General features: G+C 41.0%; 2 protein-coding genes across 4 annotated transcripts; both read right to left on the reverse strand.

Annotated features, from left to right (window-relative positions):
- Positions 1-45,737: 45,737 nt before the first annotated feature.
- bbox1 (butyrobetaine (gamma), 2-oxoglutarate dioxygenase (gamma-butyrobetaine hydroxylase) 1) lies at positions 45,738-96,721 on the reverse strand. Its single transcript, XM_080425711.1, has 9 exons — positions 96,666-96,721; positions 93,934-94,111; positions 91,852-92,178; positions 88,032-88,146; positions 58,154-58,352; positions 53,432-53,537; positions 52,521-52,717; positions 50,296-50,462; positions 45,738-48,715 (listed from the first exon to the last, which is right to left on the reverse strand). Exons 2-9 carry the CDS (start codon positions 94,048-94,050, stop codon positions 48,555-48,557), a joined length of 1,389 nt encoding a protein of 462 aa, XP_080281837.1. The 5' UTR covers positions 94,051-94,111; positions 96,666-96,721; the 3' UTR covers positions 45,738-48,554.
- A 7,118-nt stretch (positions 96,722-103,839) lies between these two features.
- On the reverse strand, positions 103,840-109,653 carry fibinb (fin bud initiation factor b). Of its 3 annotated transcripts, XR_013933834.1 has the most exons (4): positions 109,226-109,653; positions 107,474-107,782; positions 104,761-105,670; positions 103,840-104,729 (listed from the first exon to the last, which is right to left on the reverse strand). XR_013933834.1 is itself a non-coding variant. In XM_080439216.1 (3 exons), exons 2-3 carry the CDS (start codon positions 107,773-107,775, stop codon positions 105,322-105,324), a joined length of 651 nt encoding a protein of 216 aa, XP_080295342.1. In that variant the 5' UTR covers positions 107,776-107,807; positions 109,249-109,653; the 3' UTR covers positions 103,840-105,321. The 3 variants fall into 3 exon arrangements, 2 of the variants coding, with proteins under 2 accessions (XP_080295342.1, XP_080295341.1); XM_080439216.1 differs by having other exon boundaries at positions 103,840-105,670; positions 107,474-107,807; positions 109,249-109,653; XM_080439215.1 differs by having other exon boundaries at positions 103,840-105,670.
- Positions 109,654-144,179: the final 34,526 nt, after the last annotated feature.

Consider the following 144,179-nt stretch of genomic DNA (forward strand, 5'->3'; position numbering starts at 1 on the left):
ATTTTCTTTTGCCATTTGCTGTGGAAGAAGGAAGGATGAAGACATGGACTGGATCCGTGGATCCAGATCTTCAAATAGTAAAATCAACAGCAAGCTTTTACATGTTTTCTTTACATCTCATTTAAGGTGACGGAGCATATCCGTCTGGCTTTTATCAACCCCTCCCACGTTGAGGATGTGAGTGCGTTACAGTATGTGGTTGAATCCCAGGCCTGCCAGAGCCTCCACCGACGACGCTGGTCCACAGGTACCTGCCTCACACATGCATCAATGTAGCAACTGAGGGTGGAAAAATACATCAAGGATTTTCTAGTTGGGAACTCCAGTGCCAACACAAATGCAAAGATACCTGGCAATAAAACTAATTCTAGTATTTTTTCTTCTTCAGTGTGACATTTGAGGATTTGTCAAAGGTTTAGTTTGCTATTTGGGCTTCATAATATATATTTTTTTTATTTTATTTTACAATTCAAGCTTTAAGGTTAAATATAACTTTCAAAAGTTAATACTTGGTATTTAATTTAATTTAATTTAATTTCAACCTTTATTTAATTCTTGGGAGACACACTGAGGGCTTCTCCAGCGGTGTCGAGATTACAAGTCGAGAAAAAAAAGAAAAACAACTACTATATACTATATATAAAAAATAAAATAAATAAATGTAACATGATTAAAAGAAAATTCCAAGAAAATTGTTATAGCTGTCACCTGTTATGAATCTGAAGGCAGAGTGATAAACTGAATCCAAAGTTTTAAGTGTGGTAGCTGATGCATTTCTGTGTATAATGTCGCCATAGTCCAAAGCAGAGAGGAACAGTAGTGCCTCAATTAGCCTCTTTCTAGTAGGCCTGGCAAGCATTGCAATAAAAAGCCAAGCAATTTCTTTGTTAAAATCTCAATGTGCGTATTAAAATAATAATGAGGCATTTATTCAATGGAAGTGCCATTTGAGGTGCATAGCTGAGGATCATTTTCAGTAAAAAACTCTTCCCTTAGTAAAAAGCATACATTTGGTTTCAGCATTTATAAAACATTTTAGATCCCGCAATGATTTACGGAAAACACCAAAGGCAAGTTGAAACATATGAACAGATTTCTGTACAGAGTCTGGAAAACAATATAAGATTGTGTCATCTGCATATAAATGGACATTACAGGTCCGTAGTGTGTTTACAGTATACAATATACAATACTAATTTGTTATAACATTTCACATGCTCACACAATACTCTACTGACTACCTGACCTCATGGCCACGCCTGGTTCTGTGTTTATCTTCTATTTCTCTGTATAGTACCATGTGAAGATATCCTGGTGGTGGCATCTAGCAAAGTTGGGACCTTCGATCCCCAGACCAATCGATGGAAGAGTCTTAAATTTCGGCCCTTCACTGTAGACGGCCCTGGTCTGGTTATGTCAGGTGAGGGTTGATCAGATTGATTGAATCAACGTAGGACCTGTAATGTATTCTACTAAAATTCTACTACTTTAACCCATTAAGACCGGGAACGCATCTGTGTCATTTTTTGATTTCTTGGGGCTATTCAAAAATAGCAGATATACAAGCTCATAGCGCGGCACACAGTGCCGTGCTATGCGCAAATCTTTGAATATATATTTTTTAAAGTTTTTTAACTCAAATCTTTGCATCTGGGGGGTCCCTGGAACAACATATTTTGAGATGGGGGTCGGCGGTCAAATACATATAATTTTGGTGGTCCTTGACATGAAAAAGTTTGAGAACCACTGATATAGAAACATACGTTTAAAAAAAAAAAAAAAGGATTTAGAAGACATTTGTAAAATCCCCAGAAGCAAAGATTTGAGTTACAAACGTTTGCCTTAAAATATATATATATTCAAAGATTTGCAAAAATGCTCACGATTTTTCAAAAATAGCAGATCTACAAGCTCATATGAGCTTGAATATCTGCTATTTTTGAATAGCCAAAGACATCTTAAAATGACACATGCGTTCCCTTCCCAGTCGTAATGGGTTAACAGCCAAAGTCATAACGCGTTATTTAATTCTGCTCTACAGGCTCTACAGTATATTTGGCTGGAGGAAGGTTGCCTACTGGTCTAGTCAGTAGGGATATGTGGCGCTATGACCCTTCCTTTGACTCATGGTTGCAGATGGCTCCCATGAATGAGGCGCGCACGAACTGTGGTAAGACTGTGAAACTATGATATTCATTTGAACTTGGCTTTGGAATAACCACTATGGGTTGTTGCCTTTGTTACCCATGGAGAGGCTGCCTATAGCCAAGGTCATCAGTTTTAATGATGTGTGTTTTTTCTCTTCCTTGCACAACCCACGTAGGCCTGGTAATGTGGGACGGCCATGTGTTTGCAGTGGGAGGTGTGGTTGTCAATACAGATGACCTGACTTGTGTGAGGTCAGTGGAACGCTACAACCCCTACAACAACACCTGGCAGCTCATGGAGTCTGGTGGCATGCCAGACCTTGGCATCGGCTCTCCTGTGGTCGCAATCGCACTAGATGGGTTCATCTTTGTTATCGGTATGTGACTAGATTGTATACACGCAGGTTCAGCCTGCTGGGTTTCATGAGGATGTTTTTTTTTTAATGTAATGTATGTAAAACTCGGACTGCGAAGAATCTGGGTGTGACCCTGGACGATCAACTGACGTTCTCGGCAAACATCGCATCAGTGACAAGGTCCTGCAGATTCCTCCTCTACAACATCAGGAGGATTCGCCCCTTCCTCACGGAGAAGGCAGCCCAGGTGCTCATCCAGGCTCTTGTCATCTCCCGCCTGGACTACTGCAACTCCCTCCTTGCTGGTGCTCCGGCATCTGCGATCAGACCTCTGGAGCTTGTTCAGAAAGCTGCGGCTCGTCTGGTGTTCAACCGCCCCAAGTTCTCCCACACAACCATCCTTCTCCGTTCTCTACACTGGCTCCCCGTAGCGGCTCGCATCCAGTTCAAAACCCTGGTGCTAGCCTATAGGGCAGTGAAAGGAACAGCTCCTTCCTACCTCCGGGCTATGGTCGATGCCTACACCCCTGCCCGACCACTTCGGTCTGCCACCTCGGGGCGACTGATTGCCTCGTCACTCAAGGGTCCTTCTGGCCGATCCACACGGTCACGACTCTTTTCTGTTCTGGCCCCACAGTGGTGGAATTAACTTCCCACTGATGTCAGGACAGCAGAGTCACTGCCCATATTTCGCCGCAGGCTGAAAACCCACCTCTTCAGGAAACACTACCCTTCCTCTCTGCCTGACCTACTTGTTGTTAACTAGTTGTACGAACGCTTGTTTTCTATTGCTGTATTGTTTATTGGATCTTGTTTAGTCGATACACTTATTTGTTTTAGCTCATGCTCATTTGATTTAGCTATTTTTGTCTCATCTGTTTAAGGAAATAGGTGGCTGATATATTGCACTTTTACCTTAGCGCTAGGTATACTCTTGGTTGCTTGTTTTTGCAGAAAATGCACTAAAGACTTCTGGTGATTAGTAGTTTTCGTTCCCTACCTATGTTGAATACACTTATTGTAAGTCGCTTTGGATAAAAGCATCTGCTAAATGACTGTAATGTAATGTAATGTAAAACATAACGGCTAACAAAAACAATGTTTTACAGGCCAGAATCAGATGTTCCACTACGACCCTAACACCTCTGTATGGGCAGAGTGGGATGGTTGGATACCGGCTCAGCGGTATTTTGGTTCAGCGGCCTGTGGGTTCAAAGGAAAGATCTACATCATAGGTATTGTAATAAATGTGGTTTTCTATCGTTATACACAAATGGTAGGAAATGTCAGAACCTGGAAGCACGAGAAACACTGATGTACAAATGTACAAGAGTGATCTTTATTAAATTATATATACTCCATTAAGTTACACATTATGAAAAGGCTGACACAGAATACAGTGCTTTTAACCCCACACTAATAAAACCATTAGCTCTTTAAAATACAGGACTATATCATGTGCACGCAGTGCTATACAACAATACAATATGGATTGCACGGCGCAGTGGTGGAAAGTAACTAAGTACATTTACTTAAGTACTGTACTTAAGTACAAGTTTGAGGTATTTGTACTTTATTTGAGTATTTCCAATTTCCAATACTTTTACTTCTACTCCACTACATCTCAGAGGCAAATATTGTACTTTTACTACACTACAATTATTTGAGAACTTTAGTTACTAGTTACTTTTCAGATATAAATTATGATATTATGAAACATACATTTGCCACTTTAGCCCTATTTTATACATAGGCTATTTGAAAATAGCCGATCTACAAGCTCACAACGCGTCGCGAGAGTATTTTTACTTTTGGTACTTTAAGTACATTTTGATGCCAATACTTTTGTACTTTTACTACTTTTTACTACTGTACATTTTTAATTCTGGACTGGTCTGGTGTGACACCGTCCAACTCCCCGGGGAGATGCTTGCTGGACGACGTGACAGTGCGGACAATGTTCAGTCCAAGTGTCAGTGCTGGACAGCTTGCACAGATAGTAGATCGTGGTTTGTAACAAAGAGGTCCTCCGTTACTTATATATTTGGCACTATTTTGCACACCACTTATTATGCACTTTACTCTTTTGCACAGTATTATTTGCACACAAGGATATTGGATCATGATGGGCAAGTGCAATATAGACAGTCAGTGCCAGGGCCGCAGGAAGGGTAGTGCGAACGGTGCGGTCGCACAGGGCCCCGCGCTTGGGGGAGCCCCGCAAAGTTTTTTTTTAGTGAACAGATTCACGTTTATTAAGAGTTATACCGAGCTTCGCGCGCAGCGCGCGGGGATGGGGGCGCGCGCGCCACTTCGCACAGGGCCCCGCATTTCTCCCAGACGGCTCTGGTCAGTGCAATACCATAAGAGGAATGTGCAATATGTTTTAGTGCAATATAATATTTGGCAATATATATGTGATGTTGGATTGTGATTTTAATACCGCTTATGTCTGTCTGTTCGGGCAAAAGAGTCCCCAGGGTGCCCGAGCACCGTATATGGGTTTGGACTGGACCACAGTAGAAGATAGAGGGGGGTTTTGTGTTGTATATTGGAAGCTGCTAATAATGTGATATGGTTTGTTTTGCAATAGGGTGCATAAGTTATATGTATTTACCAGGGGTATTGATTCAGATGTTTAATGGAATGTGTGGTTTAGATTTGTTGCATGTTTGAGGTTACCTGCAACATGGTTGAACCCACACTTGATTGACTCACACTTGATTGACTCACACTTGATTGGCTCAGCTGAGTATAAAAGGCTGCCAGAAACAAACACTCAGTTTTGGTTAAGTATTAGGACATGGTGGAGCTGCTGATTCCTTTATCCTGTCTGTGAACTTTGGATAAATAAAAGCACCTTTGGTTGCACTCTACCTCCTGACTCTGTGCTGTTTCCAGCAGCTTATTGGGCCAGTCCTTTACAGTGGTGCAGAGTGAACGCAAACTCACTAAAGTTCCCACCTGTTTAACTACAGGAGACCCTAATTATAGTCTCCCCTCCTGCTAACACAAAGCAACGAGCTCCCCCTCACTAGCTATCTTCGCCATCGGCAAGACTACCACTCAGGAACGGCCCCTCCCGTCCCCTGAGTGCCGTTTCACAAGACGTGGTGCTCCGATCCCGTGCCCAAGTCCAACTGACTTTTTTATAGTGTCCGTGTCCACTCCCCACCTAAGGATAAGGATAATTCCTTTAACAGGTCTGTTCATGAAAGTCCTTGCGGTCTTGTTTCCAATGAGGGCCTGTGAGCAATTAGGGGTTAAAAGTCTTGCTCAGGGACAAATTTCATTTCATCGACACATTTGCTGGCCTGGCCTGGAATCGTACCTGGGGCAACCAGGGCCCTATTCCTCGAAAGGTGAATTAGAGCTAAAGCCTGGCTTTAACCCCTATACCGATTAGGGCTGAATCGGTTCCATGAAAGCTGAATTATCTTAAAGATTCGTTTAGCCAGTTCACCCAGGCTAAGTTTAGCCATGACCCGATTCCACGAAAGAGAATTGAAGCAAGCCTACCTTAGTTACCATGGCAATTTAGCTGTGAAGTTAGCCTGGTCAGGAGCAGGCTAACAGCCAAGCTTACTTAATCCAGTGCCTTTGTTCTTCAAGTTTTTCCACAGTTAATTCAACACATGTGTTTGTATATGGACTCATTTGAATGACCCTGCATTCAAATAAAATAAAATAAATACAATAAGATATAATCAAATTAATTATATTACTGAAATAGTGTGTGACCATGAATCATAATTGTTTCACAATGACTCATGTGATATGTCATTGTCACTCTGTTAACACTAGAGTTCATATTGTTGTTAGATGTTTGATAATATATTACAGATTTTTTGTAATATTATAAAAAATGTCTGACATATATATATATATATACATATACATATATATATATATATATATAAATGATTAGTTACGGGTTTAAAAGAGCCTCTTCACTGAATGTAAGTGAGGAGCATATTTTAAATTATCAATTTCTAGTCAATGGAGAAATATATTTTTATTTCTTGTCCACCTTTGGAGTTACATCATGATGGCAAGGTAACTACACAACCCAAACCTCTACCAAAGTGGTCTTGCAAATGTGGGGTTATTGCGCGTCAACCAGTTTCCTTTATTGCTTTATACATTTTACTTCCTTGTATGATTTCATGAGCTGCTGCAGTGCTGTTGTTCAGCCACAGAGAATAACGCCGCTCTGGTTTTGGGCTCCATGATTGGTCAAGTAAGTTCAAGGATTCGTTGCGTTGCGATGGGAACGATGTACAAAAAAGAATTTCACCCACTTTTTTACCTTGTAAACCTGTGATGTGACAATAAAACTGATTCTGATTCTGATTCTGATTCTGATTCTGGATTCTGCTATAGACTTTCATGGTCTTTTATAGAAATACGTGAAGCCTGGCTTCATTATCCTGGCTCGACACAGCCTGGCTTGACAAGGTCTAGCTCGACAAAGGTTCATGGAACCGAATAAACCAGGCTATACGGACCCGACTTTGTCAAGCCTGGATTTGACTTAAGGCCAGGCTTATTTAATTCACCTTTCGAGGAATAGGGCCCAGGGCCTCTGGCTCCCTAGGCGGGCTCACTAACCACTCAGCTATGGCCGCCCCTGAAACCAATTCAGTCAATCACTGCGTCCCCGCTCATCTTCCACACCGGCATTCATCAGTGTCAATCAATGAGTCTGTGCGCCGCCACACACATTACACTTCTCCCTGTTTTGAAGAAAGAGACTTGTCCTCGAGTCTAGAGTGACATATCATAATCACATAACCAAACGGCTGGTCTCCGCTGGCGTGCTGGGCGTCCTCCCCTTAATGTTGACACCCCTGGAGCATCGTGTCCCCACCGCCCAGCCTCTTAGCTCCATAATAGACTCACTTACTTCACTGTAGTTTGAGGACATACTAGATGCCACTAAGAGTCACTGTATGAATAAATTCCTGTTTATCTATAGGTGGTCAGTGTCTACCAGGGAGGAACGCACAGCAGTACACAGACCGGGTGGTCTGCTTCGACTACAAGACCAGCAAGTGGAGCGTGTGTTCCCCCATGAACAAGCGACGCTTCACGCCTGGTGTGGCTGTGGCAGGTGGAAAGATTTACGTTCTAGGAGGGATGGATGACAGGAACAGGTAAGAGTTTGATGCCATGTTGTGTGACTCAGCATTTTAACTTATTTTCTTGAAATACATATCTTATCATCTTTTTTTCCCCCTTTAAATGTCTTTTGTTTTTAAATAAAAAATGTTTTGTCTGTTTCTTATAGTTATAAGAATAGTTATAGTGAAAATAATTACAATAACAATATCAAGAAAGACTGGAAAAGGATGGTGGCTTCTTGTTCTCATGGCTATTGTTTCTCTCTCCATGTAGGAATCTCTGTTGCATCGAGTCGTACAATGATCAGACTGACACATGGGAAATAGTGGGGGAGATGCCCACCGCTCACAATTGTTTCAGCTGTGTCTTATCGGTCCCTGTCAGCCATCTCTCTGGATTAGATAGAGACACACGGCCGGAAGCGGAAGGCCTACAAATCCACGCCCCCTTTTGACACGCGTAATGCTTAATGAGGCTTAATGAGGGTTTCCAGTTTAGTAGACCTTGTATTGTGAATTTGTACTTCCATGTACTGTTATGTACTGTCATGTACTATTCTCATGTCTTTCTAAATAAACTACATCAATCAATCAATCACACTCGGGGTCCGTTAGAACGATGAACTGCAGCTCTCAATGCAATCTCTATGAGAGGCATTGTAAAATACCGTCATTTCACTGGTTAACTACTGAGAAGGTAGCGATTTTTTTTGTGTTCTAATAATCTGTCCCATTTGTTTAATTTGTCCTTTTTAATGTCCCATATCTTTCATCTCGATATACTACCCACAATATACTATAATATACTCCATCAGTATGTCAAAATCGCTAGCATCGGAGATCTAGAGTTTAAGTGATCGCATGGTATATACGTCACGGACGCATCCCTTGAGGTTTTCAATACCCAGAAAACTGGCGAAAGTGGACGTTTTCAATAGGTTTTGGTCATTATCTCTGGAACAGAAGGTCCAATCTGCTCAGTTCAAAGCTTGTTGGATGCGTGACTTTGAGGACATTAAGCACGCAATGACACATTTTCGGGTTTTTTTTTTTTTTTTAGGGGAGGCGAGATCTTAGTTGGGCAGGCGACCGCCTCTCCTGCCTCTACAGTGGGTACGCCACTGGTCGGCGCTCGGCACTCGTAAAGACAGTGATGTCACTGAAATGCCCGTCTGATGTCTACCCTCTGCTGTGTTAGCATTATGGGTAACTCGTTAAAGTGGCAAATTAAATGTGAAACACATCAACTATTAAGAAAACAAGAAGATATGTTGACAAAGACACTCCATACATTTGGAAACATATTTTTATTTAAATCAATATAGTCTCCAGTTAATGTAGGAATATTCTAAAAGTAGGCTAATTCTCATATCTTCTCATAGGGATTGCATTGAGAGCTGCAGTTCATCGTTCTAACGGACCTCGAGTAGCGGCGCTGTCTCAAAAGTGGGCGTGAAATTTGTAGTCCCCGTGTGTCTCTATAGGACGCACATGCACAGGTAGTGTTTTTTTGCGCACAAACGTGCCAAAAAATTTAAGGGACTCTTTAGTGAGAGCAGACTGTCATGTTCCACCATAACATTTTATGTCCGAAGTATTCACCCACCGAACCCCCCCCCCCTCCCCGCACGTTCTGAAAGGCAGAACGTGCGGTTTTCCCTTTGCTCTCCAGAAGATGTTTGTTTTCTTTCTTCATTTAGTTTTTGCAATTCTCTTGCCGGTTGCATTACATTTCATGTTGGACAACAGGGAAGTTTTCTTCAATTTATTTTGAAAGGCTTAAATGCAGTCTGCTCTGCCTTGCTGTACTGTTATGTAGTATGTCATGCTGCCATGTTATCTGTTTTGTATAAATGCTGGATGCTACTGTTTTTAATATGCTGTTCAGTTTCAGGATTTTATGCTTATTTTTTATGTATTGATAGTTATTTTATTGTACACTGCTGGTCCTGAGTACGATTTTCGTTTCATGTGCAAACATGTAAATGACAAATAAAGTGTCATGACTCATGATGCTTTGTCATTTCATTGTAGAATTGTGTTTCCTTCGCTTGATGTTCTGAGCAAAGCACATTGAATTCCCTTGTTGTTGAAATGTGCTATACACGTTGTCCTACTGTTACTCAATATCTTTAGCAAAACTTGGCATGATGTCTCTGTAGGTTGCCTTCCTAAAGGGGTGTATGAAGAACAAGGGGGTGAACAGGAAGTATAAAATGTATGCCATGCTGCTGAGAAGCTAACCAAAGAAGTCAAACCATGCTCTCCTGTGACTTTTCATTGCCATCCACCTCTACACAAATACAATTGCCTGGGGACTGTGAATTGGGGTCCCACCACCACATGTTCTCATTATTAGCAATTTGATGTCAAGTGAATTTTTCAAATTCAAAAGTGGCAGATCTACATAAGCTCAAATCACATCACGCAACGCATTACGGGCTTGTGGATCTGCTACTTTTGACACTTTTGTGTGACGCTGTAGTATGATAATTCAAGTAGGGTATTAATTTACAGAAAATACACAAAAAGATAAGAGGTTCAGCCCAACTGCATCAATATAAACTAAGAACACACCAGAAAACACGGGACCCAGAGTAGCACAAGCCAATAAATGATATTGGAGAACTGAGGGTATATATACACACAGGGCTAACTGGACAAGTTGAACACCATGGATAATTAGCACAGTATTGGCTAAAGCACTAACAGCACACAGGTGAACACCATTAACAACACACAAGAAGGGTGAGTCAACACAGGACATTTAGTAAAACCCAAGACGGAAATAGCAAGAGTCACGATCTCTGCCTCCGGCTTACTTCCTGTTTCTGCGTGACGTAGGTGGATGCCTTTTTAGGAGACAGGAAGCAGCTGAAATCCAAACCCGAAAATCTCGGCCACTCGCTCACTCCCACTCGGTCACTCCGACTCCAAACCGGATGTGCTCAGGGTCCAATTATTCAGTTGCTTCTTGGAGGAGGCGAGTGGAGTCGAGTGGAGGAGCCGAGGAGGCTCTCTACTTCCGCATTTAGCGAGTGTACATCAAGTGTAGGCTCGACCACTCTCCACAGCTCCTCCGCGGCAGACTTCCGCATCACGTGTACACGTTTTTTTTGTTTTTTCCCTTCTCCCGTGACGTATACATGGTCCTCCTCCACATGTGGCCACACAAACAATGCTTGAAACCCGAAACCATGCCGAAACACCGGCTGCCCGTTCCCGCTCTCTACCTGTGCTCCAACAAGCATGACAGCACACAATAAAGAATATAAACATCTGTTGTGCTGATCAGATGGAGTCTCACAGAGCAGAGCCCTGGCTAAGTGGCTAGCGGCTAAGCTAGCAGTTTTAATGGGTATTAGCTACATCTGGCATTAAAAAAAAAATGCTATCGAATATCTTAAATACAATGAGATTGAGCTAACAAAAAAAGTTTTGTTTCTCTATGTGTCCAGTCTGAGAAAAGTTGTCTAGCGTGGGTGGCTCACGGTGGCTGAGATAAATAGGGACTAAACAGGGATAAAACTATATTTTATTTCGGTTACACAATAAGCAAGAAACTTTGTTCTTTTTAGGTAAACCAGCCTATGAAATGAATGATTGTGACTCTGACTGGGCACCGTCATTACATCTGGGGCACAGATGTAATGACTTTTTCCCCCCAGGTAGCATGCCTTTGCGTCCTCGTTCAGCCTCTCTCTGTATGGTATCTCTCTGTCACGCATTGTCTGGTCCATCTTCTGTCCTTTACCAATACATTCGTTGTAGTGTATGCGTTCAGGACACGTCGTGAGTAACTGTCAATGTTGTTGATACGAGCTGTTGTTATAGTGATCATCCAAGATGGCCACCGGGACTACCTTCTGGGCCTGGCCACGCCTTTCGCCCGATCCCTATAGACTGAATATAGGAGAGGACACTTTACGCTTTAACTATAGCCGTACTCATTCAATTCTGAACCGATTCTTAATTTTTTTATTCTCTATTAGCTGTGAAGGGTCTTCTTTCATGTCTATCAGTCATGATTTATTTCGCTATCAAACAATATCAAGCAAAATCACAAAATCGTCTGAGTTTTTTTCTTTTTTCTTCGTCCCAGAAGTGGGGGGGATATCACCCAAACTCTCAAAACCCTGGACATTTGAAGGATTTTATAAAAAAACCCAGACAGCCCCCCAAAAGAGGATATGTCCGGGTAAAAGAGGACACGTATGACAGACATACTCTGTAATATACGGTGGCTGTTATAAGCACCAGTGCCGTGCGGGACTGCTGCGGGGGGTGGGGAGTCTGGGGACTGTAGCCTACGAGCAAAAAGAGGGAGGGGTCAGGATTTAATTCATAAATGTAAGTTTGCTCATCCTGGCGCTTCATTCACTATTTCAGGAATAAATGGCTTTGCACAAAATGTTAACTATAAAGATAACAATGTGGCCATCCACATTGATGAATTGTCTATTCTTATATTCTGTATTATTCTATACCTGCATATTATTCTATGCATGTATATTTTCATCCACGGCTCTGGTCCAGCTGTTTGAGACGTCATAAGTGATCGCGGAATTTGCCGTCGCTTTGAAATGACGCTAAGTGCAGTCCGATCCTTTGAGGCCAGCTGGTCGGCCACTCTGTCCTCGCAAATAATCCTCGGCTCCTCGCAGGGGCGGGGCTTAGGCGCGAGTGGAGGAAGCGAGGAGAGTGAGCGAGTGACCGAACTTTGGGGAATGGATTTCAGCTGGAAGAGTGAACGTGAACACAGCTTCTGAACCATTCTTTAACTCCATGGTCACTGAACTAAATATTGGAGCCGATCGTCACAAGACACACAATATGTACAAGATTTTCATGCTAAAATGGCTTTTTTTAGAGACACAAATTAGGAGAAAATCAACTTTGTTATCGACTTTTCTCTATCCCAGCAACACACTCTCGCGAGATTTGGGAAGATAGCTGAAGGGTCCATATGCGGTCTGACGGACGAGACATAGATGGCTCTGTCCCTTATATTATATTTTATTAGATTAGATTTTAACTATGTTCTGTTCCCATAAAACTGATAAACTGAGATTATGAACATAGTATGTGAAATCATTATGGACATGAATAATACGTGTGTTTTTGTGGGGGGAATTTTATGGGTTTCTTAAGAAGCATCTTTGCCAATAACAGTGCACTTTCAAACATGTAAAGCATGTATTTTCTAAAATGAAGAAAATACACAAATGCACATCAAATGCACATCGGATGGTCGTGGGAGAAGCAAACCACGCCTACTTAGGAGACCATTTGTAGGATTTGTGTACTACTTCGCCTCTAGTGGCTCTAATGGAGATCGTGTATCTTCCTAAATTAACAATCTTTGGTAAAACTATTCGTTTTTTAAGTCTGACGTCTTCTTGTAGTCACTTCAAAATAAAGGAACAAAACAAAAGTAAAACTATAACTACATAGTAGTATACTTTAAGTTCCTATTTATTTAGTATCACAATGATTGGGAAACACTGATCTACAATGGGAATCACTGATCTACTATGTCTTTTTTCTTTGTAATCTGATCTACAAGCTCACGCTGTGCGAGGCGTTGTGAGCTTGTAGATCAGCTATTTTCACAATGTTTATCTGTGGAACCGAGTCAAACTAAATGTAATGCCTCAACTCCTACAATTCCAAGTGCTTGTCAGGGTAGTTAGGGGGGGAGGGGGGGTCCCAGTTGAATTATAATTATTTTGTGGGGTCACGGCCTGAAAAGTTCCCCAGTTTGTTCAGAATAGTAGCTTACAGGTGCGCTCCAGTAATACGGCAGACAATGACGGAAAGAACGCATAACGAAGCAGGAGTTTGTTCTGTAAAACCAAAATGCTTTCTTTATTTAAAAATATACATAATAACATGAACATTTTCTGCATGTTAAGGCAATCAGAAAGTACACATTGTACATTAAAGGATTTATTTATGATGTTTCGTATGTGATTGAACGGCTGATGAGAAATTGATGACTACAGTGAATGTGCCTCTAAAGAAAGGACATCTCTGAATGACTGATTTATTCTCCTAACAAGCTTCAAGTCATAAATCATAAGTCATAAATATCGTCTCTCTTGGGTGGAAACCTCATATGTCCTGTGACTTTTCAGGATTCAAATTCTTAAATAGCAAAAGTAGCAGATCTACAAGCTCGAAACGCGTCGCTTCGCATCGCGTTTCGAGCTTGTAGATCTGATACTTTTGATGCTTTTGTGTGACGCTGTAGTATGATCAAGTAGGACGTTAGTTTGCGAAAAAGTTAGAATATGGAGATAAGAGGTTTCCACCCGACAGCAACGATATACTCTCATCTCATGGATCAGCTTGATCATCCCATTAAAACAGATAGATGCATCGTTTACGGAAACAATTTCTCAAGTATACACTGATTGTTAACATTCACACTTGCAAGCTCCCATGTACAGATCTGATAACTGATAACAACCGTTCAGCTTCATAATATACAATGATCATGTTTTTTTTGTAAAAGTTTGGCATCATTTTCATATTCACACAATTGATGATGATGGTTCATAGTTGTAAAAAACTAAAGGGATAAAAGAAGCATAAAACCAAATGCACTTTAAACGAGGGTGTCACAACATTTGAACCAGAGACATCACAGACTGATTCATGTTACATCAGGCAGAAACCTCCATATAGAGCGTTGGATCTCAAAGTGGGGTCCTTGAGGGGTTTCCTGGTGGTCCCCAGAAAAAGTAGTTGATGTAGCATCACAACAATTGTAACCACTTTAACCTTTTATACGTTGGCTGTTCAAAAATAGCAGATCTACGCGCTATGAGCTTGTAGATCTGCTATTTTTGAAAAATCTCGAAAATGTGTGCAAATCTTTAAATATATGTATATATATTTTTTGGAAAACATTTAGAAAAATAAGTCATGTTTTGGATGTACGAGGTTTCTGCCCAACGGTGACGATAAATATGTACATTGGATCCAATGTATATTACATAAGACTAGAGTTATCCTGTACAGGTAAACTAACTTACAAGTTGATATCAACAAAAGCATGTACGTTTTTCACGCCAATCGGCTGAGAGTCCCAAACCCCGAATGTACAATAAAAAAAATAAAGGGTGCTTTTAAGTTTTAAGGCCTATAATGGGAAACATCACTTTTCTAGTGCAATAAGAAACAGATAATCATTCAGTGGCAATACATTACAATATAATTTAGATTCAAATCTTAAGTTACACTCAGTGAGAATCCACCCTCAAGTTAGTGTATGTTTTACTACAAACCTTCATTCGCAACTCATAAAGTTGCAATCCGGAACTTATTGTAATGAACAAAACGTCTTTTTAATCAATGTGTACGGTAGAGTATGTTAATATAATTTATTACGTGGCTTGGTTGAATGCTTAATTCTGATTGGTCAATCACAGAATTCAACGGTGTGTTATTTACCCTAGGGTGCAACGGGGCACCTACTTTGAAAAACCCTGTAGTTAATGCTCCACACTCCCTAGGAAGCAGGGAGAGGCGGGCTATTTGAGTCCACCAATTATCGGCCCCTCCCCCCTTACTCACACCAGCAAACACATGACACACTGTTTGTTACAAGCTCTGCTTTGTTTGGAAGTAAAACGACTCAAAGAGTGAAATAAACAACTCATAATGTAATGTTACTCCACTTAGCCGCTTAACCATGTTGAGTGGACGTTCAGTATTTACCATGGTGGTGAAAAAAAGCTGCTAAAACACACCTGTGACAAGACTATGGAAACCGAAGTGAATTATCTCCATCCCACCAAACAGGTGAGTTTTCTGCAAGTTCTGCAAGTTCTTGTCCACCTTTGAAGTTACACCATGGCAAGGTAAAATACACAACCCAAACCTCTACTAAAGTGGTCTTGCCCTTTAACCACAACAGACAGACAGACAGACAGACAGACAGACAGACAGATTGTCAGACAGACAGATACTAACTTGCAGGGTGGCTGCAGGGTGGCTGACCATGGTGATGTTGGAGTGGCTGGAATCTGGCTGCTCCATGGCCTCCTAACACCATGAAGATTGATTCAGACATGAAGATTGATTCAGACATTGTTTCTTAATGTGCAAAAGTTGGTCCACATGCTGTTGAGAGCTCCGAAACACAAATATATAACTAGACTTGTCACACATGGGGCTGCATCCACATTATGCATTAGGACCGGGCGGTGGCTTATCCAACGGGCTTGAGGTGCTGAAGCACAGGGCACCAACCTGGGGGGGGCACCAAACGGCGTGAAGAAGAAAAAAATCGGCGACATTTTGAAGCAGGGCTCCGCGCAGCACCCCCCCCCCCGTTGACAAAACGCTCGATTTGTCAACATATATATATATATATATATATATATATATATATATATATATATATATATATATATATATATATATATATAAAAGCATTGTTTATTTCAATACGTTCAAACGCTAGCAGTTAACACCAGTTGGACCTGGGTGGGTGGTGCTAGACCTGGGTGGGTGGGCGGTGCTATCAATGAAGTGCCATCGAATCAAAATTGACCGGGAGGTGCCAGGGGCGTGATCACTGACGAAATGGAGCATCCGGTCTAGAACGGATACAGAAACGGCCTCTCTGCGTGATGTAGGTGAGCGTGCAAATGACCGGATACAGTGGGCGGGCTGTAGCTGTTCCAGAGAGTGGTTGAATTTTGGGGTATTTGACTTTATTTCTCTGAAAATATGAAAAGTTAATATTGTTTATTTTGGGTAATATACTGTATTGTATGTGTATGGAGTATGGTGATATAGTGCCTTCGACTGTTCACTGCATTGTGGCCTGCTGGAGCAGATATCATGTGACACCAATCACGGCAGCATTGGGTTCACCTGTGTCAGCTTAGGTGCTGGTAATCAGAACAAACAAAGTTTCAGAGCTGTGAGGAGCTCTGTCTGTGTCAAGAAGAAAATATAAAACGATAAAAAGTACTAACACTCCTGAATATAACTGGGCAGAAGGCGCACACGGTATGTCTTGTATGTCTGTGTTATCTTTGTATAAATTGTCATCATTGTTGTTTTGTGTGTGTTTATGCAACTAAAAATGGACATTTCATTTGTTATGTGGACATTTCATGGACATTTAAAAAGAAGACAGCATGGCTGTCAACAAGGACATTCATAATATAATTCATTGTGGTTAAAATTTTTTATTTGTTTTATGTCATTTGTCACGTTGTCTCATCTTGGGAGAAATAAAAAGCCCTAGTGAACATCAGTTGGAGCGTAGTTTACTCTGCCTCAGAAAAAGACAGTTTAGGAGCAGTTATACAGGCTTTACACCGGATCAGAGGACGGAGCCACAAAGAGAAACCAGGCCTCCAACAGTTCTGTGAAAGCAAATGTAGGAGAACCAATGAATGCTCAGCTGTTCCAACTAGGCGTCTCTGTTAGATCGTCACAGCAGCTTCTGGCGCTAGCTTTAGAGCGTTCTTAAACAAAAAAAAACATGTCTCTTTTAGGGGACCGTGTAACTCTGTGTGGTTACATCTTACCTAATGAAGAAATGGAATCCGATTTCTCCAGGTTGGACCAGGAGTTCCTAGATGTGAGGGAGATTCGGCTGCTGTCCTCTGAGTCTGGTGGATCCATGCTGCGCTCTTCCCTGCCATCGTCTGCTGAAGGTAAATGATGAGGAGGACAGTGTGGCGGGCTACGTTCAAATCCAGACTCAAAACACACCCTAGGATTTGTATCACCCAGACTCTTTCCATCTATTCATACTAATGAATGACATGGTTTCAGTGATTTTTTGTTTTTGTTTTATTCATAGCATGTGAATAATGTTAATTCTTGAACTACCAAACATATCTTTACTTTCATTTCAATACCCAGTGCAACATGTTGTGCGGATGTTATAAATCTGCAAGCATACTATACTACTGTATATATATCTCAGATATTATGTATATGTCCATATTTGGTGTCTTTATTTAGCTGTTACTTTGCCATATTGTATTTGTGTTGAAGATCAGTACCCCCCCTCCCCCCCTCACCCCAGGGGTCCTGGGGGGGGTCGATAGATAGATAGATAGATAGATAGATACAGCACATAGACTGTAAAGGAATTCTGGACCAAATGACATAACTGTGTATAATATAGGCCTACTGTATTTAATGTGTACAAATGGGTGTATGATCAAAAAGTGTTTTTGTTTGTTTTTCTTTTGTCCTACATTACTAGACTGGACATTGATGTGACAAATAAAGGTGATTCTGATTAACTGTGCTGTGACGGCTGGACCATTTAAAATGCAAATAAGACACCAATAAGGTCAGCGTGTGTGTGTGTGTGTGTGTGTGTGTGTGTGTGTGTGTGTGTGTGTGTGTGTGTGTGTGTGTGTGTGTGTGTGTGTGTGTGTGTGTGTGTGTGTGTGTGTGTGTGTGTGTGTGTGTGTGTGTGTGTGTGTGTGTGTGTGTGTGTGTGTGTGTGTGTGTGTGTGTGTGTGTGTGTGTGTGTGTGTGTGTGTGTTGATGGGCCATCATCAGAGAAACCTTTACATAGATGCAAGTTTCAATGTGTTTTGCTTCATCAACATATTGACTGTTTTTTCTTTGCCAAAGAAAGCAAACTCGACACAATGACACATTTCACTCACTTCTTTACAAGTGAGTGAAATAAACCTGTGATGACACAAAAGTGGATTCTGATTCTGTCAATTTGATTCTGATCAAGTTCTTCTGTGGAATTGTCCGTTCAGATAACAGATGTGAAAAAAACGCTCGAAGCTCAAACAGATGCCTGTGAGGGGCTACGGGCGACAACCATGGCCATCGACGACCGAGTGTCGGCAATCGAGAGGCCCCGTGGACAGACCAGCGTGGACCCAGGGGCTGGGTATGTGAGGCCATGCAAGAGACCGAGGCCAGCAGCTGAGAACGCCGACCAGGAGGTAGCAGTGGCTGGAGGAGGCTCCAGCAGCGTAGTGGGAGTTGTGTCTACACCACAGGCACCTAAGTCTCCCCTATGGTCCCGGGTCGTGAAGGCAGGACACCGACGCAACAAGGCGACACCAGAGCAAACGCCAGCTGCACGTCAACGTGGAATGCAAGCACCACAGAAACGGGAGAGGAAGAAGACGCCAGGTATTGTTGGAACTGGCCCTGTGAGTTCTGACATACATGTCATAAACACGAAGATGGTGAGTGTGTTTGCCACTAAGTTCGCCCCACAACTGGAAGCTAACATGCTAGCTGTGTATCTGAAAGAGAAACTTAACCGAACAGTTACTTGTCGGAAGATTGAGTCGCATCATCAGAGTAGATTCAGCTCATTTCACATCACTGCTGAATGTAATGAAGTGGCTGAAATGTACGACCCAGAACTGTGGCCAGCAGGCATCTATGTGAGACGATATTATGAGCCAAGACGGCCAGCTACCAGTGGGTCGCTTATAGGTGAAAACACTGCAACGAATGATATAAATAAAGTGATCGCTCCTGTACAACACGGGGATCAGTCATCTACGGATGAAAATGCCCGTAGTACATAAACAGTATGATGCGGGTGGTGTCTTATAACACACGGGGCCTACGTGTGTGGCACAGTGCTGGTGACAAAGCGAGGCGGCTGGTTGTGGACAAACTATTGGAGGAATGTGACATTCTGTGCTTACAAGAGACATGGTTACCTAAACAAGACCTAGAAAGGCTGAATTCACTGCATGCTAACTTTCATGGAGTTGGAGAGTCTACTACTGACCTCTGTGATAGAATAGCACATGGTAGAATACCAGGTGGTGTGGCGATTCTCTGGAACAGTAAATATGATCCTCTGGTTACAGTGATTAGACTAGAGGTAAACTGGGCCATTGGTATAGAGATCAAGTATGAAAATAGGTCATTTATTATTGTAAATATGTACACACCTTATGAATCATATCAAAATGAAGACGAATATCGCAATAGATTGGCATTTATTAATGCATTCATCAAGGACAATGCCACAACCTGTGTCTATGTCGTTGGTGACCTGAATGCTGATATATCGGATGACAAATCTCTGTTTGGAAAATGTTTACTGCAATATTGTAATGATAATAATCTTATATTGACAAGTAAATCACTATTACCTGAGAAAAGCTATACATATATTAGTGAAGCATGGCATACAGTGTCATGGCTCGACCACTGTATATGCACAGCTGATGCACATGCTTCTGTTGATAACATAACTATCTGCTATGATCTGGCCACCACAGATCATATCCCGATTATAATGACCCTAAATGTTGAAAATATCCCAGCTATAGCTGTGGATAACAGTAAAACATACACAGGGAGGCTGGATTGGACTAAGCTAAGTGAGAAGGATATTAATCACTATACCTCACTCACAGACAAATCATTAGACTCTGTTAGACTTCCAAGAGAAGCCATGCAGTGCAGTGACATCAACTGTAAAAATGTGCATCATGGTAGAGATTTATGTTCTACTTATGATGTTATCATTAGCATTTTAAATGCCTCAAGTAAGGGTCTTTACAAGGGTAAGAAAAAGGAGTTCAGTATAAAACCTGGTTGGAATGAATATGTGACTGAGCTACACACTGCTGCTAGAGATGCTTTTAAAGTATGGTCAGAATCAGGTAGGCCAAGACAGGGGTCTGTGTTTGAACAGAAACAGGCCACTAACGCCAAATACAAGTATGCTGTCCGATTCATTAAAAAAAATGAGGACACAATGAGGGCTGGCTCACTTGCCAGAAAGCTGCGCAACAACAGCTGTTTTGATTTCTGGCAAGAGGTCAAAACCTTAAACAGTAGTAAAACTCCCTTACCGTCCTCCATTGAAGGTGTGTGTGTGGGTCTGGCAACATTGCAGAACTGTGGCGGCAACACTATTATGAGTTGTTCAACTGTGTTAAGAGTGACTCTTTTCTGGTGGAGAAGGTTGACCCCACTGAAAATGTGACAGTTAGAGCTGAGGAAGTCTACAACACTATAATGAAGCTAGAAAATAACAAAGCTTGTGGCCCGGATCACATCTCAGCTGAACACTTAAAATATGCCAGTCTGAAGCTTGCTCCTATGCTTGCTCTATGTATAACTGGTTTCCTTAACCATGGTATCTTACCAGATTCCATGTTATCTGTACTACTTGTGCCAGTCATTAAGGACAAAGCTGGGAAAATAAATAGCATTGATAATTACAGACCCATTGCTTTAGCTAGTATTCTCTCCAAAGTATTGGAGAAAATCCTGTTGGACAGACTGGATAGGTATATCACCACAGCTGACAACCAGTTTGGTTTTAAAAGGAAACACGGCACTGATATGTGTATTTTTGCTTTAAAGGACATTATTGCAAAATATAGAAGCCAGAATTCCACCATGTTTCTGTGTTTTATTGATGCTTCTAGGGCATTTGACCGGTTGAATCATTTCAAATTATTTGACAAAATGTGCCAAAGAGGGGTACCCAAGTACATTATAAGGATACTAGCCTTTTGGTATGCACATCAGACTATGCAGGTGAAGTGGGGAAATACTGTGTCCGAACATTTCTATGTTGGTAATGGTGTTAAGCAAGGGGGGATTTTATCTCCTCTATTGTTTAATTTATACATGGATGGTCTGTCTAGGAAACTGAACCAGTGTAAAACTGGATGTGTCATAGGTGACTCTGTAGTCAACCACCTTATGTATGCGGATGATTTAATTATCTTTTCCCCGTACAGTGCAGGCTTACAACAGCTTCTCAGGGTTTGCTCCCAGTATGGCATTGATTTTAATATTAAGTATAATGCCAAGAAGAGTAGCATCATGATTGTGCGAAGTAAAGATGATAAAAAGGCAGTATTTCCTAATTTTATTCTCAGTAGCAACATACTACTTGTGTGCAGTGAGATTAAGTACCTTGGACACTGTATATCCGATGATCTCTCTGATGACAAAGACATCCATAGACAAAGATGCAAATTGTATGCCCAGGCAAACATACTAATGCGGAAATTTCACAAATGCTCTGTACATGTCAAGGTATCACTCTTTAAAGCCTTCTGTACACCATTGTATACGGCTCACTTATGGAGTAACTACAAAGCTAGCAGCATGCGAAAACTAAAAGTTGCATATAATGATGCTCTACGGTTGCTGGTGAGGGTACCAAGATGGCACAGTGCCAGCCAGCTGTTTGTAAACCTGGGGGTACCTACCTGTCAAGCCCTGTTAAGAAATTTAATGTACAAATTCATATGTCGTCTTGAAGTCTGACAATCATGTTATTAAGATTTTAATTAACCCTGTCAAGAGTTCTACTCGGTTCTCTTCCACGATATGGAGACATTTGCGTAACAGCCTCTACTGACTTTGAACAGCTGTAGTTGGACTGTTTTATGTGTTTTTTTTTCTTTTCTTTTTATTATTTTATTGCTTTTACTGTGTGATTGTCATCCTGTTTTGCTGTATGGACCCTGAGTCTGAAATAAAGATTGAATTGAATAACAAAATGTTACTTCTCTGTGAATAAAAGAGCTTCTTTTTTGTGTGTTTGTTGGACATTACAATGATACGCCGTCATGCCACCCTTTCTCGTTTTTGAAAATGTGCTGAATTCTGGGTTTTATCAGATAGATAGATAGATAGATAGGGTCCTTTTGGGGGGGAGGGTTCACGGGGTAGATAGTTAGATGTACCTACATTACATAGACTGTAATGGAATTCTGGACCAAATGACAGGACTGCGTATAATATACTGTATATTTACTGTGTATACATTGGTGTATGATCAACAAGTGTTTATGTTTATATTTCCTTTCGTCCTACATTACTAGACTGGACATTGATGTGACACATAAAGGCGATTCTGATTAACTGTGTAGATTAACCGTGCTGTGATGGGTGGTCAACACTATTTAAAATGCAAATAAGTCCTCCTGAGTACATCTCAGCCCCATAAAGAGTCTCCAAATCAGTGTCTGCACATTTTCACACTATTCCAAAAAAATATGACTTTGTCTATAGCAGTGGTTCTCAATGAGGGGTATGAAAATAGCAAAATGAGTTAACCACATGAACCCTATTCTGGCCATGTGGTAATATATAGGCAAACATTCACAGAAAATAGCCAATCTACAAGCTCACATTGTGTTTCAATCAGCTATGTTGGTCAAAGAGATTTGATGTAGAGGGAAAGGGGGACCCCAGCCAGCAAGGTGGTTAATATGGCATCAAAATCACTTTAACCTGTGTTATACTTATAGGCTATTTGAAAATCTACAATGTGATGCATTGTGAGCTTGTAGGGGGAAAAAATAAAATCAAGCTGATGACTGCAGTTGATTCAGAATGCTTTGATTGATTTGATACTTTATTAGACAGAACATTAAAAACAGCACAGGGTACAGTCAGACATTTAGGCTAAAGGAGAACATAAAAAAATCCAGTGTACTTGCTGACTTGAGTCCACCAAGAAAGTGGAGCATTTCACTCCAGTTATTATATCAAAGACATTTCTGATCTTGTGTGATATCATGAACCATCCAGATCTCTCAGGTCATCTGGGGAAAGGTCTGATGAAAAAATGAAATAAACGTGGGGAAGCAGTATTTAGTTTTTATGCACCACATATCTGGAACAAACTCACAGAAAACTGCATGTCTGCTGCCACTCTTATTTCTTAATCTTAATTTTCATTATTTATTTCTAAATAAGTAATTTTTTATGCATCCTAATGTCATTTTATAATTGTGTTTCCTTTACTAGGAAACACAATTATAAACATCAACAAGGCCTACTTGATGTTCTGTGTAAAGCACATTGAATTGCCTTGTTGTTGAAATGTGACATACAAATTAAATGGCCTTGCCTTGCAAAATGTGTTCAGACTTTGGAATTATAAAACATATTAACACAAATCATAACTTCACATTCACATATAGACAAAACTGACCATTTTATTTCACAAGAGAATGTGATAACATTTTGGGGGTTGTATTCTTTGGCAAAGAAAAGCAATCAATGAAATGAAACTTGTGTGTATGTAAATGTTTCTCTGACCATGGCCCATCATCATCACCATCAAGGTTCAAGGTTCAAGGTTCAAGGTTCAAGGTTTACTTTATTTTGTGTCCCTTAGGAGAAATGTGTCTTGGACACACAGACCAGCAGTATACACAATAGCATACAGTACAGGACAAAGACATAAACAAAAACATAAACACACAGTGACATGTACAGTCCGTTTTCCTAGTCATCACCCTCCATAATAATAATAAATAATAATAGCCACCTCATTCACCATATAGTGCAATCAGACCAACACCTTAGCACACCTCAAAACCTTCTGCCCCGCCGTCTGCCCACCGCAAGGACATCATTGAGGAGTGTAATTGACATAGGGACAAAGGAGTACTTGTAGGCCTACCTATTGTAGTTGAACGCATGGGCAGTAACCTATACTCAGTGTGTAGGACATGAGAGGGGTCAGACACAATCTTCTTAGCCAGCCCAATGGTGGACTGCTCAAAAATGACCTGGGGGGTAATGGGGGGTGTGGACATACTCATAATCTTCCCTGCCATTTTGACTAATCTAAGGATCTCAGACTTATACTTTACGGTCAGGCTACTGATGTCACATTCACTTGTGAGTAGACTGAGGATAACAGTGTCATCAGATAACTTAAATACATACTGATTGGGTTGTGAGCTGACACAATCATTTGTGTATAAAGTAAACAAAAGGGACGAGCTAACTGTCCCCTGAGGGGCCCCTGTACTACTCACTGCCTTATCAGAGATTGCTGAGTTAAATCTCACCTGTTGTGGCTTATTAGATAAAAAGGAAAAATACCACTTAATTAAAAACGGATTCACCTTCAGATCAGCTAATTTACTGAGAAGAATATCTGGATGGATTGTGTTGAAGGCCGAGCTAAAATCAACAAAGAGAAGTCTTGCATATGTTTTTGTGTGCTCTATATGCTTCAATACACAGTGAGCTAGTGTAGAAATCGCATCACTAGTTCCGCGGTTCCTTGCATAGGCAAATTGATGCGGATCTAGTGATCGCTCTGTTTCCTTACGGAGCTCCTCAGTTATAATCCTCTCCAGGGATTTAACCACATTGGCGGTTAGTGCTACTGGCCTATAATCATTATTTTCGAATGGACAGGGCTTTTTTGGAACTGGAACTATGATCGATTTTTTTCCATAGTTCTGGCACCGTGTGGGTGTCGATAGATGCCTCGAAAAGACGATGCCATGCTGGAGTTAATTCCTCCGTGTCACAGTTCGGGCTTCGCCTCTCCTCCGGCCCCGCCCCCCCCCCCCCTCTCGTCACTAACTTTGTGCCTGTTTGGAGCCTTTGTAGCATGCGGCACTCCCGGCTGGTGGCCCTTGTGCCTAATGACTTTCCTTTATTAATCCTTCCTAGCCGGTGCCCTGTGTTCGGACATTATACCTGTTTGTGGTGTTTCTACCTGTACCTCTGTCCTGTGTGTTTTCCCTCTAAGCCTGAGGGTTCTGGATTCGTTCCTGCTTGTATTATTTCCTGTTAAAACCAGTAAAGTCCTTATTTCCAGTTACATTCCTGTCTGTGTCCTGCGTTTGGGTCCTACCTTGTTTGTTCCCCCCGCTCACCGTGACACTCCGCACATGTTTTTAGGAGGAATGCACACATTCCATCCGGTCCTGTCGCTTTGTTAGTCTGCAAAGCTTTAAACACCTTAGTAACCGAACCTGCATCAATTATTATTCTATCATCATCACAATCACATGGTAAGGCATCTATTACATCATAGCATTCTTTGACAGCGTCATCCTCAAACGCATAAAAAAATCATTTAGCTCATTTGCCTTTGCGCTCTCATTCTGAGCAGCCATGGGCTTCCTGGTAGGTTGCATGTTTGTCATCTTCCTGATAGAGTCCCATAGTCTCTTGATATTGGAGCTGGCTAACTCCTGCTCTGCAGGCTCTTTATGCTGCCTTCTGGATTCCCTCAGCTGCAGATTAAGTTCACTTTCTGCAGCCTTCTTAGCTGCTGTGTCCCCCATCCTGAAGGCTGTCTTCTTTCTCCGAATGCAGTCCTGGATTCCCTTTGTGATATAGGGTTTATTGTTTGGATATTTTGTAAAAGTTTTCTGGGGTATTATTGAATCCACACAGAAGGTGATGTAAGCGGTTTATTGTCTCTGTGGCTAGGTGGCATCAAGGTGTCGTCTTTTGTTATGAGCCTTTCACATTGAAATGGACCCTGACTGCAGTTAACTGGAGGAGAGCTGGGGGGAGGTGGGAGGAGGAGTTTCTCCACTCCAAGACAAAAGGGAGGCGTCAACACACTGTGTCCAGACGGTCGAATCCCAGAACACATACAGGCAAGAGACCAGTATTACTAGTTCAACCTTCAGGCTGCATTCTTCTTCAAAGTGACCTTCTTCTGAGAAATACAGGTAAGGAATATCGTTGGATGATAATAAATTGTATAATCCTCTGAAGTTATCTGCTATTTTCATATAAAGTAATCTGCTATTTTCATATGAAGTAATGAGTAAGAAAGTAGCCCATTCAAATTTGAGTGATTGTCACAATGTTATTATACTATTGTAAAGTACAAAAGTATTGACATCAAAATATACTTAAAAGTAAAAGTAGGCCTACCAACATTTTCCCAACATTTCTAAATGTTTTCAGATATAGCCCATCTAGAAGCCCACTTGTGGGCTTGTAGACCGGTTATACTCAAATAGAGTATACATTTTAAGTGGTTAATGTGTATTTTATAATAATAACCTAAATCTACAAATTAACATGTCACCCATGTTTTCAAATAATTTTAGTGGAGTAAAAAAGTGCAATATTTGCCTCTGAGATGTACTGGAGAATAAAGTATTTTTAAAAGTCAGGTAAATGTATCTCAAACCACATGGTTTCGCCAAACCCCCAAACAGATAAGCCTACACAGTATGACTAAATTCAATAGTTTGATGAATATATATTCACTACTTTAATATAATCACAGCGTTCCTGAAATAATTAATACTTTAGTTCTGACAGTGACTTAGTGAGGGCTACACATATGATGGAAGAATTCATGCACAGTTCACGCAGAGGGTTGACATTTTACTGAATTTAATTTGAAATGTATCTAGATTTAGATATCTAGATTTGGCAAGAGCAAGACATCTTAAACCATGTTCAGCTTGTTGTCTGGTAGCTCCATAGTATTTTGCCTTGCTAATACTGTCTCATAATGGGATTGTATACATGTGAAGCTGTTGTAACGCCTGCTGTTACACTAGCATTTCTCTCCATTCTGTTATTTAAGCATAATTTGCAAGAAATCCTTACTTTCTGACTATCTATTCTATCCCCTTCTATTGGATAGACTAGACATGGCTGACGTTGTGTTCATGGAGGAGACACATTCCAACAAGATGTTGCAGAGCCTAAACAGGCTTTGGCTCAACAAGGAATTCTGTGATGTGATTCTGTGCTGTGGAGGAAAGCAGTTCCCCTGTCATCGACTTGTACTGGCCTCCTTCAGCTCTTACTTTGAGGTAAACACACATCCTCAGCTTTCCATGTGAACATTTATTGACCTGGAGTTGTTACGTGAATAACATTCAATTCTGGCGTGACTTTCATGTTAACCAAATGTCATGCTATATGTAGCCAAGGCACTCAGAACCCAATCTGGGAACCTAAAGCCAAATGAGAATGAAAAACAGCGCCCTCTGCTGTTTGTACTATCTCATCTTGGCTCTGGGACAATGACAACGTAGAACCCGTGCGCAAAGGAAACCAGGGTTTTGGTCTGCCTTCAGCTTTCACTTCCGGTGGTGCCACTATGTTTTCATTCCCACTAACAATATTTCTACATGGAACACTAACACCACTTCTCCCAGAGAACATGGATCGTTTTGGTTATAAGCCCACTTGTTTCTATGATGAAAGAGTAAGTTAAAATGTGAATATCTTTCCGTGGTTTTGTCTGCTCCGCGGACGCTATTGTTAAATTAGTTTGGGTTTGTTTCGAGGGGGAAAGATCGACGGACACGTGAATCGCCCACTACATTTGATTGGGTAAAGCGCGGCCTGCTTCCTGATCTGAAGGCACGCCCACTTGTAGCCCAGTGCGTACATGTTATGATGAGCCTTCACAACAGATTCCAACGCAGAGCAGAATCTGTTCTTGAGAGATTACTCAGAACCTGAACAGAATATCCGAGAATATATAACCCAGCAACAGGTTTAATAAGGAGAGGAGCAGAAATATGTTTTTCCAGTACAAAAACATAATTATTTTATTTAGACTCAGGGCGGACACTCAATACTTCAACTATTTAAAACTGTAAAGGGAAGTCAGGTTAGGAAATATAAATAGTTTACCATCACAATGGCTTAGACTAGATCACGTTTAAAATCGAATGACCACAAAATATCAGCAGCAACATTCAAATTGCATTAGTCACACTATAGTTCAATAATATTACCAGTACCCCAAGCCAGGGGTCCACAGTCACACACACAGGAGGAAGGCAGTGAGTGAGGGATATGAGGGGAAATCTGAAAGTGTTATAAACGCCACCAAAAGAGCACACTCACACTCTAGCGCAACACTGCAAGACACAAAGCATGGTTAAAATGCACACAAGAGCATATAATTCACTCAGAGTTCCCACAGCCGTAAGCATGCAGGCACAGCAAACGCTTACATGCCAAACCCCAGAAACAAGCCTGCACCCAGCCAGCTACTCTGATGACCGGGTCTCAGCTGTCATCACATGACTAAGAAAGCTCAACCCACTACAAGCTATACTATCAATTAATTTGGTGACACAATGTATAATTAGAAAGGCCTAATGCATGTCAAAGGGGAATCTGTACTGGGTGCTCAAAAACATAAATACATAATGAGGCAAAGACAACAATTCAGAATTCCAAGTATCAGAGATTTTACTCAAGTAAAAGGAGCAAACTTACACAACAGCATCATGCAATGGAACTTCCAGTTTGGCTCAAAGATCACAATGAAAGGTCACAGGTTTTATACAAGTGACTTCAAATTATTCTCACAGCATCAACACAATCACTCGGCTCACCTCAGACTTGTTAATTTGTCACTTTAGCATGTGAAGTGAAACAAAAGAATGCAAATGTCTCTGTTTGGAGACAGGATGTCTAGCAGGCAACCAGTCCTAGAGCAAGGTGGAGCCAAGCAGAAGAACATCTTATCACATTAGTTCATTTTAAATGTTTATGTTCAAATATCCTTGACATGCATGATCGCTCCAAGCCAACCATTCATCTTTTCAACCTGCACAGGTGATGTTTACAACTGGCATGAGGGAGTCCAGACAGGAAAAGGTTGACATGATCGGTGTGGAACCTCAGGCGATGGAGTTGTTGGTGAGCTACGCCTACACTTCAGAGGTAGTCATCTCCGGGGAAAATGTGCAGGTAATATATTATCACCATGAACCTTCATTGTCTCCATTCATGACCTGGCATCGGTGCTTAACAAGGATATTATTGTATTTGGTCCAGGTTCTGCTAGCAGCAGCACACTTGTTAAATGTCACAGCTGTTCAAGAGGCCTGCTGTCGTTACATGGAGAGTCACATGGATGAAAACAACTGTGTAGGGATTCACTGCTTGGCTGAAACCTACTCCTTTAAGACGTTGGAGAAGCGCAGCATGGATTCCATTTTGGAACACTTCAGTGTCGTCTATCAGCAGGTCAGACATCGAAGGATATATAGCCTACATACATACATTTACCACGTTGTTTGTCTGTTGGCCTTTTCTCCTATAAATCTGTGGTGACTCAGTATGAGACAGGTCCACACAAGCTGATCAAATATTAGGTGTTTTATTTTTCATTTTATTACTATTACTCAACCTGTCACCAACACAACTGACCCAAACGTGTTTAGAAATATTGAGAGGAGAAAAGGTTACTTAAGGGTTATGGGAACATAGTTGCAATATATCAGCTAATCTACTGTGTGTTCTATACTACCAGGAAGAGTTCCCCTCTCTCTCTCTGGACAAACTGACAGAGATTCTTGCCAGTGATGATCTCAATGTGACCAAGGAGGAGACGGTGTTTGAGGCTGCCATGTTGTGGTTAAACCACAGTCCTGACCGCAAGCAGAGCTTTGAAAAGGTCAGTCCCTTCTCAGTGTTTCACCTGATGAAAGACCATGGAGAAGTCAAAGCAATGTGACTGAAGACAAGCTTAAATGGAAGCTATCATGATGTTAATAATGTGCAATTCAGTTAACTGTTGATGGTTCTCTTAGCACAGTAAAATACATGTTTGTATTAATTAGTTAATTTGGTTCCATTTGAACACTTTTGAGTTAAATTAACATGCTGCAGATTGAAACAACCACATTTACCATTGGGGTGCAACAGTTCATCCAACTAATACATCTGATTCTTTGAAATAAATAAATATGTGAGTTAAATAAGTAAATAAAACAAAATCATTCCTTTTTCAAAAACGTTAAACAATTGCTGAAGCTAAAGCTTATTTTGCCTACCCCATTTAAATACAACATCAAATATCAAAACAGATCAATGAACATATCAAAAAGAGAGAGAATGAAGCACTGCAGGGATCATTCAGTGGCTCTGAGATAGGTGCTCTTTGGTGACACAGGTAGGATCATATAAACAAATGGATTTCCAAAGAAGTACTGCTTGCCAAAAAGGTGTGAAATGCAGACTTGCAAAGAAAAAGAATTCCAAGGCACTCCGTCTCACGTGAAAAAATGTATGAATTTATTTAGAGCAAGGCAAATGAGTATGACCAACGCGTTTCAACCTAGAAGGTCTTCATCAGGTTCTATGTTCATCAAGATCAATGAACATAGTTTCGTAATTTGATTTAACAAAACTAAAAATAAATTAATATTGATAAATACTTTTACCAATCCAATAAAGAAAAGAACAAACAACAAAACAAACTAAAGAAACCACAAAAAAGGAAATTAAATTAACATCTTAATAGGACAATGTTGCGACCACCCAGGATAGGTTAAGATGTTGGCTTTCCACGTGGAAGACCCGGGTTCGAATCCCGGGCGTTATATATATATATATATATATATATATATATATATATATATATATATATATATATATATATATATATATATATACAGATTTTCTTTTGCCATTTGCTGTGGAAGAAGGAAGGATGAAGACATGGACTGGATCCGTGGATCCAGATCTTCAAATAGTAAAATCAACAGCAAGCTTTTACATGTTTTCTTTACATCTCATTTAAGGTGACGGAGCATATCCGTCTGGCTTTTATCAACCCCTCCCACGTTGAGGATGTGAGTGCATTACAGTATGTGGTTGAATCCCAGGCCTGCCAGAGCCTCCACCGACGACGCTGGTCCACAGGTACCTGCCTCACACATGCATCAATGTAGCAACTGATGGTGGAAAAATACATCAAGGATTTTCTAGTTGGGAACTCCAGTGCCAACACAAATGCAAAGATACCTGGCAATAAAACTAATTCTAGTATTTTTTTCTTCTTCAGTGTGACATTTGAGGATTTGTCAAAGGTTTAGTTTGCTATTTGGGCTTCATAATATATATTTTTTAATTGTATTTTACAATTCAAGCTTTAAGGTTAAATATAACTTTCAAAAGTTAATACTTGGTATTTAATTTAATTTAATTTCAACCTTTATTTAATTCTTGGGAGACACACTGAGGGCTTCTCCAGCGGTGTCGAGATTACAAGTCGAGAAAAAAAAGAAAAACAACTACTATATACTATATATAAAAAATAAAATAAATAAATGAAATAACATGATTAAAAGAAAATTCCAAGAAAATTGTTATAGCTGTCACCTGTTATGAATCTGAAGGCAGAGTGATAAACTGAATCCAAAGTTTTAAGTGTGGTAGCTGATGCATTTCTGTGTATAATGTCGCCATAGTCCAAAGCAGAGAGGAACAGTAGTGCCTCAATTAGCCTCTTTCTAGTAGGCCTGGCAAGCATTGCAATAAAAAGCCAAGCAATTTCTTCGTTAAAATCTCAATGTGCGTATTAAAATAATAATGAGGCATTTATTCAATGTGCCATTTGAGGTGCATAGCTGAGGATCATTTTCAGTTAAAAAAAACTCTTCCCTTAGTAAAAAGCATACATTTGGTTTCAGCATTTATAAAACATTTTAGATCCCGCAATGATTTCCGGAAAACACCAAAGGCAAGTTGAAACATATGAACAGATTTCTGTACAGAGTCTGGAAAACAATATAAGATTGTGTCATCTGCATATAAATGGACATTACAGGTCCGTAGTGTGTTTACAGTATACAATATACAATACTAATTTGTTATAACATTTCACATGCTCACACAATACTCTACTGACTACCTGACCTCATGGCCACGCCTGGTTCTGTGTTTATCTTCTATTTCTCTGTATAGTACCATGTGAAGATATCCTGCTGGTGGTATCTAGCAAAGTTGGGACCTTCGATCCCCAGACCAATCGATGGAAGACTCTTACATTTCGGCCCTTCACTGTAGACGGCCCTGGTCTGGTTATGTCAGGTGAGGATTGATCAGATTGATTGAATCAACGTAGGACCTGTAATGTATTCTACTAAAATTCTACTACTTTAACCCATTAAGACCGGGAACGCATCTGTGTCATTTTTTGATTTCTTGGGGCTATTCAAAAATAGCAGATATACAAGCTCATAGCGCGGCACACAGTGCCGCGCTATGCGCAAATCTTTGAATATATATTTTTTAAAGTTTTTTAACTCAAATATTCCCTGGAACAACATATTTTGAGATGGGGGTCGGCGGTCAAATACATATAATTTTGGGGGTCCTTGACATGAAAAAGTTTGAGAACCACTGATATAGAAACATACGTTTAAAAAAAAAAGGATTTAGAAGACATTTGTAAAATCCCCAGAAGCAAAGATTTGAGTTACAAATGTTTGCCTTAAAATATATATATATATTCAAAGATTTGCAAAAATGCTCACGATTTTTCAAAAATAGCAGATCTACAAGCTCATATGAGCTTGAATATCTGCTATTTTTGAATAGCCAAAGACATCTTAAAATGACACATGCGTTCCCTTCCCAGTCGTAATGGGTTAACAGCCAAAGTCATAACGCGTGAATTTAATTCTGCTCTACAGGCTCTACAGTATATTTGGCTGGAGGAAGGTTGCCTGGTCTAGTCAGTAGGGATATGTGGCGCTATGACCCTTCCTTTGACTCATGGTTGCAGATGGCTCCCATGAATGAGGCGCGCATGAACTGTGGTAAGACTGTGAAACTATGATATTCATTTGAACTTGGCTTTGGAATAACCACTATGGGTTGTTGCCTTTGTTACCCATGGAGAGGCTGCCTATAGCCAAGGTCATCAGTTTTAATGATGTGTGTTTTTTCTCTTCCTTGCACAACCCACGTAGGCCTGGTAATGTGGGACGGCCATGTGTTTGCAGTGGGAGGTGTGGTTGTCAATACAGATGGCCTGACTTGTGTGAGGTCAGTGGAACGTTACAGCCCCTACAACAACACCTGGCAGCTCATGGAGTCTGGTGGCATGCCAGACCTTGGCAGCGGCTCTCCTGTGGTCGCAATCGCACTAGATGGATTCATCTTTGTTATCGGTACGTGACTGGATTGTATACACGCAGGTTCAGCCTGCTGGGTTTCATGAGGATGTTTTTTTTTTAATGTAATGTATGTAAAACATAACGGCTAACAAAAACAATGTTTTACAGGCCAGAATCAGATGTTCCGCTACGACCCTAACACCTCTGTATGGGCAGAGTGGGAAGGTTGGATACCGGCTCAGCGGTATTTTGGTTCAGCGGCCTGTGGGTTCAAAGGAAAGATCTACATCATAGGTATTGTAATAAATGTGGTTTTCTATCGTTATACACAAATGGTAGGAAATGTCAGACCCTGGAAGCACGAGAAACACTGATGTACAAATGTACAAGAGTGATCTTTATTAAATTATATATACTCCATTAAGTTACACATTATGAAAAGGCTGACACAGAATACAGTGCTTTTAACCCCACACTAATAAAACCATTAGCTCTTTAAAATACAGGACTATATCATGTGCACGCAGTGCTATACAACAATACAATATGGATTGCACGGCGCAGTACATTTACTTAAGTACTGTACTTAAGTACAAGTTTGAGGTATTTGTACTTTATTTGAGTATTTCCAATTTCCAATACTTTTACTTCTACTCCACTACATCTCAGAGGCAAATATTGTACTTTTACTCCACTACAATTATTTGAGAACTTTAGTTACTAGTTACTTTTCAGATATAAATTATGATATTATGAAACATACATTTGCCACTTTAGCCCTATTTTATACATAGGCTATTTGAAAATAGCCGATCTACAAGCTCACAACGCGTCGCGAGAGTATTTTTACTTTTGGTACTTTAAGTACATTTTGATGCCAATACTTTTGTACTTTTACTACTTTTTACTACTGTACATTTTTAATTCTGGACTGGTCTGGTGTGACACCGTCCAACTCCCCGGGGAGATGCTTGCTGGACGACGTGACAGTGCGGACAATGTTCAGTCCAAGTGTCAGTGCTGGACAGCTTGCACAGATAGTAGATCGTGGTTTGTAACAAAGAGGTCCTCCGTTACTTATATATTTGGCACTATTTTGCACACCACTTATTTTGCACATAATTGTACCAGTATTTATTGATGTATTTATATTTGCACAGCATTATGCACTTTACTCTTTTGCACAGTATTATTTGCACACAAGGATATTGGATCATGATGGGCAAGTGCAATATAGACAGTCAGTGCAATACCATAAGAGGAATGTGCAATATGTTTTAGTGCAATATAATATTTGGCAATATATATGTGATGTTGGATTGTGATTTTAATACCGCTTATGTCTGTCTGTTCGGGCAAAAGAGTCCCCAGGGTGCCCGAGCACCGTATATGGGTTTGGACTGGACCACAGTAGAAGATATAGAGGGGGGTTTTGTGTTGTATATTGGAAGCTTCTAATAATGTGATATGGTTTGTTTTGCAATAGGGTGCATAAGTTATATGTATTTACCAGGGGTATTGATTCAGATGTTTAATGGAATGTGTGGTTTAGATTTGTTGCATGTTTGAGGTTACCTGCAACATGGTTGAACCCACACTTGATTGACTCACACTTGATTGGCTCAGCTGAGTATAAAAGGCTGCCAGAAACAAACACTCAGTTTTAGTTAAGTATTAGGACATGGTGGAGCTGCTGATTCCTTTATCCTGTCTGTGAACTTTGGATGAATAAAAGCACCTTTGGTTGCACTCTACCTCCTGACTCTGTGCTGTTTCCAGCAGCTTATTGGGCCAGTCCTTTACAGTGGTGCAGAGTGAACGCAAACTCACTAAAGTTCCCACCCGTTTAACTACAGGAGACCCTAATTATAGTCTCCCCTCCTGCTAACACAAAGCAATGAGCTCCCCCTCACTAGCTATCTTCGCCATCGGCAAGACTACCACTCACGAATGGCCCCTCCCGTCCCCTGAGTGCCGTTTCACAAGACGTGGTGCTCCGATCCCGTGCCCAAGTCCAACTGACTTTTTTATAGTGTCCGTGTCCACTCCCCACCTAAGGATAATGCCTTTAACAGGTCCGTTCATGAAAGTCCTTGCGGTCTTGTTTCCAATGAGGGCCTGTGAGCAATTAGGGGTTAAGAGTCTTGCTCAGGGACAAATTTCATTTCATCGACACATTTGCTGGCCTGGCCTGGAATCGTACCTGGGGCAACCAGGGCCTCTGGCTCCCTAGGCGGGCTCACTAACCACTCAGCTATGGCCGCCCCGCATAGGTCCTGTTCCATTGAAGCAGTCCAGGCCCAGGTTATTAGAAGTCCTGGACTGCCTCGAGTAGCTTGTCTCCATCATCTGAACCATCTTCTCAGGAACTCCATAGGCCCGGAGAATGTTCATCAGATTCCCCCGGTGGATGGTGCCAAAAGCCTTTTGGAAGTCATGAAGGTGATCACCACTGAAAGATTCCGCTCCTTACTCCTTCCAGTATCCTCCTCAGCACCAGTATCTGCCCGAGTTTCTCATTACAGGGTCTAAGATGGGTTTAAGACGGTTGAGGATCTTCCTGTTAGCCGTCTTGGCAACTTGTGAGCTCAGGCTAATGCCTTGGTGAGTTCGCCTGACTTTGGTACTGGATCGATGATCATTTTGCTCCACAGCTTCGGCAGCTTGCTAGACGTGTGTGCTTGATAAAATCCAACACCACCTCGTCTATGGGCACATACATCAGAACCTCTGCTGTCACTCCATCTTCCCCGCAGCTCTTGCCTCACTTGATAGTAGCCTTGGCCCTCTGGTACTCATCCATGGTGAACCGTCTGGTTTGGGAAGGTCATGGCAGACAGGAGCATCGGATCATCCTCTTCTTCGGTTGAAGGAGGATTTCCCAGGAGTGTTTTGAAGTGCTGGTACCATGTTTCAACTTGTTCCTCTGCGCTTTCTCCCCAGATCTTGGAAGTCTGAGAAGAGCTTCTGCCAGAAATGTCATTGATGAGCTTCCAGCTCTTGCCATGTTTCTGGTTAACATGCACCTCTTTAATGTCCCTGATCTTTTGGGTCAGCTCCCGTTGTTCCAGTTGCATACACTTGATATAGCTCCTCCTTCCTCCGCTTATATTCCTCCCTCAGACCCTCTCCTTTTTGGTCAGCGACAAAGTCCCTGTGTGCTGCTCTCATCTCCTCCCTGGCTGTGGTGATTCTAGGGTCAAGGCATCCGTCTTTCCTCCTTGCTTATAGGCTCTTTAAGACATTCAATGATCTTACATACTATTCCACTATCCACACCGGACACAAGGTTGGTGATCCAGTTGTATGAGTTAGGGGAGTTGGAGGGCATGAGGGTTTGGGTGGGTGGGGTTTGGGGGGTGTGTTGTGCTGGTTGGGGGGAATGGGGGTTGTGGGAGTGGGGGGGTATTTCAGGTGGTGGAGTTGAGGGTATAGGGGGGATTATATCGAGGGGTGCCTGGGCCAGTTGTTTTGTAGTCCACCTAATTGTTGTTGTTTTTGGAAAAAAGCGTATACAGTCTACTAACCATTTCATCCATTGAAAATGCGCTAGCGTATACCCACGACCACGCGCATCTCTTGCAGGGAATGATTATTGTATACCTCAGAAAACAAACCTAGACCACACCACTGATGCAACTGTTTGCAGCTGTAAATGTATGTATTTACAGCCTGTACTATTTATCATTATTTAGTTATGCAGTCACTTAACATCACAGTGCAAAAGCTCCTATCTGCAGAATTATCCAGGAAAAGTGGGGAAAAACCTCCTATCTGCATTTGCAATATGAGATCAGTGTAATTAACATATAATATTGTAATATAATCCAGAAATCCAGAAACGGTGAATTATGTGATGGGTATCATAAAAAAATAGCATTGTGCAAAAAAGATACAACATTTTGTAGTTTTCTTTTTCATTTTCCCAACAATGTAATTTTTTCAGATAGGAGGTTTTGCATTTTGGCCATCGATATATATAAATTATTAGTTACGGGTTTAAAAGAGCCTCTTCACTGAATGTAAGTGAGGAGCATATTTTAAATTATCAATTTCTAGTCAATGGAGAAATATATTTTTATTTCTTGTCCACCTTTGGAGTTACATCATGATGGCAAGGTAACTACACAACCCAAATCTCTACCAAAGTGGTCTTGCAAATGTGGGGTTATTGCGCGTCAACCAGTTTCCTTTATTGCTTTATACATTTAACTTACTTGTATGATTTCATGAGCTGCTGCAGTGCTGTTGTTCAGCCACAGAGAATAACGCCGCTCTGGTTTTGGGCTCCATGATTGGTCAAGTAAGTTCAAGGATTCTGCTATCGACTTTCATGGTCTTTTATAGAAATACGTGAAGCCTGGCTTCATTATCCTGGCTCGACACAGCCTGGCTTGACAAGGTCTAGCTCGACAAAGTCGCTCCTTTTCAGCCTGGCTTGGGGTTCATGGAACCGAATAAACCAGGCTATACAGACCCGACTTTGTCAAGCCTGGATTTGACTTAAGGCCAGGCTTATTTAATTCACCTTTCGAGGAATAGGGCCCAGGGCCTCTGGCTCCCTAGGCGGGCTCACTAACCACTCAGCTATGGCCGCCCCTGAAACCAATTCAGTCAATCACTGCGTCCCGCTCATCTTCCACACCGGCATTCATCAGTGTCAATCAATGAGTCTGTGCGCCGCCACACACATTACACTTCTCCCTGTTTTGAAGAAAGAGACTTGTCCTCGAGTCTACAGTGACATATCATAATCACATAACCAAACGGCTGGTCTCCGCTGGCGTGCTGGGCGTCCTCCCCTTAATGTTGACACCCCTGGAGCATCGTGTCCCCACCGCCCAGCCTCTTAGCTCCATAATAGACTCACTTACTTCACTGTAGTTTGAGGACATACTAGATGCCACTAAGAGTCACTGTATGAATACATTCCTGTTTATCTATAGGTGGTCTACCAGGGAGGAACGCACAGCAGTACACAGACCGGGTGGTCTGCTTCGACTACAAGACCAGCAAGTGGAGCGTGTGTTCCCCCATGAACAAGCGACGCTTCACGCCTGGTGTGGCTGTGGCAGGTGGAAAGATTTACGTTCTAGGAGGGATGGATGACAGGAACAGGTAAGAGTTTGATGCCATGTTGTGTGACTCAGCATTTTAACTTATTTTCTTGAAATACATATCTTATCATCTTTTTTTCCCCCTTTAAATGTCTTTTGTTTTTAAATAAAAAATGTTTTGTCTGTTTCTTATAGTTATAAGAATAGTTATAGTGAAAATAATTACAATAACAATATCAAGAAAGACTGGAAAAGGATGGTGGCTTCTTGTTCTCATGGCTATTGTTTCTCTCTCCATGTAGGAATCTCTGTTGCATCGAGTCGTACAATGATCAGACTGACACATGGGAAATAGTGGGGGAGATGCCCACCGCTCACAATTGTTTCAGCTGTGTCTTATCGGTCCCTGTCAGCCATCTCTCTGGATTAGATTAGACGCACATGCACAGGTAGTGTAATGTAAGGGACTCTTTAGTGAGAGCAGACTGTCATGTTCCACCATAACATTTTATGTCCGAAGTATTCACCCACCGAACCCCCCCCCCCTCCCCGCACGTTCTGAAAGGCAGAACGTGCGGTTTTCCCTTTGCTCTCCAGAAGATGTTTGTTTTCTTTCTTCATTTCTTTTTTGCAATTCTCTTGCCGGTTGCATTACATTTCATGTTGGACAACAGGGAAGTTTTCTTCAATTTATTTTGAAAGGCTTAAATGCAGCTGGGATGTTAGTCTGCTCTGCCTTGCTGTACTGTTATATAGTATGTCATGCTGCCATGTTATCTGTTTTGTATAAATGCTGGATGCTACTGTTTTTAATATGCTGTTCAGTTTTAATTTGTTTAAGGATTTTATGCTTATTTTTCATTTATTGATAGTTATTTTATTGTACACTGCTGGTCCTGAGTACGATTTTCGTTTCATGTGCAAACATGTAAATGACAAATAAAGTGTCATGACTCATCATGCTTTGTCATTTCATTGTAGAATTGTGTTTCCTTCGCTTGATGTTCTGAGCAAAGCACATTGAATTCCCTTGTTGTTGAAATGTGCCATACACGTTGTCCTACTGTTACTCAATATCTTTAGCAAAACTTGGCATGATGTCACTGTAGGTTGCCTTCCTAAAGGGGTGTATGAAGAACAAGGGGGTGAACAGGAAGTATAAAATGTATGCCATTATGCTGAGAAGCTAACCAAAGAAGTCAAACCATGCTCTCCTGTGACTTTTCATTGCCATCCACCTCTACACAAATACAATTGCCTGGGGACTGTGAATTGGGCTCCCACCACCAAATGTTCTCATTATTAGCAATTTGATGTCAAGTGAATTTTTCAAATTCAAAAGTGGCAGATCTACATAAGCTCAAATCACATCACGCAACGCATTTCGGGCTTGTGGATCTGCTACTTTTGACACTTTTGTGTGACGCTGTAGTATGATCATTCAAGTAGGGTATTAATTTACAGAAAATACACAAAAATATAAGAGGTTCAGCCCAACTGCATCAATATAAACTAAGAACACACCAGAAAACACGGGACCCAGAGTAGCACAAGCCAATAAATGATATTGGAGAACTGAGGGTATATATGTCACAGTACGATTGGAGAACCAGTACGATTGAAGACAGAGCTCTCGTTTTTAGGCACGGGGCTTCGGGGCGAGGCGGGGCTTTTCGAGACAGGGTTTATTAGCGAGGCTCGCGAGGAGGAGGAGGAGAAGGAGGACGCGGCGCTGCGAGGCGGGGGTTTATTACGCGAGGCTCGCGAGGAGGAGGAGGAGGAGCCTCCTCCTCCTCGCGAGCCTCGCGTAATAAACCGTCCTCCTTCTCCTCCTCCGAGGAGGAGAAGGAGAACGCGGCGCCACGAGGCGGGGCTTTGATGCGACGCCGACGCGGACCTGTCTTTTGTTGTTCCCCCCACATAGCAACCAGGAAGCTACGCTAGGGGAACGCTGAACACGCGTTCACACGCACACGCTTGTCCATGACGGAGGCGCGCCGACTCAGCAGAGCTTGAGGCCTCAGGCGCGAGTGCCCGCGCTGACCGGCCGATGCTCTGCTGAGTCGACACAGCGCCGTTCGAGTTGTAAACCGATAGGGACAGAATAGTTCTTTTCATGGATCACTGTGTGTGTGTGTGTGTGTGTGTGTGTGTGTGTGTGTCAGGGAGAAAGTAAAACAAAAGCCAGAACACAATAAAAGTATCTTAACAGTCCTGCTTTCAATAAACCAAAAAAAGCATGAGCGCGTGTGTGTGCGCTTGTGTGTGTGTGTGACTGTGTGTGTGTGGTCGTGGCCATATATGTTTGTGCACAAGCCTGGCTTGTGGCTCCCTCTAGTGTTGCTTCTACAGAATTGCTGGGTGGGTGGTAAAAACGAGCGCGCTTTCTTCAATCGTCCTGGTTCTCCAATCATACTGTAACATATATACACACAGGGCTAACTGGACACAGTTGAACACATTACATTACATTACATTACATTACAGTCATTTAGCAGACGCTTTTATCCAAAGCGACTTACAATAAGTGCATTCAACATAGGTAGGGAACGAAAACTACTAATCACCAGAAGTCTTTAGTGCATTATCTGCAAAAACAAGCAACCAAGAGTATACCTAGCGCTAAGGTAAAAGTGCAATATATCAGCTACCTATTTCCTTAAACAGATGAGACAAAATAGCTAAATCAAATGAGCATGAGCTAAAACAAATAAGTGAATCGACTAAACAAGATCCAATAAACAATCCAATAATCCAATAAACAATACAGCAATAGAAAACAAGCGTTCGTACAACTAGTTAACAACAAGTAGGTCAGGCAGAGAGGAAGGGTAGTGTTTCCTTGGATAATTAGCACAGTATTGGCTAAAGCACTAACAGCACACAGGTGAACACCATTAACAACACACAAGAAGGGTGAGTCAACACAGGACATTTTTAGGGAGGACAGGAAGCACTAGAATGTCACTTAAAAATAAAGGAAAAAAACAGAAGTAAAACCCAAGAGGGAAATAGCAAGAGTCACGATCTCCGCCTCCAGCTTACTTCCTGTTTCTGCATGACGTAGGTGGATGCCTTTTTAGGAGACAGGAAGCAGCTGAAATCCAAACCCGAAAATCTCGGCCACTCGCTCACTCCCACTCGCTCACTCCCACTCGGTCACTCCGACTCCAAACCGGATGTGCTCAGGGTCCAATTATTCAGTTGCTTCTTGGAGGAGGCGAGTGGAGTCGAGTGGAGGAGCCGAGGAGGCTCTCTACTTCCGCATTTAGCGAGTGTACATCAAGTGTAAACTCGACCACTCTCCACAGCTCCTCCGCGGCAGACTTCCGCATCACGTGTACACGTTTTTTTGTTTTTTCCCTTCTCCCGTGACGTATACATGGTCCTCCTCCACATGTGGCCACACAAACAATGCTTGAAACCCGAAACCATGCCGAAACACCGGCTGCCCCCCCCCCCCCCTTTGCCCCCGCCGAACACTCGTTGCGCATCTCACACACACACACACACACACACACACACACACACACACACACACACACACACACACACACACACACATACACATACACATACACATACACACACACAGTGTAAATTAACAGAAAAGCCTTAACAAGCCACTGGCTTTATGGCGTGTATGATATAAAGCATAATACAACTAGAAAAAGTGCTCCTCGGAGCACAGGTCTCCGCCAGGTCAGGTAGGTTATTGTGGCCTCCTGGCGGCGCTATAATAGGCCAATGTTTTAAGGGTACCATTTGTTCTTAGGCCTTGCACGGCAATCGGAACTGCATTCATGGTTTGAGGCATTTTGTGCATTTTTTTTGTGTGCTAAATTAGACCTGCTGGTGGCGCTATAACAGGCCAATGTTAAAAGGGTGGCATTTGTTCCTCAACATAGTGTGAATGTGCGTGCAAAGTTTGACCGCAATCGGACGGTGCGTTCATGATTTGCGGAATTTTGTTCAAAACAAGCCACTACTGCAAACTTCAGATGTCAATCTTAGCCAATGAGGATGGAAAATCAAACACATCCGTCTTGATCATATGACTATGGAGATCATGTGTACCGATTTGCGTGAAATTTGGATAAAATCGGAAGGAGTAATATAAAGAAATGTGTTTTACATAAGTCGGCCTCCTGGTGGCGCTATAAAAGGCAGATGGGAAAAATGCAGGGCAAATGTTTTTCCTTGACCTCTAGGGAGTGCGCATACAAAGTTTTACACAGATCGGTGCAGTTATAGGTAAAAACATGAATCGGACTGTTATAGCGCCACCATGAGGCTGATTTGAAAATGTTCAAGTGGCATTTCTTCCTCGGCATAGTGGAAATATGCGTACACAATTTCACCGAAATTGCATGCTGTGTTCATGATTGAGGCATTTTGTTGAAAATGGAGCACTCCTGCAAACTTTGGAAGCCATTTTTAGCCAATCAGGATGGAATATGAAAAATCTGAAAGACAAGTTTTGTTTAATGACTATAGAGATACTGCGTACCGATTTGCGAGATTTTTGGACAAAATCTGTAGGAGTACTGTCAAAAAATATGTTTTGCACAAATCGGCCTCCTGGTGGCGCTATAAAAGGCCCATGTGAGAAATTTGGAGCAGAAGTTTGGAATTGGCATCCAGGGAGTGTGTGTGCACAGTTTCGCTGCGATCAAGCCAACGGTGGCAGAGATTAGCTGGTGACAGACGGACACACACACGGACACACACACGGACACACGGACGGACGGACGGACGGACGGACGGAGGGTAAAACTCTCTCTCCCATTTTTTTCCCATCTGCCTTTCGGCCTGGCGGAGACAATTATATACATTGTAATATATTGTGCACACTTATTCTGTCTCAAAAGCTGATTGTTCATTTATCTCCTTGCATGCCTCAATGCAGTGCATGGACTACTATAAATTACTGTGACAAAGATTATGTTTAAAATAATGTATCGTATTTATATATAGACTGAATATAGGAGAGGACACTTTACGCTTTAACTATAGCCGTACTCATTCAATTCTGAACCGATTCTTAATTTTTTTTATTCTCTATTAGCTGTGAAGGGTCTTCTTTCATGTCTATCAGTCATGATTTATTTCGCTATCAAACAATATCAAGCAAAATCACAAAATCGTCTGAGTTTTTTTTATTTTTTCTTCGTCCCAGAAGTGGGGGGGATATCACCCAAACTCTCAAAACCCCGGACATTTGAAGGATTTTATAAAAAAAAACCAGACAGCCCCCCAAAAGAGGATATGTCCGGGTAAAAGAGGACACGTATGACAGACATACTCTGTAATATACGGTGGCTGTTATAAGCACCAGTGCCGTGCGGGACTGCTGCGGGGGGTGGGGAGTCTGGGGACTGTAGCCTACGAGCAAAAAAGAGGGACGGGTCAGGATTTCATTCATAAATGTAAGTTTGCTCATCCTGGCGCTTCATTCACTATTTCAGGAATAAATGGCTTTGCACAAAATGTTAACTATAAAGATAACAATGTGGCCATCCACATTGATGAATTGTCTATTCTTATATTCTGTATTATTCTATACCTGCATATTATTCTATGCATGTATATTTTCATCCACGGCTCTGGTCCAGCTGTTTGAGACGTCATAAGTGATCGCGGAATTTGCCGTCGCTTTGAAATGACGCTAAGTGCAGTCCGATCCTTTGAGGCCAGCTGGTCGGCCACTCTGTCCTCGCAAATAATCCTCGGCTCCTCGCAGGGGCGGGGCTTAGGCGCGAGTGGAGGAAGCGAGGAGAGTGAGCGAGTGACCGAACTTTGGGGAATGGATTTCAGCTGGAAGAGTGAACGTGAACACAGCTTCTGAACCATTCTGTAACTCCATGGTCACTGAACTAAATATTGGAGCCGATCGTCACGACACACAATATGTACAAGATTTTCATACTAAAATGGCTTTTTTTAGAGACACAAATTAGGAGAAAATCAACTTTGTTATCGACTTTTCTCTATCCCAGCAACACACTCTCGCGAGATTTGGGAAGATAGCTGAAGGGTCCATAATGCGGTCTGACGGACGAGACATAGATGGCTCTGTCCCTTATATTATATTTTATTAGATTAGATTTTAACTATGTTCTGTTCCCATAAAACTGATAAACTGAGATTATGAACATAGTATGTGAAATCATTATGGACATATTAAAAATGTAATAAAATGTGTGTTCCAATTCTCAATAATATCATTTTCCATTATTAACTGTCTTGGTTGATGGGCTATGCTTTGGGAATCATGACATTTTGCTATAAATAAAAGGCCCTGTTACAATGTTGAGCAGAAACAGGAGCACATCTATCATAAGACTGAATAATACGTGTGTTTTTGTGGGGGGAATTTTATGGGTTTCTTAAGAAGCATCTTTGCCAATAACAGTGCACGTTCAAACATGTAAAGCATGTATTTTCTTTAATGAAGAAAATACACAAATGCACATCGGATGGTCGTGGGAGAAGCAAACCACGCCTACTTAGGAGACCGTTTGTAGGATTTGTGTACTACTTCGCCTCTAGTGGCTCTAATGGAGATCGTGTATCTTCCTAAATTAACAATCTTTGGTAAAACTATTTGTTTTTTAAGTCTGACGTCTTTTTGTAGTCCGACGTCACTTCAAAATAAAGGAACAAAACAAAAGTAAAACTATAACTACATAGTAGTATACTTTAAGTTCCTATTTATCCGTATCGCAATGATTGGGAAACACTGATCTACAATGGGAATCACTGATCTACTATGTCTTTTTTCTTTGTAACAAAAAAAAAAGACATGGGTTTCCGAGGCTACTGATCTACAAGCTCACAACGCGTATGTTCTGAGTAGTAGTATCATCATCATCATCATGCAAGCCCACATCAACATTCATCACCTAATACAATGGTTCCCAAACTGGAGGTCGGGACCCCCAGGGGTAACCCCAAATTATTTTTTGGGGGTCCCCAGATGATTAGCTTAATGTGCAACATTGTTTTCTCACTCAACAGTAAACAAACCAACATACAGTATATATAAGTGTATACAGGGTATCTGTCTGCACATTTATAAAGCTTGTAAGACCTTTTTAATGCCAAATTGTCAAATATTATGTAAGAAAGAGGCAAACATTGTGAAAATAGCCGATCTACAAGCTCACGCTGTGCGAGGCGTTGTGAGCTTGTAGATCGGCTATATGTTTATCTATGTCTCAACTCAACTCCTACAATTCCAAGTGCTTGTCAGGGTAGTTAGGGGGGGAGGGGGTCCCCAGTGGAATTATAATTATTTTGTGGGGTCGCGGCCTGAACAGTTCCCCAGTTTGTTCAGAATAGCTACTTACAGGTGCGCTCCAGTAATACGCCAAACAATGAAGGAAAGAACGCATAACGAAGCAGGAGTTTGTTCTGTAAAACCAAAATGCTTTTTTTTTTTTTTAAATATACATAATAACATGAACATTTTCTGCATGTTAAGGCAATCAGAAAGTACACATTGTACATTAAAGGATTTATTTATGAAGTTTCGTATGTGATTGAACGGCTGATGAGAAATTGATGACTACAGTGAATGTGCCTCTAAAGAAAGGACATCTCTGAATGACTGATTTATTCTCCTAACAAGCTTCAAGTCATAAATATCGTCTCTCTTGGGTGGAAACCTCATATGTCCTGTGACTTTTCAGGATTCAAATTCTTAAATAGCAAAAGTAGCAGATTTACAAGCTCAAAACGCGTCGCTTCGCGCCGCGTTTCGAGCTTGTAGATCTGCAACTTTTGATGCTTTTGTGTGACGCTGTAGTATGATCAAGTAGGGCGTTAGTTTGCGGGAAAAAAAGTTAGAATATGGAGATAAGAGGTTTCCACCCGACAGCAACGATATACTCTCATCTCATGGATCAGCTTGATCATCCCATTAAAACAGATAGATGCATCGTTTACGGAAACAATTTCTCAAGTATACACTGATTGTTAACATTCACACTCCCATGTACAGATCTGATAACTGATAACAACCGTTCAGTTTCATAATATACAATGATTATGTTTTTTTTTTTAAAGTTTGGCATCATTTTCATATTCACACAATTGATGATGATGGTTCATAGTTGTAAAAAACTAAAGGGATAAAAGAAGCATAAAACCAAATGCACTTTAAACGAGGGTGTCACAACATTTGAACCAGAGACATCACAGACTGATTCATGTTACATCAGGCAGAAACCTCCATATAGAGCGTTGGATCTCAAAGTGGGGTCCGGGGACCCTCAGGGGTCCTTGAGGGGTTTCCTGGTGGTCCCCAGAAAAAGTAGTTGATGTAGCATCACAACAATTATAACCACTTTAACCTTTTATACGTTGGCTGTTCAAAAATAGCAGATCTACGCGCTATGAGCTTGTAGATCTGCTATTTTTGAAAAATCTCGAAAATGTATGCAAATCTTTAAATATATGTATATATATTTTTTTTGGAAAACATTTAGAAAAATAAGTCATGTTTTGGATATACGAGGTTTCTGCCCAACGGTGACGATAAATATGTACATTGGATCCAATGTATATTACATAAGACTAGAGTTATCCTGTACAGTAAACAACAGTTTAAGGTAAACTAACTTACAAGTTGATATCAACAAAAGCATGTACGTTTTTCACGCCAATCGGCTGAGAGTCCCAAACTCCGAATGTACAATACAAAAAATAAAGGGTGCTTTTAAGTTAAGGCCTATAATGGGAAACATCACTTTTCTAGTGCAATAAGAATGCCATGCAATAAATTACAATATGGATTCAAATCTTGTACACATTTTGTCCAGGATAGGTTACACTGTGTGAAAATCCACCCTGGCAAGTTAGAACGCTGTATGTTTTACTACAAACCTTCATTCGCAACTTCATAAAGTTACAATCCGGAACTTGTTGTAATGAACAAAACGTTATTTTAATCAATGTGTACGGTAGAGTATGTTAATATAATTTATTACGCGGCTTGGTTGAATGCTTGATTCTGATTGGCTGGTAGGAAAGTGCCATGTCATTATTCTGAGCTCTCAATATTCTGAACTCCCATAAGTCCGAAAAATACCCATAGTTCCGAAATCCACGACATCCCGTTTTTCCGACTATATTAAACCCTTAATCCCGAAATCCCAATGTTCCGACCGTGCCATCTCAACCCATTAACTCATGGGTTAAACCCATTATTATTCCGACATCCCAATATTCCGACCATGAAGTGGCCCGTGCCATATAAACCCATTATTCCGACATCCCGACCCCTACTGGTTGGCTAGTAGTACTACGCACAATAATATCTCAATATTACAAGAATACTCCTTCTTTTCATCATCCTGGGTAGGACCATAGACTGTAAAAAATATGGACATGGGGAACTGTCATGTGACCCATTGGTTGCTACAGACCTATTTTGAAGCCACTTTTTTTCGGCTAATTCAAAATTCATTTGATTTCAGGAATTGGGTCTGGCCTGAGAGCTTATCTGGGCGTTTCTGCGTCGTCCACAAAATGGACTAGCCTATCAGCGTCCTCGCTCATTGTTCTGTGATTGACAGCGCACGTTGGCCAATCAGGTGGAACCCGAGTAAAGCAGAGTGGAGCCAAGTGGAGCCGAACGGCGGTCATTAAAATCCGCTGGATTTTAAAACTTCAAAACGCTCTCAAACTTATTTTTTGTGGCACGGAATTTACTTTTAAGATATTTTTCGGATAGCATTTAGTTGTTTCACTTCATATATGTGGTCAATTAATCATGACAGAGCCTATTTAAAAATTCAGAGAACCGGCAGGGGCGGGCAGTGATACTCATGTATCCGTATAAAGCAACCTAGTTTCGGCATGGCACTTTCAAATGTCCCCTTGCTCCTACAAGTGGTGGTGGAACGAACTGGTGATTGGCTGAAGGGGTTGTCAGTCAACGGTACTACTTTTGATGATCATACCCTACTTGATCATCAATTTTGAAATTAACGGGACCGTCATTTACTAAACGCATATCATGATATTTGAAGTATTTATGAAAATGTTTACTACGGTAATAAAATCAAGTCCGGCCAAAACCTCTTTCTCTTGTATTGATTGTAAATTCTTCCGCAGCCAGCCAGGAGGTGAAATAGCGACATCTGCTGGGCCATTAATGGGAACTGCACCCTGAAGAAGATTCACTTCCTGGGTTTCAAATCCAGCGGAGAGTCCTCGCCGCCTGGTTGGAAGGAACAGGCCTCTACGCCTCACCGTGGACGGACCTGCGGAGAAGCCGCAGGCGGGACATGACCTCGTCCCAGTCCAGGTACGCCCCCTCCAGGTGACGCAGGTACCCCGGGCCGCTCACGTAGCTCTTCCGTCCGTGGAGCAGCCGCCAGTTATCGAACGTATACACGTCACCTGAAAGAAGACGGAATTTATTCAGTATGTGACACAACACATGGTGGAGCAATGAGCTCTGTTACAGACATATTATCGTTGCTGTCAGGCAGATATCTTGTATATCCAGCTTTTTTTTAATCTTTTTCATAAACTAGAGGTTAGGGCCACTATGTTTGTTTATGGTTTTGAGCTTGTAGATCTGCTACTTTTGCTGTTTTTGGACATAATGAGTACAATTACTCAAGTACTGTACTTAAGTACAGTTTTGAGGTATTTTTACTGGAGTATTTCCAATTCTCATTACTTTTACTTCTACTCCACTACATCTAATATTGTACTGTTACTCCACTACAATTATTTGAAAACTTTAGTTACTTAAAAAGTTTTGATCATTTTTACAAAACATACAGCGCAGTAACCAATTCAGTCCTATATACATTTCAGCCATTTGAAAATAGCCGATCTACAAGCTCACAATGCGTCGCGACGCAACGCATTGTGAGGTTGTAGATGCTATTTTCAAAAGATGTCTTTGAAAACTTGTGAAATGGGACATTCAGCATAATGAGTACTTTTACTTTTGGTATTATAAGTACATTTTGATGCCAATACTTTTTGTACTTTTACTACAAGTAATTTCTTTTATTCCAGACTTTTACTTAACAGGGTATTCCTACATTGCAGTATTGATACTTTTACTTAAGTAAAACAAACGTAGTACTTTTTCCACCACTGGGGGCAGTGGAGGCGTGTCCACCATAGATATAGAAACCTAGATACCTCATTGTTGGCCTTTGCAGTTCGATGGAGCGACCTGTATCGTGGCCGCCATATTAGAAGGGGCACGCTGCTACTCAAAGCGACTACTGGCCAATCACAGCGCGTTGACTACTGGCCAATCACAGCGCGTCTAACTGACTAGTTGCTGCGCGGCTGCCTCTTACAGGGTTAAGGGCTGGGTTACGAAAAGACCCGCCTCCACCTGTCTCTGATTCGCCTATACCGAACGCCCCCTTCTGTGATGCACGTGGAAGCTTGCCCCCTCCATTATGGCGCCCGAGATAAACACGCCTCAGAGCCTGAGGAGGCGTCTACCTTTATATCCAGGGGTGCACATAACTTTTTAGGTCTAGTACTCAGAAGAGCACCTGGAGATGTGACTTGGTGCGCACCAAATAAATGGTCCCGTTCCGTTTTGTCAGCGGGGGGGGGGGGGGGGGGGGTTCAGCACGGTGCCCACCGGGACAGTTTTGTCAACGGGGGGGTGCTGCGCGAGAAAAAAAGGACGCTCTGCTTCCAAATTCCGCCGATTTTCGCCGTTTTCTTTTCACTCACGCCGTTTGGTGAACCCCCCAAGGTTGGTGCCCTGTGCTGCGCTGCTTTTATCCGCCAAATTTGGGACGTTCACGGCATATTTTGCACCAATTTTGCAAAAAAATAAAAGCTTGGAAATTCCTGTCCCAGCTGTTGGTACGCAAAAGCGCCTCGCGTCGTCTGATGTGGTGCGCATTATTTATTTTGGGTGCGCATGCGCACTTGCGCACCAGTTTTTGTGCACCCCTGTTTATATCTGTCTATGGTGTCCCCTGTACACTGACCTGGTTCCATGCGGTAGGTGGCCACGTTCTGCGGTCGGTTCATGATCTCCACGTACGCTTTGAGCGCTCTGTAGAAGGGCTGGACCTGATGCACCGGCAGGTCCAGAACGGAGTCTCTGGTGGCGTTGTTGTAGTTGATCCTGACCACCTGACCCTCCTGGTCCACACTGAACACACACGCGCGCACACACACACACACACACACACACACACACACACACACACACACACACACACACACACACACACACACACACACACACACACACACACACACACACACACACACACACACACACACACATTTTAACCATTTATTTATGTCCACATAAAGGAGAATACATACAGGGACACACATTATAGGTGCAGTAGGGTTACATAACATTGACAAAATCATGGCATATTTTTTCATGATACAATAGGCATGTCACTCAGTACTCTATGGGTGTAAGTAACAGCGTCTCCGCCATATATGGCAGAGACAGCGCAATAGGCTATTTAACCAGCACTTTTGCCTCCTTTTTGGGCATCCTAAGTTGTTGGAACAACCAGTCTGTGGGTATAATGTCCTAGGCTGCCAAATATAAAAACAAACAGTCTGCACCTATAACCCAGCTCTGAGATGGTATAGGAGTGGTTGGTATTTAATGACCTTGGTCATAAAGACCTCCTCCTCTAGGCTACGGTCAACGGTGCAGGCTATCTCTAATACAGACACTCTCACTGGTCTCTCACTCGGTTACAATACGGTTACAAAGCAGTGAAATGTTGCCGGGATCGTGTTCTACAAGACTGTGTTAACAAAAGTAATAAGTACACTAGCAATACTATAATAACATTATATAATGCTGGATTTTTTATTAAATAAAAAAATAAAAAAAATAGAAATTAGGTTAAAAAGTACAGACAAGACCCATGCTCAAAACCCTCTGAAATAATATTTGTCATAATGTTCATTTAAATGGATTCAAACAGGTCGTAATAGCACTACATTTATTGATCAAGATGCCCTTTGTTTCACTATGTTCTAGTGGTGGATTTAGGGAAGTTCACCATACTGAACAACAGATGGCAGCGTTGTACTGTTACCATTACTTCTTACCATACGTCTTCACTGGCATGAGTGTGTGTGTGTGTGTGTGTGTGTGTGTGTGTGTGTGTGTGTGTGTGTGTGTGTGTGTGTGTGTGTGTGTGTGTGTGTGTGTGTGTGTGTGTGTGTGTGTGTGTGTGTGTGTGTGTGTGTGTGTGTGTGTGTGTGTGTGTGTGTGTGTGTGTGGACAAAATTACAGATAATAGTCTAACTTACAAATGTCTATCTAAACTCCACATTCCCAATTGCACACACATACCACATACGGTATATCTGTATATCTTCTATTTCGGGTGGAAACCTCATATGTCCAAAACTGTTACTTTTCAGAGTTCAAATTCAAAAATAGCAAAAATAGCAGATCTACAAGCTCAAGCCGCGTTTCGAGCTTGTGGATCTGCTACTTTTGATGCTTTTGTGTGACGCTGTAGTATGATTAAGTAGGGTGTTAATTTACGAAAAAACACAAAAAGTTACAATATGGGGATAAGAGGTTTCTGCCCGACAGCGACGATATACACTATGTCATATGACCAGATGTACATTCTGCGGTCGCACCTCATAACTTTATATCATTCTGTCATACATTTAGAGCAGTGGTTCTCAAAGTGGGGGTCCTTTGGGGGTTCCAGGGGGTCCCCAGCAAAATGTGTTGATATCATTGCATCACAATCATGTTAAGCACTTTATCCATTTATACGTTGGCTATTCAAAAATAGCAGATCTACAAGCTCACAGCGCATCACTGCGAGCTTGTACTTCTGTTATATTTGGGGAACAAAATATACAGTATATATCGAAAATGTTTGGAAAATGTTGAATCATTTTGGTTTAAATCTTCTCTTCTGGGGGTCTCTGGAACAAAACATTTTCAGATGTGGGTCCGCGGCCAAATACACATCAATGTGGGGGTCCCTTTACACACGAAAACATTTGAGAACCATTGATTCAGACATGAATCCCAACAACTCACTCGATGTTGTTGTTCTTGGACTGCACATATGAAGTCACAGTACTCGGTAGGAGACACAAAGGAGACTCTTTGTGTCTCCTTATCCATGAATTGAAGTCTCCATGGGGTGACTAATCGATAGAAAAAAAGAAATTTGAGAGACATGAATCCCCGACGACTCACTCGATGATGTGGTTCTTGGACTGCACCATGAAGTCACAGTAGTCGGTGCCGGTGTCGGTGAAGTCCACCCTCAGGTTGGTCAGGGTGTGGAAGGCCTGGGGGTCTTCTCTCTGCAGCTGCTCGGCCATGTGGAAACCGTCCACCACCAGGCTCTCGCCCCCTGACCGGGCCTGGCTCAGACAGTGGAGGAACTGCACCTATAAGACGTCAACAAAACGCACGTTGGTTGGCTTAGAGTGAAACAGAGAGTGTCGTTCATGAAAATGTGCATGGTTCACAGGGATTGTAAAACATAAGGCACCCAAGTATTTATGCAAATACTTTTCAAGGGTTTGTAATGTGCATAGATACTCCACTAGGGGTAGCGCCACAAATTCTGTTCCATGCGAAGTTAAAAGCAGTATTGGAAAGGCCTACAGTCATACAATTGATTGGGTCTACTTCTAGTTTTAAGTCCTCACTAACGATTTTTTAACTGTATTTATGGGACTTATGGAAATAAGCTTCTGGGCTTTCTTGTGTCATCCTTTTGACTAAAATGTGCATCTTTGTTTTGTACATATGCTTGTTGTGGTGCAGTCCAAAGTACAATATTTGTCATTGACCTGCGGACCGATAGGCTGCGGTTCCGGTAGAGACACGGTAGGAGACTCTGTGTCCTACCAGAACCGCTGCCAGTCATCAAATTATTGGCTTAGGAATGCGACAAAAACAAAAACTCCAGGTCTCCATGGGTGACTAATCGATCGAGTTTTGGGTGAACTATCCCTTTAACATACTCATACCATACCAATTGGACAAAATTACATTTTATTCATAAAAAAATAAGTTACATACTGTAGTGCCGCTTTAAGTAGTACTCAAGTAAATGTACTTAGTTACTGTCCCACCACTAACACGTTGGTACTCACTCCGGGCGGGTGGTGCAGCGCAGGGTAATCGGTATGCAGACTCAGCTCTCCAGACGTGTAAGCAACGTTGTTGGCCATGGGTTTGTCCTGGACCTGCCACGTGTGCCTGCAAGGTGATTAATGGACTCTTAATCATCTCATGTTTAATCGTCTATCTCCAGGAGAACACTTTGCGTGAGATTATAGGCCCGTGAGGAGAGAGAACTACGTCTCAGAGCTACTCCTTCCAATTTAGCTGAGCTACAGAGTAAACAGCTCATGGAGATGCAGTGATAAACAGGGTTTATTATGTACAGTACGTACGCATGCATGGCATAAAGCAGTGGTGGAAAAGGTACTCACATTTTTTACTTGAGTAAAAGTGTCAATACTGCAATGTAGAAATACTCTGTTCCAAGTAAAATTCCGGAATTCAAAGTTTACTTCAGTAAAGGTACAAAAGTATTGGTATCAAAATGTACCTAAAGTACCAAAAGTTGAAAGTACTCATTATGCAGAATGTCCCATTTCACAAGTTTTCAAATGGATAAAATGTCTAACAATCTTTTGAAAATAGCCGATCTACAAGCTCACAATGCATCACATCGCGACGCATTGTGAGCTTGTAGATCGGCTATTTTCAAATGGCCGAAAAGGCCAAATGGCCAAAAAGGCCAAAAGGCCAAATGGCCAAAAGGTTAATGTATGTTTTGTAATAATAATCAAAATCTACAAAGTAACTAGTAACTAAAGTTTTCAAATGATTGTAGTGGAGTAAAAGTGTAATATTTGCCTCTGAGATGTAGTGGAGTAGAAGTAAAAGTACAGAAAATTGGAAATAGTCCGGTAAAGTAAAAAATACCTCAAACATTTACTTAAGTACAGTACTTGAGTAAATAAATGTAAGTTTAGTTACTTTACACCACTGGCATAAAGCAAAATAAAATCTCATGACTGAAACATGTTCTTAAAGTCTTAATCTGCGATTTGTGAAACAGTCTGCGACCCTTAGGGTTCATAGAAGATGCTACAGAACATACTCTTCAAATACCACTTCAAATACTCTTTAATCTTAAAAAATAACTAATCACCGAAAGTAGCCACTCTGCAATCATTTGGAAGCACATGCTTCCAAACGACTGGAATCAGTGGTGGTGACTGAGAACTTCAATCCGTGTGCATGCTGTGTATTCTGATATATCTTTAGTTGCTGCTTTTCTAAGGCAGGGTTTCAACTAACGTTTTCAGCTCCAGAGCCAAAAGAGAAATCTGGTGTCTCCCTGCTGGGACCCAGACTTGAATACATTATGAATTAATCACTCATGCCCTATTTTAAAGATGGTGGAAAATAGCTGATCTAGGCCTATTGTACAAGCTAAAGTGACACATTTATTAAAGTTCTTGACATTTATAATGTTATTTCTGGAAATATTTTAGAATTTTCCTTTTGAGAGAAAACAATAGTCCCTTGTTATTTGTAGGAAATGTAAAAGAATAAACATAAAAACGGGTCTGTGGGCCTGGACCTCTACAGGCACCTAGACTCAATGTAGACTGACAGTGTGCGCGGGTTTGAGTCCCGATCCGGACGGCCTTTGCTGCATGTCACTCCCCTCAGTCTACTGTCCTGTCAAGTAAAGGCATAAAAGCTAAAAAAGAAATATATATAATAAAAAAAGAAACAGGATCCAAAATGGGAAGTGTTAATTAAGGGCCACCTCTTAAGCTGTGTGTCTGTCTGTCTGTCTGTCTCTCTCTCTCTCTCTCTCTCTCTCTCTCTCTCTCTCTCTCTCTCTCTCTCTCTCTCTCTCTCTCTCTCTCTCTCTCTCCTCTCTCTTAAGCTGTGTGTCTCGGCGTCTAGCTTCCATGATTATGAGCTCATATCCTGGCAGTGGAAACTGAAGTGAACTAAAGGCTTCTCATTGTAATCCTCTGCTGTGATGTGATGTGATTGAGTGAACTACCTAATTCCTTCTGCCAGATGATGGAATGCTCTTGGACTGTACCGTCGTCCCCTCTGTCTCTGTCCTGGAGCGCTCAGCCAGCGCTGGAAAGTAACTAGGGGCCATATTTTCACCGGTGCCTTACCCATCATCCCCCAAACTTCTTTGCCATATTTTACTATTTTTTAAAAACATTTACAAATAGTTCAACTAGCTGATCTATATCGACACGTTGTGAGCTTGTAGATTGGCTATTTGAACTGTTTGAAAATGTCTTTAAAAATAGTAAAAAATGGCAAAGAAGTTTAGGGATAATAGGTAAGAGGCACCGGCGAAAATATAGGGCCCGTATATTTACACAAGTAGGCATACACCTTTGAGGTACTTTACTTGAGTACTGTATGTCAATCTGTATAGATACATCATCCAATTAAGCCCTATTTTATACTTCAAAAGATATTGAAAGATTTTGAAACTTAAAATATGATTTAAAAGAATGTCGTGGTATTGTTAGAGTACTTTTCCCTCCACTGCTCTCTCAGCACTGAGATCAGTCAAACGCTGCCTCCTGCTGTGATAAAAAGGCATAGCAGACAGTCTGAGGTCAATGAATTATAGATCTAATTCGCATATATATCCCCATAGCCCATATACTGTACAGTACTGTATGGTTAATAATAGAGGGCAGGTTCAACACTAGAGCAGCAGTAGGCTATAGAGAAGACAGCTTTGATTCAATCGTCAGGAAGAAAAAAAAATCTGGCTGCTTGGAATCCGTGGAAAACGTCATAAATTATGCCTTTTCTTTTTCTTCCCATTTAACATTTACAGAGTCACTCTGGGGGCTTTAACTCTGCTTAAAATGAGAGTGGTGGAAAACTGAGAGCCTGAAGATTTACTAGAGAGGCGGTTGGAGTTATGAAGCACTGGCTTTGGCCTGGATGAACACAAAGTGAAAGACACTTAGGTAGATCAGTGGTGTAAAGTAACTAAGTACATTTACTCAAGTACTGTACTTTGAGGTATTTTGACTTAACTGGAGTATTTCCAGTTTTCAGTACTTTCACTTCTACTCCACTACATCTCAGAGGCAAATATTGTACTTTTACCCCACTACAATTATTTGAACACTTTAGTTACTAGTTACTTTGTAGATTTTGATTATTATTACAAAACATACATTAACCACTTCAGCCCTATATACATTTCGACCACTTGAAAATAGCTGATCTACAAGCTCACAATGCGTCGCGATGCGACGCATTGTGAGCTTGTAGATCTGCTATTTTCAAAAGATTTGTATACAATTTACACATTTGAAAACTTGTGAAATGGGACATTCTGCATAATGAGTACTTTCTACTTTAAGTATATTTTGATACTAATACTTTTGTACTTTAACTCAAGTAAATTTTTAATTCCAGACTTCTTCTTCTACATTGCAGTATTGATACTTTTACTTAAGTAAAACATTTTAGTGCTTTTCCCACCACTGCAGGTGATACATGGGGTAAAGCACCGTGTCCACCATGCAGAGTCTATAGGGGTTTGAATCCACTGCAGTGCATCTGGCTTTACTGAGTATATACCACACACAACCGGGCATGTTTGAGGGAGGGAAGCCAGGGTCCAGAGTTATGGGGGTCCTTGAAATGAAAAGGTTTTGAGAGCCACTGCAGTAGGGTACAACAGTGGGAGGAATTACCAAGCAGTGGGAGGAATTGATAGAGTATGCACATGCAGCACTTTTCCACCGGGACACGCACCCCTCATCTATGAGTGGCAAAACATTGAGGCAGCATGGAGCGCTGGAGTTTGGAAGCGCTCGTTGGAAATCACTCAACGGTCCTGCGTACCACCTGTTTCTAAATGTCACATGATGCAGGAGGCAGCAGGACGTTGCGTTATTGAAAACGAGCGCTTCCAAACTCTGACACTTAGAAAAATAATCACCTGCACGGAATTTCGTAGTAGCTCATAACATGTGGATTTTTATTAAACACAAATTAAACTTTGCAGATAGAAAGAGGATCATTCATCAAGCTTTCTGTACAGTTGCCATGTTGGTGAGTTTAACGTTATTTAATACAATCAGATAAGACTTTTCTGTTTGGATGTATGGGCCAGAAAATAGTTTTTGCCACTCAGTAGGCGTTCCCTCATAACTTCCGGGTACAATGATGTCACGTGCAAAGCCTCTATTGGCATAATGATTACATTGGGGGGAAAATGTGTCTAATTGACTTGTAACAGAGCATTTCTACATTGCAGTATTGATAATTTTACTTAACCCATTAAGACCGGGAACGCAGCTGTGTGTCATTTTTAAGATTTCTTTGGGCTATTCAAAAATAGCAGATCTACAAGCTCATAGTGCGGCACCGAGTGCCGCACTATGCTATTTTTATTTTATTTTTATCTGCTATTTTTGAAAAATCAGGAAAATTTGTGCAAATCTTTGAATACATACATATTTTTAAAGCGAACGTTTGTAACTCAAATCTTTGCTTCTGGGGATCTCTTGAACAACATATTTTGAGATATTTTTGTTTTTTAAATATTTAATATTTTTAATATTTTTAATATCTTTAATATTCTTTATATTTTTTATATTTTTTATATTTTTTTATGTAAAAAAAAAAAGGATTTAGAAAACATTTTTAGAACCGGCCTCAGGTCTTAATGGGTTAAGTAAAAAAAAAAATAGTACTTTTTACACCACTGTCAGTAGGATACAACAGCAGTGACAACAACACAGGAGGGGTAAAAAAAAAGGCTATTGCCATGCTGTCTGTCTCACCCGTAGAAGGTCAGCCTCAGATAGCCGATCCTCTCGCTCAGCCTGGCCACCTGGCCCTGGTCCAGAGGGGCTCCTCTGAGGTGGACGATCCCCACCCTCCGCAGGGCCACCAGCCAGGCCAGAGCGGCCTGGTCGTCATGCAGGACCTCCTGGAAGTCAGCCGTGGGCATGCACAGCTCTGAGTCCCAGTACACACGCCCTGCATGGGGAAGCAACAAGAAGAAGAAGAAGAAGAGGAGGTCAGGCAGTGGTGGAAAAAAGTACTCACATTTGTTACTTAAGTAAAAGTATCAATACTGCAATGTAGAAATACTCTGTTGCAAGTAAAAGTCCAGAATTGAAAATTGACTTGAGTAAAAGTACAAACTTATTGGTTTCAAAATGTACTTAAAGTACCAAAAGTAGAAAGTACTCGTTATGCAGAATGAGTCCCATTTCACAAGTTTTCAAATGTATAAAAGGTAGACAAATCTTTTGAAAATAGCAGATCTACAAGCTCAAAATGTGTCGAAACGTGACGCATTGTGAGCTTGTAGATACATATAGGGCTGAAGTGGTTAACATATGTTTTGCAATAATAATCAAAATCCACGAAGTAACTAGTAAGTAAGGTTTTTGCGTAGTAGTGGAGTAAAAGTACCATATTTGCCTCTGAGATGTAGTGGAATAGAAGAAAAAGTACTGACATTTTGAAATACTCCAGTAAAGTAAAAAATACCAAAAAATTGTACTTAAGTACAGTACTTGAGTAAACGTACTTAGTTACTTTACACCACTGAGGTCACGTTTATGCAAATGATAGGAAAACAGGCTCTTTATCCAAAATGCATTCATGAAATCCTCCCCAATCTTCAGAACAATCAACACATACCTGGCAGGTGGTTTGCATACCAAAGTATATGTTTGTACAAGTTCTTATCGCTTAAACTACAGCATTATGTGAATGCTATATAGCTTTGTTTGTTTTACCTAAACATAATATTAGGTCTGCTTCTTTACCTGTTCAAAACATTGAGCTATAATGCATAATTAATATTCTCACAATGCGTCTCTCTCTCTCTCTCTCTCTTCTCTCTCTCTCTCTCTCTCTCTCTCTCTCTCTCTCTCTCTCTCTCTCTCTCTCTCTCTCTCTCCCTCTCTCTATACTGTACGTATAGCATGTATTATGTAAGATAATCTTGCAAGCACAGAGAGCACTTTTACAGGCCAAAGGAGGGTCCTTATGGTGGAATAAGTGTAGTTCATGCATTTTATAGTACTGTATAGGCCCAAAATACTTTCCCCACAAAACCCACCCTGTTAGGAGGAGAACATGTCCACATTATGGCAGACATAGATGAATACAATATGAACGTGTATATTGAGCCAAACTAAACATGCCTATTCCATTTACTTTTCCTAATTTAATGCTGTCCATCTCAATTTGTTTAATAACATTTCAAACGCAACAATTTCAAGCCATTTAGAGTGCACGAAACAGGAAAAAAAAACATATTTATAGGTAGAATTAGGCTTGGCTTGCCAAAACCTCAGAAAAGAAAGACCAGTACGTGCTTGCATGAGTACACCAAGAAACCATGAGAGTTCATGTAACTCTGAGGGGGTAGGCCTATACAATGGACCCAGGATTTTAGAGTGGATAAGGTTGCTGAGACCAGTGGTGGAAAAAGTACTCACATTTTTTACTTAAGTAAAAGTATCAAGACTGCAATGTAGAAATACTCTGTCACAAATAAAAGTCCGGTATTCAAAATGTACTTGAGTAATAGTACAAAAGTATACGCATTCAAATATACTTGAGTACTGAAAGTAAAAGTACTCATTTTTGCAGAATGTCCCATTTCCCAAGTTTCCAAATGTAGCCTATATAATTTTTTTGAAAATAACAGATCTACAAGCTCACAACGCGTCGCAAAGCGACACGTTGTGAGCTTGTAGATCTGCTATTTTCAAATAGCCTAAGCATGCATACGGCTGTAGTGGTTAATGTATGTTTTGTAATAGAAATCAAAATCTACAAAACTAAAGTTTTCAAATAATTGTAGGGGAGTCAAAAGTACAATATTTGCCTCTGAGATGTAATGGAGTAGAAGTAAAAGTATTGAATATTGGAAGTAAAAAGTAAAAAATACTCAAGTGTACTAAGTACAGTACTTAATGAGTAAATGTACTTAGTTACTTTACACCACTGGCTGAGACGCATCACTGCCTCAGACAGACAGACAGACAGACAGACAGACAGACAGACAGACTTCGGTGGAAAAATCCTCCCCCAGCTGTGATGCCAGCTGGCTCCAGTGTTTTTTTCCATGAAGTCTCTCTCTCTCTCTCTCTCTCTCTCTCTCTCTCTCTCTCTCTCTCTCTCTCTCTCTCTCTCTCTCTCTCTCTCTCTCTCTCTCTCTCTCTCGCTCGTCCGGTGTGTCCCACAGAAGCAGCTGCTGAGCTCATTTGAGGGAGGGGCCTCAGGAGAGAAGCAGTGTGGAGGTTGTAAACGACCTGCTGTGTGATGTTTGTCTCTCTTTCCTTCTACACTTATTACTCATTTGAACAGCCAACAGTGTGTTTGTGTTTCAACAGGTTGGTTAACAGAGGAGCACTTGATTACAAGGCTGAAGGCTGCAGGGAGAAGGAGAGACGGACGAACGGACAGACAGCAGTGGTGGAAAAAGTACTCAAATTTACTTAAGTAAAAGTAATGTATCAATACTGCAATGTAGAAATACTCCGTTACAAGTAAAGGTCCAGAATTCAAAATTGACTTGAGTCAGAATGTACTTAAAGTACAACAAATTAAAATACTCATTATACAGAATGTCCCATTACCAAGTTTTCAATTGTATAAAAATCTTTTGAAAATAGCAGATCTACAAGCTCACAATCGCTCCTCCTGGCTGGTCTGAACCTTCGCCAAAGAGATTTGTTGTAGCGGGAAAAAGGGTGGGGACCAAGTATGGACCCCTGGGGTATCCCGGTCAATGTTGTATATATAGGGTTTAAGTGTCTAAAGCTGCACTCCATATGCTTTATGTCCTACGTCCGGGATTTGAACACGAGCCTCCTGCGCGGGAGACAGAAAATCTACCGCTCAGTCAAGAAAGCTTGAAAATGCGACCACGTATGGTAGATTATGCAATAGCGTCTATAATTAATTTGACTCTAAGTCATTAAGACCGGGAAAGCATCTGTGTCACTTTAGATTTTAGGCATATTTTATACTTCGGCTATTCAAAAATAGTAGATATACAAGCTCATAGCACGGCACCGAGTGCCGCGCTATGAGCTTGTAGATCTGCAATTTTTTGAAAAATCGTGAAAATGTGTGAACATTATATGTATTTTTAAAGAAAACATTTTGAACTCAAATCTTTGCTTCTGGGGGTCAATATTTTGAGATGGGGGTCTGTGGCCAAATACATATCATTTTGGGGGACCTTCACATGAAAGAGTTTGAGCACCACTGATATAGAAACATATGTTTTTCAGAAAACTGTTAGGATTTAGTTAAGACAGAATCGAATTTTGTAGAATCGGAACCTCAATCCTTAATGGGTTAAAACATTAGTCCGAAACACACTGATACTCGTGTCTCGACCTCTTGATCCCTAGCGTGCTTATTCTGGGGACGAACATTCTGCAAAAAGTAGCCGCTCAACAAGCTCACAATGCGTTGATATTTGGTGTTGAGTGAAATACTAGAGGATCTAGTAGAGAGCCCTGTGGGATCAACTTAAGCATTATAGGTTCTTAAAAGTGTTTTGAGAATCCTTCCAGCGGCCCCTCCCACACCAACAACAAGTACTCTGCCGGGACAGATCATAGGTCAAAGGGTCAAGCACCGCCCTCCTTGTTCCAACTTGTCGGGAGGATGGGGAGAACATTTAGGAGGCAGTAAAACATGCTCCTCCTTGTGAGGTGACAAAGCAAACAACTGCTAAAAGGATGAGGCAGCGGGTCGAAGGGCAAACCTTTTAAACGCTGCAACATGAAACTGGAGCTGTAAGTTTCAGCTCCAGGCTTCAGGGTGTCTTCCTCTGGCAGAGAGACACCTATATATCTATCTCTCTATCTGTATATCAGTTATATAGTCCTTAGGATGTACTGCTCTGGCAGAGAGACACCCATCCCATCCATCTATCAGTTATATTATAGTCCTGCACAGGAGGTTGGCCTCTTTTATGGAAATTGAAACACTACCAGTGGTGGAAAAAGTACTCGCATTTTTTACTTGAGCAAAATACTCTGTTAGGGCGCGCTCCCACCAAAACATGGTCGGCTGCTGTTAAACGCAGGTTGTGCGCGGCCACAGTTTTTTGCAGCCAGCGGATTCAAAAAAACGGGAGTGACGCACCTGTCACTCACTTTCAAGACCGTCCCCGTAGCCCACACCGCCTTCTGCCTTGAGCACCATGGTGCTTCCTGAGTCTTGGGACGGTCCGCCTTCGACTCAGCCGATTGGACAGAAGGGGAAATTCAGCTCCTGCCTCCAGCAGAAATGGACAAGTCGTGTAGAGCGGATAAACGCAAGGTCTGCGCGACATGCGGAAAGATCCGCTCTTGCGTGAATCCAAGCATTTACATTGACAAAGCATTGGCAGATTCCGCCCCAGAGGTAAAATAAAAGTGCGGTGGGAGCGCGCCCTGACAAAAGTCCTTAAGTATTGGTATCAAAATATACTTAAAGTACCAAAAGTAAAAGCTCACAACGCGTCGCGTTGTGAGCTTGTAGATCGGCTATTTTCAAATTGCCAAAGTATATAAAGAGCTGAAGTGGTTTTCTATTAATAATCAAAATCTACAAAGTAACTAGCAACTAAAGTTTTCAAATAATTATAGTGGAGTAAAAGTACAATATTTGCCTTTGAGATGTAGTGGAGTAGAAGAAAAAGTACAGAAAATTGGAAATACTCTAGTAAAGTAAAAATACCTCAAAATTGTACTTAAGTACAGTACTTCAGTAAATGTACTTAGTTACACCACTGCATCCATCTATCAGTTATATTATAGTCCATTACAGGAGGTTCTGGCTGCTTTTATGGAAATTGAAACACTACCATATACTCCCCATTTTGTTATAACCACTTTCAACCTGGTCCCTGTTCTGCCTATGTCATAACTTTCAAAGAAAGATGTCACACATTTTCATTATTGGGGGGGAAAAGTTTCAAAATTTGGGGGGAAACTGCCGTAAAATGTAAAAAGTTTCCTAACGTTGCAAAATAGAGAAATTTCCACTATTCATCGTACTTGACTTAAACCCTTTTGCTCTTGGGGGAGCATAGGTCATTGATGAATTTCCTCCAGCTGATTCGGTTCATCGTACAGCAAAGTATATTGTTGCTGTCTGGCAGAAACCTCTTATCTCTATACCCTTAAGTATTTGTGTTTTTTCATGAATTAACGCCCTTACTTGATCATATTACAGTGTGTCACACAAAAGCATCAAAAGCAGCAGATCTACAAGCTCGAAAGTTTCGAGCTTGTAGATCTACTGCTTTTGCTGTTTTGGAATTTGAATCCTGAAAAGTAACAGTTTTGGACATATGAGGTTTCCACCCGACCCGACAGAGACAATATACAGTTAGGGCTAAGTTGTTATATGGTGTCATATTTCCACAAACGTAAAAATAATGCTTTCACGTTGCTCTGCAGGTCCGGGTAATGTAAAAGGAACCTGGGCATTGATGACCATCTCAACCTCATCATGTACTTCAACACATTCAACCATCCAATTGTATTTGTTAAAGCCTGTATAAAGTGGCGTTGATCACAGAGGGTTGAATGAAAACTAGTTTTCCATGTAATTGCTCCTTTCACGCTGTGTCCCATCCAGGTCAATCATGATTCTGTTGTATTCTATCCAGTCTTAACTGCTCTTGAGACCGAGCAAAAAAAAACTCCAATCCAATTTCCGACAAGCTGATTGCGAAGCAGCAGGCGAGACATGGAGGCCAGGCATGGACTATAATCACGGAATGAAAAAGCCTTGATTGTTGATTATTGTCTTAACCACATGTAGCCTATAGTCTCGTCTAGCCAGACCATCAGAGCTCTCCGCCTACTGCAGAGGCGATTCTTTTTTTTACTTTATTTTATTTTATTCTTTTGCCAATATATGGCAAGTATATGCAGAAAATATGCTGCAGATATGCCATATTCTGGTTCATATATGTGCATATATGTGGATATATAGGAAATATGTCTCATATATATATAGCTTATGTGCCCATATATATGCCACATATATTATATTTACATATATGTAGAGATATATATGCAGGCGGCCAATTTTGAATATGTCACATATATGATTAACATATATGTTGCATATAAAAAAACATATATGTTCATATATTTCCTTTGCCCCCCCTGCTGAGCAGAGGCAACAATCACCTATGGCCTACTGAAAGGTCTAAATTTAAGGAATGGGCAAAAACTGCATAGTAAAAATGTGGTCCCCTCTCCTTTCATTTACCCATCCTAATTATTTGGAGCAGTGGGTGCTAATTAATACAGCAGTTGGGGAGCAGTTAGGGGTTCAGTGTCTTGCTCAGGGACACTTTGACACAGACTGGGGCTGAGCCAAGGCACGAACCGGGGACCGTCTGTTACGCGCTGTGTTGCGACCGCATTGTGACCGCATTGAGCTTGTAGATCGCCTATTTTTAGGAACAGACTTAGTATAGAGGCCAGCTTAGTGGCCTTGCGGTTAGAGGGTCCGCCCTGAGATTGGGAGGTCGGGGTTCGATCCCCGGCTGAGTCATACCAAAGACTCTAAAATTGGACCCAATGCCTCCCTGCTTGGCACTCAGCAGCAAGGGTTGGATTGGGGGTTGAGTCCCTGTGACATACTAGCATCATCATGTCCAGGGGAAAGTGCCTCACGGGATGATACAGGAACAGGAGAGTTTCTGCCCTATGGGCTTCATGTCTCTCAGCAATGCTTAGGGACCCTGGGGGACCCCGTGTCAACTAAGTACAGTACATGGGGTCAGTGGTGGAAAGTAACTAAGTACATTTACTTAAGTACTGTACTTAAGTAAAATGTTGAGGTATTTGTACTTTACTTGAATATTTCCAATTTCCAGTACTTTTACTTTTACTCCACTACATCTCAGAGGCAAAGATTGTACTTTTACTCCACTACAATTATTTGAAAACTTTAAGTTACTAGTTACTTTTCAGATATACATTAGGATATTATGAAACATACCTTAAACACTTTAGCCCTATTTTATACATTTATCTACAAGCTCACAACGCGACGCGTTGTGAGCTTGTAGATCTGCTATTTTCAAACATTTTTGTACTTTTACTTTTGGTACTTTGAGTACATTTTGATACCAATACTTTTGTACTTTTACTCAAGTAAATTTTGAATACCGGACTTTTACTTGTAACAGAGTACTTCTACATTGCAGTATTGATACTTTTACTTAAGTAAAACATTTCAGTACTTTTTTCACCACTGCATGGGGTTTAGTGCTCTTTGTTAGCAGCATTATAAGAGAATAACTTTCAAGCAAGAACAAAATGTCAGATGACGGGGTCTGGAAGCAGACAAGCTCTTCAGTAGCTTGATGGGTGACTGAGAGGAAGCGGGCAGAGAGCTGGGTGGTAGAGAACAAAATGGAACGCCGCCCAGAATGTTCTGGTGGTATTGGCATGTAAATGTTAACACTCATCTCTCTCTCTCTGTCTCTCTGTGTCTCTCTCTCTCTCTCTCTCTCTCTCTCTCTCTCTCTCAACCAAATGCAAACTCATATAATTTCCTGGAAAGGCTTGCGCCTTGCAGAGCCAGCCAATCAGAGATTAGTCTGTCCGTCTGTCTTTCAGTGGTGGAAAAAGTACTCACATTTTTTACTTATGTAAAAGTATCAATACTGCAGAAATGCAGAAATACTCTGTTACAAGTAAAAGTCCAGAATTAAAAATGTACTAAGTAAATGAACAAAAGTATAGGTATCAAAATGCACTAGTACCAAAAGTAGAAAGTACTCATTATGCAGAATGGCCCAGTTCATAAGTTACATAAGTCAAATGTATAAAATGTATTCTAATCTTTTGAAAATAGCAGATCTACAAGCTCACAATGTGTCGCAACGCGACACATTGTGAGCTTGCAACGCTTGCAACGCGAGCTTGTAGATCGGCTATTTTCAAATGGCCGATTGGCCGTAGTGTATATAGGGGTGAAGTAGCCTCGGAAACCCAGGCTTTTTTTTTTGTTACAAAAGAAAAAAAGCCTGGGGGAGCGATGCAGGAACGATGGTCTTGGACCTTGTTATCTCCTAACCAATCAGAGTGCAGAGGGGCGTCGCTCTAAATTTGGTGACGTCAGCGTGCTCCGTGCACAGGCCGAGGGGGGGAGGGGAGGGGAGGCGGGGACATAGATTGGTGAAGCAATAGGAAGCCACGCACAAATCCAGGCGGCTGTGTTTGGGTCCGCCCTTCAAGACCATGGATTGAGCTCGTAGCCTCAGGCTAGGGGTGAAGTGGTTAACGTATGTTTTGTAATAACAAGTAACTAGTAACTAAAGTTTTAAAATAATTGTAGTGGTGTAAAAGTGCAATATTTGCCTCTGACAACTGGAAAAAAAAGACCTCAAAATTGTACTAAAGTAGCTACAGTACTTGAGTAAATGTACTTTACACCGCCGTCTGTCTGTCTTGCACAGTTTCCAGCTGTGGTCGAACGACCCCCAGATACAATGACGCTCACTGTGTGTTCGCTTAGTGCAACATGTGTTCACGTACTGTATAGTGAGGGAGGTCCCAAAGAGACTGTCAAGAGAGCTTATGCTCTCTTCGTTATACGTAACAATACTGTAGGGGTTTTTCCAAGGGAAAGACACTAGCCGGCATGTGCTTGTAATGTAGAGACATCTTTAACCCATTAAGACCGGGAACGCATCGGTGTGTCATCTTTTGATTTCTTTGGCTATTCAAAGGTAGCAGATATACAAGCTTGTAGATCTGCTATTTTTTTTAAATCTTCACAATTTGTCCAAATCTTTTAATATTTTTCTAGAGCAAACATTTGTATCTCATATCTTTGCTTCTGGGGGATTCTACAAATGTCTTCTGAATACAGTTAAAACAGTTAAAAAAAAACTCCCCAAAAAAGACCCCCAAAATTATATGTATTTGGCCGCGGACCCCCATCTCAAAATCCTTTGTTCCAGGGACCCCCCCAGAAGCAAACATTTTAGTTACAAATGTTCGCTTTAAAAATACATATTAAAATATTTCACTCATTATTCAAAAATAGCAGATCTACAAGCACACATAGGCGCGGCGCCGCGCCTATGAGCGCGGCGCTCATAGGCGCGGCGCCGTGCTATGAGCTTGTAGATCTGCTATTTTTGAACAGCCAAAGAAATCTAAAACTGACACAGATGCGTTCCCGGTCTTAAAGGGTTAATATAGGTCTGACAAGATAGTATACGTTAAATGTCTCTATGAATTGAGTACAAAGGAAACTCCGATGGAAACAAGCCATAGTGCTTTCTTGGGTTTAAAACCCTCTTAGCTGACCTTGTATTGAACTGTACTTTCCTGTGCTTTTTTTTTTGCAAACTGCTAATAAAGTGAATCGATCAAAAAACGTTGTGTATATCCTCTCTGTCGGGATGGAAACCATGTCCAAAACAGTTACTTTTCAGGATTCAAATTAATTCAAAGACAGCAAAAGTAGCAGTTTCGAGCTTGTAGATCTGCTACTTTTGATACTTTTCTGTGACACTGTGGTATGATCAAGTAGGGCGTTAATTTACGGAAAAAACACCGAAAGTTAGAATATGGATATAAGAGGTTTCTGCCCGACAGCGATGATACTCTGTGCTTAGAGACATCTTTAATAGATCTGACAAGATAGTATATAGGATACGTGGTGCATATAATCCAGTCCCAGTTTCCCCTCTCGGATCTGGGTTTTTGGCCCCGCTGGGCTGCAGTGGCTTTTCCAGACGAAGTAACCTGAAGCCAGCCGGGGCTCCTGGGCCTGGCAGGCAGACAGACAGGCAGGCAGACAGGCAGGCAGGCAGACAGGCAGACAGACAGACAGGCAGGCAGACAGGCAGACAGACAGACAGACAGACAGACAGACAGGCAGGCAGGCAGACAGGCGGGCAGACAGACAGACAGACAGACAGACAGACGGGCGGGCAGACAGACAGACAGACAGACAGACAGACAGACAGGCGGGCAGACAGACAGACAGGCAAACAGACAGACAGACAGGCGGGCAGACAGACAGGCAGACAGACAGACAGACAGACAGACAGACAGACAGACAGACAGACAGACAGACAGACAGGCAGGCAGACAGGCAGACAGGCAGACAGACAGACAGACAGACAGACAGACAGGCAGGCAGACAGACAGACAGACAGGCTGGCTGGCAGGCAGGCTGGCTCTTCTTCTTCCTGGCTGCTCCGTTTCATCCGGGAAGCTTGTGTTGTTGCTTCTATTCAGCCCCGGAGCTTCTTCTCAGAGCTCTCTTTTTTGAAATGGTCGTGCTATCCCAAAGTGCTTTGTTTAGTTTGAGTTGGTTAAGTTTTATCACAGGGCTTGGCTTGTTGCTCCGTTGTGTTGGATCTACACTGAGAGAGAGAGAGAGCTTTGAATCCACAGAGAACCTTTTTTCAGAGAGGAACAACTATTCAGGGCTCTGGGCGCCACATGTACCTTTTTCTTTCTGGAATCGTTATCAAAAGTGAACAAAGCATGGAGATATAAAAATATACTAAATTAAGCATTCAGGCTCCCCAGTAAAGTCATTTAACCCAATAAGACCGGGAGAGCATCTGGCATTTTAGATTTTAACCACTTTATCCATTATCTTATACTTTGGCTATTCAACAATAGCAGATCTACAAGCTCATAGCGCGGCTATGAGCTCATAGCGTGGCTATGAGCTTGTAGAGCTGCTATTTTTGAATAGCCAAAGTATAAAATAATGGTTAAAGTGGTTACACAGATGCGTTCAAGGTTTTAATGGGTTAAGAAGTGCCTGTACCACACACACACACACACACACACACACACATACACGCACACACGCACACACACACGTGTGCACACGCACGCACGCACGCACAGACGCACGCACGCACGCTTGTTATTATACTATTTATTACTATACTATATTACACATTTTTGGACTGCAATTCTATGACCATTTTGGTCAAATCTTTTACGCTAACCATAAAGCCTATAAGGCCAGTCCACACCAATGCAACTCCTTGCAACCATTATCCCCACATGGCACCGGTCTGCAGCTGGTCAGTCCAGACGGCTGCACACGCTGGATTTGTTGCAAAGAGTTGCGTTGGTGTGGGGACTGGCCTTTAGATATACTTATAGTTGCATGCTGTCTGGCACCAACAATAGCTGATCTACTGTACAAGCTCCCAACGTGTCGCAGCGTTGTGAGCTTGTAGATCTGCCTCTTACATGTAACAGAATAGTTATATATTGTGGTATTGCTGCTTTTACTTCAGTAAAAAAAAAAAACACCAGTGGTTGCTAGGCTACAGTTCACAGTGTGAACTTGTTTCTTATGAGTTATGGAACGGCAGAGATTTGTTCCAATTGATAACAGACATTTTCTCATCACTTCAGATGCAGTATCGTTGCTGTGCATGGCACTCACTTTATCTCTAAGTAATCATGGTATAATTACCACTAAGTGGAATTTTATAGTCAATTGATAATTAGCACTCATTAAAAAAAGGCTCTGTATCTAATTTAAAGGGGATGTAAGTGATTTTGTTTGTTGTGTTAATTATGTAACGCTCTATATTCTGGTAGTTATCATTGCTAGAGTGTTTGTTCAGTAAAACAGGGGGTCTCCCTGTGTCTCCAGCTCTTTAGGGAAACAGAAAATTCGTATTCAAGTGAGAGCACACCACAAAGACCATTTATCAGCTTCCATTTTATAGCGTTCCAGTTCCAATTTTGTCTGTCCCTTCTTTTTGTTTCATCACTTCCAATTTTACATGTTTATCCAGTGGTGGAAAAGTTACTCAAATTTCTTACTTAAGTAAAAGCATCACTACTGTAGAAATACTCTGACTGTTACAGGTAAAGGTCCCGTATTCTGAATGTACTTGAGTAAAAGTACAAAAGTATTGGTATCAAAATGTACTTTAAAGTACAAAAGTAAAAGTACTCATTACGCAGAATGTGCCATTTCACAAGTTTTCAAACGTATAAAATGTATTAAAATCTTTTGAAAATATCAGATCTACTTGTAGATATGCTATTTTCAAATGGCCGAAATGTATATAGGGCTGAAGTGGTTAATGTATGTTTTGTAATAATAATCAAAATGTATAAGTAACTAGTGACTAAAGTTTTCAAATAATTGTAGTGGAGTAAAAGTACAATATTTGCCTCTGAGATGTAGTGGAGTAGTCGTAAAAGTATTGAAAATTGGAAATACTCCAGTAAAGTAAAAGTACCTCAAACCTGTGTGTGTGTGTGTGTGTGTGTGTGTGTGTGTGTGTGTGTGTGTGTGTGTGTGTGTGTGTGTGTGTGTGTGTGTGTGTGTGTGTGTGTGTGTGTGTGTGTGTGTGTGTGTGTGTGTGTGTGTGTGTGTGTGTGTGTGTGTGTGTGTGTGTACGTACGTGTGGGTGTGCGTGTGAGAATGTGCGTGCGTCTGTGTGTGCGTGTGTGTGTGTGTACTGTATGTGCGTGTGTGGGTGTGCGTGTGAGCATGTGCGTGCGTCTGTGTGTGCGTGTGTGTGTACGTACGTGCGTGTGTGTGTGCAGTGATGGACGAGGGCTGTGGGAAGCAGAGAGAGATTCTTTCCAATGATACAACAGCCCAGCTATGTTTGTTTCCACTTTGTTTCCAGCAGTGTTTTCTATGAAGGGGATGCATCATTACATCCAACAGCCACGGGAGCATAACATCCCTTCTGTCTCCCACAGAAAACCTCTTATCTACATATTCTAACTTTTTGCATTTTTTTTTCTGTAAATGAATGCCCTATACTTGATCACACTACAGTGATTTGAATCCTGAAAAGTAACAGATTTGGACATATGAGGTTTCCACCCGACATAGACGATATCCCTGCTGCCCCAACCTTGTATGTCCAAAAAGCCATTACTTTTTATTATTTAAAAAAACGATTTACACGATTTACAATAGTGAAAATAGCCAATCTACAAGCTCACAACCGTCAACGCCTCTCATCGTTGTGAGCTTGTAGATCGGCATTTTTAGCTACATTAGCATGACACTGTGTCTGTCATACGACAAATCATCACTGTCACCCTGAACACCCATGAACACGCTTTATGTCTGTGTGTGGGTTTTACAGATATTGAACCAATGACGAGTATTAAAAAACGCTTCTGACGTAACCTAACTCCATTGGCTCCTCAAACTGTCAGTCAAACCACCTAACTCCAACTCAGGTTATCTTTTCCCATCTAACCCATTCGAATCAATGATGGACAGCTGTTGGGTAAAGTGATGATAATATAATGACACATGCAAGTATCTGACAATGTATAAAGTCACCATACCAAATTTGATGAGGCAGCAATGTGCTGTTTAAAAAAGAAAATCAATAATTTTCTGAAAAGTAAATATTTTGGACAGAGCTGGTTTCTGCCCGACAGCAGAGAAATATAAAATAGCAGGGCATTCATTCATGAACAAACAGAAACATGGAGATACAAGGTTTCTGCCCAATGTTAGTGACGTTATGCTAACTGCAAGACTACAAAAGAACGGTTCAATTTAGACCAGATGAGAAAGGGAATGAATGCTGCATGGTTGCATGGCTGCTTACAAGTTGGAAAACATCATTATAGTGTAACAGTTGTATAACACTGTATAGTCATAAAGAAATGGAAGGCTTTTAAAGTCTACTGGATCCCTTTGGTAAAATAAAGACTCAATCGTATATTTACTTGAAGGATAAAAATACGTTTAAAAGTTAAATACAATAAAGTACCATAGTTTAAAATAAGACGGAATACAAAGTGTCTTTTGTCCTAAGGGCGGGCACTGGCAGGAAGGCCATGGGGTCACTAACATAAGCAGGGGGCTTTGTCCAGTGGTGGAAAGTAACTAAGTACATGTACTTAAGTACAATTTCGAGGTATTTGTACTTTACTTGAGTATTTCCAAATGTCCAATAATTTTACTCCTACTCCACTACATCTCAGAGGCAAATATTGTACTTTTACTCCATTACAATTATTTGAAAACTTGATTATTATCACAAAACATACATTACCCACTTCAGCCCTATATACATTTCGGCCATTTGAAAATAGCCGATCTACAAGCTCATAATGTGTCGCGATGCGACACATTGTGAGCTTGTAGATCTGTTATTTTCAAACTGATTTTTATACATTTTATACATTTGAAAACTTGTGAAATGGGATATTCTGCATATTGAGTATTGAATTCCGGACTTTTACTTGTGAAAGAGAACTTCTTCTCTTCTCTCTTTTACTTAAGTAAAAAAGAATTAGAGTACTTTTTCCACCACTGCATGGCTTTGTCCAAGAGCGCATGTGGCAAGAACACGTTTGGCAACATTTTGAGCTGTTTTGTGCGGAAATGGAAGTTTAATAATAATAATAATGATAATAATAATACAAAATTGTATTAGTAAAGCACTTTATATTTGAACCAAATCTCAAAGTGCTACATATTAAAAACTAAATACAGGGTCCCCACACATTTTTAGCAATGAATTTCCAAAACTTTTCCAAAACTTTTCCAGAATATTTAGCCCAATTTCCAGGCCTATATAACAATCATTCAGCGCAATAATGTGTCTCTTACTCCTATGTAGAATGCCCAAAGATAGGCAGTGTAGCAAAAATAAAGCATAGAATATAGAATAGTACAATTTCATTCAAAATTTCGTGCAAAATTAGGGCATAGCTCACTGGAAGACTCATTATGGCATCCGTATGACTTATTTTATTTAAATAATATATGCCATCCCACAGCCCGTTCGGCGAAAAACTACTTATGTTACATATTTCGTGTAATGTTATACATGTTTATGAAAATGTTTTGTATTAACAAAATCAATAGCCAAAAACAATGCATAGCCAAATATTTTTCCAGGACCCTTGATAAATTCCAGGACCTTTGATCAATTCCCAAACTTTTCCAGTACTGGATTTCTTTTTTTTCAATTTCAAAATATTTCCAGGAATTTCATGACCGTGGGGACCCTGTAAATAATAATAATAATAAAACAGTGAAATGAATACAATTCAGATCAAAGGTCAGCTAATACACAGCTAAGAAAAGGTTAAAAAAAATTACAAAACACATATGGCATCAATGAGTCCATCTAGGCAAATGCCTTGTTAAATGCCCTTTTAAAAGCGTCAACGGACTGTGGTGCTCTCAGATGGTCAGGGAGGGCATTCCACAGCCGAGGAGCAGCTGGGGAAAAACATGGATTAGACCAAGTTTGGTCTAATGAGGGGGCTAGTAGAGGACCAAGGGCCATGGTAAGGGTCATTCTCTTCATGGGATCATGAGGGTCTACACAGCAAGGGTTCCCGAACTTTTCAGGCCGTGACCCCCCCAAAATAATCATATTTGAACATGGGGACCTCCCCACCCTGACAAGCACTTGGAATTGTAGGAGTTGAGGCATTACATTTAGATTACCTTGGTTCCACGGATAAATATTGTGAAAATAGACGATCTACAAGCTCACAACGCCTCGCAGTGCGAGCCGTTGTGAGCTTGTCAATCGGCTATTTTCACAATATTTGCCTCTTTCTCAAATATGACAAATTGGACAATGTTTGTCAATTTTTATGGTATCGTTTGTTGGTTACTTTTGAGGTAGTAATGGTCTTATTATTATAATTTTTTAGAGGTATTAAAAAGGTCTTAAAAGTCCTTAAATTGTAACTTTAAAAATGTACAGATACTCTACGTACACTTATACTGTATGACATGTATGTTGGTTTGTTTACTGTTGAGTGAGAAAACAAGGTTGCACATTAAGCTAATCATCTGGGGAGCCCCCCAAAAAAAACATTTGTGGGGACCCCCCTGGGGGTCCCGACCCCCAGTTTGGGAACCATTTGGTTCTACAGACTGATGGACAGACATGGCCGCCCTTATACAGGGATAAACAAACCATTTTCAGGCTTATTTACAGTCAAACAGGCCTGTCTGAAACATTTTAATGGTGTGTCTTTGATGGAAGTTCCAGAAGGGGGCTGAATGGAGCCAAGGAAGGCAAAACATCTTTTAATCTTTTTTAATACAGCTTGGCATCAAAGTGAGTCAGTCTGTCTGCTCTGAGAGAATAGATAATGGAGGAGAAACAGCATGTCAGCTAAACCCGCTAGCTGTCTAGCTCATCACTTTATAGAGTTTCTTTATTTGACCTTTAAAGTCAGCAAAATAAACATTCTTATTAACCTATTAAACCCTATTATACTTCATTGACGGGGGGGTGCCCCAGGGCTCTAGCCTGGACCCGCTCCCCCCCCCACCCGCCCCGTACACCAAATCTCTTTGTTGAAAATTTTGAAAATTTGCTATTTTGGCTGAATGTTTGCCTATTTTTGTAACTTCTTCTAACTTTGTAAATTCTCAGTTTATTCGGCAGTGTAGATTCCCTGCCATGTTTTGGTTGGACACAGCATTTATTTTTATGACTATTTTATTCCTTTTCACACGTTTCCCATCACTGTATTCATAACAGTTTTCATCCCTGCCCTCTGCCCGCCTGCTTGACAGCGAATCAGAGCAGATAAGGTGGTTACACGTTGACACATACGTGTGGTGAATCTGGTGATGTATTTGAGAGCTATAAGGCAGCATCTTTACACGTCATCATGGTATATGAAAGGTTCAAAGTCCACAAGCCAACGAGACACCACACCACTTATTGTTGAGGACATTAACTCCACACTGTTCACCCTTCACTGTCCTTCACTCAGCACGGCAGAGACCTTGACACAAACTATAAATGTTCCCATTCATAAAATAAAGAGTGGAATGGTCCAGAGAGAAAACTAAGTAACTGGCTCTCAATGTCAGGTACGGGGACCATCAGAGGACCAAATGGACTGTTACAGGTCTGTAACTGTGAGCTGTGAGAGTGTACAAATTAACCCTTACAGGTCCAGTTGGACACCCTGAGTTCAATTAATAATACTGAGGATTAATGCTAGATATACAAAATGCATATCAAAACTGGAGGTCTTTGATATTACACACACACACACACACACACACACACACACACACACACACACACACACACACACACACACACACACACACACGCACACGCACGCGCACACGTACACAATGAACTTCGTTCATTTCGTGTGTGTGTGCTTGTAAACTTGTAATGTGTGTGATAGTCAAACAGAAAGTGGAAGCGACAGAGATTCAGATCTTATAGGTCCACAAAGGTCTTGTTTGTTTAACAAAGCCAACAGACTGACAACACATATATATGTGTGTAATTAATGGAGTTAACTGTAGATGCTGCTTGTTTGCTGTTTGCTCAAAGTGTTTGTTAAGTGTGGAGAGAGATAGTTTTTACACCTCTGGCTTTGTCCAAGAGCGCTGTGGCAATAACACGCTTGGCAACATTTTGAGCTAGGTTAGGTGGCAGTTATACTGGGGGAAAAATTCGGTTTTTTATGCACGTGTACATTTGAAGATGCTCTATTTCCTTCTCCTTTTGCTCTGTTTGCACTCTCTTTCTTATCTTAATTTTTTTTCACGATTTCTATCATTATTCTGTTGTTGTTATTACCTATGCTGCTGCATTGTCTGTCTGAAGGAAGCCAAACCAAAATACGTTTTACTCTTATGCACACAAGATGTAACAATAAAGTACAACCATGAACCTTGAAACATTGATAGTGGTGTCTTCTGCAGACCGGTCTGCAGAAGCAGTGGTGGAAAGTAAAGTACATTTACTCAAGTACTGTACAGTTTTGAGGTATTTTTATAGGTATTTCCAATTTTCAGTACTTTTACTCCACTACATCTCATAGGCAAATAATGTACTTTTACTCCACTACAATTATTTGAAAACTTTAGTTACTAGTTACTTTGTAGATTGTGATAATTATTACAAACATACATTAACCACTTCAGCCCTATATACATTTCGGCCATTTGAAAATAGCAGATCTACAATCGGCACTCGGTGCCGTGCTAAGAGATCTGCTATCTTTTAATAGCCAAACTATAAAATATGGTTTAAGTGGTTAAAATGATTGTGACACTATTTTAACAAATTTAGCTGAGGACCCCATGGTACCCCTCCAAGGACCCCTGGGGGTCCCCGGACCCCACTTTGAGAACCAGTGGTCTAAATAACATGCTATCTAAATGACATTTTAACCTTTTTACATAAGCCTATCTATAAGGTCGTCAAAGGCTAAGGTCAAGTGCTACGGCAAGTACACAGTAGACAGGCCTGGTAAATACATACGGGTCACGTTGGTTGCCTAAAAAAACGAGAGCGTTTACATTTCATCTCCTCGTGCAGGCACATGGATGGACGGACGCGTGTCACGAGACTCAAATATTTGCACGGCCTCGAGGAAACGAAAAAGGAAACTCCACAGGCGACACAGAGCTTTGTGTTGGCGTGCACTGGAGGCCTTTTTTCCTAACATCACTTCCACCATAATAATCCCTATTCCATATGTCTGTCTGACTGTCGCCCGTTGGAGGGATTGTTACACAAGATATATCACACAGGTATGCTGCGTTTATGCTAGGTCGTACGGGCGGTGTCGCGCGCCACAAAAAAATAGCAGACGTACAAGCTCACAACGCGTCGCGGCAGCGACGCGTTGTGAGCTTGTACGTCTGCTATTTTTTTTTTACGCGATAAAATCAGGATATATATATATATACACAGACTCTGCTTTCCTGAAGTCTGTCTCTCTTAAGCTTTTCCACATGCCACTCTTCAGACAGTGCTATAGGGATTTAATGGAGAAGAAGAATTGTTAAGAGAATCTGACTCGTTAACGGGCGATGAAACCCTAGGCAGGCTGATTTAGTAGTTGAGTTTTCCAGTTCAGGGTTAAAAAAAAACTACAGCAGGGTACAAACATGGTAGCTAGGCTACATAAGACTGACCTTATAGTACACCGTGATAATAATAATACATAATAATATTTCAAATTTATAATACGCTTTTCTAAGTACCCAATGGGGCTTTACATGGGGGGACGACAACAAAAGAAAATCTACTTTATTAGGAAAAAACACTACGAAAAGGCTAAGACTATGGAATAAAATCAATAAAAACAGTGGAATGGGGTGACAGGGGGGGGGGGTGCAGTTAGCTGGGGAAAGCCATATTGAAGAGGTGGGTTTTGACACCAGAAATAAAACAGCTATTGAAAACCTGTACATGTAGGTCTTCTACTCTTTTTTACACACTGACTATTGATCAGGAATCAATAATGGAATCAATCAATAATCAGAGGGATAAACAGAATTGCTAATAGCATTGGTATCAATAATTCCCATTCCTACATACTGCTCAACCAAGTACATGTACTGTATGTTGGTGCAGACGCATGCTGACAATATACTGGAGATAATATGAGATACTGTAATATAGTTGCTGTCGGGGCAGAAACCTCTTATCTCCATATTTTAACTTTGTGTGTTTTTTTCGTAAACTAACGCCCTACTTGATCATACTACAGCGTCACACAAAAGCATCAAAAGTAGCAGATCTACAAGCTCGAAACACGGCGCGAAGCGACGCGTTTCGAGCTTGTAGATCTGCTACTTTTGATGTATTTTTTATTTGAATCCTGAAAAGTAACAGTTTTGGACATATGAGGTTTCCTTCCACGACAGAGACGATATACTAGAGAGATTGACTTGGCCTTGGGCCACAATCTCTGCTACAACAACCAGGATGCTAACAGACATATCAGAGATGTGGCGCGATCTGCTGAACTGCACAAAAATGGATCGTATATATATACTGACGGTATATCAACCTAAACGGTGACTTTTTTACGTCTTCCTGGGCCTCTTATTCTGTTCAGTACGTTACATCAGCGCTGGCTTCTGGAGACCGGCTGTGCAACTGGAACAAAATAAAAGTGAAAGAAGAAAAAAAACGTTCCCACAGTGACTGCATGAAACCAAACAACATGTCTGAGTAATAAGGCCCTGTTTATGCTCCATCGTACGATCAAAAATAGCCGGTCTACAAGCGCCACATGTTGTGAGTAAGCATATGCCTGTCACAATTATTACGTAATCGTCTGATCACAATATTATTTGAGAAAATCGCAGTTATTTTGCATAATCGTCCGAATTGTTTCCATGTTGTAATATGCTATCAGCTATTATTTAAAAAGGATCCCTGGCTAATAAGGCAAATATGCCTTAAAACATTACAAATCTAAAAACACCTTAAATATTTTAGTTATTTTAAAAATAGTTAATCTTTAACTTTTCGGGGGACAACGCCCGTCACAAGTTGATGTGTGGTCCAGCCCTATGGAATGTTATTAGCGTGTCCTAATGAAAAACAACGTAATACTTCGTAAGGTCAATATGAGCATCAAAACAATATTTTAAATATATTTTATTAGCGCACGCATTCCATACATTCCATTGGGCTGGACCACACATGGCCAAATGACATCATCAACCAAGTCACTTCACAATAGAGGGGCCACAGTTAGAGGCTCTTTGGCTATTTGGAGGTATACTCCTCCTTGGCATGGAAACGTTTGGGAACGTTGCCGCTAGGCTAAGTAGCTAGAAAAACAGACAAGACAAGCAACCCCAGCCGTGAATCAGTATGGAGTGAATCCCTCTGCCATCCATGCAACGTTTGAATCATCATCTTCCTGACATGCTGAGATGAATAAATAACGGCTCATTTATGCTCCAACGTCATACAGTATATGACGGTACTGCACGCCCCCAAAACAGCATGAACTTAGTTCATCCAATTGTCTGTCTATGGGCCCTGTGTGTGTGTGTGTGTGTGTGTGTGTGTGTGTGTGTGTGTGTGTGTGTGTGTGTGTGTGTGTGTGTGTGTGTGTGTGTGTGTGTGTGTGTGTGTGTGTGTGTGTGTGTGTGTGTGTGTGCGTGCGCGCGAGTGCGTGCGTGCGTGTGTGTGTGTGTGCTTGTAATGTGATAGTCAAACAGAAAATGGAAGCGACAGAGATTCAGATCTTATAGGTCCACAAAGGTCTTGTTTGTTTAACAAGGCCAATAGACTGACAACACGTATATGTGTAATTAATGGAGTAACTGTAGATGCTGCTTGTTTGCTGTTTGCTCAAAGTGTTTGTTAAGTGTGGGGGGATATAGTGGTGTCTTAGCCTGGTAAACTTTTCATGTGTCGGTCTGCAGAGGACCAGTGGTGTAATGGTGATTTTCTTTTCGGCGGTACGGTGCACGCGCCCGATGCTGTAGTATGATAAAGTAGGACTTTAACGAGTGTACTAGGCAGGGAGATTAAATGCTTCTCTGTGGTGGGAGGAGCCATAGGGGACAGTCAGTACAGTAAGAGTACATTATAAGCTTTAAAATATACCCCAGCCGCGGCGTGACGTCATCAAAATATTAGCTTATTTTCACCTTTTTTTTGGATGTCACACCCCCTTTAACCCATTAATACCTGGAACGCATCTGTGTCACTTTAGATGTCTTTGGCTATTCAAAAATAGCAGATATACAAGCTCATAGCGCGGCACCGAGTGCCGCGCTATGAACTTGTAGATCTGCTATTTTTGAAAAATCGAGGAAAAAAAATGTGGGTTTTTCTTTCAAATTTTTTTTAGGATTTAGAAGACATTTCTAGAATCTTCTCAGGTCTTAATGGGTTAAGAAAAAAGTTAAAATATGGAGATGTTTCTCCATATTTGAAAGGTTTCTGCCCGACAGCAACGATTTTCGGTGTACGACTCCGTCTCACGGCGAAGTATAGCGCCTAATTTATGCTTCGGTGTTGTGCGCCAAATATAGCAGATCTACAAGCCCACAACGCGTCACATCCACCACACGTTGTGGGCTTGTAGATCTGCTATGTTCAGCACACGACACCATCATACGAGGAAGTCTAAATAAGGCTTGAATCACACATGTAACCCCCCCCCCGGAGCTCCAATTATCACATTGACCTCCCGGTGTTCCGGCGCGAGTCACACTTTCACTGTTCGAAACACTTAACAAGCAAAGCGGGGCCTGTTAAAAATATAGGTGTTTTACTGCATGAAAACAGGGGGAAACAGGGCCTGTTAAATATAGGTGCACACCAGTGGTGGAAAAAAGTACTCAAATGTTTTACTTAAGTAAAAGTATCAGTATTGCAATATAGAAATACTCTGTTACAATTAAAAGTCCGGAATTCAAAATGTACTTGAGTAAAAGTACAAAAGTATTGGTATAAAAATGTACTTAAAGTACCAAAATTAGACAGTACTCGTTATGCAGAATGTCCCCAAAAAAATGTCTAAGAATATTTCGAAAATAGCAGATCTACAAGCTCACAATGTGTCGCATGGTGACGCATTGTGAGCTTGTAGATCTGCTATTTTCAAATGGCCGAAATGTATATATAGGGCTGAAGTGCTTAATCTATGATTGTCTTGTAATAATAATCAAAATCTACAAAGTAACTAGTAACTAAAGTTTTCAAATAATTGTAGTAGAATAAAAGTACAATATTTGCCTCTGAAATGTAGTTGAGTAGAAGTAAAAGCACTGAAAATTGCTTAGTAATTAGTAAAGTAAAGTAAAAATGCCTCAAAATCATACAGTACTTGAGTAAATGTACTTAATTACTTTACACCACTGGAAAGAAAACAGGGCCTGTTAAATATAGGTGCACTGTGTGTGAAAACAGGGTAAAAGGGAGGGAGAAACACAAGCCACAGGGACCTTTTTTTCCCTCTCTTTTCCTTGGACATCACAGGGAGCCAGAGAGGTGAGTCTGCAGAGCAGAGTCTCACAAGTGAACATTATTCTTCTTCCGTCTCTAAAACGCACAAACTCAGACCTTTCCACTGTTTTCCACCGGCTGGAATTTCAAGCTGGCACCGAGGAGGATATAATTAAAGCCAGAGAACACACACACACACACACACACACACACACACACACACACACACACACACACACACACACACACACACGCACACGCGCGCGCACACGTGCAAAACGCACACTCACACACGTGTGTTTTACTATACTCATGAGGACATCAATGTTGTATTATTATTATTATTACGCCGATTTTTATGAATGCCGTTTTTTACCCTGTTTTTACCACCAAACCCCTAAAGCGGAAAACCTCTGAAATCTCCCACAATGCATTGCAGCGCATCGTGTTGTGAGCTTGGAGATCAGCTGTGTTTTTACAACCTCTAAATGTCTAATCCTATAACGCTAACCGGAATCCTTTTTTCAGCCATAAAACAAAACATTTCGCTAAACCAGTAACACGGTTCCTCACGATGCCTATTTATCAAATTCTACTATACTTGTGGGGACGTCTGGCCCTCACAAGTATTGTAATACACACACACACACACACACACACACACACACACACACACACACACACACACACACACACACACACACACACACACACACACACACACACACTCTGTAAGTGTGAGCCTAGGCCTCTCTTTAGGGAGATCTCCTTGATGCTGAGCAAGGCAGTGGTTGGAAAACAGAATAGCACAGCACTACACTGTGTGTGTGTGTGTGTGTGTGTGTGTAAAGTCTTAGCGGAGGGATCTCTTTACACTTCAACTACAGGGGAAACTTCTCGCCCCCAACCCCCCCTCCTCCTCACACGCGCACGCACACGCACACACACACACACACACACACACACACACACACACACACACACACACACACACACACACACACGGAGCAGGAGCAGGAGCCAGTCAACCCTGTGGGTCCTCCAGGACCACGTGGATGTAAAAAAAAAAAAAAGCCAACGAACGTTCAGTGAGAAGAACCTACCTTACTACTGGAATCTACCTTGTTTGTATGCCAAAGTCCTAAATGTAGTTGTGTTCAACGTATGTTCAGGAATAGAGACCACCCTCTGCTTATCACTTCTATATGTACCACACCTGCCTTCACTCATTAGCCGCTCCCCATTCACAATCACCCGTATGCACTACACCTGCCTCCAATCACCTCAGCCAATCCTTGTTGCAATCACCACAGTATAAATACACTAGCCTGGGCACCATTCCTTTTCGGGTATATGATCCGGTCGGGAGCGAAAGTTAAAAAAATAAAAAGTGGCCGGATGGGCAGAACCGGAAACACGTCTCACCCCAAAATAGGTCCGATAGTAAAATCGTTGATGCGGCATAGTTTCGCTTATTTTTTAAAATGTAAATGTGCGTGCACTATCCGGAGACTATTTAGCGTCTGTATTATCCCACGGGGAAATTCTATTCCATTTAAATAGGGATTGGGGAACCAAAACAAAGCGGCACCGCAAAACCGGATGGGCAGAATCCGGAAACAGGATTCTTTTTTCTTTTTTTTTTTCAGTAGGCGTGGCCTAGACCGGATCATATGGGTCTTTAGTAACAGACACCAGGCTTTCCTCCGAGGTGGAAAGACTGGTGATGCGAGGTTATAAATACACCTAAGATCCCTTGACTGGCTTGTTTGTTCCGCTTCACAGCAGACCAAACATGGGTTGTGAGTACGGCGCTTGTAGATCAGCTATTTCTGCTATTCATCACTTTCAACTTCGTCGTCCTCCTCCTTCCCCCTCGATTCTCGCTCTTCTTCCTTCCGTCTCTATTTCTCTAGGAATCCAGGGGGGGCAGTGACGGAGCAGAGACGACCGACCGCTCCCCGACTAGAGCGACGATGGCCGTCAGCTCCTGGGACTACGCCCCCACCCTGAGTCTGGCCATAACCTTGGGTTCCTCATCCCGTTCCACATCAATCTTATTACGTTTCAATACATTGCTAAACTTAAGTAGAGGTGTGGTCTCTTACTAGTGAATTTGTGAATCACTGTGAAAGGAGCCCCACTCTAGCACCTGTTCCTAAACTTTATGCAAAATGATGTAACATTATGATGTTTTAGTCACCTTGCTGCTGTTCTACATACTGCAAATCAGGTGAAGAAATCACAGATTGAAGCTTTAACCATTGCTTTTACATATGAAATATCCGAGACTGTAAAGATTTTGTGCGGAAATAGCCGATCACAGACGCATTGAGAGCTCGTAGATCGGCTATTTTCGCTGAACAACATGCTTCCACAGAAGACATGCTGACTTATATGGAATCCAAATGACTGAAAACTGTCGTGGTGACGGAGGACTTTAACCCATGTGTACCGTTGTAAAAACATAACCTTTATAATGTTTACAGTAACTCTAACCTGTGGTAAAACATTACCTTTATAATGTTTACAATAACTCTAACCTGCGGTAAAACATTACCCTTATAATGTTTACAATAACTCTAACCTGTGGTAAAACATTACCTTTATAATGTTTACAATAACTCTAACCTGTGGTAAAACATTACCTTTATAATGTTTACAGTAACTCTAACCTGTGGTAAAACATTACCTTTATAATGTTTACAGTAACTCTAACCTGTGGTAAAACATTACCTTTATAATTTTTACAGTAACTCTAACCTGCGGTAAAACATTACCTTTATAATTTTTACAGTAACTCTCGGGCCTTGTCGCAGCGGAGGAGGGGTGAAGCCATGCGACAAGTCAGCGCATCAAAACCACGTGACTTCCATAGGGAATTAATTGAAACGGCTTCACCCCCCCCCCCCCATGAAGCATGCGTAAAGCGTGTTTTAACTGTGTGTACGAGGCCTAACCTGTGGTAAAACACTATGTTTACAGCAACTCTAACCTGTATGTACTGTTGTAAAACATAACGTCTATTATCATTAACAATAACTGCAACTTGTATGTCATGTTGTAAATCTCTTAATTACATTTTAAATGTGTTTGACTGCTGTTAAACATAATTAAGCAACATCAACATGTCTGTTTACATTCAGTTAGCCTGTGATGTTTACCTTCATTATCTTACTTGAAAAAGACCGAAAGGGTCGAAACGTCGTATCTGCTGTTTGTCGCAAATAGAAACTTGGAGCATTCAAAAAGTCCCCTCTTTGTTTTCATCATTCTGTTCTTACAGTTTGGCTCAGCACCAAGAGACGGAGGATGTGCATTATTCTTTCTTTAAACCAAATCATTATCTTACCACAATTGTTTTATGTAAACAAATGCATTAATTGAATATTAGACAGCTTAATAGATCATGAAAATAATCATTAGTTGCAGCCCTAGGGGTTGAAGTGTTTAAGTCTACACACACATAGGGCGGCATTGGCTCGGGTGGTAGAGCGGCTGCTTGGCAATCACTATATCACTATCACTATATAATTGGAGTACCGTCCGTCTTGGTGTCCGTCTTGGGTCGACCGACCGGCCGACCGGGTATGGGCATGTCACTATATAATTCCACCATTTCGTCCCTGTTCGGGTGGAAACCTCATATGTCAAACTGTTGCTTTTCAGGATTCAAATTCAAAAACGGCGAAAGTAGCAGATCTACAAGCTCAAAACGCGTCGCTTCACGCCGCGTTTCGAGCTTGTAGATCTGCTACTTTTGATGTTTTTGTGTGACGCTGTAGTGTGATCAAATAGGGCGTTAATTTACGAAAAAAGTTAAGATATGGAGATAAGAGGTTTCTTCCCGACAACAACAATTTACACATTTCCCCATGGATTTGTGGTTCTTAACAGCTGCGACCACACTTTGCAATTCCTCAAAATGTGTTAGTATTGCTTTCATAGACTGACTGATCAGCTGGATCAACTACTTTATAATTTTAATACCAATTTGGACAGACGTGGAGGCCACTGTCACCGCCATTACCGCCCTGATTTCTGTCCTCACTCTGGCCCTGTATTAAACATAATTGACACGTTTATCGTGATTCAGAGCCTTTCCCCCCTCTTTGCCCGGTGCCTTTTCATACACACACACACACGCCAACGCCAACACATTGTCATCACATGTACCACATATTAGCACTCTGCTAACAAACGCCCCCTTTCTAGTTTGGCTTTGATTTGATTAAATGCAGGGAGGGTTTTCTGAGTTTTCCTTCACTCACACTTTATGACATCTGGCAGTCAGACAATACAATGACATGCTTTCTACCCTGAAGTGGTGGAAGCAAGTACTCAGATTTTGTTTTACCAAAACTTTTTGAAAAAAGTATCAATACCACAATGTGGAAATACTGAAGTGGGCATTTGAAGTGGGCATTTCACAAGTGGGTAATTAATTTCAAATACATTATGCATTGACATTTTTAAACGCATGCTAATCCTTGACTAATTCCTTTGGTCTCTCTAAGAAAGCACCCATTGTTTCTTAGAGAGTTAACATGAATTACTGCATCCATTGAAGCCCATATAATTTAACATCGTAATATCTTCCAGATCCATTATTATTTTAGGGTTGTGCATTGTGTTTCCAATGTGGTCTTTGCTCGCAAACACGAAACGTGATGAAATTACCATCTGTCATTCTGTCTAGGACTTGATTTATACGCCAAATGAGACAACTTTAGATCTTGGAAACAGAATTAAATAATGCTGCAAAACATCATTATAAAGAGTCGTGACTGGCAGCAGTTACAATTCCAATTCGGTATGGTTTTGCTGTCTGATGATTTGCTTAGGTAAACACATTGTTTTAATATTAAATGCATATGTTCTTTTTTGTTATTTTCTTGTTTGAACGATGTGGGTAATGACTAAATTATTCTGTTGCACGATGCTGTTGCTTGCAGACTAGAACCCATCTTCAAGCTAACAACAAGTGACACCACTTGTGAGGTTGAGTATAAACTGAACTTCACCCCTTAACCCTAGATACTTCATTGTACGGCAAATAGTGAATATAGCCGATTGGTTTTGAGTGTGGATTTAATCGTGGCGAGGGGTAGGGGGGCAGCTTTGATGTGAGCTGGGAGTGAGTTCCAAACAGGGGTAATCGCCATGTTGGCTTGTGGTGGACATTTTTGTCAAAATTACATTTTTGCCACAGACATACAAAATGAGTGGACAATAATATTGCCAGAAACACATAGAGAGCTAGTCCTGAATGACCATTATATGTCTGTAACTCTAAGAGTGTACAAATGTTTGTACACTCTCAGAGTTAAGGGGTTCCTTGCAAATAAAACATTAGAGAACTAGTACTAGTGCCATACACAGTGTCATAGTAAACCAGTGTCATACATACTGTATTCTGAAGTAAACCTGGAGACTGACATTCAGTAATTGGGTCTTATGACCAAAATAAGAACATTATAATGGTGTGTATGTAAGGCCAAGTCTTTTCCACAGACACATTTGTCTGTGACATATTGATGACCCCTGGTTCCATATGGAGGGGGCGGCAACTGAGAAAGCCCTGTCACCCCAGGTTCGTTTCTTTGTTTTGGGGATGTCCAGGAGGTTGGCATCACCCGACCTGAGAGAGTGTAGCGGGTTTCCGTTTTTGGCCAACGTTCTTCAGTTTCCTACAAACGCTCCTTCGTTTTTTGCCAAAAAGTTCTTATATTTTCCACAGAATGTTCGCCTATTTTCACTGAATGTCCGCCCATTATGACATGGCCTACACGGAGCTGACTCCCCCAACTGTTGAGACTCAACATGTGCAACAATCATTCCCTCAGTGTCCAATAAACAGACAGGAATGTGGCTCATTCTACTTCCTGCCAAACATCTGGGTATCTCCAGCATTATGATGTGCAGGCGTCTCCTCCTATTTGACAGCTCATTCACATCAAGTGACCCGTCCAGTAACCAGAAGGTTACCATGCTTCTAGAAACACAAACAACACTGTGGAATGTGACCGTTTTGGGACGGTTCTGTGATAACCTGGCTTTTATGTAACCTATCTGTCCACACATGAAAGGGGAGTTCATTCATTCAAATACATGAAGATTCCATCCAGCCCGACTGAGGACAGATGTTTGGGCACGGGGCCGATCCCGATTTTGAACAGTCCTAGACCTGGTGGTTCCCAAACTGGGGGTCCGGACCCCCAGGGAGGTACCCAAATAATTTTGGGGGTTCCCCAGATGATTAGCTTAATGTGCAACATTGTTTTCTCACTCAACAGTAAACAAACCAGCATATAAGTGTATGAGTGTATACAGGGTATCTGCACATAAAGTTACAATTTAACTTTATGAAAATAGCCAATCTACAAGCTCACAACGCCTCACAGTGCGAGGCGTTGTGAGGTTGTAGTTCGGCTATTTTCACAATATTCATCTGTGGAGTCAAACTAAATGTCACAATATTCATCTGAGTCAAACTAAATGTAATGCCTACAATACCAAGTGCTTGTTAGGGTGGGGGGTACCCAGTTCAAATATGAGTATGTTGTGGCGTCGTGGCCTGAAAGGTTTGGGAACCCTTGTCCTAGAGCATCAATTACCGATGTTTTGACTGATATTTTGTCAAAAAGTGCAACAATTTCTTATCAATTTGAAAAACTTCGATATGGTTATAACCACTTCTGCCCTCTCCCGCTCGTCTGGTGATGCCAACCTCCTTGACATCCCTAGGACATGACACTAGGATGTCGCAGGGACTTACCCCCAATCCAACCCTTGATGCTGAGTGTCAAGTAGGGAGGTATTTGGTAGTAGGGTGTCTTTGGTATGACCCAGCCGGGGATCGGACCCTGACCTTCCAGTACTCAGGGTGGACACTCTACCACCAGACATCCACTGGTCTGCCTCTGATGAAAACTTCAATCAGATGTTGGTCTTACCGTTGATGAACAGCTCTTCTTGCACGGCCTGCCTGGCGGCTGATGAGAAGCATCGTTTCCTCAGCCATTCTGGGTCAAACTCACTGCTGTGCTGGTCAGGCCACACGATGGACACCTGGGGAGGGACATTTAGATTGTGTCAACGGTCATGTCTCACCTAGACTCTATAATCTGAAACAAATGTTGACCTGATGGTCAAGATGAAATTTATCCCCTGAGCAAGCAGGCAAAAAATATCAGCACTTAAGCAGGAAACCGGGTTCAAAAGGGTAGAAGAGGAAAGTTACATAGTGCAGCTTTAAAGGTGGTGTAGGCTAAGTGTTAAATAGCTCTATATTCCTACAGGAATCATTGCAATAGAGTGTTTGTTCACTAACAGGGGGCTCCCCGACACAAGCTGCCAACAGAAATAACATTGGTGGTTAAGCCATTTACTGTAACGTAAAATATTATTCTCATGACATGTAATTTGAATGCTGTGAACACTGTCTCTCAGGCCATCGGGTGAGAGAACCCCTTGTTAAGAAAGTTGCTAAATGAAATAACATTAGTGGTTATGCCATTTAACATAAAACACTATTTTCGATGTCATTTGAAAGCTGTTGAAACACTCATTCATTCCCAGGCCACTGGTGGAGGGAGAAAGGTTCTTGTTACATAAGAAAAGCAAGCAGACTGGTGTTGCAGGATTGTTCCACAGCAGCAGCAGCACCGTGTGTTTTCCATGTCACAAGGTTTTTCTCTGTCATCACTCGCCAGGGGGATTAAGGTCCAACCTGGCAGCCAGATCCCTGCACAGGTCTGAAGCCTCACACTCTAAACTGGCAGCGTTGCCAGGATTTTGCCAGAGAAATAAGCAAACCAGGTCTATGAAAACAAGCCCAAAAGCAGCGACTATACTAGGCCACATGAGCACTTTAAACCTATTATGCATCGGAAGTTTGAAAATAGCAGATCTACGCGCTAAATCTAAGTCTTTAAATATAGGTTTACATTTTTGATTGGGGGGTCCTTGACTTGAAATAGTTTGAGAACCTCTGGTTTATAAACATTTAGGAAGGAAGCCCAAATAAGCAACTACACTTTATAGAAACCCCCCCCCCCCCACAAAAAGAAAAACGCAACCCGCAACTACCAATACTTAATGAATGAATTGAATGGACAGGACCACAATGGAAACAATTAAGCCCCTGGGGATTTTGGTGTTATTCTTTTAATAATTTTTGTAAACCGTACCTCTGTACAATCTGGAAACTGTTAATGAAGTATTCAATCAATCAATATTTGCCCATGGAGAAACACAAAGCTTAAAGGGATAGTTCACCCCCCAAAAAAACATTTTTTTTCTATCGATTAGTCACCCCAATTTTTTTTTTTTTTTTTGTCGCATTCCTAAGCCAATAATTTGATGACCAGCGGACCGGTAGGCAGCGCTTCAGATAAGAACTACATCCTTTGACACAAAGGAGACTCTTTGTGTCTCCTACCGGAACCGCTGCCGGTCATCAAATTATGGTCTTAGGAATGCGACAAAAACTAAACAATATCCATGAATTCAAGTCTCCACGGGGTAACTGATCCATAGAAATAAAGTCATTTTGGGGGTGAACTATCCCTTTAATAACATGCAGTCGCTTATAACATGCAGACGTGGCAACGCTGGGTGTTTCTCGTTTTTCCAGTTCATCACACCTCAGCTGCTCAGAGAAGTGCTTGTGAGACGTGTGGGTTTTATGTCTTCAACAGATTAAGTACCTCCACTCTCTCAGCCGGAGCATGTTTATTGATGCATCTGGAGAGACTTATACGGCACAGGCATATCGATTATTCTAAAGCAGCATCTTATACTACACTTCTAGCTAGGGGCATGTTTGAAGTCAATCTATCTTAAATTGTTTTTTATCACTCCACGAATGAACAGTGAACAAGGAATGACTGCTCTCATATTTTACAAGCCCCCAGGCAAATGGAACAAACTCCCAGGACACAGTGAAACTGAATGGATTAGTCTCTATAGAGACTTGAGGATGCATTACATAAGGGACCGCACCTGCTTTGCGTAGCCCTTATTTATCTGCATTGTGATGTTCTTTAATGTTGTTCATTTTATCTATTGCACTGTGTTTAAAATGTTATGTTTTTTTTTGTTGTGATCATGTTGAACTCAGGGCGTCCTTGAAAAAGAAAGCTGGCTCTCAACGGTCTTCCCTGAATATATAAAGGTCAACACAATAAATAAACTAAAACGATTTTATGCAGTTGAAGCAAGTTTGTCTTTTCTGAGACTTTAAGCACAGGAATGTCATAGTATGTGAAAATACAATGAGATATTTTCATTATAAGAAATAATACAGATATAATAAATAATTATAAGAAATATAATTATAATAAATAATACAGTGTCATATAACTGTAGATCCAATCTGGGAACCCATTCGCGAGATATTAACTGCTTTTGTCATTGTATGACAGTGTCAGGCTTAACGGGGTATTTCACTTTAAAACACTACAGGGGTCATTTTAAAGTGAACTCTGGCTTTTGTGTTCAGTTGCTTAATTAAATATTTAGATATTTGTGTTTTCAGTGAGTCTAACAGTCTGAAGTTGAATGGGCTAATATATCAAATATCTAAATGTAGAATCGTCAAGCAACTTAAAAACTGTCTGGGGTGCACCCAAAGGTCTGAGTAGATGTGAAAATGATCCCAGGTATGTTTTAAAGGTTCTATGACATTCATTTTCACTTTTTTTATTTGTTATGTTTTTTGGGGGGTTTTATCTGAACTGAACTTTGAACATTCAGTGGATTTTCTGTGATCTGGGGTTTTCTGAATAATTAGGCTGAAAAGTAATCAGAGCTTGGCCCTTGGGCAGTGAAGTCACAGGCCATTAATCCCGCCCACTCTCCTCCTCGCCCCTCCCCTCCCCTATCCTTTCGTTTGGGGGGGGCGGAGCAGAGGCGATGATTGACAGGCAAAACAGTCCCTCAACAGTGACACCCGCAGGCAAAGATTTATTTTTTCATTGCAGTTGAAAAGGCTTTAGAAATGTGAGAGAAAAACACCTGCCATGGATCAATGGAGTGGAATTTTTTGTTAAAACTTTTTATACACGTTTGAAGGACCATGACAAAGACTTTTAATGTGTGGTAAAACTGAACGTCATGAAACCTTTAAAGTGAAATTCCATAAAACTGACAAATTTGTTCTAAAGCCGCCCGCCTGCTCACTCACACCCGCTCCAGAGACCACATCACACCAGTCCTCCGTGACCTCCACTGGCTCCCAGTCAAACACAGAATCAATTTCAAAATCCTCATCATCACCTACAAAGCCCTCAACCACCAGGCACCCCAATACATCTCCGACCTCCTTCACAACCACGTCCCCACCCGTTCCCTCAGATCCAGCGATGCCAACCCCCTCAAATTCCCCACCAAAAAAAACAAGCACACCTGGGGTGATAGGGCATTCTCCGTTGCAGCACCCACCCTCTGGAACCCACTCCCACCTCACATCAAAACCGCCCCCACCCTTGCCGTGTTCAAAACCTCCCTCAAAACCCACCTCTTCAGAACTGCTTTTCCCACCTAGCCTGATCTCCTACCACCTTTTCAACTGCCATTCAACTTTTGTTTTATTCCCTGGCCTTCTGCAGCCTTTTTAACTTTTTATTCTCTGTATTCTCTTATTAAAGTTGTTTTGTTTTTATTTTGCTCTACTTAGTTTAACATGTAAAGCGACTTTGAGTATTCAGAAAAGCGCTATATAAATTCCAGGTATTATTATTATTATTATAAAGCTATAACCTGAAAACCCACCTTGTTGTCGGTGACCTGGACACTGTCCACCCCTGTGTGCACGTCCAGCTGGGCGAGCGGCAGGCTGCGGGCCTGGGCCGAGAGCAGGGTGCACCGCGGACACTGGCAGTTGTCCCGGAGCCAGGTGAACGGGTAGAGGCTCTGCTCCCCGTCCTCCCACTCCACCTCCAGCAGACGCTCCTGGTCCAGGGCCCGGGCCTGTCTCACCACCCCGACGCCCCCGTTGGAGGAGGGCAGGGGGGCCGCCGCCTGCGTCTGCTGCCCACGAAACTGCACCGACGATGTCAGACAGGAGGAGGAGGAGGGGGGTGCAGGAACCATTGGTGCCTATAGGGTGGTTGTTGTCACCATCGTGAAATATCAGTTGACGATTAGTTGCTGTACATATAATTGCGATTAATGGTTTGGCTGAGAAATGACATTTCTGTTTGCCTTTTAGGCTTTGTACACAGAAATTTGACAGATAATATGACAAATATCTTAACAATGACAATGACGATACCAATGATTGAATTAAATAATGTACAAAATAGGCCATAATATATGGTATTTAATCATTTTAGGGGCTTTCCACAGAAAGCGTTTTATGAACGCTTTGGATATCGTCTCTGTCGGGTGGAAACCTCATACGTTCAAAGTTTTTACTTTTCAGGATTTAAATAAAAAACAGCAACAACAAAAAAAGCATTAATTTACGAAAAAAACACAGAGTTAGAATATGGAGATAAGAGGTTTCTGCCCGACAGCAACGATAACATGTCCAGAACGCTTTGCACAGAGCGTTTACTGACGCCTGCACTGACACCAAACCTATCAACCGTTGACATCCATCCATCGTCATGTCATCTGTGTGACAAACAGCCTAGAGCTGAAACAATGGTAAACATGGACGTGTTACATAACAGACACAGACAGGAGGATCATGGATGTCATGTGACATTGATGAATGTCTCTCCAAAAGTTCAACTATTTTCTGCTTTCTCAGAGCGCCCCTCGGGGCACGTTGAGAAAGCACAATCGCAATTATTTGTGACAACTACAGAGCAGAACCTAGTTGTGCTTTCTAGTTGTCACACATAATTGCAACTAGGCCTGTCACAATTATTACATAATAATGATGTAATAATTATTGTCCAATCGCAATTATTTGAGATAATCGCAATTCTTTTGTCATGATCGTCATAATCGTTTCCATGTTGAAAAATATGTATACATAAATAAAGCAGAAATCTGATCTACAAGCTGATCTGCAAGTTGTTTTTTGTATAGAATTAATAAATGTCAGTCATTTCTTTGTATATTTCAGTTATTTGACATATCTTCCCCTTGCAATTTTTTATTACAAAGCCTAAAAGGTAAACAGAAATGTATTTTGTATTAATTATGTTCCAAATTAAATGCCAAAAAATAAATTATATCGATAATCGCAATTATTAGGGTGACAATTAATCGTCAACTTAAATTTTGCAATCGAGACAGCCCTAATAGGCTCTATGCACAGCAGCCATAGTATCACTTCCTTCACAGGTGTTACCAATGATACTAATGAAGGCTCTGTTCCATTTAGTGTAGCACAGTGGTTCTCAGATTTTTCATTTCCACGACCCCCATAACTCTTGAGAGTGTACAAATGGAACCAAATGGACCCTTACGGGTCCATTTGGTTCCATTTGTACACTCTCAGAGTTACACACCCGTAAGGGGCCATTTGGAACCCCTTTAAGGAACCATGAGGGTCCCTGGACCCAAATGTTAGACCCACTGGTGCAGCAGAGTGTTTCCAGTGAGCCAACATGCACAATATCAGCACCCGGACTCTGTTTGACCAGAATGGAACAGAGCCTTCATTAGTATCATTGGCAACACCTGTGAATGTCTTCACAATATGGCTGCTGTGCAGAGCCTATAGACCATATTCACATGGCGGCCATATTGGAATTTAACATTGAAAGTGCCACCCCGTTGCCGTGGAAACGGGGTGGCACTTCATTGACTTAATAGGAACATGGCCGCCGTGTGAATATGGTCTATTGCGATCAAGCGATGATGTAATAACTGTGATAGACGTTAAGACGTACGTACCGGTGCCCATTGAGGTGGTGGTCTGCACAGGGTCTTCAGGGCCTGGCAGGCCATCACAGACCTGCTCCTCTGCAGCATGGACGGCAGGACGTGCCGCGTCAACAACGCACTGGCCATTCTGTCTGGAGTGTTTCCTGTAAGCTTCACTGGCGTCTCCGGGTCAGGTGGCAGACTGTCGCTATAGAATATAGGAAAGTAGAGCAGAACAAGAAAAATGACAAAACAAAATAGAATTACATAAGAGTTATAACTACTTGAAACCCTATCATCCTGATTATGGGGAAAAAACATTCGGCGAAAATAGCCGATCTACAAGCTTAAAATGTCAGAAGTTTTTAACCACTTTAACTTGCAGCATTCTTATTGTGGGGAAGACTTTCGCAGAAAATAGCAGATCGACAAGCTTGTAGATCGGCTGTTTTCAGTGAAAACTTCCCCATAATAACAGAAGACAGAAAAGACACTGGTATAGAACCCTGAGGGACTCTGGTCAACCATATGGGGTTTAAGTGGTTAATTAGTTACAATTCTGATATTCTAGTCTCACCGCCTTTCATTTTGTACTTTCGATTCAGATGTGATTGTGATGGGTGAGTAGACTATAAGGGAAAATGTGGGGGGCCAAGAATAGAGCCATGGGGGACTCATATCAACTAAGTGGTTAAGAGTCTCTGAGATGATTACTATTAAGTGATTGATTGATTGAATACTTTATTAACAGTACAGTGTTAAAATTATACCATGATGCCAAAAGGATAACACATAAGGATAAAGATAACATATAAGAAATCATCAATACTAGGAGCAATATAAGCATATGTACAGAACACATTGAGGGGGGGGGGTAATTTCTGGTGTCAAGCTAGCAGACTTGTCTAGGTCCAGTTGTAAATTGCAGACAGGTGCTCTTTTATGGTGGTTTTAAAGGAGTCACACTTTAAAACCAGTGTGACTCCTCACAGGGGAGTCACACTTTGTGATGGCTGTTAGTAGTGCATTCCACATTTGTGTGGTATAATAGTAGAATGAATTTATCCCCATGTTTGTGCCAAATCTGGGTTGAACTATACTAGTTCATTATGCACTGTACGGTACAGTGCATAATGAACTAGTACAGTCTGTACCCTTTTTGTTTTCACTGACAACTGTACAGTAAATACTTATGTCACAATGTCACATCATGCATGGACAGCGGCTGAGGTGACATTCTTGTAGACTAGCCTACCTCAATTTATTAGCTTCCTCAGCTGTATGGATAAATAACATTGTTCTAAAACACAGATTGTTGGATAAATCTAATCTTATCTTTATAACGTACAATGATGAAGGGGCTTCTGAATCTGTAGCTGCAGCAAGACAAATACCACCCAGTGATTATGCTCAATTATATACTGGAGATTAAAGACATTTTCCTTGTGAACCATCAACAATGGTTATCTGAAGTTCAAAGCCAATCTATACTTCCCCGGGGAGGTAAATGTAATTTTCCCATTTCTCTTTTCTGTTCATATAGTGTTTGTATTTGTTGATGACATGTATTATTGTGTTAATTTTGTTATGCTATGTTGATTAATTGAATACATAGGACCACAATGGAAACAAGTCCCCAGGACTTTCTATCTTTTCAGCCTTAATGTCTGACCGTAACACGCTACATTCCTGACCAATATGTAATCAATCAATCAGTCAATACAACAATCAATCAAAAAGCCGTACAGTAGGTTATCTGTGGGTCAACATGACAAACAGTGAGAGCAGTGGTGTAGGCCTACAGTAAAGTTTGAGTTATTTTTACTTCACTGGAATATTTCCAATTTGCAGTACTTTTACTTCTACTCCACTAGCCTACATATCAGAAGCAAAATATTGTACTTTTACTCCAATATTGTTTTTGCAAACTTTAGTTACTAGGTACTGTATATTTTGATTATTGTTACAACACATACATTAACCACTTCAGCCCTATATACAATTCAGCCATTTGAAAATAGCCGATTTACAAGCTCACAATGTGAGGCATGGTGAGCTTGTAGATCGGCTATTTTCAAATACATTTTATACATTTGAAAACTTGGGAAATGGGACATTCTGCATAATGAGTACTTTTGGCACTTTAAGTACATTTTACGTTTACTTTTACTTTTACTTTTACTTTTACTTTTACTTTTACTCTTGTAAATTTTGAATTCCTGACGTTTTACCTACTGTAACAGTTGAGTATTTCTGCATTGCAGTATTGATACTTTTACTTAAGTAGGAAACGTGAGTACTTTTTATCACCACTATCTGTGGGTCAACATGATCAATACAAACAGTGAGAGTGAACATAGCTTATCTTATCAGCTTCTAGCCACTCAATGTTGTTACTATGTTATTACTATGTTGTGGTGTAACCCATAGCTTATTAGCTTCTATAGCCACTATGTTGTTGTTACTCCAGTTGATTAAATAAACCAACATGCATGTTGAAGGAAACACCAACAACAAAACGTTACAAAATAGACAAACGTCAGAAGCATTAGTTTATTGTTTATGTGTGTAACTATGGCAATAAGCCGGCTTTTAGGCTGTCTCTTCATGTCACATGTGTGCATCTCCTCGCTAGAATAAACTACCAAACTACATCTTATTTATTTCAACATGTAACACTGTTACACAGTAGTAACTTTTCTCTACATGAGCCTTATTTTCGTGCCGATCGACGCAGAAAACAGAGAAAGTGAATAAATTACCTTCTGTCTGATGCTCTTCCTTCCGTGTGTATTATGTCGCACACACACACACTGCTACGCACACACACACTGTCTGCTACACACGCCGGCTGCGCTGGGTAATAACACTGTCACAAAGTAGGTGAAAGGTCCCCGCGTGTGTGTGATGACGTCATGACCATACTGAACACCAGCGTGGATGAACTTTGATCCACTTTGACGTTGGAATGAATGACATCAACATGTTGCTATATGTAACTATATGCACCGGATGAGAGCCGTCTAGACCAAGTTGATACATTGTAACAAATTAATTCACAGCGTTTTCATTCATTTGGATCTGAATGTATCCCTAATATCCCTGAAACATGACTGTCATGGATTATGTGACAGTCATGGATGAACTTCAACCTGGTGTTTGCACTTTCTCCATTTTTGGCTCTTACATCTACATAAACGTTCATATTTCAAATATAAAGTGCTTGCCCCATGTCCATAAATGTTTCAATTACGTACGGGCCATTAGATGTACCCGTATCTTCCGTATTGTTAAATGAAAAGCATTTTAATCCGATTGTTGGCCATGTTTTCCGGAGTTCTTCCATACTTTCAACTACGCGACCCTATTGGTTGGGAGGTGTATTGCACTTTGATACATTATAACTCTATGAGAAAATGGCCACAAATCGGATTAAAATGCTTTTTTATTGAACACCTATTACAATACGGGTGTTTCTGAGGGCCCGTACATGATTGTAACATCCGTGGCCATGGTGTAAGCACTTTATATTTGAAATTTGAACGTTTTTGTAGATATAAGGGCTGTAAAGGGAGAAAGTAAAAACACCAGGTTGAAGTTCATCCATGACAGATGACCCTCGTGTGATACATGGCTAAACTATCCCATGTTTATTTTAGGCTGCAGTGCTGCAGCTCAATGAGAAGAACAGCCTGCCCTGTACATTTCCTAAATGGCAAACGTCATGTCACATGGTTTCAATGTGTGTGTTTAGTGTTCAGTGTTGTTTTGGCTCCTAAGCCTGCATGTTGGACACAGTCTAGTGGAATCTGCCACATCATCATTGCAATAAACATGCCCTACTTACTTGCAGGAACATGATTTGACAAATACCAGTGGTGGAAAGTAACTAAGTACATTTCCTTAAGTACTGTACTTTCCAATACTTTTACTTCTGCTCCACTACATCTCAGAGGCAAATATTGTACTTTTACTCCACTACAATTATTTGAACACTTTAGTTACTTTAGTTACTTTGTAGATTTTGATTATTACTACAAAACATACATTAACCACTTTAGCCCTATATACATTTCGGCCATTTGAAAATAGCTGATCTACAAGCTCACAATGCGTTGCGATGCGACGCACTGTGAGCTTGTAGATTTTTTGAGCTTGTAGATATTTTCAAAGATTTTTATCCATTTGAAAACTTGTGAAATTAGTACTTTTTACTTTTGGTACTTTAAGTACATTTTGATACTAATACCTTTGTACTTTTACTCAAGCACATTTTTAGTTCCGGACTTTTACTTGTAACAGAGTACTTCAACATTGCAGTATTGATACTTTTACTTAAGTAAAAAATGTTAGTACTTTTTCCACCACTGACGATTACACCCACTAACACTCTTATTGAATCTGTTAACATTTCTTAAACGGTTGTGGTGCATTGCTTGGATGCATGCTTAGTAACTGTATAAAATACATAACTGTATAATATACATAACTGTATATTATGCAGTTAGCATCCAAGCAATGCACCACAAGTGGTTCTTATTCTGTTCATACAAGTGTATATGAACAGAATCAAAAGCAGGTGAATCGGTGAATCATAGGCCTAGTAGTGTTAAGGTTTTTTTTCCTCTTTTTTCCCCCCCTAATGTTACGTAATTACATTACACAGTCAATGTGGTTAATTAAAACACAAATAGCCTATTCAACTATGAGCCTGTTACGGCCCTATATGTGGCCTCATTGTGTTTTTAACCCTCTGAGTGTTTTCAGTGCCCCATTTGGTAATTGGAGGGTGGAGTGGAGATTGGAGGAGTGGCATGGTGTCTGGAGACACACCTGGGCTTCATCCTCAATCAGCCCAGCCAGCATAAAAGCCTGGGAGAAGCTCCTCCTCAGTCCTTTTACCATCTGTCACCTCCATGTGCTGAATCATTTTTGTTAGTTTTCTGGTGTTAACTATAGGTCTGTAGACTGTGTGCCTTACTCTTTCTGCTTAGTGCATAAAGGTAACTTTATTTACTTAGTGTTTAAAGTATAGACAATTCTAATATCAGCCATTCTTAAATAGGAAACGTAATCATATTCCAAACCTTCTTCCTGAGTGTTTTAGAGAAGGGAAGCTTGTAGGGGTGTGCCGCCATTTATTTTGTCCCCCCTTTTGACCCTGTTTTGTTTAGCTAGGGAGTCTAGATTGTAATGTTTTGTTTTGGTGTAGTTTAGGTTGCTTTATTTTCAGGTAGGGTTGGAGTATTTTGGCGTTGGCCACCCTGAAGTTAGTTGCTTTCCCTGATCTGCTTAATTATCCATTGTAAACTTAAGGTTGATAATAATAATAATAATAAATGTACACTTTTTCGTTACCTGTGTATGTGTTACTCCTTAGCCTCTAGACTCCATATAAGGTCGTAACAGAGCCTGTCTTTCATTGTGGGAAACTGAGATAACCCTTCTTAACCCTTTAATATTTCAATGTCTTTTGTAATTGTAATCAATAATCGAAAACTATGCCTTATACATACAACAAAATACAAATACAAGTCTTACGCCTGCATTAGGTTTTTTAAAACATTTTCTTTATGGCACCTGCCATACCTTGCCATACCCAATTGACGCCCCTGGGAGAGCTGCCTTAATGCACATTGTAAAGCACTTTAGATAAAAGGCGCAATAGAAATGCACCATTTACCATTTAGATATTGAATAGTATTGTTGTAATATATTGGACACTTGACCTTCACCCCAGTATCTGCACCAAAGCATACAGATTAATTCCAGTAGCCGTTGTAAGCATGTAGAGATATGCTTCATGACGCCATGCACTCCACTTTATCTAAGATCCTGCTGGCCCAAACAAAGGACCAGTCTTTATAGCTTTATCACATGATAGTATGTCCAGCACACAGCCTGTTCCTGCCCTGACCTCTGTTTATCTCCATCCGTTATGACTCACATCTTCCATCATCTACCTCTCCGCCTCTTGTTGTTGTTGGCTGTCTGTATTGTTTTATGTTGGAGACAGACTACGCATGGAAATGAGCTAAATCCAGTGTGTTTACATTACGTCATGTGTATATTGTCCATTACTATGAACTGTCCTGTCCAAATAAACAAATAAAGTAAAGTAAAGCAAATGTATACTACATCTTGTTGCTGTTTGGCAGAAACCTCCATATTTTAACTGCCACTGAGTTAAAACATCGTCTATAGATGCTCTTGCCAGCGATTTCAAGCGTTTTACTAAGATTTGAAAAATCCTAGAATATTATTCTTCACAACGATCCACCCGGGCCTCAAAAGACGTATCCGAGTGACTCCCAGGTTAGCGAACAGCGCCATCTAGTGGAAAACCACTGAAAACACACAACTCGTCAATGGCAGTGTGGACCTCGGGCCAGCTGACGAGTGTAGGCCTACACGTCAGTGGCAGTCAATGAGTTAAATATTTGTGTACTTTTTTTTCGTAAATTAACGCCCTACTTGATCATACTACAGCATCACACAAAAGCATCAAAAGTAGCAGATCCACAAGCTCAAAACTTTTTTTTGTATTTGAAAGCTGAAAAGTATATAACAGTTTTGGACTTTTCCACCTGACAGAGACGACAAATACTGTGTTTGATAAACTTCAGGACATGTCGTGATGACACTGCCTATCTTGTTCTCTGAGCTCAGTCTAAGGGCCCCTACACACTGTCCGACATTTGAAATGGACGGCGAGTAAACAGATCGTTAAGTATTTCACATTGCACAAGTTTCTCTCTTAAAATCGGGCTATATATATATATCGTTGTGGTTCTCACACGATTGACTGATCAGCAACAGGGCATCACTCATGGCAAGATATTTCACCACGATGCGATCCAGACCCGGTACATAGCCTACATTTGTTTTTATTCCAATTCATTTTAACTGACGTCTCACGAAAACGCGCAAAGGGGACGATCTTACGACCACAACAGAGGTCTACTTATTTGACAAGTAGGCTTATAATAGAAGCACAGTCACCATCTATACTCAACCAATGTGTTTTAAGTAGGTGTGAACCCACAATACAATCCTCAGTGTTAATGTAACAATGTAACAATTAATGTTAATGTTACTTTTACATTTTACGTTTTACTTTTTTAACGTTTATGTTTATCAAAGGATCCCCATTAGAGTCACATGAATGAGCCTCTAGTCTTCCTGGGGTCCTGAACAAAGCAAATACAATACAAATGTACAACTAAAAATAGAAAATACAAATAATAGTAAAATAGAAAAATAAGAATAAACAATACTTTTGTTTTGTTTACAAATTACACTTGTACACTGTTAGTTACAAATGCATAAATGAACAATGAGGACTTAATAACTGTGTAGGCCTACGTCCAATGCACAAAACAATAAAATGTATTTCCTACAGCAGTGGTAACACTAGCCATATTTTACCACATTGTACTTGGCGGTTAACAACTTCTCCTGTTTTGTTTTCCAAAGGGAAAACCATGCTGATCTACAAGCTCACACCACGTTGACACACTGCCGACCAACTAAGTAAAGCCTGATTTATGAATCAGGCTTTACAGATGTATTCTCTGTTGTTGAAGTATTGCTAACCTGTTTTAAACCAACAAACATAAACAAACAAACAAACAAACACAGCAAGCAAACATTATCCTACAGTCCTCACACACAGCACCAGTTTTTCTCAGTTTCTCATGAACAAGCAGCATGCAGGCATCAATGACTGAGTATACACAACGACAGTTACAGGGCATTGTTAACCACTTTGAAATGTTGAGACATGGTGACAGGTGCTGCGTGCTTTGAAGGAACATTACAGCTTTACAATTACACACCACAAAGAACACGCCGTTGCACAAGAAACACTCCGGTTCAAACACAAACACTTTTATTTGACAAGACAGGGACCATCTGTTCTGAAGAGAGCGTCACACAAAAAGTTTAGCGTTTGACTTTTTTTAAGTCCATCATGTAATGCTGCCTGCAGTCTTTCTCTGACAAAGTATATAACTTGTCCACATATATATACCGTATCTTTGCAAAGATAAAAACAAGAATAAGATACGTTTGCTCTATTTTTAAAAACATGATTTTTAACACTGAATACATATTAACGTGTTCTTGTAATAAAGATATCAACACTCACAGTATTTATTTATTTCAATAATACACTCTACATCGCCCCCTAGATTACGTACATTGCCAGTGCACAATAGCACCATAAGTCTTTTATTAAAAAAGAAAAAAACAGCGGTTCCCAACCTTGTCTGGATCAGGGCTCTCTTGCAAATCTTGAACATTTGTGCAAATCTTTGAATATATTTTAAAGTGAACATTTGTAACTCAAATCTTTGCTTCTGGGGGTCCCTGGAACAAAATATTTTGAGATGGGGGTCCGCGGCCAAATACATATCTAAAAGAAATGTCTAAATCTTAACATATATATATATACGTATAACAGCCATGTCAGTGGTGCTCCTTTCCATCTCAAGGACCACCCAAAATGAGATATATTTGGCCGTGGACCCTGATCTCAAAATATGTTGTTCCAGGGACCCCCAGAAGCAAAGATCAGAGTTAACAATGTTCGCTAAAATATATATATATATATATATATATATATATATATATATATATATATATATATATATATATATATATATATATATATATTCAAAGATTTGCACAAATTCACCCCGATTTTTCAAAAAATAGCAGATCTACAAGCTCATAGTGCGGCACTCTGTGCCACGCCATGAGCTTGTAGATCTGCTACTTTTGAATAGCCAAAGCCATCTTAAAATGACACAGATTCTTTCCCCGGTCTTAATGGGTTAATCTGTATCACAATTATGCCGCGTTCACACTGCCAGCTACAAAGATACAGGCTACCATTCATTTTCAATGGAAGCCAGCGACATGAAGATACAAAGATACATCTGACGTTTGTAGCTGCTACAAAAGCTACAACAGCTACAACAGCTACAAACAAGCTGGCTTCAACTTCAGCTACAAAGATAAACAGCAACAAATATTCTGTGTATCTTTGCATCTTTGTATCTGTTCTATCTGCCAGTGTGAAAAAATACCATGACATTTTCTTTTACCTTAATGTATTAATATTAATGTTGCATTATCATTCAAATCTTTATTGTTTTGCCAGTTATTTATAGGGGCCCACGGCCCCGGCAGTGGGCTCCGGCCCACATGGTTGGAGATCGCTGTACCATTTATAGTATTTTTATTAAAACTATACATCACAATCTTTAACATTGAAAAAACATCAAAGTATTGTGCAAAAAAGTTAGCTGGCCTAGATGTAGCAATTGCATAACTGAGGGGAAAAAAACAAATCTTCTGTAAACATTCCTTGAGTTCCTAAAAACATTCTTATTTGGTAGACATGCCAGAGAAGACAAATAACTTGGCCTCTATAGTCTAGGCTAAATAACACCTGTTGAATCATTTAATAAACTAGATCCATGCAGTGGTGGACGGACAGTAACAAAGTACATTTACTTGAGTACCTAGGTACACCTTGTGAGTATCGGTACTTTACTTGAGTATTTGTAGGTAGACAAATATTGTACTTTTGACGACTCCCTACCCTCCTTTAAAACCACCATAAAAGAGCACCTGTCTGCAATTTGCAACCGGACCTAGACAAGTCCTCTAGCTTGCTGCCAAAAGAAATGAAACTGTTTGTTCTGTAAATATACTTTTACTGCTCCTAGTATTGATGATCTCTTGTATAGTATTGTATATATATATATATATATATATATATATATATATATATATATATATATATATATATATATATATATATATATATATATATATGTCTTGATTAATTGAATAAAAGGACCACATATGTTAATAGAAAAACAATTGTGTGTTATCCTTTTAGCATTAAAAGTGTCTATGCTTTGACTCAAGTACTGGGGTTAAGTACTGGTTCCATTGCACCATGCAATTCCCCACTGATCTATAATAAACGTTATTATATACCAGAGAGTGAGACACAGTCATTTTGAAGTAGTCTGAGACAGTGGTTCTCAAACATTTTCCTGTCTAAGGATTCTCGAGCATTAATTTTAGGCCATGGAACCCTCATCTGACGAGCCTTGGTCCTGCAGGGAGAAATGTAAGAAATGTCTCTTACCCCTATAAGAGAAGATTTCTTTACAGAATTCCACCACTGTATGCTATATTCTGAAAGTATAAAATAGGGCTCAGGTGGTTTTTAAACTGGTCCTCGTTTTGCTGGGGATCCCCTGGAATCCCCAGGGGTTTTCAAACCTTTTCATGTCACAGACCCTCAGTTTGACCATCGACCCCCATTTCAAATGATTCTGCCCTATGGCCCTGATATGAAATTATATGTTATTGAATGACTCACTCATCTCATAGATACTGTAAATGTTTTGTACTGCAATAGTTTCAATTTAATGAATTATAGTGAAATAATCGATCCCCTCAAGACCCCCGTGCAGGACCCCAGACCCCACTGTCTATAAGCCACATCCTGGCAACATCATGCTCCCAGAATATAAAGCCTGGCCACTGTCTGTAAATGAACATGATCAGATGTAAATTAACCACTTAAACCCCATAATATGGTTGAGCAGAGTCCCCCAGGGCTCTATGCTAGTGTCTTTTCAGTTTTTCTGTTATTGTGGGGGAAAGCTTTCGCTGACAATAGCCGATCAAACATGATCACAACGCGTCGCGCATCGCCTATTATCTGTGAAAGCCTTCCCGACAACAAGGATTCTGCATGGGGTTTAAGTGGTTTAAGGCAAAGTCTATTTTCTTTTTCCCTGATACGAAAACCCATATTCAGCTTTCTACCCCCCCGCCGATGGACACATCTAAAAAAAAAAAAACATTATAACTCGCACACTATTTTCTCAGCCCCCGCTTTTTTTGTGGGAGCAAACAAACAAAGCCTGGAATAATTATAGTAGCCTTGATACAAGACTGTCATTATGACCGATGATGACCGTCTTGATCCGAGGCTAGAATTATTAGCCTGGAATCCAGACGGAGGCGCTCGTTCAGCTTCTTCTTTTTTGTTTTCACTTTGCTTCTCAGTCTGGCTATCATCCTGTTTGAGCCGGATTTCCAAACGTCACCAATTACACGTAGGCAAGTCAGGAAGTGACTCAAATTTTACATTGGAAGGCTCTGTCCCGCCCCGCCCACAGACTTTTACATTGGAAGCCACTGGTCCCGCCCCTGCACCACAGACCAATCAGAAGCCGCAGACCAATCAGAATCCATCCCGCCCCTTTGTAAATAGCATGTTGTCCAGACTGAGAAGCGAAGTGAGAAAAAAAAACAAATCTGCAGAACGGATCGAGAATCAGTCTGGATTCCAGGGTATAGAATTACAGCTACTTTTCTTTTCTCTCAAAACTTCATGTATTCGTTCTTCAGTCGACTCAGCCGGGTGCCGTGGCTGCGGATGATGAGCGACAGCAGCTCGTGTTTGTCCTTGAGGCCCGCGGAGGTGTCCAGCGTGCCCTTGAGCACGTCGCGCGTGTGCACCACCATGCTGAGGAAGTCGTCGTTCATGCGGTGCTCCTCCTTCAGCTCGCTCTCCTGGCTCTGCTTGAACTTCACCTCCAGCTCCAGCAGGGACTTCTCCGAGTTGGTGAAGGCCTCGCCGATCTGGGCGGTCTCTCGTCTCAGGTAGTTCCCGTAGCTGTCCTCGCCGTCCAGGTCGTAGGAGATGCTCTTGCCGATGCCCTCCAGCACCCTGGTCGGTTATAGGGATGGAATGGGGGACGATAGTCGTTATTATCGTTTATCGTGATATTAAAAGAAACGCTCACAATAATGGAAACAAGTCCTCAGGACTTTTTTGTCTTATCCTTTTAGCCTTAATGTCTGACTGTAGGCTACCACGTGCTGTTTACATTCTTCATTTATGAAGTATTCAATCAATCAATCAATCAATTAATCAATCAATCAATCAATCAATCGCAAAGAATAAAATGTATTCTCATACACTACAAGGATGAATTAGCTTTTGTTGAGCTGCAAATTCAGTGCCACTTAAATCCTCTATACTTGATAAAACAGACCTGTAAAAGAACGCATTTGATACGCTCTAATTTCACTCTACACACACATCGATTCGCCAAAAGTAGCAGATCTACAAGCTCACAACGCGTTGCAACGTGTTGTGGGCTTCTAGATCGGCTATTTTTGCCGAACGCTTCCTCCCCCCCCCCCCCCCCCCCCCTCCTAGAATAGGGTTGCTGGGGGGTATAACAAAAGTGGCATTTTACGTTTTAAAAGCTTATTTTTATCGTTAATCACAATCATGCTTTGCCACAGTAATCGGATACAAGAAGAGTAGGCACTAAGGAGGAGTGGGCACCTCAATGTAAAATTTGATATTTTGTCCAAAATGTTAAAAAAGAAAAGAAAAATGGTCTTAAAGTATACGTGATTTGAACATGCACAGTAGGCTACATCATTATCAGACTTAAATTGACCCTTCAACTTCTTGTTTATGCCCAAAATGATTGGATATACAGGTTTTGTAGCAATTTGTAGCAACTGTAGAGCAATTAGACCTTAATTTTTAAATGTTCAATCATGTTCTAATCATGTGTGTTACATTACTTACTTTTTTAACATTTTGGACTAAATAGCCAATTTTACATCGAGGTGCCCACTCTTCCTTAGTGCCCACTCTTCCCAATAATCGTGACATGTGTACAGCGGTGGAAAGTAACTAAGTACATTTACTCAAGTGCAGGCCTACACCTTTGAAGAATTTCTATTTCACTTGAGTATTTCCAATTTTCAGTACTTTTACCTACTACTCCACTACATCTCAGAGGCAGATATTGTAATTTTACTCCACTAGAATTATATGAAAACTTAGTTACTAGTTACTTTTACTTAAGTACAACATGTGAGTAGGCTACTTTTCCCCACCACTGTTTCCATATCATCCTCGTCCTGAAACATGACTGTCATATCATGACATTCATGGATGAACTCCAACCTGTCCTGGTGTTTGCACTTTCTTCCTCTTTGGTCCGTACATCTACATAAACGTTCAAATGTCAAATATAAAGTACTTACCTCGTGGCCACGGATGTTGCAATAATGAACGGGCCATCAGAAGTACCCGTATCTTCAATATTGTTCAATAAAAAGCATTTTAATCCGATTGGTGGCCATATTCTTCTGTATTTTCTGCCTTATGCAACCCTATCGGTTGGAAGGTGTACTGCATTCACTGATACATTAAAACTCTATGAGAAAATGGCCATCAATCGGATTAAAATGCTTTTTTTATTCAACAACACGGTAAATAAAGGTACTTCTGAGGGCCCGTACATAATTATAACATCCGTGGCCATAGGCTAAGCACTTTATATTTGAAATATGAACGTTTCTGTAGATGTACGGGCCGTAAATGGAGAAAGTGCAAACACCAGAATGAAGTTCATCCATGACGGTCTCGTGACAGACGACCGTCGTGTGATCCATGCCATGGCTATAGCCTACTGGTCCCATCTCTAGTATAGTTCGTCCCTACCTGGCGGCGTCCTCGATCTGCCTCTTGATGATGGTGAAGTCGTCCCGTATGACGGAGTCGTGGTCCTCGTCCAGGCCGCACTTCCTCTCGTCGGTCATCTTGAAGAGCATCTGGCACGACTCCGGGTCGTCGTTCTCCTCGTAGTCTCCGTCCGGCACGAAGTAGTGGTGGAAGGTCCCGTTGGACATCTCCGGGAACAGGGGTCCCATGAAGAAGGCTGCGGAGCACAGCGGGGGTCCGCTGAGCGGGGGTCCGCAGAGCGCGGCCAGGACCAGGACCAGTCTCAAGCGAACGAAAGCCATCGTGATTCTGGGAGAGAAACAAGCAACCAGGTCTATAAAAAACAAGCCCCAAAAGAACCGACTATAGAGGCTTCTACAGTGGTGGAAAGTAATTAAGTACATTTACTTAAGTACTGTACTTAAGTACAATTTTGAGGTATTTGTACTTTACTTGAGTATTTCCAATTTCCAATACTTTTACTTCTACTCCACTACATCTCAGAGGCAAATATTGTACTTTTACTCCACTACATTTACTTGAAAACTTTAGTTACTAGTTACTTTTCAGATATAAACTATGATATTATGAAACACACATTAACCACTTTAACCCTATTTTATACATAGGCTATTTGAAAATAGCCGATCTACAAGCTCACAACGCGTCGCATCGCGACGCGTTGTGAGCTTGTAGATCTGCTATTTTCAAACATTTTAGTACTTTTACTTTTGGTACTTTAAGTACATTTTGATGCCAATACTTTTGTACTTTTACTCAAGTAAATTTGGAATTCTAGACTTTTTACTTGTAACAAAGTATTTCTATGTTGCAGTATTGATACTTTTACTTAAAGGGATACTTCACTTTCACATAAAATAAACATTACAAATATATATAAAAAAATGAAAGAAGTTATGGCAAAATTAAGGCCCCCTCACACATTAGTAGGACACTCTAATGCGTGAGGGGGCCATGAATTTTCCATTACTTTTTTCATTTATTTTTAATATATTTTTTAAATGTTTCCCCGACCCTAAAGTGAAGTATCCCTTTAAGTAAAACATTTTAGTACTTTTTCCACCACTGCCCAAAAGAAGCGACTATAGAGGCTTCTATCGATCTCTACAAGCTCCTGAGCTTGTAGATCGAAATAATTTCATGAAAAAAAAAAAAATCCGTAAATTAGACCAAAAATCTTTTTTTTTAAGAAAAAGTGAAAATAGCAGATCTACAAGCTCACAAAGCCAACACGTTGTGAGCTTGTAGATCTGCTGTTTTCACTAGTCTGGTCCCGGAGAGACATAACATTTCTAAAAAGCTAAAAAGTTTGGGAACCACATGCAGGGCAGTGGTGGAAAGTAACTATAAGTACATTTAACTTGAGTACAATTTAGAGGTATTTGTACTTTACTTGAGTATTTCCCAATTTCCAATACTTTTACTTCTACTCCTCTACATCTACCATTTAAAAACACTAAATGAATAAATTAAAAAAAGTCATTTTGGATGGGGGGGGGGGGCGGGGGGCTCTGTGGACAAACACTAAAATAATTCAGTTGTAATATATTCATTATTTTAATGTGGGGGTCCTTCGGCCTGACAGAGACAATGAGCAACACAATTAAGCTAAAAAAAAACGCAAACCCGCAACTAATATTTACAAGCAACTTTACAGAAAAAAGAATTAAGCCCAAACAAAGTGGCTTATAACAAGCGGACATGGCAACACTCACACTGTGTCCAACTTACTTTGTCCCAAACTCACTCAACACACCAAACACAAATCCAGAATTGTCCTCCTACTGATCTGCTCCACAGCGTTGAAAGAAAACCTCAGACAGACAGGGTCCTGGTCTATTTAATCCCGATCCGACGTGGAAAAACCAACATCTCCAAGAGCCCCAGAATGAGCTGATCGTGGGACGCTTTGTTGTCTTGTCTGGTGTCCTCTTTAAAGTCCTAAACGGAAGATCCTCCTCAGCCTTTAAATCCCCCTCCTGCAAAAACAAAACAGATACTAGTCCTCCTTCTCCTACGTCACGAGGACGTTTTCTTTTTAAATCTATTCTTCTTTCATTTGTTGTGAATTTCAGTATCCATCCATCCAGCACCGGTTAGGAAAATAACTTTGTTTTGGTGAAGACAACGCTCTCTCCTCTCTCTCTCTCTCTAAAGTTCTGCTTCCATCTGGATTCCTCAAGTGCCGCGCTTGGTTTTTTAGCTAATAATACCCCCCTCCCCTCCTCTCCTTTCCTCTCCTCTCCTCTCATATTACATCCCCCCCTCCGTCACATGCAGTCTGCTCTGTGGAAAGCACGTTGTTAAGACCCAGCAGTGGTTCCCAAACTTTTTTAGCTCGAGAACACCCAAAAGAGAGTCTCCCCAAGCCGGCCCGGGACCCAAACTAAAGTGAAAATAGCAATAGTAATTTTCACTAAGCCTACTTCTTTTTTTCTTTTTTTTAAGCTTGTTGGTCTAATTTATGGAATGTATTTTTTTTTATTTCTTTTTTTTCATTTATGAAGTTATTTAGATTTTCATTTATTTTAATGAAAATTTTTAAATTTTGTGGCTTTTAATTGAAAGTATTTTGATATTGATTGATTGAATATTTTATTAGACAGAAATGTAAAAACAGCATGAGTACAGTCAAACACTTTGTCTAAAAAGGATACACCAAAAAAGTCCTTGCAGTCTTGTTTCCATTGGGGTCCTAGATATTCAATTCATCAACATATAAAATAGCACCAAGCATTCAATATCATCACAAATATAAAACACTGTTCAGAGTAGAACAATAGGGGGAGGGGGGGGGGGGGTAAATAAAGGGTGGGGGAGGGTCGCCTGACTAAGGGAGAAGTGATAACTACTTTGGCCTCCTGAAAGGTGAATTTTTAGGGCTGTTTTAAAGGAAGCCAGTGATGTGCATTTTTTGGGATGTGGTCAGGGCATTCCACACTTGGGTGGCAGAGCTGTAGAAGGAGAATTTGCCCATGTATATAATAATAATGAAAAACTAAATATGGGAATGAAAAATAAGGGGATATTTACTCATGACCCATAAAAATGGGCCCACTGTTTGGGAAACTCTGGTGCTCTGAGGACAAAACCAAACACTTCATGCAGAGCAGCAGCACACTGGCTCTGTGTGGGAGGAGAACAATTAATAAACTTTATATATAAATGGGTTTGGTTGTTTTATGACTGTGGAAAGTTTACACAGACAGGCATTGCCTGGTCATGTGGTGGAATACAGTGGTTAGCAAAACAAAGTGGGCCCAGAAGAAAACTGGGCACTAGAACAGAGTGGGCAGTCTGGGTGCGCTTGAGAAGACTGGACACTAAAACGTGGAGGGCACAGGTAAAACTGGGCACATAAATAAAGCAGAGTGGGCGCTTGAAAAGACCGGACACTAGAAGGAAGTGGGCACAGAGAAATGGCCAAACATGGGCAGTTCTTTTAAGTACAATACTTAGTGTGCAGTTTGGTGTGCAAGCAACATAATATTAATGTTATTTAAATGCAAAAGCTTGCCTGTTATGGCCTACAACATTTCGGATAACTTCACATAAAATTTGTGAATTAACATTTTGAAGAACTACATGTGAACCAAAGGATACTTATTTGAACATTTTGTACATTTAACATGAAAATAGCCTAGATACTATGCAATTTTGGCGAAAGGGGTATATGTTTACAAAATATATCTTCTAATGTAGCCCCAGAATATACTTCTATGATATGCCCCTGCAGTTTTCCTACGGGCCCAGTTCTCCAAACACATAATGGGCCCAATAATTCTGTCACGCATGGGCCCAGTTCTCATGATAACAAGTTTACACCATAGTGCAGTGTTTCGTCTTGGGGACTCCGGGCCCCTCTTGGGGGGAGGGGGGGGGGGGGCAAGATCAAGGCCATGTCTTGTTTGGAGGTAGCCACTCCCACATCATTGTGAAGCACTTTAATAACATTGTACAGTATAGTGTTTCAAAAAGTTTAAAAAGTAGAAAAAATAGTAGATCTACCAGCTCACGATGCGACGTGTTGTGAGCTTGTAGATCTTTTTTTCGCTACTTGTCATTTGAGTTTATTAGGGCTTAAGTGGTTAACATCATGTCTGAAAAACATGTGTGTGTGTGCGTGTGTGTGTCCATCTGTGCTTGCATACATGTGTGCACGTGTGTGTGTGTGTGTGTGTGTGTGTGCGTGTGTGTGTGTGTGTGTGTGTGTGTGTGTGTGTGTGTGTGTGTGTGTGTGTGTGTGTGTGTGTGTGTGTGTGTGTGTGTGTGTGTGTGTGTGTGTGTGTGTGTGTGTGTGTGTGTGTGTGTGCGCGCGTGCATCCGTGCGTGCTTGCATGCATGTGTGCATGAGTGCATGTGTGTGTGTGTCTGTGTGTATGTGTGTGTGTGGGGGGGGGGGTCTCAGCTTTCTCAGAAAGGGGGGCTCCAAGGGGAAAAAGGTTGGGAAACACTATAGTGAACTATCCGTTGCCATGTAAATAGTAGTGACCCCAAAGCCTACTTCTAAGGAAGAAAAACCTGTTATTTCAACCTTTGAGTAATGAGAGTTTGGACATCTGTTAAACAAGTTTATTTATTACGTTGTTAACGTCTGAGTAGCACTTTTGCAATTCAGCTTGTCACTGTATTTTGGGTCTAACTTTAAGGAAATAAGTATAATTTGTTGCTCTATATAACATTTCAATTCAGTATAATGCGGTTTAGAATGACATTCATGGTTAAAGTAACAACATTATTAACATGATGTTGTACATTTATTTGATGCAGTAAAGTTAAATTATTGGCCTCATCATGTTCCAAAGGTAGGCTAACGATAGCTCCATTGAATGTTTTATAAAGCTCTGGAGGTTGTATATAAATTATTACAAACATGTGACTGTTTACCTCATTGATCAACATCATTCTATGATGGAAAACGCAGACGTTACATCACTGTCAAGTGTAAACCTCTTGCTTTCTGCTTTTTAACCACGTAAACCCTATATACGTGGCAATGCGAAGAGTTGTGAGCTTGTATATCGGCGTTTTTTGCCAAATGTTTGCCTAGAACAGGAACGCCGGGTTGAAAGCGATTAAACCACTTGATACCCTAGGTGGGGTTGGTGAAAGGGCCTTACTGTGTGGAGTTTGGATGTTCTCCCTGTGTCTCCTAGGGTAGGTACCCTCACAAAAACATGCAGTAATCCTGGTCTCTATACTGCCTCCCCCTGGTCAGCCGGGGCGCCTGATGGAGGGGAAAGGAACTGGTTGGAATAACGTGTTCCTTCCACGCGCTACGTCCAACCAGGGAAACTCCCCCCTGTCAGGTGATAGGAAGTGGCTTGCTAGCTCCTCATGCATTGAAGGAAGCATGAGCTCAGTTCGGGGCTCTCCCCAGGCTGGCAGAGGGAGGGTAGAACCCAGGATTACAGCTTAGGCAATTGGCACTGGGTGAAAAAAATTGTTTGCGGGATTTAAAAAAAACACATCGACAATCTCTATTCTGAGGGGAACATTCACCAAAAATAGCCAATCTGCAAGCTTAGGGCTTGAAGATTGGCTATTTTTGATGAAGAGATTTGGTGTTCGAGTGAAAAAAGAGCATACAGTACAGTTGCAACTCAGGCCTGTTTTAATGTACTGTAAAGTATAAGTAAGTACACCTTCATCTATAAAGCAATTATTATTTTTACCTTGGTTCATACAGTACATCACTATTACATCAGACCCATCTTACAGCCTATGATCAAAGGACTAGTTTACATGCCTCAGTGCCCACAGCCCCTCCCTCTGCCTTAAAATGAACATCAAACAACTCTGAAAGGACAGGCCTTCATTACCTCATCTGATTTCAAAGCTCAACTGAAAGATAATGTTAAAGAATGACATTGTTGCTGTTATTGTGCTGGATAGTGGTGTTATTTATATAATATTAATGTGATCTTCTCTTCCCTGCAATTGCCCTACCCTCTAATTTGCCCCCGGCCCCCACTGCCAATCATGTTCCTTTTATGTTCCTGTCTGTCTCTTATGCTTGTCTTTTACATGCTGCCATTTTGGCCATGCAGGACTTGCTCGTTAAAGAGATAATTGATTTCAAGTGACGACCTGGCACAATAAAGGTTAAATAAAAACAAATAAAATCAACTTTATCGTCGCATCAGAAGTTTTACACGGCGTATAAAAGTGTGGGTGAAATTATTTTTAGTGCAATAAGCTACCCATCATCAACCGCAGGCCAACTGCAGTTCAACGGCTCCACCAGCAGGTGGCAGTTTGAACAGACGTACTGAGTGACAACTCTGGGGTCATGACCTGCGTGTTGTTGATAGAGCCTGAACAGAACTGGTTCTGCAATCAAGTCTTGATCACCAGACGGACGGGAGTCGATCAGGAGGCAGAGCGACCGCTTGTTAAAACGGAAGATTGCAGTTCGATTCCCGGCTGTCCCCTTGAGATAGTGGCGAAGTGTCCTTGGCAAAGATAGGATTTCCTCCACCGTCGGTGTGTGAATGTGAGTGTGAATATGTGTGAATGGATTAATGTAATGCATGTTACCAGACTCTTTTTTTTAATGGGTTTTACAAAACCCATCGAAAGGAGGTGTCATTCACTGTTTTTTTCTTGGTTCCGTGGTTTTTCCTTTTTTCTCTTTTGTACATACAGTCTTTATCATTATCTTTCTTAGGCGGTAATTAAGTGATAACGCCACCATCTTATGCGCAATCCCTATTATGCAAGTTGCGCTGAATGCAAACACTTAAGGAATAAGACTCGCCGGCTTATTTTAGGCACGTGGTAGTGTTAATTAAGGGCGCAATGTGGTATATGCTATTTTGCACCTTGACTTAAAAGACTGCATACCGCTAAGACGTGGTCAGACCACGTCTTAAGTGCAAAAAGAAATGTTTGGTTGTAAGGACACCGGCAGTTTAACTAATCCGTGCTCAGTCAATTCTACCTTAAATTCTTCTTATAACCGATTGTTATAATTCAAAGTTCTCTATAATCTGTGAAGCGCTAGTAGTCATCATCAATAAATCAATCGCTTGTATTAGTTGAGTAATAACATTTGAGCAGGAGTATCTACTTTGACTTAAAAAAAAGGGGTTGAGTACTTGTTGTATCCACCACTGACATGCAGCTTAGTGGCGTATTGGGGTCCAGACTGTGATGGAATGCAGAGGGCTATCTCGTCTAGATGCTCATGGGGAGAGTCGTAAAAAGTTCAAAGGGGCCGTTCAGGAAGAGGCACGGCTGGTAAATGGATCTTTAAAAGAGTCAAAGAAAAAAAAATACTCATTCTGTCATAAAAAGGCTGCAGGTTTTCTGTTTTCGTGTTACATCACCGGCAAAGACAGTGAGGTCATCAAGCCGCCTCATGCCTGCTTTTTTACGAGACAGCCGGGCCCCCTTTACGAGTCGGCCCGACAAAATAGCAGATCTACACGCTCACGACGCATCGTAGGCGCGACGTGTCGTGAGCTTGCAGATCGGCTATTTTTTTTGTAAGACGAAGTGTAAATCAAGCTTGAGTGGGGTGGGGTTCCTCTACTAAATCCGTCCGCGTTAAAAGCGAATGTGGCACTTAGACAGGAGCGACACACCCTCAACCCCGTAAAAATTACTTCATTTTCTTGTCTGACTTTTTTTTTGACACACGCACCAGACAAACATGTCTTTAAAAAAAAGTGATAATAAACAGTCTCTCCGAGAGTGGAGACAGTTCTTATTGTGTTTGCCGCTGCTCTCTCAGGGGAGGCCGGAGCTCCGATCCACATGGGTTCTGTAATAAAAGGCACAGTTTGCATGCCGGCGCATCTCATTAGGACATTGCTTAAACATTGTATGTGTGGGGGCGTTTTCCACTCCGTTGGTAAAAAATAGGCTGGATTTGCTCATGCAAAAATATGCATACCTGCACACACAGCGAAATACAGAGTGTTCAGCTCATTCTGAAAGCTGTCACTGTCGGGTGGGGAAACCTCATACAGTATGTCCAAAACTGTTACTTTTCAGGATCCAAATAAAAAAATAGCAAAAGTAGCAGATCTACAAGCTCGAAACCGCGTTTCGAGCTTGTAGATCTGCTACTTTTGATGCTTTTGTGTGACCCTGTAGTAGTATGATCAAGTTAAGCGTTGATTCACGAAAAAAATAAAAACGCAAGAAGTTAGTAGAATATGGAGATAAGAGGTTTCTTTCCAACAACAACGAAGTGTAAAAATAGACGTATAGGCTATACTGCAGGTCCATATTTTACAGATTTAGCTGTGTAGTTAAGTTTAGCATATTATGACACTAATACATGCATAGACAAGTGTGTAAACATGGCAACTGAAAGAGGCCTTCCTGCACATAAATATAAATCCTGCACAATGCACACGGCATGGCACTATATGACAGAGAGTCAACCTATTATAGCATGGTTTATATTGCCTCTGTCAGGTGGAAAACCTCATATGTCCAAAACGGTTACTTTTCAGGATTCAAATAAATAAAACGGCAAAAGTAGCAGATCTACAAGCGTTTCGAGCTTGTAGATCTGCTACTTTTGGTACTTTTGTGTGACTCTGTAGGATAATCGAGTAGGGCATTAATCTATGAAAAAAACAACAACGACTGAAAGGTTTTTTTAACATGTTTATTTATTGTCACTGTGTGAAGTAATTGAATTGTTTATTGGTCACCTGTCTCTCCTCTGCAGTGCTGGCAATCCTGTTGATTGGAAGGGGCCAAGCACTGTAGAGGAGAAGGGGTGTTTGTTCATATGTTTGTATTATGCTTTGTCTTATTTATTACTTTGTAAATTAATGGTGCCGGGGAAACAGTTGACTTTGTCAAGCGCTTTATGAATAATAGTAATGTGTGTAAGATAACTCATGGGCCTTAGTTAGCCAGGTTTGAGTTCATTGGGTTACCACTTACTGATTATGATATGGTTTGTCCCACCTCACTACAGTTGAGGAGGTTCAGTTGGCTTGAGGTTATAGTTGGGGACAGCAGCAGGGGAGAGCTGCAAGGGCCTTCATGAAAGGCATAACCTGTTAGTAGTTTCTTGCAGTTCCTGATTTGTTGCTCCCTTTAAGTGTGGCTTTCAAGTGTTTATTCCTTGTGTCCTATTTTGGAACTTTGTTTTTGACCAGTGTTATTTTTTTTTCTTCTATTTGTCTGATGAACTTTGAGGTAAATACAATATCCCAAAAATGTACTTGTGGACCTGTCTACTTTATGGAGCCTTGAACCGTCGGCCAGCCTTTCCACAATGGAGATAAGTGGTTTCTGCCCGACAGCAAAGAGTATAGACAACAAGCACTACCCTGCTTGTTCCAAGATGACTGCAGGTCTAACTGGCCATGAATCACAGCAGTCCATGATGGATTAGGTCAGTGTTGTGATAACACTGGAGTCAGTCAAACAGCTTCCCTGTTCCCTCATGTTTTCATTAGCAGGTATTTCTGTTATCATTTAGTAAATGTTTGTACAAAATCCATAATCCACCCTCATATGTCTTTCCTGCTGTTGTGGCTGCGTTGCTTCCTCCTGATGGACGGTATTACATAATCCTTGTTGTAACTCATAACAGTTGACTTTAAGATGACATCAAATAATCCCTATCGTCTCTGTCAAGGTGGAAACCTCAGATGTCCAGAACTGTTACTTTTTCAGGATTCAAATTCAAAAGTAGCAGATCTACAAGTTCAAAACGTTTTGAGCTTGTAGATCTGCTACTTTTGCTGCTTTTGTGTGACGCTGTAGTACGATCAAGTAGGACGTTAATTTACGAAAAAAACACGACAAGTTCAAATATGGAGATGGGAGGTTTCTGCCCTGACAGCAACATTTTGCCAAGCACAATCATTATGACTGAGTGATGATGGTGCGTCACCACATCCATCTACTGTTGTTGGGAGCTGAACACATAACTGCCGATGTCAGGCAGACACCTTGTATCTGCATATTTCATCTTTTTGTTTTTTTCAAAAAATGATTATAGCCTACTTCAGGGGTCTTCAATGCTTTTCAGGCAAGGACCCCTAGCTGAGAGAGAGATGAAGCAGGGACCCCCACTACATATTGTATAAAATTGTGTTTCAGATTAAACTTTTATTTTTTACTTGGTCTGCTCTTTTTTCCCTCTACACCTATAACTGTTTGCCAAAAATAGCCGATCTACAAGCTCGCAGCGCGAGGCGTTGTGAGCTTGTAGATTGGCTAAAGTTCTCCTCAGAAAAGGGATGATGGGGATGCTAGTGATTAATGTAAAAAAAAATCATATCACACAAAGATTTGGCGGCCCCCCTGTAGTAACTCTGAGGACCCCCTAGGGGTCCCGGACCCCCTGTTGAAGACCCCTGGCCTACTTAGCTTCAAACAAAAGCAACAAAACAATATAGCAGATTGCAAGTGTAGTGCCACAGACAAGACCCGGCCACAACTATGCTACTCTAACTAAACTAGGCTACTCTAACTATCGTGCTCAGCTCTATTGGCACGGTAGGTTGTGCAACGGTTTTCCAAGTGAGATCCTGGCTCGGGTCTAAATCACTACACAAGCTCACAATTCATTACATCATGATGCATTGAGCTTGTAGATCTGCTTTTTTCCCGATATCTTTCAGAAAAAAATTAAAATTTTTGCTCATGTTTGATAATTTTCACTAGTTTGAAAATAGTTAAAGGGCAAGACCACTTTGGTAGAGGTTTGGGTTGTGTAGTTACCTTGCCATGATGTAACTCCAAAGGTGGGCAATAAATCAAAAATAACCATTGATTAGAAATTGATGATTCAAAATATGCTCCTCATTGACTTACATTTTAGGGTAAAACAGCTATAAAATTCACTCTTTTCGCACAAAGTTGATTCAGACAATATAGAACATCACCATAATACAAATGTTAACTTCCTGTTGATTTTACTATTTGAAGATCCGGATCCATATCTGCAGAGCCAGTCCGGGTTTTCTTCCTAAAAAAATGGTATTCGTAAGAATAAAAAAACAACAGTATAGGGTTTTGTGATGCTCTATATTGCCTGAATCAACTTTGTTTACGTTCGTTTGCAAGCGAAAAGAGTGACTTTGAGAGCTGTTTCAGCGTACGATGTAAGTCAATGAGGAGCATATTTTGAATCATCAATTTCTAATCAATGGAGCAATTATTGTTGATTTCTTGTCCACTTTTGGAGTTGCATCATGGCAAGGTAACTACACAACCCAAACCTCTACCAAAGTGGTCTTGCCCTCTATGTGCCCTCTAAGTGCCCTCTAGGACAGCAGAGTCACTGCCCATATTTCGCCGCAGGCTGAAAACACACCTCTTCAGGAAACACTACCCTTCCTCTCTGCCTGACCTACTTGTTGTTAACTAGTTGTACGAACGCTTGTTTTCTATTGTTGTATTGTTTATTGGATCTTGTTTAGTCGATACACTTATTTGTTTTAGCTCATGCTCATTTGATTTAGCTATTTTGTCTCATCTGTTTAAGGAAATAGGTAGCTGATATATTGCACTTTTACCTTAGCGCTAGGTATACTCTTGGTTGCTTGTTTTTGCAGAAAATGCACTAAAGACTTATGGTGATTAGTAGTTTTCGTTCCCTACCTATGTTGAATACACTTATTGTAAGTCGCTTTGGATAAAAGCGTCTGCTAAATGACTGTAATGTAATGTAATGTAAGTGTGTCTGTGGGGTTTGTATAAATATTGAACCAATGAAAAGTGTTAACAAGGGCTTGTGACTAAATAACGACTACATTGGATCCATTGGAACGCATGAAGGTTATTTTATTTCCATTTCCTGAAAAGTAACAGTTTTGGACATTAATCTTTCTACCCGACAGCGACGATAATAGCAACTGACAACATTTCGGATGTTTTCCCAGAGACCCATCACTATTCAAAAATGTTCAATACACTCATAAAACAGACTTTATTCTGGGAACACTCTTTGTTTTTCTTTCATTTTTACTATCTACCTTCCCAGTGCGTTGCTATTGCACAGCTATTGCACATGACTCCAACTGTGGCCGTTCAGACCAGTCAACCATATCTGTGAATTATAGCCCACTTCATTGCTCAACAAAAATTAACAGAATTCTCGGTTGAAAATCCGTTATTTTTTTTTGAGAATATCGTGCGATGGACTAAGCGCTGCAGGCTTCAGACTCACTGTTGTGGATTAAGTAATCCTCTGAAGTCAACCCAAGAACTTTCCTTCTATTAAAGTGTGCTGACAGGTCATGTGGCTGGGTTGGTTCTCTCTGTTAACCGCATCAACCCTAAGGCCTAGTAGTCCATATTCTGGGTGAAAACAGACAATCTACAAGCTACAACAAAATAGCTTGTAGATCTATTATTGGCAAATATATTTTGTGTAGAGGGAAAAAAGTAGCGGACCAAGGGCCCTATTTTAAAAACATTTTCAAATAGTTCAATATCTACATCGACACGTTGTGAGCTTGTAGATTGGCTAGTTGAACTATTTGAAAATGTTTTAAAAAATAGTAAAACATGGCAAAGAAGATTAGGGATAATGGGTAAGGCACTGGCGAAAATAGGGCCAGAAGTATACTAAGTATATTGTTGCTATTGGGCGGAAACCTCTCATTGCCATATTCTAACTTTTTGTATTTTTTCTTAAATTAACGCCCTACTTGATCATACTACAGCGTCACACAAAAGTATCAAAAGTAGCAGATCTGCAAGCTCAAAACACGGGGGCGAAGCGACGCTTTTCGAGCTTGTGGATCTGCTATTTTTGCTATTTTTGAATTTGAATCCTGAAAAGTAACAGTTTTGGACATACAGTATTTCCAACCGACAGAGACGATATACAGTTAAGCAAGCAGTGGCGAACAAGATGACTCAAGGCAGTATTGCATTGGCATGTTCTGAATCGGCAATAGAGAATATATGTACTTAGTACAAGTCACATTACGTGTCCAGGAGATGTGTGTTATATAACAGATAAAGAAAGAAGAAGGGTGGGATTCAAATAAAAACACAAGAAAACGTGATGCGGTGCTTCACTGAAGCTGAGCGGATCATCAAGGACACTCGCCACCCTAGCTACAATCTGTTCATGCCGTTGCTATACGGCCATGGCCAGGCAAGCAACACGTGAGTTTGTAGATTGCCATTTTTTGACATGGACAAAATAGGGGCGGCAGGGTGAAGAGTGGTTAATTTCACAGACCTTTACATAGGCTTTGTCACTTTATGTACTTGTAATAGTTATTCATGACCATGCACCATATATGACATTGTGTCCTGTTTTCTTTTCGTTTGTTTATGACTATTTTTGAAACTGCAAAACATTGGGAACTTGAAAAAAAAGAATTCACCCACACTTTTACTGTACTGTCTGCAACTGTACTTCAACAGTTGCAAACCTATCAATAAGCAGGGATCATCATGCACAAACACATCTTGACATCTATATCAGGGGTGGGCAACTTTGATGATGGAGAGGGCCACTATATTTCCACAATCACTCACATTGCATATACTGTCAGAGGGCAGACACCTCTTATCTCCATATTTTAACTTTTTTTCGTAAATTAATGCCATACATTCTTTGTCACACAAAAGTAGCAAAAATGTTTTTTGCTATTTTTGAATTGGAATCCTGTTTTTCTTTTTGCTATTTTTGAATTGGAATCCTGTTTTTCTTTTTGCTATTTTTGAATTGGAATCCTGTTTTTCTTTTTGCTATTTTTGAATTGGAATCCTGAAAAGTTAAATTTTTATTTAATTTCAAATGCATTCATTTATACTTATGTTAACTTCATGAACTTAAATACAAATACATTGGACATAAAAAAAGACAATATAATTTTTATACTAGTCATTAAGCTACTAATATAGACTGAAGCATTTAAAGTGGGTCATGTTTGCATGTTTGGAATTGTAACAGCTGAAATCAATAATATGTCAGTATTCCGATATTAACCTAAGGGCCGCATTAACACATTGATTGCCAGAATTATTTCAGATTTTTTGCATTTTCATGCCAGGGTTTTTACATTGAAAAAAAAAAGTACTCAGGAGCTGAGATACAAAATGTTTAAGTTTTAAGTTAACAAGGAAGTGGATGGGAGTCTAGATCTTCGACAAATCATATCTCCTTGGTCTTTGGGTCAAATTTTTTTTTCTTCCTAAAAACGAGTTAACTCGATCTAGGCAATCAAGCGATGGATTCTAAAAACGAGTTAACTCGATCTAGGCAATCAATGTGTAAGGGAAGGTGGGGGCCGCATGTGGCCCCCGGGCCGCCGGTTGCCCATGTATGATCTATATGCTTACATGAGAGATAATGACTCCGCGGACCCCCATGTGAGAACTATAACCATAAAGAATACGGCTGTCACGATCATGACATTTATGTCGAACAAATTATTGCGATTAATGATGCAATTATGTTTTTGGCATTGAATGTTAGAACAGGAACAAAAATAAAACAAAAAATTATGTTTCTGCCTTTTAGGGTTTTTGATCAAAAATTGCACTGGACAGAAATGACAAATATCAAAGAAATGACTGACAATGACCGACGGTAATAATCACAATAAATCATGTACCATAGCTAAAACAGGCCAATATAAGGCCTATACCTTCAAAATACTTTTTGAAATACTTTCTAAAATGGATCCACAAGTTCACAACGCACCGTTATGCAATGCATTGTGTATGAGCTTGGCAGATCTGCTATTTTGAATAGCAGTTTTTAAATTTATGAACATTTTTCATAAGGCTGCCAGGTTGAAAGAGGTTATAAAGAGCACGGGGCAACGATGCTGAAATAATGATGGAAAATATTATTGGATGAAAATTCGGTTCATTTCATCCAGCTGCTTTTGATGAATGGAAACCGTTGGAGTAACAATTATGTGAAATAATTGCGATTAGCTCAAATAATAATTGCTATCAGACGATTATGTAATGCTTGTATAAAGCCTTTGCTTGTTATAAAGTCACATACATCTGCGTGGACTTGGTCCAAAGCAGATGTACAGTATGGGACTTGATGGATCCCAGGGTTCACGGCGGACCTTACATGAACTGTTCCTACGTCCACAACTGAACAGAACCGGTCAGTAACTAAAGTGCATTTACTTAAGTACTGTACTTAACTTAAATTTTGAGGTATTCTTTTACTTTACTTGAGTATTTCCAATTTCCAATACTTTTACTTCTACTCCACAACATCTCAAGAGGCAAATATTGTACTTTTACTCCACTTATTGGAAAACTTTAGTTACTAGTTACTTTTCAAATATAAATTATGATATTATGAAACATACATTAACCACTTTAGCCCTATTTTATACATAGGCTATTTGAAAATAGCCGATCTACAAGCTCACAACGCGTCGCATCGTACCGTGTAGATCTGCTATTTTCAACAAAAAAAAAATACTTTTACTTTTGGTACTTTAAGTACATTTTGATGCCAATACTTTTGTACTTTTACTCAAGTAAATGTTTAATTCTGGACTTTTACTTGTAACGGAGTATTTTTATTTTGCAGTATTGGTACTTTTACTTAAGTAAAGAATTTGAGTACTTTTTCCACCACTGCTACAGCGTCACACAAAAGCATCAAAAGTAGCAGATCTACAAGCTCGAAACGCGGCGCGCAGCGACGCGTTTCGAGCTTGTAGATCTGCTACTTTTGATACTTTTGAATTTGAATCCTGAAAAGTAATCGGTTTTTGACATGCGAGGTTTCCGCCCGACAGATACGATTTATTACAGCAGATTTATAAGGTGCTGTGATGTTTTCATCTTTTTTCATGAAAGACCAAATAAAACTCTTGCTGTTTCGCACTTTCATCGTTTTTCGGAGGAAATAAAACAGTTCAAATTATTGGAAACTTTCTTTCTTGCACAACTCTGTTCCTTAGATAGATTACAAACTCTTTCCACTCCGCACAAAATTCACGAAGGCAGCATTTTTACTGCTTTTGGATTTCATACACAGCCTAGGCCTTTTAAAACCTGAAGATCATAGGTTCATAGGTTCCTATACGTTCAAATGGAGTACACAAGGCCTATAGACACACATAAGGGCATGGTCACATGCAGTGGTGTAAAGTACATTTACTTAAGTACTGTAATTAAGTACAAATTTGAGGTATTTTTTTTACTTTACTGGAGTATTTCCAGTTTTCAGTACTTTTACTTCTACTCCACTACATCTCAGAGGCAAATATTGTACTTTTACTCCACTACAATTATTTGAAAACCTTAGTTACTAGTTACTTTTATTATTATTATTATTATTATTACATAATATACATTAACCACTTCAGCCCTATATACATTTTGACCATTTCAAAATAGCCGATCTACAAGCTCACAATCAATTCAAACGCAGAGCAGAATTTGTTCTTGAGAGATTACTGCCCACAAGACACAAGACAACATGGGAAATGGACTGATGTGCGACCGTACCCAAAATCAGCCCTGTACTTGTACTTTTTCCACCACTGGCATTGATATGCTCAATACATATGTCTATTCACACATATAGCTCTGAGTGTAATTAGTTTAACTCAGGCCAGATGTGACTGCTTACATAACACACCACCCACCCTATAGGACAAATGTACAGAGTCAACCTTTTTTAACCTTCAGTGGTTAAGACATGTGGTTGAGTGTGTACATATGTGTACCCACCCTACCGTATATACTTCGTTAACTGGAGTCCCCTGGGGCTCTATACTTGTTTCCAGTGGTGGAAAGTAACTAAGTACATTTACTCAAGTACTGTACTTAAGTACCATTTTGAGGTATACTTTTACTTTTACTCCACTACATCTAAGAGGCAAATATTGTGCTTTTACTCCACTACAATTATTTGAAAACTTTAGTTACTAGTTACTTTGCAGATATAAATCATTATGTTATAAAACATACATTAACCACTTTAAACCTATTTTAGGCTATTTGAAAATAGCCGATCTACAAGCTCACAACGCGTCGCATCTCGACGCGTTGTGAGCTTGTAGATCTGCTATTTTCAAACCTTTTAGTACTTTTTACTTTTGGTACTTTAAGTATATTTTGATGCCAATACTTTAGTACATTTACTCAAGTAACATTTTGAGCACAGGCCTTTTACTTGTAACAGAGTATTTCTACATTACAGAATTGATACTTTTACTTAAGTAAAACATGTGAGTACCTTTTCCACCACTGCTTGTTTCATGTTGTTAATCCAAACCTCTTAGGTATAATATAATATAATATAATATAATATAATATAATATAATATAATATAATATAATATAATATAATATAATATAATAGCACCATTATATTTCTCTCAGTAATACTCTTCCAGCAGGTTGGCAGCTTCACACAGCGGTGCTTTGAAACGGAACACAATGGTACCTGTCTCTAAACACAAAAGCATCAACCAAGACGACCCGCTATAAAGCCACAGACTGTGTCTTATTATAATCCTGCCTTATTCATACCCACACAATGTTACAGTCAAAGGGGCCGGAGAAATAAAACTCCAATTAGCAACTACGGTACACCACATCATTTACACCTGTCAAATGACTTGTTTAAAGTTTTTACAACATAACAAATTACCGCTTTTTTTCACCGCATGCCAAAGCCTGTGAAACCTTTCTTTTTTGTATCCGTGTAGGTGAAACCGGGTCACATGTTTATGATGTTTGCACACGGAAGGTCCAATCACACCGTAATGAGAGAGCAAATTTATTCCAGTTAAGTTTCATTGGGGGAACTGAGTGGAAACTGGAAGCGTGGCCATTACTTTTTGTAGAGTTCAGCGTGCTGTGCTGTAAATTTAATAAGACAACTGCATGCGTTGAAACAGAGCCAGGTCTCTTTATATTAATGGCTGCATGGTACAGAATGCGAGAGAAACACTCACACAGACTTTTTTATGGGTTTTTTTTTTAAGCTTGGGAAGGCAGTCAAACGTGTCCTGCGTCAGTCTTTCTGCAAAGTGCCAGTGGCAGAACACTTGCTCATAAACTGACCGATGGTGACTTCAGTCTGAATAGAGAGAACACTGAGTCCCAACAAAGAGCTTGTATTGTGACTCTGTAAAGATGAAACAGGGATCAGTGCGGTTAATTTGACAGATAGCTGAATTAGATTCCAGTCAACATGATAGAAGATCTGGATAACATTTTGGAAAATGAGATTCTGGTACTTTCCTTTCTCTCTCTCTCTCTCTCTCTCTCTCTCTCTCTCTCTCTCTCTCTCTCTCTCTCTCTCTCACTCTCTCTCTCTCTCTCTCTCTCTATATATATATATATATATATATATATATATATATGCGCACGCACGCACGCACGCACGCACGCACGCACGCACACACAATGTCTTGCTTTTATCATTCAGGTACATTACAGGAAGTCAAAGATAAGTCTCTCACGGATGATGGAACTTCTTACCCTATATCTGAGGGAGATGCTGGCCACCAGTCTGACAAAGTTCATTTTGGCCGCTTGATGTTCTTTTCAAATGGGTGTCCGTGACCAAATACATATTATTCATGTCCAAAACTGTTACTTTTCAGGATTCAAATTCACGCAAAGACTTGGTAGCCCCCCTGTAGTAACTCTGAGGACCCCCTAGGGGTCCCAGACCCCCTGTTGAACCTATGCTCTAGTGCTACCTTAGAGTTATAATATATCCTTGCTCGCCCTCCAGCCAAACAAGGCCACCGGCCTTGACAATATCCCCACCAGATTCCTCAGAGACGCAGCTACTGCTATTGCCCCCATAGTAGCCCAAATCACAAACCTATCCATCAGCCAGTGTCACGTCCCACAGGATTTCAAGTTGGCAAGAGTAATCCCTCTGCATAAAAAAGGAAGCAGATTAGAACCTGGCAACTATAGGCATGTTTCCATCCTTTGTTCCATCTCAAAGGTTGTAGAGCGATTCATTCAAGAACAAATCAACAGCTACCTCAGCGAGCATAAACTGTTGTTTGAATTCCAATCGGGCTTCAGAACCTCCCATTCCACTGACACATGCCTACTGTATTTGACCGACTACATCAAACGTGAGGTAGACGCGGGCAAATACTGCGGCATGGTCATGTTGGACCTCCAAAAAGCGTTCGACACTGTAAACCATTCAATTTTACTTGATAAGCTGAGGGCGATTGGTTTTTGACTGCACATCACTAAACTGGATGAGATCTTACCTGGAGGGAAGAGAACAAGTGGTTGACGTCAACGGAACCATGTCCTCATCCCTCCCGGTGAGCTGTGGGGTTCCTCAGGGCAGCATTCTAGGGCCGTTACTGTTTCTTCTATACATTAACGACATGAATGCTGCCTGTAACTGCAAATTGTTCCTGTTCGCTGATGACTCGGCACTCCTGATCTCGGGAGAGGAAGGGTTGCAAGTTGAGGAGGCGCTCAGCTCCGAACTCTCAAAAATCCGTACTTGGCTTACCGATAACAAACTGTCACTACACCTTGGGAAAACTGAATCCATTCTCTTTGGGACCAAACATTCCCTCAGACAGATGGAGGTAAATGATTTCAAGGTCAAAGTCGATGACACAAGTATCTCTAGCAAAGAAGAGATTACCTATGTGGGTTGTATTCTTGACAAATACCTGACAGGTGAAAGCATGGCTACAAAGGTGGTCAAAAGAGTAAACCAGAGAACCAAATTTATGGGCAGAGTTTCCTCTTTTGTCAACCCTCAGGCCCTCAGGACCCTCTCTGGGGCCCTGATTCAACCACTTTTTGAATATGCTTGCACCTCCTGGTACTCCAACACCTCAGTGTCACTGAAACCTCCCAAAACAAACTGATTCGGCTACTCCTCGGATTGGGGCCCATGACCCACCTTTCTCCCACCCATTTTGCCAGCCTAGGCTGGCTCAGGGTGGAAGACAGGGTTAAACAACAAAAAATGGGACTGGCCTTCAAAATTGTAAATGCAAATTTGCCCGATATGCCCCCTATTCCCGCATATCTGAGTAAATACCTCCAAAAGGTTAGCGACACCCACAGTCACAATACCAGAGGGAGCGTTAACAACAATTTGGTACCACTCACCCATAAAACAAACATGGGCAAATTCTCCTTCTACAGCACTGCCACCCAGGATTGGAATAGTCTAACTCCATCCCTCAAAAAATGCAGTTCGCTGCATGGGCTCATTTAAAAGAGCCTTAAAAAAATCATCTTTCAGGAGGCCAAAAGAGGAGGTAGTACCATTTTCCCGTTAGACAGCAGACCCCCCCCCCTGTTCTTGTACATATCTTTTCCCCCCTTTTTTTTTATTTTTTTGTTGTACGTAGTGTTATATTTTTTTTGCTGTTTTCTTTGTAATGATATTCGAACTGTGGTGCCACTATATATGTCTATGAATTGAATACCAAGGCCCTCATTGGAAACAAGTCCGCAAGGACTTTTATGAACGGACCTGTTAGACAAAGTATTTTAAATGTAACTGTGCTGTTTTACATTTTTTGCCTAATAAAATATTCAATCAATCAATCTAGAGGGCGGAATGCCCCGCCCCCAGCTATTCATTTCAATGAAAGTTGCTCAGTGGCGTTTGAAGCACCCGGAAGTCTGCCGGAAGCACCAATAGCGGAACCATTAGAGCAGGCCATAATATATGAGCAGGCGCACTAGGGTTTCAAAGGGTAGACGCACGCGCAGTAGCATTTTAAATGCGGAAGTGTTGCTAAACCAGATTTGACCACCAGGTGAAGGCTGCATCACTGTTCTACCGTGGTTCTGGGGGCTTGAGTGCTAGTGCTACCCTTCAGCCAACTTTTCCAGCTGCAGGCGTTTCTTTTTTTTTTCTTCTCCTTTATTTCACCAGGTGAGTCCCATTGAGATGGATGTGTCTGTTACATGGGAGGGAGCCCTGGCCAAGAGAGAAGCAGCAAGCAGGGATTTACAACATAAAATACAATACAAAACAAAAGAAAAAAAAAGACAAACGACACATTGATACAGGCTCAAGTAACACAGCTGCAGACCCCGCAGTCTTCTTTAACATCCCAAGTCAACTTTTAAACTCACCAAAGGGATTAAGTGCTCCAGTTTAACGTGTTTCTGGAGCTGATTCCAGGACCATGGAGAAATAAAAAACTAAAAGCCGTCCTCCCAATTCCAGCGGATGAACCTCTAAGAGCACTGTTTACCAAACAGTGGGCTGAGAGACTCGGGACCCATTTGTGGGTCAGGAGACATTTTTATGGGTCACAAGTAAATATCCCATTAGTTTTTGTTCCCTACATTTTGTTTTTAATTCAAAACATTAAAAAGACTTTCCCCAAAATTGATTTTTTTTTCATGAAATAAAAACAAATTCAATGATTTTTCTAAATGCATACATAAATAAGATCTGCTATTTTGGTCGCTCCTACGACAAACCTTGCTACTCGGGGTGATCGGGCCTTTTCGGTCCGGTCCCCTGGGCTTTGGAACGCCCTCCCTGATAATCCGAGGCTAGCACAATCGGTGCTTTCTTTTAAATCTCTTCTGAAAACACAACTGTCTAAGTGTTTTTCTTAGGTCTAGCTGCCTTTAATTGGCACTTCTACTGCTGTATACTGTTTATGCTGTTAATAATATGTTGTTTTATTGTTTGGTTGTTTTTATTGCTTGGTTGTCTGATGTTTGTCTGTAAAGCACTTTGTAACATTGTTTAGAAAAGCGCTGTACAAATAAATTCATTATCATTATCATCATGAACGATGCATAGTAAAACTATGCCTGAACCTAACCTTATTCCTAAACGTAACCTCAGTAAAACGAATACAAGGGGGGCGAGCGGTCTGCGAAAAAACATGGGGGGAAGTGTGTTTTGGGGCGAGCGTTACGGTTACCATTGTTTGGCCCAATATAATAGGCCTACCTGATTTCTGATCCTCCCCGAACAAAACATTCCATCCTGCCACATGAAAACTGACAGTGCTGGTGGAAAGACAACGACAGCATACTTGCGCTGACAAGCTCATATTGTCCAGAGCGATCATGCTGCTTGCCATGCCGTGGTATAAAAACTGATGAAGTAGAAAGTGTATCGCTACAACAGAAACAAACTGCTACAGGGGGAGAGCGTGATGTAACTAGACTGTCAGGATAGTGTGGCTATGTGTGCAGTGCTGGGAAAAGTACTCTCATTGTGTACTTACGTAAAAGTATCGATACTGCAGTGTAGAGAGACTCTGTTACAACTGAGTGTCTGGAATTCTAAATTTACTTGAATAAAAGTATTGGTATCAAAATGTACATAAAGTACCAAAAGTAAAAGTACTCATTGTGCAGAATGTCTCATTTCACAAGTTCAAGATCGGCTATTTTCGAATGGCCGAAATGTGTATATAGGGCTGAAGTGGTTAATGTATGTTTTGTGATAATAATCTAAATCTACAAAGTAACTAGGAGTAAAGCTGTTCAATAATTGTAGTGGAGTAAAACTACAATATCTGCCACTGAGATGTAGTGGCGTAGAAGTGAAAGTATTGACAATCGGAAAATACTCCTGTACAGTCAAATTTCCTCAAGTGTACTTAATGTACAATAATAATAATAGTAATAATGAATTAAAATTCGTATGGCGCTTTTCTCAAGTACTCAAAGCGCTTTACAATGGTTCATCCATTCATATATTGGGACAGTACTTGAGTAAATGTACTTAGTATACTTTACACCACTGTATGTGTGTGGGGATGGCTGATCTGTAGTCTAATAATTTGTTTGACTCAGGCCAGCCACCAACCGCCCTGCAAAAGCCAATTGTCTTCAGTAAAAGACAATATCTCATATATATTCATCTAATATAGCAAAAGCATTTTCCATATAGATGGGTTTCTGTGCAGCTCAGGGGCAGAACGCAGCGGCAGCACACTTTATAGCATTATGTGGAACAGTGGTGTAAAGTAACTAAGTACATATACTCAAATACTGTAGGCTACTTGAGCACAATTGTGAGGTACTTTTGCTTTACTGGAATGTTTCCAATTCTCAATACTTTTACTTCTACTCCACTATATCTCAGAGGCAAATATTGTACTTTTTACTCCACTAATTTAGTTACCAGTTATAGCCTACTTCAAATTACAAAACATACATTTGAAAATAGCAGATCTACAAGCTCACAATGCCTCGCGATGCGACGCAAAATATGTTTTACATTTTGAACTTGTTTTTTATACATTTTAGACATTTGAAAAGTTGTGAAGTAGGACATTCTGCATAATGAGTACTTTATACTTTTGGTACTTTAAGTACATTTTGATACCAATACCTTTGTACTTTTACTCAAGTAATATTTGAATTCCGGACTTTTACCTGTAACAGAGTTTTTCCGACATTGCAGTATTGATACTTTTACTTAAGTAAAACATTTTAGTTCTTTTTTCCACCCCAGATGGAAGAACACCGAAAAGAGCACGGCTGTCCCCACAAGAAGACATGGTGGCCTATGAACCGCAGCCATTGAGGTATCTACGTTTATTTATCCGTGGCTAACTGTAATCACGCACAATTAGCTGCTGTGCGTGTTTCAGTCAGAGCGGTTTTGGCCCCTGAACGCGAGCACACCCAGTAATGTTTGTAAACAAGAAACCCCTCCATAGACACGACTTCCTAGATAATCTGTTCCATGCTTTGTTGCGCTTGAATTGCACTGCATTCTGGGAAGACTTGCTCATGCTCGATGGTCTCTTCAGATGAACAGAAGCAGACATCTGTCTCGTGTCACCTAGATAAAAACATTGCTCGAATATTTCCAGTGACTGACATTGAGATCTGTAATAATAACTGCTCATCCTTGCCAGGTTTTCATGTTTGTAATATTCCCATGTCTTAATAACAACGTCTGGTTCTCTCGTCTAGGTATGGTCATTATCATGTTGACGGCGCCCCTGTCACTCGTCTTTTAGTATAATCGCTAAAACGGCATCAGAGTTTTTGAACATGTGATTCACAGATGGCTGCCGTCGTACCTTTTCACACAAGAACGGTTCCTTCTGTAGGAGTCTTGCCGTCTACATCAGTGGTTTTCAACCCTTTTCATATTAAGGTCCATTATTTATTGGGCGTTTGAGCCACGGAACCACCGTTTGATGAGATTTAGCCTCTCCCAAAACGTAGAATATTTTGTTGTCGTTGGATGAGATTTTGTCCACAATTCCATGCTGGATTGATGTTGGTACCATAGGAGAGATAACAGGTAAACTTTGATCAAAATAACAATTATTTAATTAAGTAGGCCTAATGCAGATGTTTAACAATAATGTAACTCTTATAAGAGTTAAAGATCTATTAAGGGTCCATTTAGTTACCAACTCTCCATCATTTAGCTGGGGACCACCTGGAACCCCCTCAAGGACCACTGGTGGTCCCCGGACCACTGCTCTACATGTATAAGAGCAACTGTTGTCCTCAAACAGAGTGGCGTGAGACAAGTCCAGGTGTACCTTGGGATTTGACAGAAACACACTATTATTGCAATATATACACAACATTTTTAAGTATTTTTTTTATTTACTACTACTCAGTACTTTGTGCACACTCATTCCCCAATACAGAGATACATTTTATACCCCAAAAATAATATTTAAGGTTAGCTTAAGTGACATATAGTCATGGTCAGGCCGGAAGGCCAACTGCTGACCTTCTGACAACCAGACGGACGTATAGGCCGAGCTGAGAGGCTGCAAACGGAATGTCAGCGGTTCTCAGTGGCACTGGAATACTGGGTCTATGGGCCCGATTCACTAAGTTGTTTATATTTTGAGTGTAAACAGCTTTATGGTCTTAAATGTCGGCGTGGAACTGTGATCCGCAAAGGGATCAGGGATTTACACAAAACCCTTTGTGAATTGCATGTCGTTTTTTGCTTAGAGAAAATACACCCTCCTTTAGTCACTTTATTTACCCGTTGTTTACACTGATATTTACGACCAGCTTAGTGAATCTGGCCAAATTTGTCTTTAGTGAATCGGACAAGCCCCCTGTTCTAACTCCCGATGCCATCTATCTGTTTAATATTGTCCCCATATAGGGGACGTATCAGATATTACACTGATAAACACAAACTGATGGTATTATGATAGTCGGTCTGGCCAACCATTCACATTGTCTTGTTATTCTTCGCTGTCAGGCAGAAACCATGAATCTCAAACTTGTTATGTTCTTTTTTGTAATTTAATGCCCAACTGCTGTTTGGATGATTTCTGAATTATTGTCTGAAAATGTTTGAAATCATTCAAAAATGTACGATTTGTTTTATTTTATTTTCAAAAATATTTTCCAGAACAGGACGCCAGGGTTGACAGAATAGCATGAACAGTATGGTTACACTCTCATACAAGTCCCCTATGCTAGCACACAACTTAATTACCACCTCTCCAAATTCCCTGAAACCGAAAAGTGGACAAATAGGAGCAGAGCATCTGGAACGATTTGATAAGAATTCAAGAGCTTTAACAAGCAGAAAACTAAATATTTGGAAACCCCGGTGTGGATTGTAGTGGCAGGAGGAGAAGCTAATCGAAACACATACAAATATGAATGGCTAACATGTGTTTTTATCATAATAATGATGAAATTCAAACAGCGGTGGCCTGTGATGGACGGCTTAAAGACGCCGGGGAGGCAGCGTCTGCCAACGCAGACTCCCTTTTGTCAGAGAAAACAAACAGACCCATCTGGATTCCAGGGGCCATGATTGTAGACGCTACAATCCTCAGTATCAATATAACTCTGGAGGAATGAAAATGTTCACACTTCCTCCAGAGTTAAATGAGCACTGAGGATTTGACTGTGCAGTTCCATTCAGTTCAAGTTCCACAGTTAGGTTTTGCAGAGATATAATTAAGCCTTATAGCAGTTACTGTAAATAGAATGCTAAAGATCTGTAATATAACGTGGTGGGGAAACAGAGGGGAAAGGGGGAATTTTCTTAACTATAAGCAGCACTAACTTTTTAACAACTATATAGCATAGTATGTCCCACAATTATAAAGTTACATGTTTCAGCAATAACAATCATCCTTCCATAAATGTATAGACTCAGGGGGGTCCCTGCTAGGGGCTTGACTGTATTACTCTGTATAGGGGAGACAGTGTGTCTGAATTCGGGGGTTGAACCCTGCAAAGTGCGGATTTTAAGTGCGAATTAAGACGTCACAGTGGCGCGCCCGTTTCACAGACATAACTCGTGCCCTACGCGCCCTTTGCACGGTAGCGCCCTACCCACCCTACCTAGGACCACACTTTGAAGGGTGCACCCTCTGAATTGAGATGCAGGAAATAATGACTTTCATCCTGGCATTTGCCAAGGCACCAAGGCAGAACTGCCAGTCAAAGCGAAGACTGGCCAATCACAGCGTGTCCTCACCGGACATGCTTAAAGACACTCGGGTAATGAAGTCTATTTGGTAATGTATGTCTATGACCCCCCCTCCCCTTCTCTTAAAAAAAAAAAAAAAATTGAACCTTTGAATGATGAGTGACAATTCTTGGTAGAAAAAGCAGGCGAAACAGGGCTTAGCCATGAACGCAAGTGAGCTGAATCAGTGATAATGGACACTTCAGCATTAATAAGTGTTAACTGGGACCGTGTGTGTGGCATAATGCAGCAGGAATGGACATGGTGAGGCGAGCGTGCATTGAAAGCCAGGAAACCTGGAGCGAGGCCATAGCAAAGTCCCTGAAAATAAAGAGCCTACGATTTCCTTTTAATGAAGCCTTATATACACTCTTTTATTGGTGTGGCACAGAGGTCCACAACGTGTAATTACACCGGAGAACACTCAGCCCCCAGGGAGAGGTCACAGACTGTGGGTTAGTTCTGTGGGAAGATCTCAGGGGCAAGAGGGTTCACATAGTTGAAGTCAAACTGTCTGCCCTGTGAGAGGGCAGATGAACTCTTTTATGGACCAATCACACAAGGCCTTTAATATGTCGCTGACGACATCAGATGCTTCGAGGAAACTCATTCACACTCTCTCTCTCTCTCGTGTCTAGATGATGAGAGAGTGTTCTTGTTGTTGTTGTAAACACCAGGTGTGAATGACGTCCATGCAGTTAAAACCCACACCTGTCAGAATGCAACATATAACAGCTAGAACTTTATCAAATTGACTATATTCACACAGTGGCCACATAACGTCATATTTGCGGGCCATTTTGTCAATGTCATATTTGAACTGGGGACCTCCCCCATATTTTGGAAGAAATGCCACCCGAGGTGGCATTATTTCATTAACTTAATAGCAAAATAGCCAAAATGGCTGCCATGTGAATATGGTGAATTGTCCTGCTCATTTCTCAGAAATTCAAAACAAAGGAACAATTTGATGAACTATAGCAGTGGTTCTTAACCTGGGGTATAGCTATAGGTGACACCCAGGGGTCCGTGAGGAGTTATACAGGACTGTAACTCTGAGAGTGTGCAAAATGGAACCAAATGGACACGTAAGTCAGGATTTAAAAAAATCAAATGGGGGTTCCGTGGCCTAATGCATATCAAACTGGGAGTCCTTGACATTTAAAAGTTTGAGAACCACTGAACTGTAGCCAAGTCGGGAATCATGCAAGTTGGGAATGCATGTCCCCCTCCTGTTTATGCAATACCCATTGTCAGAGTATACCCAGTGAGGTATGGAGATAATACAGGGATCCCTGATATCGTATATATCTGCTATTCGTCGCGGTGATGACGTACATGGGCATAAATGGAAGACAGGCAGACCCATGGACAGACAGACAGACATATACAGGCATTTTATCCTCAGACCCACAGACAGACACACGTATACAATGGTGGATGTTCAGTTCTGGACATCGGCCGATCTGACCGAATTCCCACACAGCACAATACATCCCTGAGTCATCAGTGACACACAATGCCCGGGACTGTTACACAGACATACACACAGACACACACACAGACACACCCACAGACACACACACAGACACACACACACAGACAGACACACACACACACACACACACACACACACACACACACACACACAGAGACACACAGACACACACACGCACACACGCACGCACGCACGCACGCACACACACACACACACACACACACACACACACACACACACACACACACACACACACACACAGACACACACAGACACACACACACACACACACACACACACACACACACACACACACACACACACACACACACACACACACAGACACACACACCCACAGATGTTGTGAATTTACAGATAGATTTACTGTGTCACATTAAGACACATCACAATTGTGTAAAACAATATTTGTTATGTATTCACAACAATAACAACACTTAAATTACAATGTAGTATGTCTTAGTTGTCAGGTAGAAACCGTGTAGCTGCACATTTCAATAATATATCCCCCCCCACCATACATTAATGCCCTAGCTACTACATCTTACAAGAGTGTGGCACAAAAGCATTGCATTTCGACACGTTGTTGTGAGCTTGTAGATCTGAGAGTGGAAGTGCTTAACCCTGTCTGTGGGTTTTATAGGGTACATATCTAACCAAAGGTATTCACAACATTGGAACACAGAGTTATTTTTCTCCATTTCCTGAAAAAGTAGCGGTCTTGGACGTGCACGGTTTCCACCCCAAAGCGATGATTCTAGAACATATATAGGCCTACGATAATGTATTCACAACAATACAAACATCTACAGTGCTAATATATACAGCAATAATGACACTTACAGTCCAGTATTATACTAAACCATATACACTGCAGGTTACAGTGGATGGTTATATCATAGCTCTTTTAACCCATTAAGACCCGGCGGGAACGCATCTGTGTCATTTTACGACTTTTTGGGGGCTATTCAAAAATAGCAGATATACAAGCTCATAGTGCGGCACCGAGTGCCGCACTATGAGCTTGTAGATCTGCTATTTTTTTTAATAACGGGAAAATGTGTGCAAATCTTTGGAAATTACACTTTTAACTCAAATCTTTGCTTCTGGGGGTCCCTGGAACCAAACATTTTCAGATGGGGGTCCGCGGCCAAACACATATCATTTTGGGGGGGTCCTTGACATGAAAAAATGTGAGAACCACTGATATATATAGCAACATCCTTTTTTTTTTTACCGTTAGGATTTTGAAGACATTTGTAGAATCCCCCAGAAGCAAAGATTTGAGTTAAAAATATTCGCTTTAAAAAAAATATATATATTCAAAGAGTTTCACACATTTTTCAAGATTCTTCAAAAATAGCAGATCTACAAGCTCGAGTGCCGCTCCATGAGCTTGTATATCTGCTATTTTTTAATAACCCAAAGTATAAAACAATGCTTAAAGTGGTTACACAGATGCATTCCCGGTTTGACTGGGTTAAAGCGTCCATTCATACACACAATGGGGTTGTTGAGTGCTTTTTGATGCTCCGCCACATGGCCGATGCTCTCACACCAGAGTTAGGACGTGTGCACATGCTTTCCATATGCTGTAAGCATTCAGTCAGTCAGTGTGGTGGTGGTGAGCTGGCAGCCAGGCCCAGGCCCAGTGCTGTGTGCGGTCATGGTTGGATCTGTGCTGCTCTAGACGCAGCTTTTCTGGCTGAGGGGGGGGGGGGTGGGCTGTGATGTGAATATCCTTCCTGTCTGCCGAGGTGCCAGGCCACAGGAATGAAGCCATCCGCTTCCACCGTCAGCAACATGACTGCTACCATTAAGCCATTAAGACCGGGGGAAGAAGCATCTGTCTGTCATTTTCAAGATTTCTTTGGGCTATTAAAAAATAGCAGATCTACAAGCCTTTTGTAGAATCCCCAGATTCTAGTAAAAAAAGATTTTAGTAAAAAAAAAAATCAAAGAAAATAGTACATCTACAAGCTCATAGTGCGGCACTTGGTGCTGCCCTTGTAGATTGTAGATCTGTTATTTTTTGATCTTGTAGATCTGCTACAGTATTTTCTTTTTAACGTGACAATGTGTGCAAATCTTTGAATATATATATTCTTAAAGTGAACATTAACATTTGTAACTCAAATCTTTGCTTCTGGGGGGTCCCTGGAACAAAATATTTTGAGATGGGGGTCCACGGCCAAATACATATCATTTTGGGGGTCCTTCACATGGAAAAGTTTGAGAACCACTGATATTATAGCGACATATTTTTTTCAAAAAACTGTTAGGATTTAGAAGACATTTTGTAGAATCCCCCAGAAGCAACAATTTTAGTTAAAAATATATATTCAAAGATTTGCACAAAAAAAAATCACAATTTTTCTAAAAATAGCAGCTATGAGCTTGTATATCTGCTATTTTTTGAATAGCCAAAGAAATCTAAAATGACACAGATGCGTTCCCGGTCTTACAGGGTTAATAATGCCCCGCATTGTGTCTGCATGATTACATGGCACAGAGTGTGAATGTGTTCCATCTTCTCTGAATGCCCACCTAAATGTCACCATTCATTCTTCTACTTTCTCATCCGCATGCAGAGCCTTGGGCAAACAGTACAGTAGCTATATATGTACAGTACTGTATGTTTTAGACCAGTAGTTCTGGTTCTGGCTCAGACCGCGAGCCCCCAAAATAACTGGGGACCCTCCACTCTGACAAGCACTTGGAATTGTAGGAGTTGATCGAGGCATTAACTTTTGTTTGACTCGGTTCCACAGATAAATAGTGTGAAAATAGCTGATCTACAAGCTATTTTCAAAATGTTTGCCCTTTTCTTATAGGTAATATTTGACAATTTGGCAATGTTTGAGCATTTGAGAAATGTTTTTTTAGGTATACATTGTCCCTGTAGAAATGTGCAGATACCCTGTACACCTATCTACCTATATAAAGGAGAAAGCTACGACTGTGTTTTGGGGGGAGGGGAGACGACGTAGGCCTAATAATAGAGCCCCGTGCGCGGCTACGGGCGGCCGGACCTCTAGTACTATATAATGGTGCGATTTGGTGTAGAGGGAAAAAAGGAGCTGATCAAGGATAGATCCCACTGGGGACCCCGGTCAGCGGAGTATATAGAATTTAAATGGTTAAGTTGCCATTTTGCCATTTTCAGTTTGTCAATCAATGTCAGTGCTGTGTCAAGGAGTGCATGCATCAATGATATACAGCTGTATTCTCAACCTTTTCAGGCTGTGACCCCCCAAGATAATCATATTTGAACTGGGGACCCGCCAAAATAATCACATTTGAACTGGGGACCCCCAAGATAATCATATTTGAACTGGGGACCCGCCAAAATAATCACATTTGAACTGGGGACCCCCAAGATAATCATATTTGAACTGGGGACCCCCCACCCTGATAAGCACTTGGAATGTAAGAATTGAGGCATTACATTTAGTTTGACTCGGTTCCACAGATAAATATTGTGAAAAGAGCAGATTACAAGCAAAATTTTTGAAAATAGCAGATCTACAAGCTCACAAGGCCTCGCAACACGAGGCCTTGTGAGCTTGTAGATCTGCTATTTTCAAAAATTTTGCTCCTTTCATTATTTGTCAATTTGCCCAACCTTTGACCAGTTTTTATTGTATAGTTTGTTGGCTACTTCTGATGCAGTAATGGTCTATTTTCGTTCCTTTTTTTTAAAATAAAAAAGTCTTAAAAGTCCTTAAATTGACACTTCACTGTCATCTGGGGACCCCGCTAAAAATCACGTGGGGGCCCGACCCACAGATTGAGAACCACTGAAATACAGTAACCCAGCACGGACACGTTTTTTTTTTTTTTTTTTTTTTTTTATTATTGTTGACTGGCATAGGCCTACTTTAAAATTATAGGATGTCATCATGCCAGGTATTTATCGCCATGCCATTTATTTTTATCGTCTTTATTTGCTTATTAAGCAGGGGACAATACACGGTTCAATAACCGAGAATTACAAAGCAAAATTTCATTGGTCGTTAATCCCTGGAGACTGAAGGGGTTCACGGAACCGTGACTTATGTCATAGTTCTGTGAAAGGCTATTACTTGAAAACCTTAATGTTTAAAACAGAAGAAGCATGTCTCCTATTGTGGTTTGAACCAAAAAGCATGAGGAAACCCGTCCAGTTCAACCATGGAGGAGGTGATGACACAAGTCTTTCCATTTTGACACTAAAACACTGAATGAATCCTGATGATTCTCACATTTGACGAAACAGACGGTCACATAAATGGACTCAATAGGATATAATTGGCATATCAGAGAGACATTTATAGACAATGATCTCAGCAGTCTTCAAGGTTTAATGGAAGTGCGCGGTGAGGTAATCTAGTCGGAGATCAATGATTTTGACGACTAGGAGGAGAAGATGGCAGTTTTGTTACACACCAATGCGTAGGATCGTAATCCTTTGTGAATTATTACAACATCTCTGAAATGCTGGTGTGTGCAGCGCCTCGCCCTGCTTAGAGAAAAAAAGAACACCCAGGCATGTCGACCTGGCAGAACAAAAGTGGCTTGGAGGCAGGAACATTATTTTGGCCCCAACGCTCAGTTCCGTCTTTATACACAAACTGAAGCTTGATTGTGGAAACACCACAAACATATCAAATGTCTTTACAATCGCCATGCTATATATCACTGATTTTATTTACAGAAAATTACAGGGTTGGATTTGCTCCCGTCCATGATGCCTCTGCTGTTTATTTCAGTCTGAGGAGCAGGCCATAAAACAATTAATGACCTGAGTGCAGGATATCTAAAGCAGAGGCATGCCTTCTAAATCAACCCTCAAGGCCATCGAATATTGTGTATGTCTGATGTAAGCTCTATCCTGAGTCCAAATGGTCTATTTGCTATTCAAAGATAGCAGATCTACAAGCTCATAGCTCGTGTCGCGCTGTGAGCTTGTAGATCTGCTATTTTTGAAAAATAGTGAAAATGTGTGCAAATCTTTGAATATACATATTTTTTTAAAGCGAACATTTGCAACTCAAATCTTTGCTTCTGGAGGTCACAGAAAAAAAATAACAGATCTACAAGCTCATAGCGCCGCGCTATGAGCTTGTATATCTGCTATTTTTGAATAGCCAAAGAAATCTAAAATGACAGAGATGCGTTCCCGGATTGAAAGGGTTAAAAGTTAAAGGGGAGGTGAGTGCTAGGGGGTGAGGTGGAGTCTGAAGAGGTGAGTGCTAGGGGGTGAGGTAGAGAGGCTGAAGAGGTGAGAGAGGTCATTCCACAACTTGGGAGCCAGGAGAGAGAAGAGTCTAGCATGCTAGTGTGTCACGGTTCAAGTTCAAGGTTCAATGTTTATGTTTTTTATTGTTACATCTTGTGTAGAGGTAGGTGTCACGGGGCAGGCCGTGCGTGCCCTATAGAGACTAACGTGGACAATGCACATACACTCATCTGATTACACATTTGCTTCTAATTAATCATTGCTGGCCAGCTTGGAAGTGACTGTGAGTGTTGAATGTTTCATATTGGTATATATGCATGAATTCCTGTTTGTGCAATTGATTGTTGGTCACCTGTCTCTCCTCTGCAGTGCTGGCAATCCTCCTGTTGATTGGGAGGTGCCAAAAACTGTAGAGGAGAGGGGTGTTTGTTCCTGTTTTATATTGTAGCTTTTCTAATTGCAGGCCTAAATGTGTGAGGGAAGTGGTGCGGGTTATTTAAAATGGAAAGGGTTTAAATGAATAGACTGGATGTAATTGTAGATAACTCATGGGCCATAGTTTGCCTTGGTTTGAGTTAATTGGCACAAATTACTATGTTCTTAGTATGACCCACCTGCTTCAAAATGGAGGCTGTAGGTGCAGAGGTTCAGTCAGTTTTGGCAGGCTACAGAACAGCTAGAGGAAGAGAGCTGCTGGGGCCCTTTGTGGAAGGGTGTAGCTTGCTATATAGCTACAGTACCTAGATTGGGGATCATCCCTATGTTCCCCGGGTTCTATGTTCCCCCTCTAAGGTTAGGGTTAGGGTTAGGTTAGGTCCTATGTTACCCGCTCTCCCTAGGAAAGCTTGTGTTCTTTTCTTGCAAGTAGTTATTTTGATGTGCCTATTTTTGGACAGTTTTGCACTTTATAGTATTGCACTGACAGATTGGTGTTTGGAGATGTTTGGGTAATAAAAAAACAACAAATTCATTCTTGGACAGTTGTCCAATTCTTGGAGCCTTGAGCCATCGGCCAACCTTTACAATAGGCCTTCATAATATTTTATTGTTACATGTAGTGTACTACCTCTACTTGTGTAGAGGTAGGCCTGCATATCAAATGTCTTTCCAATGGCTTCCAAATCAACCCTGTTCATGGTAATTGTGTTTGTGTATGTCTGCTGTGAGCTGAGCACCATCCTGAGTGCTGTAAAAGATCACTGGTCTTCAACGTGGGACCGCCAGCAGTCCAAATGGTTCCTTATATACGGGTCTGTAACTCTGAGAGTGTATACCCTCTCCGAGTTAAATAAGCATTGAGGATTGTACAGTGTAGATGGAGGTTACAGTTGTTCAGTGCAGTGATTCTCCAACCTTTTTAAAAGGTCAAGGAGAGGTGGGGGGGGATCAGAGGTCATTCCACAACTTGTGAGCCAGGAGAGAGCTAGCATGCTTGGAGTGTTGGCCAGTGTGGCATGGTTCAAGTTATTATATATTTGTTTACATCTTGTGTAGAGGTACATCGTTTCCCAGGCTTTTCTTTTCTCTGGCCTGATAGTTCATATGCCTGATTGTCTGTTTGAAAAAAGCTGTTTAGCTAGAAGGTCCTGGGTTCGATTCCCGCCGGGGACGCTGTGGGCGTGTTCTCTCCTCCGCGTCATCAGTGCCCTAGGTGGGGTTGGCGAAAGGGCCTTTCTGTGTGGAGTTAGCATGTTCTCCCCGTGTCTCCTAGGGTAGGTACTCACAAAAAAACATGCAGTAATCCTGGTCTCTATACTGTTCCCCCTAGTCAGCCGGGGCGCCTGATAGAGTGGAAAGGAACTGGTTGGAATAACGTGTTCCTTCCACGCGCTACGTCCTACCGGGGAAACTCTCCCCTGTCAGGTGACAAGAAGTGGCCTGCTCACTCCTCATGCATTGAAGGAAGCATGAGCTCAGTTCGGGGCTCTCCCCAGGCTGGCAGAGGGAGAGTAGCGCCCAGGATTACAGCTTAGGCAATTGGCACTGGGTGTAAAAAATTGGGTTACAAAATCGTGGTATAAAAATGTAAGATTTTTTTTTATACATTTACCTTTAGCCCAATTTATACCTCGTTGTACGCGGAGCATACAATAGGCATAATGAGTCTTCAGGTCGCTGTAACTTTTCCTATAACGTAATTTGCAACGCGTATACAAGATAAATAAATCATGGTGTGTAAAAGACAGGGGGATTTATAGCCTAACAGTATGAGATCAATGCTCACAAAGGATGTGAGTCATTGCTGTATTCTTTCCAACTGGTTCATGTCCTTTCACTGAGCTACACATTGTCACAGTGATTCACATGTGGTTGAGTGAGTCATCTGTCATCTAAACCAATGGTTCTCAACCAGTGGTCCGGGGACCACCAGTGTTCCTTGAGGGGGTTCCAGGTGGTCCCCAGCTAAATGATGGAGATGGAGAGTTGGAAACCAAATGGACCTTTATAGATCTTTAACCCTTGAGGGTGTAAAATGAAACCAAACAGACCCTTATATATCTTTAACTCTTGAGGGTGTAAAATGAAACCAAACGGACCCTTATAGATCTTTAACTCTTGAGAGTGTAAAATGAAACCATATGAAAAAGGTTGAAAACCACTGAGCTAAACCAACTCTCCTCCTCTACTAGCTGGTGTGAGAGCCTGTTGTTGATTTATCCCTTTAGAAAGAACACCCGTCTGATTCTCTGAATGATGGTTTGGATCTGTTTTTTGTATCTCATGGGGGGGGGGGGACTCATTCATCTCCATGCCATAGCTACTCCAGGCAGGTGGTTTTCAGTGGATGATTCAGATGTTACATGATGGCCAGTGTGACTCATTCCATACTGATTCACTAATGCTTCTCTAGTTAGCCTAGTAGACCAAAGTTTTCCATGCCAACGACCCCCAAATAACATATCCACTGACTGCAACCCCCATTTTGTGAAATGGCTTAAAAGGGGGGGGGGGGGGGGTTGCATTGCAACACGTTGTGAAGTTGTAGATGTGCAATTTGTGCTTTTCCCCCTAAATTTAGAGTAGCCAATAATTTGTTACCCCTTTTTCACCCCAATTTAGTCGTTATGCCAATTGATTCCTCCCCACACACATGTCTGTGTTGTCACTGCTGTCGTATCCTACTGACTCACCTGCCAGTGAGGAGCCTCCACCGGGAGGACGTAGAGCCTTTGTTCTACTCCTCCCGCCCAACACTCCCTGCTGACAGGTGCCGCCCCCCAGCCCGTAGGAGTACGCGCGATGACTGATATCACCCTCCTCCCCACCCGGCTTCCATCCCCCGAACACGGGCCAATTGTGTTTGTATAGACGCTCGACAAAGCCGGATGCACCACGGTGGAATCGAACCCACAACCTCCGTGGTGGTGTGCAGGGACTTTACCACTGCGCCACCTGAGCTCCCCTGTGCTATTTTTCTTTTATATTTTGAAAATGTCATAATTAACACATTCGGTGCCAGAATTGTATAATAACAGATTACGTTCGGTGCCAGAAATCTCACCGTTGAGCTGCGCGGTGCTGTTTAAGCTGTAGACTCCACGACGTGCATTCCATGTCAAACAAAGAATGCGTGCATTTTGCACGATGGT

The sequence above is a fragment of the Gymnoscopelus braueri genome, assembly GCF_963280865.1.
Source record: "Gymnoscopelus braueri genome assembly, chromosome: 1".
NCBI classification, from domain to species: Eukaryota; Metazoa; Chordata; class Actinopteri; order Myctophiformes; family Myctophidae; genus Gymnoscopelus; species Gymnoscopelus braueri.

Excerpts from the sequence above, each read along its gene's own strand:
- bbox1 (XM_080425711.1), bottom strand. The coding sequence starts at position 94,050 with ATGGCCAGTGCGTTGTTGACGCGGCACGTCCTGCCGTCCATGCTGCAG. Across the intron at positions 53,538-58,153 it reads CTGAGGCTGACCTTCTACGG|GCACACGTGGCAGGTCCAGG; the intron begins GTGAGACAGACA and ends ATCACCTTGCAG. Across the intron at positions 52,718-53,431 it reads CGCTGCACCACCCGCCCGGA|GTGCAGTTCCTCCACTGTCT; the intron begins GTGAGTACCAAC and ends GACGTCTTATAG.
- fibinb (XM_080439216.1), bottom strand. The coding sequence starts at position 107,775 with ATGGCTTTCGTTCGCTTGAGACTGGTCCTGGTCCTGGCCGCGCTCTGC. Across the intron at positions 105,671-107,473 it reads CAGATCGAGGACGCCGCCAG|GGTGCTGGAGGGCATCGGCA; the intron begins GTAGGGACGAAC and ends ATAACCGACCAG.